Source organism: Clarias gariepinus, chromosome 15 (genome assembly GCF_024256425.1).
Source record: "Clarias gariepinus isolate MV-2021 ecotype Netherlands chromosome 15, CGAR_prim_01v2, whole genome shotgun sequence".
NCBI lineage: Eukaryota > Metazoa > Chordata > Actinopteri > Siluriformes > Clariidae > Clarias > Clarias gariepinus.
In genome coordinates this window covers 7,612,899-7,731,133 of record NC_071114.1, presented here as the reverse complement: position 1 = coordinate 7,731,133, position 118,235 = coordinate 7,612,899, and the positions used below count along the sequence as shown (strand labels likewise).

The window sequence follows — 118,235 nt, the reverse complement described above, 5'->3', positions numbered from 1 at the left end:
GATCAAGCCATACTGGGAAAGAAAGGAAAAACCATTCCCTTTGATCTGTCAATCATCTTTAACGTCATTAATGTGGCAAGAACATAGACTTGAGCGATGGCAGGTTAAGAGCCTTGCATAAAAAGGCCAACAGCTGCAGTTTGGCAGTGACGTGAACTCTTCACTTTCCAACCACCAACAAACCAATAAACCCACTGCTTCCTTTCTCAGCCCAGATCAGATAATCTCTCAATGTTACAAAGTAATTTTTGCCTTAAAATTAAATATAATATCATATACTAAGATCACCCAATGCCACCATGCTACTGGTACTGTAATTAGTGCATGATGCTGCAACACCATGCTTCACCATGGGTAGTACTGTGGATAAGCTGTCTTTTAGAAACATACAGTATTATATCGTTTAGAATTATGCACAAAAGATTCTACCTTGGCCTCATTACACTTTGCCATGAGATGTAAGGCAGGTTTTGCAGGGGTTTTTTTTTAACGAGAGAACTTCTGTCTAGTCTACTTACACCATAGTCCAGATGTGAAGAATATAAAAGATTGTTGAGACACGTGCATAAAAACGTTAGGACTGGCACTCGCCAGATATTCCTGCCGTTTCTTTTTTATGTAGCCTTAGGTCTTTCGACATTTTCTTCTTGTCCTTTTGTATCCCTTGGAGGGACATCCTGTTCTTGGTAATGTCAATGGGGCCCTATTTTCTTCACTTGATGACAGCCTTCATGGTGTTCTACGGTTAATTCCGAGCACAGTCGAATGTCTGTGCAGACGCTTGAGCAGCTTATGTCATTTCTCTTTACATCACAAGAACACTGCAATTTCGACAGGGGTGTCAAATTTCTGGCAAGAAATTAGCAGAAATTACAATGATTTGTGAGAGCTCATTTGGTCCTTATGTCGTATCCATTTGGTCTAGCCTGGGCACATTGTGTGCATCAAATACGACCTCTGCCAACTAACAACCTGGCGTTCCATGCACTAATATATTTTTTTTAAGGGATTTACAGATAGGGATGACTCTTCATTTATACTGGCTTATCTAAAGTGGTGGAACAATGGTTAAGGCGTTGGGTTACTAATCAGGAGATTGAGGTTCAAGCCCAAACAACAACATGTTGTTCCCTTGAGCAAAGCCATTAAGGTTTTTTTTTGCACCACAATTGTTGTATCATGGGTGACCCTGAGCTCTTAACACCTCCTAACAAAGTGTGTATGTCAAATAAAGGCTTCTTGGACATCCTGGACATCCTGGACCCACACATATTTATATATGTTGTGTAATGATATAGTGTAACAGTACAAGGAGATACAGTAGACTTATTTTTATATCTGGATCTTTTTTTGGCCCTGCACCAGTGTCCTGGCTTGCAGCATGTGTGAATGAACGAGAGAGGGAGGTCAGGAAGTCTGTCTCCTTTATGCCTCTGGACAAAAACTTTTCTTTTAACAACAAGTATTAATTAACACCAGCAGAAAGTTCGTTGCGCATAAATAATTAAAACTTAAGACTACCTGCAGAGTTTGTTAAAGAGAGAATACACCATCATTTAATTGGCATTTTGCTATTAAAGATAACACAGCGGAGGGAGAGAAGGAAAAAAAAACAAACAATAATTTAGCTTTATCCATATATAGCTATAGCTCCATGGTTGCGTGTTTTCATGAAGAACGACCTTCATCTGCATTTCATCACGTATTTATATATTCATACTTCCTCGTCTCTCCTGCTGCAGCTATCTGTCAGGGGGGGAAAAAAAAGCAGAACCGTGTGATTGTCAGGAAAAGAGAAGAAGTGCAAAGCAGAGACAGGAGGGGTGCTTGTGCGTTTCTTGCTCCGCCGCAGATAACATGCGCACACCACTGTGAAGGCAGCACTTTTTGACAGGCCTCCGCTGCTTCATCCCTTTCATCTCAGGAGCTGACTATAGGTAGGGGAAGTTGCTGAGGTAGTTCACATGTTTTTTGCATTCTCTTGGGGTAGGGGAGGACATGAGGAATAAGGATAAAAATAAAAATCTTTGAGTGGGCTGACTTACTTATAGCTCTTTCCAAATCCATTACTGCTGCAATGTGTAACGAGGTATGTCTACATACAGTAATATGTCAACATAGGGATGTGATGGATTGGGAATATATATATATATATATATATATATATATATATATATATATATATATATAAAATCTGTCCAACACACAGGAGACACACAGGAGACGCACGGGAGACACACAGGAGACACACAGGAGACACACAGGAGACCTGGCCAGCTGGTTATGTTTGTGATGTTTTTGTCCTTCCTTTTTTTTTTCTTGCCCCAGTAGTAATCATAAAATTAAAATGGGTCGTGCAGGACATGAAATAGGAAATGATTGCAGGAAATCCAGCTGTTGAGGTGTCCAGACTAGTTTTAAGGGGGTTCGGTGCAAAACTAGCACAGAATTACACATGAGGGGTATAAACGAATGAATACAAAAACTTGACTTTTGCATTAGGAATACGCAAGATTACAGACATACCTACATCCTTAAGTAATTCTCGACTCTTGTATTACAGCCCCAAGAAATGTTTAAAATGTCTATAGCTCAAGTAAATTGCTTCTGCAAGGTTTTTTTTTCAAGTGAAAAAGTATGAAAAGCCTGAAAGCTGCCATTTAATCTGCGAACTGTCCCCCAAATTCCTTTCTTTCATTTTGTGATTGCTTTATTAAACTGAAGCAAAGCTATCCAAAAAAATAATAATAAGTGTCCACTTTCCTATTAACAACCAAGTGGCATGTTTTTCTTTTTGTGTTAAATACTTTTGCCATACAGTACAAGACTCCTGCATTTCAGACTTTTTGTATATTTAAAGGGACTTTCTAAGTAATAGCTTGTGAATTCAGTTGAAGCCACAGGTACCTTTTAAAGAGTTGTGTGGACAGTAGAGTGGATCTTCGCCACCGCTCTTCCTGGTCTGCAGGAGATATTCACCTCTGGGTTCACCCGTAAGGCTACCAACTTTATAGCTGCCTTCTCTAATAGACTCTACACCCCCATTCCATTTGCGAGAAAGTTCCGCAGCATCAGGAGCTTGTCTGCCAGACTGTGCATTCATTTTTTCCCCTGAGCAGTTTGGTTCCTGAGCACCTTGGAGACCCTGGAGAACCTATAGTAACTCATTTAATCACACTTCACACACATGGTGAGCAGTACCTCCAAATGGAACACATCAACCCTTTCCTTATTAACTGCTGGGCATTTGAACACGGGAAAAGTTATGTTTTTCTGGTCTAAGCTTGGGTAAGTCTGCGCCCAAGATAGCATCAGATTCAATGGCCAAAGACCTCATTGGGTTCCAACCAAGGACTGGAACCCAATGTGGTCTTTGGCGACTGTAGCCCATTTCCGTGGCTCATGGTTTGATGTTTTGTAAATGCTGAGATGCTTTTCTTCTCGCCGCTTTTTTAACGAGTGAGTTAGTTTATGCTTTGTTGCTGTTTGAGGTTCAGGTCACTGCAATCTGCAAAACTTTTTTCGCTGACCTCTCTCTTATCATCAGGGTGTTTGCACTTACAGAATTGTCATTCACAAGGTGAGTTTTTTTTTACACCATTCTGCATAAACACCCACACTTCTGAGGAGATCAGCAGTTTTTTTAAATACTCAAATCAGCCTGTCTGGTACCAATAGCCATGCCCTGCTTGAAGCTACTAGGATCACGTTTTGTCCCTATTTTGAATGTGTTGTGAATATTAACTGAAGCCCATGACCTGTGTGTGCATGTCTTTGAATTGCACTGCTGCCACATGATAGAATGATTAGATAACTGTGTGAAAGTGTAGGACAGTAAGTGCCTTGTGTGCGCGCACACACACACACACATATACACTTACACTATTCCCACTCTCAACAATCCTCCTCCTCACAATGCCCTAATTTATTCTCTTAAAATATATGTATAATTAACAAAGCTTTAGAGTTTTATTTCAGTGGTGTTAACAATAGGGTCAGAAATGATAGCAAAGCTGTCTACAAGATAACACCTCACTTCAGCTGTGACCAGTTGTTCTAGATTCGAAGAAAAACCAAGGAACATTTTGACTGCTGACGACCTGAGAAATAACTCTTTTTTTCTCTGAAATGATCTATTACAGTGATTCTGTTTCTGCAGGTGAAAAAATGAAAAAGAAAATCTTCATCTCTTAATACTTATGTCACTACTACTACTAATAGGAGTTTTTTACGAGGATAAGCGCAGTTACTGAACTTTATACCGTACAGCCATGTTCAAAAGTTACTACCCCCTTTTTTAATTTTTTGTTTAAACAAAATAAAAAAATCATCTGATCATCTGAGTAGGTCTCATTATTAGGAAAATACAATGTCGGGCGAACAACAACATATAGCTTTTTTCACCATTTATTTAACAAAAATAATGTGGGCAATACTAAGTACCTGTAAGATTCAATAGCTTCTAGATCCACCTCCACAATAACGTGAAATAATCATTTCTGTGTGACTTTATCAGTCTCTTACATCGTCTTTGCTCCATTCTTCTTTACAACATTGCTTCACATGAGTGACGTGTTTGGGCATTCGCTTATGCACAGCTCTGATAAAGTCTTGCCACAGCATTTCAGTAGGGTTGAGGTCTTGACTTTGACTAGGCCATTTCAAAACCTTGATGCTTTTATTTTTCAGCCCATGTGAAAAATTGTAAATTGTCCCGCTGAATGACTTAATTTTGACCAAATTTTTGTTGTCGAAATGTTCAAATAAACCATACTTCTTCAGTCTCTTTCTAATTGTGATGTCATGGTCTTTAACATTTAACATGATCATTGTCGCCTGTAGGGTCTTAGATGTTGATGTTTATTTCTCCGAGCATTGCACAGTCGGTGAATGTCCTGGGACTTCCACTTTGGGGAAGATTGGCAACTGTCTTGAACACTTTCCGCCTGTGAATAATATTTTTCATTGTAGAACATTGAGCTCCGAATTGTTTGGAAATGGTTTTATAATCCTTTCCAGATTTCCAACAATTGCTTCTCTTTGAGCATTGCTTATGTCTTTTCCTCTTGGCATTGTGTTAACACATACCTGATTGCTTCAGACCAGCAAACTGCCAAAACCTTGGGTTTTATAGAGGTCATCACACCTGCTGGTAATCTAATAAATTAAATAGAGAGCTGATCAGAGGTTAGAAATTTAATATAAGATCTGGATTAGCAGCACCTGGCTGCGACTTACCCTCTTAAATCATGTGGAAGCTGTAAGGGGTTCTCCCTGTGCTTGGTGGGTTTTCTCCTACAGTGCAAAGACATGCAGATTAGGCTAACTGGTGTTCCCAAATTGCCCGTGAATGTGTGTGTGTATGCCCTGTGATGAATTGGCACCCTGTCCAGGGGGTACCCCGCTTCGTGCCCTCCTAGGATAGGCTCCAGGCCCCCTGCATTAAGCGATATAGACAATAAGTGAGTGAGAACTTTGTGGGAACAGTTTGGGGATTGCCCCTTCCTGTACTAAGTAAGAAAATCAAAATGCTTTTTTCCCCCAAAATCAGACTGACAGTAGACTGACAGTTCTGCAATGTCATGCTAAAAATCATCTTAATCCTAACCAGCTATCCAAACTTTTACTAAGGATGGTAGTAAGACCTAGCTAGGACCGGAGGTCAGATCTGAATCCCACCACATCAGCAGATGGACCATCACACCCATCTGTTCTTGTTAAACATCCCATTCCAAGTTTATTCTGGCTTTGCTGTAGCAACCTCCACTTTTCCTAGAAGGCATTCCACTAGTGGAGTGTTGGAGTGTTGCTGTGGAGACTTGTTTATTCAGCCAGAAGAACACTACTTAGATCAGGCACTGATGTCGAACAAGGAGGCCTTGTTTGACTTCCGCCCACATTCCAGTTCATCCCGAAGGTGATAAGTGTGGTTGAGTTTGAGGCTCTGTGCAGGACACTCAAGTTGCTTTGATTTAAATCTTTGCCTTTTTGAAGGTTGTTTTCTGCATGGGGGTCATGCTAGGACATGTTTCAGCTATGCAAATTTCGAGCACAGTGAAGAGAAATTGTACCGCTGTCGTATCCATAGCCATCCTATACAAATGTGTGCTTTTAAGTTTATGTCAACACGTTTGGGCAAGAACCATAAATGGGTGTGATGGACAGATGCGCAGAGACTTTTATAGTCTGTATATTGTTGTTAAGAAAGGCAATCTAATAATACGGCATATGATTTGCATAATGGTGGCATGGTGGTACAGCAAGGAGAGTTGTTTCAGAGCAAAACACCAGTGGAAATGTTTCTTTAATTACCTAGAGGGGAAAAAAGAAGTTTGGAGCCATTACTCTACACAAGATACAAAATGCTAATTTATAATAATGGTTTCATTAATGCTGACTGATAGGGACGTGCCCAAGAATAGGAGAAATGAAGACCATTTAGCAACTACAATATTAAAGGTATTCTGTCCACCGCATGTCCCCCCACCCCACCCCAGCCCCCCCACACCCCCTCCTATCCACCACTCTTATTTAATCAGTACTTACTGACCTTGTCACCTGTCCGAATCTCCAGCATATTGGTAGGGGTCTGTATTAAAAATTCAACCCTCTGGTGCAAGTAAAAGCCTTTTAATTTCCCAGTGACATTAAAACCGCATGGCTGCGGGGCAATCTCTGGTGTGCAGGCAGCGCTATGCAAATTTCGAGCATGTAGCACTGGCTCTGCATGGCTCTCTTTTCAGACTCAGTGTTACGCTGAGAAAAATGTCATAGTCAGAGAAGTTTGCAAGATATAATCTTCCATAAAATTGCTTGTAAAAATCAAGGCCTGTCATCCAGTTAATAATCGTATTCCCTGTTTGTTCTGGTAGGAGGACACCGCGCACACTCACTCACACACACACACACACACACACACAAACAGAAAGTGAGCGAGATGGAGAGTCATTATTCAGTATTATCTCAGGAATCTCGTCACCATCCTTCGATCACTTGAGATTATAATTCAATTGGCACTGTCACTACGCATGAGTGGGCTGCTTGAAAGTAAAGTTCATAACTGACAATCATTTAATTACAATCTGAAGCTCAAATGAACTGGAGACAGATTAATTAATTGACATTTGCATGATGATCTGTGATTGATCGCAGTCCCAGTAAACATACATACCCTTGCCTTTATAATAGTACAATATGCAGACAGTGTAATAACTCAAGAGGTTGAACACTACATCAATGGCTTTATGTATTAGAGCACTTTCTTTGCACAAGAACAATCATCAGTTAATTCACACAGATTTTTTTTTTTTATTATCCACTATTTTTTTTTTGGAAATACAGTTCTGTGCAAAAGTCTTGGGCCACCCCAGATTTCTTCAGATTTTTCTTGGAAGATACAGAGTCAGGCTTTCTTTTATTTTTAATGTAGTCTTAAGAAATAGCTCCCCAGACATCCCGGAGGACTTCTCACTTTCGGCAAGTTTTTGCCTCTCGTTTTCTGCCCGGTCCCAGTACCTGACCAGTTTCATAAGACTGGTTTTTGTTTGTTAATCCACACAGTGACCTATGAATCATTCAAGCATAAAAAAAACATCTAACTTAAGGCACAAACCCAGTGAGAAACAGGGGCAGGTTATGACAGATGATTAATATACTGATGATGCTGAGTGGTTGGAACTGACGAGAGGGGAAATGAGGTTGCTACTGAGGTCGTTACATACTGTAAACAACCAGCTTTTAAATTTTGGCACTTTGCAGCCTGCTGCAGTAAAATATTTATCACATGCAGGATCAGGGTGCGAGCCTGCCTCGGGGTCTGTTTGCATGGTGTTTTGATGTTGTCCTTGTTCTTGGTGGCTTTCTCCGAGTACTCTGGGTTCCTCCCAGCGTCCAAAGCCATGCAGATTAGGCTAATTATTGTTTCCAAATTTCCTGTAGTGTGTGTATGTGTGTGTATTTTTTTTTCCGTTAGCTTATTGTACATTAATTCGCATGTACATCGCCCTGCGTTGGATTAGCACCATGTCCAGGGTGGCCCCCACCTCGTGCCCTAAGTCTCCTGGGATATGCTCTGGCCCCCTGTGACCCTGTAGACAGGATAAAGTAGTATAGACGAGGAGTGAGACGATGTGTCATATTAATTAAGAGGTTGTGTATTGTAGGGGCAGTCAGTCGTACTGTAGCTCAGTGGTTAAGGCATTGGTCTACTAAACAGAAGGTTGCAGATTCAAACCTCCTCACCACCAAGTTGCCACTGTTGAGGAAGCCATTAATGCTCAGATGTATAACGAGGTAACAATGTTCCTTTGGATGGATGCATCTGCCAAATGCTTTGAGGGTTTACTTAGTTTTCCATTTATCAGGATTTTTTAGATTGACCAGAAATACATTTGGATTTACCATCGTAATTACCGAAAATTAATCTCATTTATCTTTTATCTAAGCTGACAGTGTAAAAAAAAAAAAAAAAAAATCAAGGAAGATCTAATAAAGGGTGAAGGAAATCCATTTTTAATTACGTATTTTATGCCATTTTCATTTTGTGTCTCTTCGTATGTGTGTTTGGCTGGTGGTGATTTTAATTATGTCTTCTCATCCCATTTATATTTGCCCAAGAGTTGTTAATGGAAAAATGGAATTGGCTGATCATTATGAATCAAAATTCGCTTAAACTTTTGCCAACAAATATTTTGAATGGGAACATACTTGGAGTAGATAAGTATATAGCGCTTGGAGGGTGTACTGGCCGAGACACTCTTGCTCTGGTGTACCTCTTTACTAAGAAAAAAAAAAAGAGTTTCGCATAATGCCTGACAAACAGGAATAATAGCTAGCACCTTATCTGTGCAATCAGGAGAGAATAGATGGTGTTGTCAAATTCCAGCCAAAGAAGTACACAAGGACTTTTACTCAGTGGAAAACAGCCAGTGCTTATTAACTCTGGTTCATACAGTCAAAGCACTGAGGCTGGAGCATTTGGTCCTAATCAATGAGAAATACCTACAGTAAAATAGCGTCAAACTGTAGAGAGCTGAAAATGTACAGTATTAAGCACGGACCTACTCAATAATGATTATGAAGCGCACCGGCTGGAGATTACACCATGCTCTGGCACATCGACCGATACTGACCCGTTGTAACAAATGACTATATATGAAAAAGCGTTTATACACGAGTACTGTTGAAATAATACATACTGACTTGCTTTCTTGTCTAGGATGCTGAGATATTTAGCACTCAGGTCACGGTGCATCACGACAGCCGTTCGGAGTGGTAGTTCTGGAGACGAAGGAGCCGACTGACATTGATGTATGATCTCTGTTAAAGCAGTGTCTTAGTCTGTTGATTACCATGGGCCGGGACTCCTCAGCTTTTTTTTTTTTGTTTTTTCGCTCTTGGGAAACACTGATAGTTTTTTCTAATTAACCTTCGTCACATTTTGTGCTCACTGGCAATAAAGACGAAGTTGCATATTTATTGCTTCCTATCGCATCGCCTTTTAGAGCACTTCATTGATGCTCCAGTGGCTGTTACATCATAAACGGCTTTTTATATCAAAGTTGAGATTGTGTCTTCTTGGTCAATGGACTCAGACGTTCACTTCGTTGGAAAGGTTATCACCTTTCGGGGGGAACATTTGAGAACGTCGCGCATCATAAACTCAACGCCGCCATAAAGATGTCTTCGGATGTCATTGAGATCAACAGATCAGCAGTCCAAGCTGGCCGTTTCCAGGTTTTTTTTTTTTTTAATCTGAGCTCACAGCAAGCCCAGCGAGGACGTGTCAGGATGTGCTTCTGCACTTGGCGCATTTACGGCGTGGTATTAAAAGAGAGATGTTCAACCACTGAACATCACCCAGAGCAAAACCATCAAATCTCTCAGGAAAGAAATGGATCAAGTGAAATATAATGTGGTCACAGCCTCCCTTCAGGCAGCGGCACTTAAAGCCTCGCATTACAAAGTGGATTGCAGCATGGTGCTGAATTGTGTCTGGGTTAGGGAGATGATGAGGTGCTGTGCCAGGCCAGGCCCTGAGCGCCAAATGTGACAGAAAGAGAGAGAGAGAGGCCAGAGTAATTCTGCCTGCTGGAACGAGTTTTCTCTGCCTGAAGAGCCTGGGCATGCGTCCATCGTCTATCTCACAAAACAGCATTTACACACTCAATTTTTCCCCACAAGTCCCATATTTCGGGGGAGGTTTTTTTCTTTTTCACCGACTAAATGAACTAGTATAAGGAGAAAAGAAGATAGAGAAGAAGAGAGAGAGAGGGAGAGAGTCAGAGTGTGCATTTGGCAGTGGCGATAAGACGTCAGAAGTAGGTCAAGGACTCTCGCAGCCCGACAATTTGCTGTAATTACAAAGCTCCCAAAGCCATAAGCGGGAAGATCAAATCTGACATGGGATTTGGGAATTCATTGTTCCGCTCCCCTTTCCCTCTGTCTCGCTTGTTAGCCAGCCCTTTTTTTCTCCTGGATTTATTTGCATAGCTATTTGCAACCAGTTTGTGTTATTTAGACTGTGTAATGTTTTAAATATAATAACCAAGTCTTCGCGATATGCGAGGACAATACACATTCGTGCAACCATCCGTTCTAAGATAAGGGACAATTTTGAAGAATAGACTTTTTTTAGTATTATTTTTTAAATGGCCATCAGCAAACTATTCAATTTTATGAGCCATCTAATTCCCTTCCTCTGAAGCTAAATAACATGGCAGTAAAGCTCAATGACGGGACTCTGTTCCACAGGTAGGACAGCATTAGCTACTGTAATGCCTCCCTCTGGCTCCATTGCAAGGTTGTTGCCTTGACAACACTATTGGCAGGTGGAATTGACAAAGAGGCGTTCAAGCGTTAAATGTTACACGTGCAACACTTCACAAGTTATTGAATATAATACCCACACGTGATGTGCTGCCTGGGGCTTTAATTACCACCGTGCTTCCTTCAGCAAGCATTTGCAGACAGCTTCATCATATTTGTCCCGGCCACGGTCGCCGTTCACCCTGTGATAGGAGATTTAAAGGACAATCACATCTGTGAGTGTGGATATTCAAGCTAGTGAATTCTGGTGTGAATTGCATGAATGTACTCGTGAATGTATTCATGCAATTAGCCAACCAGCCAATCATGTAAAGGCAGTGCAAAACATAAAAGCCACAAGTCACATGACAAAAGTCACACAATTTATTTCATGTTGAAATCAAACGTTAGAATTGGGAAAAATGATCTCAATCGTTCTGACCGTAGCCTTTCATGATAAGTATGTTCTAAATATTTTCTATAAAAATATTATATTTTATCAATTTGGGACAACAAGTTATAATATTACACAAACATTAAGTACTGTATCATATGCTTCCTCTAAGCTAAAAAATTGACATAATATTGCCAAAGAATATTTTTGCCAGCAATTGAGGGTTTCTTGGTTTTAAAATATCAAATATTACCCATTAACATCAACAGAAACTATTTTTTAATACTTTATCAAAGTCAAAATATTTTTTTTCTTATTTATATAATTTACATATATTAATTTATTAGATAGAGAGACAGACAGACAAATAAATAGATAGATAGATAGATAGATAGATAGATAAATAGATAGATAGATAGATAGATAGATAGATAGATAGATAAATAGATAGATAGATAGATAGATGGATGGATGGATAAACAGATACTTTATTGATCCAGAGCGAAATTTCAAATAACAAAGCTTTGTCCTATAACTTGAAAATGATTTGTCCCAATGCCAAGTGACCTGCATCACATTATCCCACTATTAAGATGAGATAAGATAAAACTTTATTAATCCCGGAGGAAATTCTTAACAATGTATTTTCAGTGGAATACATTTTAATCACATTGTGGTAAGTAAAATATTTTAAAAAATATTTTATCTATAATAGCTCTTGTTCATTGAGCTAATTACTTGTCCGCCAACTATATTACCTTTATTTATGATTTTAATTAAATTATTTGTTCAAACATGATAATAAACTGTTCATGAAAATTAAAAATGGCCAGCTAGGCAAGTCCTATTACTGAAATTATTGTAAGTAAACTGCCAACACATAATCAGTACATAATCAGTCAGAAAAAGTGTTTTAAAGAATTTACCAAACTCGAACCACTAGTTGTTATATTGTGGAAAAAAAACTTTGTTTTTGTACTATTTTACTTACAGTATGTGAAATGTATTCTAATTTATAAAAAGACTCTTCAGCTGTGAGGAAGGCAATAATAAGTGAAATAACCACTTTCTACAATAACAGTGCTCAGAATGAATCGGACTGCTGCCACATGACTAGATGATAAAAGTGGACAGTGGTTTTAGATTAAGAGAGATTTATTGTGGTTTCAGATATTTACATTTAAAACATATTTTTCATTTGCAGATGTGAACGTGCCATACAGTTAAAAAAAAACAAAAACAAATTGGAATTCCTTTGATTTCTACCTTTGAAGTTGGTGTGCAGTACCTGTGCATAGGCATAGTGCATAAACTTTAGTACTACATTAGTTTACTCAGGAGTTATGTTCAAAAGCATCACAGTTTAAATTTGGAGGTGACTGGACTGCTTTCAAAAAATGATTTAAAAGTTGTATCAATCTATCCATTTTCTATAACACATTTCCTGTAGGATCACTGGGGGCTGGATCCTTAGAGCTGAACTTAGGGCACAAGGCAGGGTACTCTGCTTCTGCTAAATGAGGTTCTAAGGATTATTAGATCATTGAACGTTTATTTTAATTGAAAATTTTTACCAAAATGAGCTTTAAAGACTTAATCAACAGTTTAATATAGACCTAAAGTGTACTGTTGTTTTAAGCGGAATGTGTTAATTCAGATAGATGCAATGGGTTCACAGGTTTTTTTTTCTTCTTCTTTTCTTGTAGCTGTGAAGTTTGCGGTAATTTTGAGGACACATTAATCCTTGAAATCAATCACCTTCATTAGCAGGGGAATTACCTGCTTTTTATAATGAAACCAAAGCCTATTTATACAATAAAATGATGAATTTTGTTCTGACAATCCCTTCTGACAGGTGATCATACATCAAAAAAGTAACCAGAATACAAAGTAACATATCTACCAGAAGTCTTTAACACACAAACTTATGGAAAGAAAGAAGGAATGATAAGGATGAGGTGATAAAGAATGAGAGCTAATAGGCGAAATGTAACATATTGTAACTTTTCATAAACCTTTTATAAGTTTAAACAAAAGCCATTGAAACCTGCAGCTTTCTACAGTACATAAAAGAAAGAGGTCTGAAGCAATTGTGTAACCAAGGTGGAAAAAACAAATCTTCATTATGAAATTGATAGAAAGCAGCTGTCAACATTTCTGTGAAACATACTCAAGCGAGTACCATCATTCCCATGTCCTGTCCCGGTTGGACAGCATACCCACTCATAACCATTCTCCACGTTTGATTGATAATGCCTGTCTGACTCTGCATGAAATTCAGAAGGTGCTTGGCCGCCTCCTGGTGCAGACAGAGTCAGAGAAAATGAAATCGATTGGGCTGTGCAGAGACGAGTCGCTCCAACGGCCTCTATCGCACTTTTGTCAATAGGGCTCTACCTTTATTGATCCTGAGCGGGAAAACTTCTGCTGGCATGCTCGCCAGTCTAGCTGATTACACTGCTGCTGAAAACAAATGAGAGATTTGATTAGAGGAGAAATCGCTGAGGTTTTAGAGCAACCAGTCACTAAGATAAGCGATCTTTTATTTATGATTCATGGGCAAGTGTGGTCCAGAGAAGTTCTTCTGATGCCAAAGATGTAAATTTGCGAACAGACTTACTTCTGTGACAGAAACAGCACTGCAGAAGCACACATTACTTCTAAGAGAAGCTATTTTCTCAGCTAGCTTCTGTTAATCTGTCTCATAATTATTTAAATGTCTCTCCACTAATATTAGGCAGTTAATAAATTCCGCTTATTATGGGATTGTGTTCAAAATGTCCGCGATGAAGGTTGAGTAATTTAAAATTACACACAAACCTGTTCAGTTGTAGATAATAATGCACACTGTCAGGAATATGAGGCATGAAGAAAATTTTTAAACTGAAAGTACAAAAAAAATTATCAAAAGAACGAAAACAAGAAACATGCATGTGAACGTTCTTTTGCCTTTGGGTAAGGGTCCATGGTGCAATCAGGACCATCCTCAGCATTGTCAGCAGGAGATCCTTCAGATCCTTCAAAGTTTTGCTATGGAAAGCCATAGAGCATGGCATAAAATAAGGGGCGTAGCAATGTCTTCAGAGGGATCAAAGTCCAGGTAGAGCATAAAACATATTATTTTAGCCTTGTAATAAAAATGACATCATTATTGGCATAAAACACAAACCAAACTCATCTCTTTTGCTCAGTTTGTTAGCGTGTTAGCTAGATCTTACCTTAACAAGTGCCGCATTCTAGTGGCTGGTAATAGGATCCAGAAGAATATGTAACCCAAAGACTAAGCGCATGGACCCTTTGCTAAAGTATCCATTAATAACTTTGATGCGGTAACCAATCGGCTCCAGTTATTGCTTGGACTGTTGGCAGTGTTTTGTTTCTGTCCTTCACAAGTAGTGTGTAACTCAGTCATGCTGCGGTGTGAGTGACGGCATAAATGCTTCTGTTTAGAATAAAAAATCATAGGCCTTTTATCCAAAAAAATTTAGTGAGTAGAAGTAAAAAGTATCACATGCAAAAAATACTCACGTAAACTACAGATACACAGACACACACACACACACACACACACACACAAAAAGCCAGACATTTAAAAGAATTATCTAGATCACCATTAACAGACTGCAACTATTTTCACTAATCTCCTCAACAAAATATTTAAATTGTATACTAGATCCTGTACCTAAATTTTTTAAAAAACAGCCTTTGTTCATCTGGAAACTGTAATGTTACTACATAATGTAGAAGAAAATTGGATTACTGTAATGCCTTACTAGATAGATGCTCCATTAGGTGCATACGCAAGCTCCAGTTAGTAGAGAAAATAGCAGCCAGACTCCTAACTTATTCAAACCACATGTCCCTGGTTACCAGTAAAATTTCACACTTATTTTAAAACACATACTAATCACAGTAATCTGTCAACCATAAGTAATCTGTGAAATGCCGGGTTTACTTTGATTTAAAGGTGCAGACTATTTGTCAGTACCTTGTGTATGTCTTCTTTTGGATCCCCTTTTAATTATTCTGTTATAGGTAACAGAAACGTCCATTGACTCTGTGTTCAGTTATTCTGCACAATTAAAAGCCCTGGTTTGACTGGAATGTCATTTGTACAGCAGGCTGATAAAAAATGCTGCTCAGTGCCTTTATGGTCCTGCCATGACAGCAACTAAATTAAAGATACTTTTAAGAATATATCAATTTAATTATATTGGTGTTTACATTGATTGTCTAGTGTTATTGTGCATATCATGTGCACCTTACAGTAGATAACTCTCCAGTTAGTATTTTAGTTTTACATATCTTTAGAAAAACTGTAAAAAAAATTATTTAATTCTAAGTAAGAATGAAATCTGGTAAATGCATGTGAGAAAGTAAACACAGCGTGTTTTCACATGTGGTCTGTGTGTAGAAAAGTGATAAGAAGTTGAACGAATCCATTTTCTTGTACACCTACAGTATGATCTTTCATATAGGCGACTGAATGAATCATTCCCCGAGACGACTCGTTCTTACCAAGTCACACTTAAGATTTGTTTAAAATTAATGAATCGTTCAATAACGACCCATCACTAGTGTAGGACAAGCGCTGTTATTAGGTGGAGAAGGGGACTCGTCTTCCCTGTGGGTGAGTGCTTTAAATAGTGTAGTAAGTGGCAGATTTAATTTCCCATGCACAATTAAACACAAAAGCTCTCATTGGAGCTATTAAGCAAAAACATAGGCGGTAGAAAATAAGCTTAATATAACTTTAAAAAAAAATGTTTTTAATCCGCCACCTTTTTCCCTTGTTGGTGAATTGTGGTTAGAGTAGTGTTTGTTGGTTTAATGATTCTTAGGAGCTGAGTTGAATTCTGCTACCAAGTTGCACGCTCCAATGTGTCTCTGGATGACCTTTAGCTTCGAACACAGCACCTTCTTCATGCCACTGTTTCAACAACCTTATACAATGTCACAGGGAGAAATCTTGCCCAGGAAATCCCAAAGATTTTTAATGGAGTAAAGGTCAGGCCCATGTGATGGCCAATTAATCTGTGAAAACGATTCCTCATGCTCACAATTTGTACCTGATGAATCATGGAATTGCAGCACAGTGGCTTTGTGGTTAGCACCTGTGGTCTTGCACCTTCAGGGTCAAAGGTTCGAGGCATGCCTGCTTCATGTCTGTGTATGTTGAGTTGGTACGTTCTTATAGCACTTGACAGGTTTCCTCCAGGTAAACTGGTTTTCTTTTACATTCCAAATGTATACAGATTAGTGTGTGAGTGAACTTCCTGTGTCCTGTGATGGAAATGAAAAGTATGTTTAACAGGCTGTAAAAAAATATTTGCCGCTTGCTGATTTTGCTTTTTTTTGTGCATATTTATCACATTTAAATGATTCAGATTGTCAAAGTAGTTTTAACATTACACAAAGATAACCAGAGTAAATACAAAATTTTAATTTAAACGATGAAAGAAAAAAAGCTGTCTAAAGCTGTCTGGTTCTATGTGAAAAAGTAATTGCCCCTAAACCTAATAACTAGCCGTGCCACCCTTGGCGCCAACAACTACGATTAAGCTTAACTGGCAACACCTGTTAATGGTCATGTCAGTAAACCTGTTTATGGTCATGTCACAGCATCTCAATTGTATTTAACTTCAGACTTTCACTAGGCCATTCCAAAACCTTCTTCTTTTTTTTTTTTTTTTTTTAGCCATCAGAGGTGGACTTGCTGGTGTGTTTCGGATCGTTGTCCTGCTGCATAACAGAAGTGTGCTTGAGCGGGTTATCTATGTGCAATCTTAAAATCTGTTTGATGATCTCGATCATGTGACAAATATGAAAAAAAACAAAACAACAAAAAATCAGGAAGTGGGTGAATACTTTACTTTTCGGCACTGTAGTCCAAGCTGGAATAAAATCTGCAACCTTGAAAAGCCCGTCATTTACTCTCTTGTCCACTGCCTCCCTTCACAGAAGCAGCATGATTCCTGCCCTGATGGGCTTGTAGCAGTTTCCCTTTTTTTTTTTTGTTAAATGAGGCATGCTGTGTCAAGATTGTGCAGCATCTAAACTGACAAGCAAATAAATGGAACACTGCCTTAGATTCGTCAAATAGCAATTAAACCTAATTGATCATAAGAGGTGATTAGTATTTCAACAGAATTTAGTAAAAGGTATACATGTGTGTATATGGAGTATTTAAGCCTAACACTTTCTGAAAGGTTAATAAATCTATATACTTTAAGTATAATGTGCGTACTTGTCAATGCTGCCGGGGAAAATGCTACTTGAAGGAAATTTCCCTGGAGCGTTCGGTGTTGTCCTCGAGTGAGTAAACCCAGGGTTTGATGAAAGAGCTAGTTTTGTGGTAAGGTGCGGCATGCTGTATGGGAATGATGTATGGTCCTGCGGCTGGATGATGTGTTTGTTTGTTCAGAGCACACGTGAGAAGAATCTCGCTGTGCCGAGACGCTATTAGGACCCAAGCTCAGAGTCTTATCACATCTGATAAGACACACATTGAGCAAGAGAGTGCTTCCTCTCAGACGGAGCAGAGTGGAGAGATAGAGGAGTGGAGAAGAAGGGAGGAGCGGGGTGTCCGAGAAGATAGGACAGGTGAAGGGGAAAGGCAGAATCTGTCTATGATGAACTGTACAGTGAAATGCTTGATACAAGCCTTTAGGCTGTTGACTGTCTATCCTTGGTTTGCGCCTTATACCGCAAACCGGCACTAAAAGTAAAGTGTGCGTTCATGCACTTGATGACGATGCAGGATGTGTGTGAAAGATAAGTGCAAGTATTTTGGAAATAAGTGAATGATTAATCTCGCAGTGAACTCATTTTGAGATAATATGATTCAATGTCTAAATAGCCTTCGGCATTATCTTTTAGGAGCGTAATAGGTTCTTTTTAACTTGAACTCATAAATCAATGTACCCAATTTTGTATCTGTACGTGGCCGACTGCGGCTTATCTCAGACCTCCATTGGTGTGTTTTGCACGGCTGGAGAGAATCAAACTAACTCAGGAGAGGAGTTCATTCACAACGCGCCCAATCGAAAATTTGCCATCTCGTATGAACAGTGTGGTGGAGGTGAAAGAGGTTAGGGGTCACTAATTGGTTAAGGCACTGGACTGCTGACCGGAAGGTCCCGGGTTCAAACCCCGGCATCACCAAGCTACTACTATTGGACCCTTGAGCAAGGCCCTTAAAACTCACCTCCTCAGATATATAAGGAGATAAAATGTGAGTCATTCTTACATAAGGGTGTCTGCCAAATAGCCCAAAATACAGATAAAGGGTGAAGCCCTTACAACTGGAGAAACTGACCCATTGTATTGTTTCAGGCAGCGAATCCAGAATCTGGCTCCCATTTCTTGAACCTGGATCAGATGTGATGACGTTTTTAAAGTTTTTCTATGGACCTTTTCACTTTGCACTATATTACCACCTACTGTCACTTCCATGCTTGTGCAGCCTGCTTCATGTAGCTGAGACGGCACATCTAGCCATAATGCTCCTATTAATTGTTCGATGCCACTTCTCCTCAGCTTGATATCAGTTTGAGTTTGTTCCAGTTTAGCCGGTTGGGACTAATAGAAGATGACAGAAGAGCTCACTAGTGGGGCAACTCACGCAGATGTCAGTGACGATTTTACTTATATTCAAACCAGACTGAAGAGAATTTGACAGAGTAAATGACTAAAATGAATTAGCAGAAGATGCAGCTGGGGTTTTGTCACTTTAGCAGCATCGCATTGTTTTGCACCCTGCCATTTGAATACCCATGCACAAATTCTAAGCAGTTCATTATAGTACGCATTACTGGGGCTTATATCCAAAATGTAGCCAGGATTCTCAGTTCTCAGAAGATTTGGATTTATTTACAAAGCATTCCGGACACAGTTATGACATACATATCACAAAATAGCGATATAGTTGCTGTTGATTCTCACGAGCCCAAATTTCTGTGACTAAATGAAGCCACAAGCGATGTCAATCCGATGTCTGGATTTAACAGTGGTAGTCAGCCTCAAGAAGAGTGAACAGCCAGCATCATAAAAAACAACAACAACATGTAGGTTTACAATATAGACAACAAAACCAAAGCACTTTTACTTGATACTGCACTAATATAGTGCATAAAGGAAGTCTTTTTCCGACAAAAAAAATGAATAATCCATTTTCATTTCTCCTCTGTAACAATTCTCCAGCTGTTTTTTTTAAATAGCCCACACCCCTGTACAAATTTGTTTTGTAAAAAAAAAAGAAAAAACGCAATCAAACCACAAAAGCACACACACTACATGTAGAGGCACAGGGCTTGGTTTTAAACTGTATTGTTCTTGCAGCTGGAATGACCTTGGTTTGTCTCAGGAGGTCTCTGAGTTGCATAAGCAGGAGTTGTGGTGTCAGGAGCAGAACACACACATGTCCGCGGTGGTGTCATGAGCAGATCACATGTCCACATCACCGTCATAGGCCAGCGCTAATGCCCTTTGCGTCCTACAGGAGTTCGGATCATCCTTAGGGTTTTTGCTGGTGGAATACACACATGCATGTGTTAATCAGTCAGGAAACAATATTTCATACACTTCCAATTTACACCACAAGAGGGTGGCACTTTATTAAAAAAATCCTGTAAAATGAGCCATGACTACTGTATATCAGGTTCTCTTCCATGTTTGATGGATTTATCGTCACATATCAAACACTTAATGTTATAATCTATATAGCGTATATATATCAAAAGCGGAATATGACTTCATGAATCACTTTATAGGAATTGAGATAAACATTTCACACATACAGTACATTAACAATGGCTTGAGTTGAATTGTGTCAGCTGTCATATACTGTAGGCTCCAGTTAGGCACTGACTATTTTATATTCACACTGTTATAACAAATGACCCGACATACTGTACATACATTGACTCGTGACACAGTTCTGGCAACTGACTTCGTAGCTAAGTTTGTTACTGACTGTGTAATTGAGGAACATCACACCCGAGGTTGTGCTGTTGTGCTGAATATCAGCATGACCTCAAGTATGATATTGCTTTATAGAACAGTTCCACAAACACCACTTACTATCAATAGATTATGATTTGTTTGTTTATTTGATCAGTTATTTTGCTTACATATCACAAAACATATTATTCCGCAACTGGCATGACAGGTAGTGTAATTAACAGGCGTGAAGGTAGTTTTAAATTCTTATCGTTGCTACGTAGCCAAAGGGTAAGAAGAAGAGACAACATAGGTGGGGGACAGTCCTGAGAAACTCTTATATCTCTTAAAAATAAAGAGATTTACTTCATATTTCGACTTATTTTGCTTTGAAATATCAGCTTTGTTAATTTCCAGGTTTCGGACGGTTTAGAGGCGATTTGCCTCTTTATATCAGCACTTGTGGAATGCCTCTTGTCCAATCAGATTGCTCGGTCAGACCTAGCTATTTTTTAATACAGCTTATGAGATCCATGTTATATAGGTTAAAATATTAAAATAAAGTTGCAAACTGTAAAGGTTGACAGTGTGACAACACTGTTCATTTAAGTGAGTTTTAAATGACTGCTTTCATTTTCACTTAACGTTTCAGCAAAGCCTTGACACTTTATAAGTTATACGTTTTAAGCCCTTTATGAGGTTTATTATTCATTATTTATAACATGTTTATGGTTATTACCACTTTCTGACCCTTTTATGTTATTTATACCTACTTTTGTTAATCAGTTATTTTTTAAACTTAAGATAAAAGAAAAAAAAAAACTAAAAACATTGGTAACATTACATACTGCTAATACCGACAGTACTATATACTACACTTACCACAGCAGAAAGGACATTGCGATGATGAGAACTATCATGATGAATCCACCTGCCATTAGCCCGTACACCCACAGCCTGACCCGCCCATCTGGTAATTAACACAGACAAGGCAGCTTTATATAAATTACCCTTACCCACTGACCTGTGAATGGCTTTGCATCTGATACTTAACAAATGTACTGTATTCCTTGAACAGAGAAAGCTAGCTGCTTTCCTTGTTTTCCCTACATACACAACACAAATGATTTATCTCTAAAGGATCTAATGCAGAAATTTCTGATGATGATGATGATGATGATTATGATGATGAAGTGTTTAGATCAAGAAATAAAAGAAATGAAAAGCACTGCAAAAGAATAGGAAGATAAATGCAGGTTTTTCCACCTGGGCCGAGCGGCTGCAGAGTCCAGGCCGTCCTCTCGTTCTGTTCGTGCATGCGTCTCAGACGTCCCCCACTTCTCTTCGCATTTGCTTTCTTATAATCAGACCCAGGGGTTTTTGTACAATAATCCAAGAAGCCATTAGAGGTCATGACCTCGGTGAAACCCTTCTCACAGCCACACGTCCCACTCTGACAGAATAAAAGCAGAAAGAAAGCGCAGTGATGTTGTTATCAGCTGTTAACCCTGTCACACTTTTGCCTTTTATGCAGCTGCGATGCTGTTTTTAGATTTTTTTTCTGTCAAGTGTCAGGAATCGTGAGAATGCTCGGCTGATGCACGTACTGTATACATCCAGTGTGAACGTGATGATGGGAACTGAAGCGAGGTGTAATTTATCACACCTTATGCAGAATTTCCACTGAAGTAAAATATGTCGAATAAAAGCAAATAATAGTAAATAATTGATACACATATTGATATGTTTGTTAAATAGAATTAAGTGCGTTTTTTACAAATGTTATGAATTTCACAAGGGGCGTTCATGTCAAACCAGGAATTGTGATGAAAGTTCTTGGGAACATTTACAGAAGGCTTCAAGCACAGTACGGTGATAAGACTCTTAGTTGGACTAAAACATTTGAATGGTGGTGTTTGTACTGTAGTTGCATATTACAGGAGTACATGGGAGTTACTGCCACATCCCCAGTACAGTCCTGCCCTCACTCCAAGAGATTTCTACATGTTTGGGTCATTAAAGGAGTTCCTGGGAGGCCAGCGTTTCAGACATGAAAGAGGCAGTCCGATCATGGCTCCGGCATACTGAGAAAACTTTTGAATACTACCTTGATGGTATCCAAGCACTAGTAAAATGCTGGGATAAGTAAATTTTAAATCAGGGGATTATATAGAGAGTTTTTACTCTCATAACTGTGTTCTGTTATTCTCCACAAATCAAAAGTCCCGGGTTGACTTCAACTCCCCTTGTTGTTAATTTTTTTTTTGATGCAGGATGATGCAACAATGATGTAAGACAAGATGAAAAAAACATGTAGCAAACAAAGTAATGTGTAAAGTGATAAAAACTGTAACAGTGCTATGGTATTATTTACCTGAGTACAGAATGAGAAGGGCTTGATACACAGTGGGTTGCATTGATGTACAGTGGAGGGTTTAATCTGAGGAAAACATCCTCCTAAAAAAAAATACCCATAATGTTGTTATAATCATTCACAGATTCAGTAATCTGGGTCACAGTATGTATTTCTACATTTTCACAGAAATATTTAAACAAACTGTGCAATTTTCAGAGCAATAAAGTCAATTGCAATGTGAATCCCACTCACGATTAAAACATTGACACACTTTCTCCCAACTCTTTTATAAATGACAAACTGATCATTTTAGGGTATCTAACAGTAGCACTTTCTCACCATTTTTATGCCTATGTAAAAGTACTATCTACATGAAAAGAATTGTCACTATATGGTGCCTAAATAATGTACATATAGCATCAGTACCAGTGACGTTAACACCATCCGAACGCTGACACCACACTGCTCTCTGATTATCCTTCCATTCTCCTGTGACCCACTCATAACTGAGACACGTTCCTCCTGCAAATGGACACACAGGACAGAAATGTCAATAAGTATCCATGACTTAGTTCATTTCATGGCTATTCAGCACTGACTGGCATCTTGCACAATGCCATCTCGTGATAATGCAGCTCTAATGCATGTCCAGGCTCACAGCTACCAGATCAACATCACAATCAACCACTCACGTTGGCACGGCCGTGTTTCGTAGACTTGACTCGGACAGGAAGCCTTGTTCTCTGGCACCTGGACGATCACGGCTCTGGATCGAGCCTGGTGCCCCCACGTCTCAAAGCTCCGTCCGTCCAGACAAAGCAGCTGGCATACACTCCATGGTGACCAATTGGTCAGATAACAGTCTCCTGATGAGATAGCCAAGGAAAGTGATTAAAGTTTATGTTTAAAGAAAAAAAAAAGCTATACTAAATATTGATATTTAGTGATATTAGTCCAATATGACACCCATGCTAGTAGATATTTCTACATTCATAAGCGTGGAGTATACACTATATGGATAAAGTATTAGGCCAAACCTGTTAATTAGTGAATTTCGGCATTTTAATCAGGCACAACTCTTATCCCCAGTGAGGGCTAATCTTAACGCTTCAGCATACCAAGACATCTTGGACAATGCTATGCTTCCAACTTTGTGCCAACAGCTTTGTGGCAAAGGAAAGGTCTGTTTCTATTCCAACATGACTGTGTTCCAGTGCACAAAGCAAGGACTATAAGGACATGGTTTGATGAGGTCTGTGTGGAAGAAGCTGCCTGGCCCGAACAGAGCCCTGACCTCAATCCCATCGAGCACCTTTGGGATGAACTGGAACTGGAGATTGTGAGCCAGGCCTCAGTACCTGACCTCCCCTGCTGAAAAAAACAGCATAGACCAGGATAGCTGGTGACCAGTTTGACCAGCAATAATACCAGCACATGTTGTGTTTTGGTGCTGGTATGCTGATCACCTCACTGATGCTGTAGGTAATTTCAATTGATTACTTTTTAAAAATATGCATTTATAGCCAGCACATTTATATAAATGGTTTGTGTTGTGTTTTTAGACAATCCAGCAGATATTTAATAAATGTAAAATAATGTATTTACATGTTTTTGGTAAATGGATTATTTTGTCTTCTTGTACTGTATGTAAATACATTTAAAGATAACACTACACGGTCCATGTATTTACATCACACACTATTTTCAGTACTAGCTATTAAAATACAAGATAATGAGCTAAAATGGTAACCAATTTTAACTACTAAAATCTTGCTGGTGGCCCAGTATATAAATCATGCTGGCCTATGCTGGTCTTCCATCAGTTATGCTAAACCAGCTAAACCAGCACCAGGCCACCACTAACCAGCAAGACCAATGCTGGTGGTATGGTTTCATCAGCGGAGATATACTGGTCTTCCATCAGTTATGCTGGTTTACCAGCTAAACCAGCATCAGACCAGCACTCACCAGTATTAACCAGCATATAAATCATGCTGGTCTATGCTGTTTTTTTTTTTTTTTTTTTGCAGGGTCATGCTAAATGCTCTACAGAATGGATGGGCACGGATTCCCACAGAAACACTCCAAAATCTTGCCTTCCAAGAAGAGTGGAAGCTGCTATAGCTGCAAAAATGTCATTGCAGTTTTGCCCATACAGTGTATGTCCATTTATTAACCTAAGTAGTATTTAGAAAAGTTTTGCATTTGGGGAAATATTTAAATGTTTTCTGTTTAAAAAATACACCACTATAAGGTTATGCAAATATGTTATGTACTTAACCATGTTTTCATGGTTAGGTTTCAACAGTAAGGTAATCCTTACATCAGAATAAGCGCAGTATAATATAAAGCTGTAATAAACTCAGGCTAATTCGGAAAGAAAAAGCTAGTTTTCTATCAACGAGTAAAGTAAAAAAAAAATTTTTGCTAATATCATTAGCAGTGCCTCATTTCTCAAATGGTGTATATTTGGAAAGACAAAATATTAAGTACATTTTTGTTTGACCCCAATCTAAATAAAACTATTGTTTTCCCTTTTAACATCTTGGTAACTTGCCACTAGCTAGGTGTCCTTTTCTAACACAAGAGCAACTGGGAGTGTCAACACTAGCCTATTGTTAGCTGTTTTGCTAAGTCTTAATACATAGTATAAAGTTATTTTAATAAAATTGAACTTTTAATGTAACTTGGCTACTGGATCATACAATAAAATAAATACTTTTTTCCCCCTTGCAAGTAATTTGATTGAAATATAATACATTGCCTAAGATTACCAACTGCTGGAAAGGTAACATTAGCTACCTAAAGTGCTAACAAGCTTAGCCTAAGTGTTTAGGTAGCTGGTTTCTGTAGCTAGTTTGGTTTAATAATGACATGTACATTATTTAACAAATATGGAAACTTCTGATGTTTAATAATGATGTAAATTATGTTATTGTGTGGCTATTATATGCTAATAATAGAGAAATGGATGTTTTTTTTATTGTGAATTATGAACATTTATTCACTGATTCTTTAGCAACTGTAGCTCATATAAAGTGTTTCTCCCCCCAGTATAATGTGCAAGTAGTGTAGATGTGTTTTTGACCTGGGCAGGGAATAGAGCAGGGCTGACTGAGCTCTGTCCCTAGAGCTTTGCTTAGTTCGGTCTCCACACAGAGATCCTCTGGCACTGCTTTGGGATGAGGAGGCACAGAGAGCGAACCCCAGTGCACCACACACGACATGTTCCTCTCCCTCACCCCGTCACCACACTCCGCACCCTGAATATGCACATACAAACACTGTCAGGTTTATTATGGTAAAGGCTTAATGATATACCTGATTGATATCAGCCGTAACATTAACATCATTGCCAGGTGAATTTAATAACATTGATGATCAGTTATATACCAATAAACTACTCATCTGGTCTGGTCCAATCCCAAAGAAAAGCTAATGTAGCACAAGTTGCTGAAAAAAGTTATTACTGGCCATGTTAGGAAGGTATCAGACCACTCACTACATCATAGCTTGTTGACCCAGGCTCCAAATTACCTAGATCTCAATCTAACTGAGCATCCATGAGATGTGCTGGACAAATAAGTCTAATGTCATGATGCAGGACACCTAAGCACACCTCCAGAGGTCTTATGAGGTCATGCCTCAAGGGACCAGAACCAGGACCAAATGGCATAAGGGTAACCTAAAACCTTGATGGTTTTTAATGTTAATGGTTTTATTGTAGAGTTTGTTTATTTTATAAATCGATATTTATGGGAAATGAATATTTAGATAGTATATTAAAGCTATATTGGGTTATTAGGAGTTCTTGAATAATTAAGGACATACACTCTTAGTATGCACATTAGAGTATGCAATTATGGTCCAATTGTGTTCTTTAAAACATTTTTTTGTCGTTTTTATGTACGCTATATCCACATTTCTAGTTGAACAATATATCAAAGCCTGCCCTTTCTTCTTAGAGTATACTTGGAATGGTACTTTTTGGAAGTGAAATCCACTTTTATTGAATAGAGTCCCCAGTGGCTCTTTATTACTCAGACACTGACAATATTTCATCACCAATGCACCACGTTACATCCAGACTTATAGTAGTATTTACTGACCCTATTTTATTTTATTTTATATTTGCCATTTTCTCATTTTGGGCTTTCATGACTGCATTAGGCTCGCATGAGTTTGGAACTGAATTTTATTTTTAAGGAACTGGTACATGTATTTTTTTTTTCTAGAAAGTAAGAAACTAAGAAAGTAACTGTGAAACTCAATACTTCAGCCCATCTCTTCAGACTGCCAGCAAAACCATGCACACAAAATACAAGAATATTATAAATAATTTCTTTCTTTCTTTCTTTTTCTTCTTTTTTTGGAAATCTGTACTTTTTATTTATTCATACTTTCACATGCAGTGTTTGAAAACTTTTACCCCACTGCAGTTCTAAATATGTACTGGTCTCCAGTATAATTATTTAACATCCTGTTTTTTGGTGAATTTCCTAATTGTGGAAATTGAAAACGTTTAATCATTTTTTTTACTTTTTTTTTAAAGTTTCAAATTAAAATTTTTTAAAATAATTTCTGTATTATTTTTTAATGCTCCTAAATGCTCCATCTGAAACATCCCTAAGATAATGACACTCTTTTTAACCACTTCATTACAGTGCCTATGTAAATAAGTACCACGCCCTACCAGAAAACAGCAGAGCTGAGCAACAAGCTGGGGGAGTTTTCTCTCATCTGAGGTCACTAGACTCACTATCGACAATTTTTTTTTTTACCATAATAAGTCACCTAGAAAATACTACTGCAAATAGATAATACAATACATAGCCAAAGGTAAATCTGTCACCACTGTATACATTCACCAGCCCCCTAAAAATCCGGAAGACACACAGGTCACAAGCTTTAAGCACTATTCACACTAAACAACAGAAAACAGGAAGGGAAAACATCATGGCATACTCGTTGCTGCCAGATGGGCTGGTTGATGTATTGCAGAATGTTCGTTCCCCTGAGTTTTTCCACACATAACAGTCTTTTGGTTTGAATTAGAGTGAGAATGGAGCAAAAAAAAAAAATCATTATACTAAGATCACATTTTATTCATGTTTGATCTAAATAAAGCTCTCGCCTTGTATCTGCATGATTTTATACTGTACATTCTGGTGCTTTGAAATATTTGGCTGAAGAGATGGTTGCATGAATGAGCAGGAACATGAGTTCCTATTAGTGCTGCACAATTAATCGCACAAAAATAGAAATCATCTTATCCACCTGTGCAATTATTTAATAGCAAAAGGCCTGCAATTTATAACAGACAATATATGCATATTTTGGAATTTATGTAGAGTGTCAATAATATTATTACAATTATTACTATACAATAAAAACAATTATTACAAGTATAAGTTTATTTTTTTAATCATTTTGAGGTGCTAAATTAATATTGTTAAACATCTTTTTAATGAAATAATTCGTACCATTATGTGCTGCTAAATATGTTAATAATAAATATGTTTAAATACAAAATAACACATTTAATAGTTAAATATTACAGTATAAATCTCAATCACATTATGTGTCAAAAAAAGTGGACTGTGTTCCTATTAAAGTGGACAGTTTGTAAACATTACAGTGGAACTGCTATACCATATATTTCCTATTAGTAGATGTGTGTGTATGAACTGTAGAACAGGCACTGTATTAGTACAATACCTCCACTCTGCATGTGTTCCAGTCTCCCACCATCCAGCTGTAGCAGGGCCTGATGGGACACGGTTTTGTTTGAGAGAGCTGAGACGGGCAGGGTCTACCACCTTCTCCTGCCTGATGTAGAACTAATCTGGAACGTGTCATCTGACCTGAATAACCAACATACGAGTATTACAGACTATTTCTTTCTTTCTTTTCTTCCTTTTTTTTAACTCTGTGCTTTTCATTTATTCAAACTTTCACATGCACACTGTTTTTTAAGCATTATTTACCAAAAGCAGCAGCAGCATTATTTATGTAATTAGCTATAATAAGCACCTGGGGCAGAGTTTCCTCCATGGGGTGCACCAGGGCATGTGTGTACTGTAGATGTATGGGTTTATTAACAGTTTTTAATTAACCAGTAATTAGTTTATGTTGGAGAGGGTTACAACTCTTTGACATCAAAGGTAATGATGTTTTGTTTTAGGTTCTTAAGTTCACACAGCACAACCAGATCAAAGAAATGTGCATGATAGTAATATAATATAAAGGTAATAGATGTTAGTGACATATTTTGCTCATTTCTTTTTTTTTCTTCATCATTTTAAGTTAATGTCAGAAGGAATTATTGTGCGTTTAATTATGAGCGGCGTTCAGGTCAAACAGGGACTTTTAATGTGCAGAATAACATAACATAGGCGAAAAAACCTCCCTTTTCTTTCTCCCTTTATATATACTCCCAGGCTTTATCGGCTCTTGTTTGATCAACAAAGGTGTTCTTTATTTGCAGGACAATGCATAACCTCATACTGCCCTACTTGCACATTACAGAAACTCAGCTGGGAGTTCTATACACTACAATCATGACCTCGCTTCAAGAAATTTCCACGTTTAGGTCATTAAAGGAATTCCTGGAAGGCCAGTGTTTCAGCAGGCACTCCGGTCATGACATTCTAAGAACAATCAAAAGTCCTGGTTTGACTTGAACGGTCCCTCGTAGTTTGTAATGCACCATGAGAGCAGTGTAATGTAAGCAGTCCAAAGCTTGTTAAAACTACAGTATATGTTTAGTAGGATGGGCTTGGATATTAGTGTGATCATTGATACAAGGTATTGTGTTTTGTCATACTTTGTGCCCCACAGGTGTGTGAGCACTCGGACCAGGGTGACCAGTCAGACAGCAGGCAGTCAACAGGACAGCTCACTTCACATGGAGCAGACAGCTTCCCTCTTGAAGGACCCCACTGGTATTAGATCACAGATAGGATTTGAATAGTTAGGTGTTGAACATTACTCACACAGACACACCGACAGACATGATTTAGTAGGATGTAAGAACAAACAAATTTTTAACACTCCTCACCTCCTTGCACATGCTGAGTTCCACGAGTTTTCCGTCACTATCGATGCAGTTCAGCAGGCGTGTCTTCATTCCTTGGCCACATATTGCATTGTCACTGAGTAGACAACTGCTCCAGTCTTTGAATCAAACACACATGTAATGTAATCAATATAAGGTTACATTAATTTGTCTTCAGCACTAAGGATATTGTGGAGAGTTTATTTTTGTTACCTGAATATGCATAGGAGTATGAGAGACAGGTAGTGTTGCTACAGGACTGTGTCTGATTCAGTTCAGGGCAGGTGTGTCCTTGACCTGGCATCCTCAGTACGCTTTTACTTCTCCATCTTGATTCCTTTTCGTTACAGCCCTGGACACACATACACACACACACACATTAATAAGTTACTTAACGCTATCCATCCTTCCATTTATCTATTCATCTATATAGGAACTTCTGTAGTCCAACTAGGGACCATTGGAGGCCAATGTATTTATTCCCTTATTTACACTACCACGGGTAGGACCTCACGCATTCACACACTATGGGCAATTTAGGAACGCCAGTAAGCATGTCTTCAGATTGCCACCAAGCACAGGGAGATCATGCAAACTCCATGTACACAGAACCCACAGTGGGAATCGAACCCTGGGCCTGGAGATGCAAGGCCACAGTGCTAATGCACTAAACCACTTAATGCTATGCTACACCTAAAGTTATGTTTTTTATTCGTCATATATACATTACTGCACAGTGAACTTCTTTATTCTTTGCATATCCCGGCTTCTTGATAAAGTCAAAGTGCAGGATCAGCCTTTATACTATACAGCGCCTCTGGAGCAGCCTCAAGGGCCCAACAGCAACAACCTGGTGGAGCTAGGGCTTGAACCACCAATCTTCCGACCGGTAACTCAGAACCTTATCATGCTGAGCCACCACTGCCCAATCTATCCTTATGCTTAAATTTAGCAACCTAAAAGGAGTCCATGTTGTTGTATCATCAATCGGTCATTCACTCACCATAGGGCATTCACTCCACAGGCTCCATTCGGATGTGACACATTGGCCAGGGCAAGGCAGGTAGCAGGCCTGAGTAGTGATAGGCCGATCATCCTGGCCGCACAAAGAGTCATTCACGCTGCTTCGCCTGTCCTCTTCCTTCTTCACACACCTTCCAATCATGCAACATCATGCAAACATAAAACTTTTGTTTTGGACAATGTTTGTCTAAGTATTATATTTGGAAACGCAATGAAATAACATTGATAGCATGAGTTGTTTCTTTTATAGTATGCCTTTAAATTGACACTACAATCTGCTCTTCCCCTTGTTATATAGAGACCTAACGTGCATGTTAATTAAGTCTCAATGTCATAGCCCAGTTGTAACCTTAGTCCTTTGTAAAAAATAAGGCTTTGTCCTTATCAAACTATTTGTCAGTGTTACATTCTGTTCTCCATTTTGAGCACGGATTTATGAGCCCATCTATTCATATGACATGAACAAAATGTCTCGAGTCTTTTTTTTTTTTTTTTTTAAAGAGCTGAATTTCAATCAGGTAGAGCTGTGGTTACGAATGTAATTCTGAAAGTATGAGCACACAGCGAATACCTCGCTGATGAGTACCGGCTTCGCCCGAGGGGCTGGGAACACTTTGAGGATCAGTGGTGATGCAGGAAAAATAAAATGACAGTTCATGACAAGTGAGGCATAGTGATGAAGCGAGCTCACCTGATTTTCCGGGTCTGGACACCCTCTCCACATGATGGCAGGGTTTGGCTCGTGATGCTGAGAGCATTGTGTGGGTTGATGACACACATGGACCACGGCTCAGCCTCCCAACTATACTGATTGCACTCAGAATAACAAGGCACTACCTCAGACACCTGGGAAAAAGAAATATGCGATTATACACAGCAGTGTGGTCAACAACACAGACACATACTGTTGTATTTGGAACAGAAGCATGCATTTCTTAGTATAACCACTAACCTGAGCCTTTGTAGATGTCCATATGAGCAGTGCGAGAAAAAGCGAAAGGAGAGAGAAAGTTTCCATTAATGGCTATTTCGAACATCTTGTTCGCTTTCTTGATGACCCTGGGTCAGTGTGTTAAGGGTTTATTTATAAGCGTGAAACCGAGCTCGGGAAAAAAAAACAATGTCTCCTGGTTCTAATAAAACATTAATGCAGTTCCACCTGCCCGATAGAGCACGGCTTAAAGGGCAGCAAGGCGCAGCATATAAACAGAAGAGACAGGAAAGTGATGCTGTGGAATAAAAACTCCTGCGAGACACTGGCTTATTTAGACTTGCTTTACCACAAAAGCACTTTGGGAACTTCAGGTCAACACATTTAACAGTCGGGGCAGCGTGGCGACCAGATAGATCCTAACGGTCCGATTGATACAGATTGATCCTAGCAGACTATCTCTTGTGTGGTTTTCTCTTATCAAATGCACTTATGGACATGGTGGAAACGTCTGCTCTATTTTCATTCAAGCACAAACATAGGCCACTTTATGTGTAGCGTGTGTCTTTTTGTCTGACTTAAAGCAAAGCCTTCTCATGTGATAAAACATAACTGACAACTAACTAAAACTGGCAAAACTGTACAATCACAATAGGAACACAATAAGATTTCCAGCCATAAATGCCCTGTCCTAGAGATGTACACACTGGAGATATACTGTATGAGTACAAGAATACCATTCACAGCCTCATGCAATACACAAAATCAAATGATTAAAGTGTATCATGAAATGTACAGTGTATTATACTGTATACGCATTATTTTAGGAAAACTACATAATCAAGGCAGAAGAAAAAATGCTGAAAGTTACGCAGCTCATAAACAGTATTTCAACTTGATAATCGAAACTGGGACTTCTGATAAAATGTCTTGTGAAGCACAGTATGATGATGAGACTCTTAAGAGTTAACTTAGGAGTTCCTGGGAGGCCATTGTTTCTGGCACGAAGCAAGCAGTCCCATCATGGCTGCGGTGTAGTGAGAAAGCTTTCTACCTTGATGGTATCTACACACTCCCAGTTTGACTTGAACACTCTTCGTAAATTTTGATTAAAACGGATGGTTGTGGTCTGTGGGAGTTTCGGACGGATTAACATAGACTTCCTCTGGGTTCTCTGCCTTTCTCTCACTCTCTAAAAAACATGCAGGTGGATTTGCAATTCTAAATTGCCCCAAGGTTTGATTTTGTGAGTAAATGCGTATGTATGCGTGTGTGTGTGTGTGTGCGTGTGTGTGTGCATGCATGCATGGTGTGCCGTAATTGCCATCTGCACTGAATTCTTCTACCTTGTGCTGCTATATTTTAAGATGTACCACCACCCTGACCAGTATAAAGAGGTTATTGAAGGTAAATGAATAGTTGTAGCATCACCAATGTACAATATCCGGTCTGGGTAAATCAGTCAGTGGTATAGTGATATATATAAGAGAGCAGATCTGACCCAAACGCTGAAATATTTTTAGAAAGATTATTAGAAATGTGCCTGGAGCGACGCTACTCTCACCTGATTTTTGATGTTTAGTTTCGGACAGGGCCGTCCTCCATTGAAAGGTTTCTCTCTTAACCACCGAGCACGCACCTTCACACCTCCGCCACAGGGGGCGCTACATGAGGACCAGGCAGACCACTCACTCAGCCTGCAGTCAAGAGGACAGGACACTACACACTCTTCCTCTTCAACACCTGTAACACAGGACTTTTATAAGTATTTGGCAACTAACATGTGCATCTTATTTTTCAGAGACAGACTGTCCAAAAGTATTTAAGCAATTTATAAAAAGGCAGTTTTATAGATTTACAGCTTTAAATATCTGGTAGAGCTTAATTTTTTTTAGTCATATAGAAAATTCATGTTTATACGAAGAAGAAAATGTAAATGAACATTTTCTTATTCGTATATACATGAATTTTCTACATGGAAAAAATTGTGTATACACATACTGTACTGTAAATAAGATTGTAAAAAAAAATAAAAACTGGTACCAACACTGTAGATGGGTAAAAGGTAACTAGGCATTAAAAATTGGTAATAAAGTCCATATTTCTGATGCAAATTTATTGAAACAATTTGGACATATTAAAATTTCAACATAGGCACTACCAATATATATATATATATATATATATATATATATATATATATATATAATATATATATATATATATATATATATATACACACACACACACACACATCTATGATTTTCTTTCATATAATAAATTTCACAAAAGAAATTTTTAAACAATATATAACAATATATTGTAAATAACTAGCCTATATATATATATATATATTTATTACAATGATGTGTGTGTAATCATTCATCGACTGTAACATCCATTGTCTCAAGCCTTTTATTATAAGTGAGTTACGAGTAAATGGATTTTCCTTTCTTTTTCCATCACAGAAAACACATCAACATTTTTATTCATGGTAATCACACAGATGCTACAAAAGCAATAGACAAAGACAAATTTGAAAGCGTGCCAGGTTTGATTTTAACCTTTTACCCTCCTCAATATAAAAAAAAACATAGGGATTTCTTTGTAATTTTTATTTTCTTAGAGCAGTAATAACAACAATCACTGTTGTTATTTTATCTTTATCTTTAACAATCAAGTTTTCTTTTTTCAATCAGACCCCAGTCCATGCCTCTTCCAAATGGCTGAGATGTTTTTTTTATGGTAAAAGTATCAATATATTTACATAATTACCCCCAAGCCCCTACGTTCCCAATAAAATAAAATAAAAAATTCACTTTGAATGCTAACACGCATGCTTTTGTGCAGTGGTGCAACAGCGCAAATGTTTTATGGACCTTAGATTCCCTTTATTCTTGTCTTATGCTACAAAGAAATGAAAAATATATAGTATTTAAAGACAAATTGACTGTGAATCTACTGATTTTGGTAGTGGTAGAGATCACTCAATCAGGTTACCTTCAACACATTTTTAAATGTAAATAGAGTTATGGCCAATAGTGTGCAGTAAGAAAAATTTATTGCTTTTTTTTTATTTTGGCACTTCAGCTGGTATATAAAAATAAGATTTTTTTAAAACTACAAATCAACAAAGCTATTAAAGTGACAAAATCTTTATTTAAATAGAAATAATGTAAATAACATTTAAAAGATTTTGACATTTTTTCGAGATGCTCCCCGTGAACAAAATCACACTGACCATATCTCAGCAAGCGAATATAATACAATAATAAACCTGGTATTAAAATTGAGCTCATTGATCCAGGAATGTGAAAATATGAACTCAAATCACCCAAAATGTGCCTTTGTACCTGATTTGAGAATCAAAATGTGCTCCATCAAAAAGTTAAAGTGTTAAGACAACATACTTAATAGTTTAATTTTTAAATGTTTTCTTAATAATCACAATTACAACACCAACAGCATTCAAAGAGCCATTATACGTCTCATACAGTAAGTCATTCACCTCATTCACATCTTATGAACAAAACACTTCATGTGGCATGTGTTGAACATCTGCAGTTTATTCAATGTGTCTCTGTAATTGTTTTTACACCAGAGTTTCTGTTTTAGTTTTGGGAGTCTGGTGAAGCCAATCAACACACACACACATCATTTGAATATAGTTTTTTTCTCATTCCACCTTTGCAGGTGACAGTAACTCAGGCAATTATTATTTGTACTGGATCATTTGCCAGACAAACCTCACATGCAATTTAACAGCCTTGCAAATTAGTGCTGTTTGTTTGGAATCATAGAAAATGAACTGATATGTAAATCAGGTATACTTAGTTTTCACGCATGGCGGTATCAGGCAGCTGAAAAACACACTAATATTCTTTCATTCATGCATTGTTTATGTCTGTATACAGTACCTGAATGAAACAAGGGTGAGTCAAAAATTCTCTGCACTCTGGTTATATTAAAATGTCCGTTCGCTGGTGTGAACGAGACCCACTTATGATTTGCATTAAAAGAAGAGCAGTGTGCAGTGATTAGTTTTCTTTGTGGTCTGAAGGTGTACCTGTTGACGTTATTCATAAAAGACTTTGTGCATAGTATGGGGAAAACATAGTATGGATATCAGCAAACAAAATTCGGATGAAGGTGTTCTGTTGAAGACGTAAAGACAACAGTGCATTCGTAGCTGGCAACCTTTTATAACTATATACAGTGGTGTGAAAAACTATTTGCCCCCTTCCTGATTTCTTATTCTTTTGCATGTTTGTCACACTTAAATGTTTCTGCTCATCAAAAACCGTTAACTATTAGTCAAAGATAACATAATTGAACACAAAATGCAGTTTTTAAATGAAGGTTTACGTTATTAAGGGAGAAAAAAAACTCCAAATCTACATGGCCCTGTGTGAAAAAGTAATTGCCCCCTGAACCTAATAACTGGTTGGGCCACCCTTAGCAGCAATAACTGCAGGGGGCAATTACTTTTTCACACAGGGCCATGTAGGTTTGGATTTTTTTTCTCCCTAAATAATAAAAAACATCATTTAAAAACTGCATTTTGTGTTTACTTGTGTTGTCTTTGACTAATAGTTAAATGTGTTTGATGATCAGAAACATTTTGTGTGACAAACATGCAAAAGAATAAGAAATCAGGAAGGGGGCAAATAGTTTTTCACACCACTGTAAATATAGTCTACAGACTACGGAGTGCGGATAATTTTTGACTCACCCCCATATAATAAAAGGTACAATGAAAACCTTTTCAATAGCCGGTAATAGTGCACATTACAGTATTCCGCCACATACTAGGTTAAAGATTGGCATGACCTTACCACTGCTGTTGCAAAGAGCTGGATTAACCAGACGCTCGTCATGGTCCAGACATGCAAGGGCTCTATAGCGCAACCCTTGGCCACACTCCTTGCCCTCCGCATGCATACGCCATGATTGGGTGATCCTCTGAACCAGAAGGGAACGCCTCTTAGTGAAAGGATAGCCAGCAGATTGGTGGAGCTCAGGAAGCAGACATGGAGACCATGGTCCATGGACTTGTATATGATACTTAGAGCAGGGACATGCTTCTCTCTCCACCAGCGTCTCCTGCTGGCAGCGCCACCATTTCTTACTGCGGCCTGGAGGATAACAGGGGACATAGACGACATCATTAAAGAGATGTTTTCGTTAATCAGCATCCTTAAATGGGAACAAACCATGCAACCATCTGATGATTTCAGATGAAAACACTTTACTGACATGCAGCCCTAATTTACCACTAGCTTACATGTACAGTAAGTCTGCAATATGCATTTTACTTCAGCTACAAACAATGTATTTCTGCTACATGTTACATAATTTATCCTAGTGGCTTTTTAATGAGATGGACTGGCATTCTGTACAGAATATATTATTGTCCTGCATACAGTGTTGCCAGGATACACTCTGAAACTTCCATGACCCTGACTAGAATAAAGTCACCGTAAAGTGAGGCTTAAATATATACTAGACCATATACACTTAGCAGCCACTTCATTAGGTACACCCGTTTAGGCCCTCGTAAATGCAAACATCTAATCAGCCAATCACATGGCAGTAACTCAATGCATTTGATCATATACTGTAAACATGGCCAAGAAGTTCATTTAAAAAATGTGATTTAAGTAACTTTGAACATGGCATGGTTGTTTGTGCCAGATGGACTGGTCTGAGTATTTCTAAAACTCTTGATCTACTGGGATTTTCGTGCACAACCATCTCTTAGGTTTGCAGAGAATGTTCTGAAAAAGAGAAAATATCCAGTGTGTGGGAGTTCTCTGGGCGAAAAATACCTCGTTGATGCCAGAGGTCAGAGGAGAATGGCCAGACTGGATCAAGCCGATAGAGAGGCAAAAGTAACTCAAATAAAATCTTGTTACAAGCGAGGAATGCTGAAGAGCATCTCTGAATGCACAACACATCGAATCTTCAAGCAAATAGGTTAAAGCAGCATAAGGCCACATCAGGTGCCATTCCTGTCAGCCATGAAAGCGAAACTGAGGTTACGATCCGAATGGATGGACCAAAATTGGACAGTAGATTGGAAAAACTTTGCCAGGTCTGATGAATGTTGATTGGCTTAAACTACATGACAGCATAGATCCATCCTGCATTGTATCAACAGTTCAGGCTGCTGTTTTTTTTCTTGACACACTTTGGTGATGGGTTGTTCATCAACGATTGTTTCTTTTTGAACGAGTCTTTAATTCAGAATGACGAATAGTCTCGGAGTGTTATTCGCTCATTTTTTACTGGCCCCGCATGCGCAAATCATTGCAGAATCGCCGCAGGTTATGTACAGGATACAGGAATGAGTAGTTACCTTTGAGTCTTTGGTGTAAATCATTTGTTCTTTTGCCATGTGACTCCCATAGACGCTATGCAGTGCAGTACACAGGAAACACAATTGAACGGTTCTTCTTAATGAGTCTTCTAGTCTGAGTCGTTCGTTCTTTTGTCACGTGACTCCCATAGACGCTATGCAGTGTGATAGATTCAAAAGAACGAACGACTCGGACCAGAAGATATGATGGTGAGCTGGTCATTCTGTTTATCATAATATGTCCTTAGCTGCATTGTAATATTTTCATTACTGGAACTATAGCCAAAACTTATGCAAACAGTATGTAGACATGTTGGAGGTCTGTTTAGTCAAAAGTTACCATTTTATTTTATTTCTGAACAAAAAAATGAAATGATTAAAAAAAAGATGCGTTCATTTTGATGAATGAGATTCAAAGAACTGAGTCACTAAGATGATTTAAACTTCCCATCACTAGTTTAAATGCCACAGCTCACCTGAGTATTGTTTCTGACCATGTTGATCCCTTTATGATGCGTTGTGTCATTGGTAAATTCATCTCAAACTGGTTTATTGAACATGACAATAGGTTTACTGTACTAAAATGGCCTCCATAGTCACCAGATCTCTGAATAACCTATCAGCTAACCTATTTCCCTTAAAACAACATTCTTACCTGACCTGGCAACCTAAGGGTACTGTAGATCGCATGTGTTTTGTTCTTGTGTGTGATACCTATAAGCGAACGTGTGCGAGTGCGTGAGCCTCCACAGCCCTGGCACTGGGAGAATTTGCTCCAGGAGCTGAAGATGCAGTCATCTTTGCATGCCACCCTGCACTGCTGGACTGCGTTGGGCATCGCTCCTGCCCACCGCACACACTCTGCCATGTCTGCAGGAGCATCATCCATCCCAACACATGTCACTGCTGTGGAGCAGAATGATGGATTAACAGAAATCAAGCCAGTGGAGAGAAGGGCAGAAGGAATGAGGAGCTGTAAATGGAATACATCTCTTACTTTCAATTCTAGTTAACACTTATTTAAAGTACCTACAATTTTGTTCAATTTCCACTTTGCTCTCGCTTATTACAGAACACTACCAAACAGGTTGAGGGGTAGGACTGTACATGCATTCTCCAGGTCATGCAGGACAAGCTAATCACTGTCTTTTACTGTATAACTTACTTTCATTCCAATCACTTTACATTAGGGTTATCTGATGCACCATTCATGACTTAAATCTTTCTGTACTCAAACATACTGTAGCAGCTGCTCGACATTACAATATTTCTTGTTGCTAGGGTTACACAGTCAGGTACATCCGTGCTGATTGGTCACTGCTTACTTTTAAAGGTGTATACAATACACAAGGGCCTAATTACAGTGATACGACATGGTGATGTTGAGCAGCTGCACAGCACATTTCATTAATCTGTTTTTGAAATCATTTAGAGGTTTGGATGAGGCATAAACCTATTAGGTATTTATGAAAAAAAAAATCATAAAAAAACAAACATATGATTAGACGAAGAAACTCCATTTTCACTCCCATCAAGAAATTCACATTCTAGCAGTACATAAACACTCTCAAGCCATACATGTGCTCATTTCCTTACTCGGGTAAAATGGTGTACTGTAACATGATTTCACAAATTCCCCTTCTCTTAATGTTGTTATTTTAGTCCTGACTCTGCCTCTGTTCTGTCTGCCATTTGGTCTGCGCTTTAATTTTTGTGCACCTGATTAGTTTGTCAATGTTTATCCTCATATTCCATTCTCTTGTTATTTTTATTGCTCTAGATAATACAACATGGCTGCTTATGGTTATCATTGTCACCTTATACCTTCAGGGTTGGGGGTTCAAATCTCGCTTCTGCTCGGTGTGGAGTTTGCATGTTCTTCACATCCTTGGTCAGTTTACTCTGGGTACTCTGGTTTCCTCCCAGAGGTTGAAGAAATGTGATGTAGGTGTTGTATGTTTAGAAAAAATTGCCTGTAGTAGAATTTGGGTACGAGTGTTTGTGTCTTGTGATGGGTTGACAGGTACAGTACAGGGTAGGAAAGATGGACTTCTCTCACTCAGCCTTGCTTTCTTTGCTAAGAGTAGAAGTCCCCTATGTTCATTTGTACTCGAGTGCAGAAGTGCATACTTTCAAATTGACTTAAGTCTTAAAAGTCATGAGCTTGTATTAGCTCACTGTAGCCACAGTCAAATTTCTGACCTCAAACACCTGCTACATGATTAAGCATTTTACAGAGGGAAGGCATGGTTATTTAATTCAATTATTCAATTATAGTTTAAGTAGAAATTTCCAAAAAAATTGTTGGATGAAGTGGAGTAAAAGTAAAAAGTATCCACTGATAAAACTACACATGTAAAGTACATACTGTATATATTTACAGTAAGTCCCTGACTTACGAACGAGTTCCCTTCCAGGAGCATGTTCGTAAGTCGGATTCATTTGTAAGTCCGACAAAGTGAGTCTACACACCTTTGACATAAATATACATACACAAAAACAAACACACGTTATAATCTCACGAGACTGCACCTACATGTGTTTGGACTGTGGGAGGAAACTGGAGTACCTGGGGGAAACCCCCTAAACACAGGGACAACATGCAAACTGCATGCATACAGAAATGGAAATCGAAACCCTAACCCTAACCCTACCTGTCACTTGGTCAATAATCAATTTTCTTTGTTTCTTAGTAAAATGTTTCAAAACCTTTGGCCTCATATTGGTGACAATAAGTCTTGTGGTCTCTATTCATTTTGACCTTTTTACTTACTTCAGGAATTAAGGTTTGAAATCACCTGTCATAGTAAAACACCGAGTATTGCACTGAAAATAACCAAGATGTAATTTTGAATGGTTTTTGAATTGCTTAATATCTTAAGTGTTTGATAAAATATTTAATTATATCCAACATACCCATCAAATTTGTGTTGTTATTTCTCCTTCTCCTATTGAGATTTAATTCAAGGCATTCTGATATTGATTGCATTCCTGCTTAATGCGTGCAAACATGCAGCATTTTAACACCCAACCATATTGGTTTTTCTGGCAACATTACTTTTAAAACATTTGATCAGAAAATCCACCATCCTGATCCTGGGAGAACTAGTTTTAATCTAGAAATGACAAATATTTACTCACCCCTGGTCTGCAAGCCAAGCCCACAGGTTTCAGTATGGCTACTGACCGCCTGTCTTACTGAATCAGGGACCAAGATGCATTGCTGCCAGCGATGTGTCTGCCACCTGCCAAGAAAATACAGCACTTAAACTGAAAGTAGAGGAAAAATTACAGCTCATAAGAATCATACAGTGCATGAAAAAATACAGTGAATGCGAATAAACCTAAGATGCTTGCTTGTATGATCAAAACAGTTCAGGACTGTATGAACCAGCACACTCAATGCCATGAGAAATGTTTTAATAATCTCATTGATCAAACATTAAACATAATACACAGTTATTATTGAACTGGATTAAAAAAAAAATCAGGATACATTGAAGCACCAGGTTGCACCTGTATATTGGACACAGAGGTTGTGGGTCACATTCTCTCTCCTCGAAAAGTGTGGCTGGACATTCCTGACCACCACTGGCCGGCCTCTGAATGATGATCCGATGTCGGGACTGGGTGCTAATAGTGATATTTGCTGAAAAAAAAGATTCTGAGAGTAATCAAACAGACAAAAGCAAATAAATGTAGAAAGAGATATGTATTTATACTTACTTGGTGAGCAGGATTTTGGACATGGGCTCCATTCACTAAAAGGTGTAACGATGCAGTCGACCTTGCATAGAAGTATACAGGAACGTTTCTGATCTGGGCGGGTTGATTCAGGACAGCTAGAGAAGTCAATCAATATAATCATGTGTTAGGAATTTAAAAAGGAACTGGACTTGTTTCTTTATTTTTCTGAATCTCTTGCTTGGAAGAATTCACCTAGTGCATTTATATGAAAATGTTAATTCACAGTGATAAGGGTCAGGTTTGGTAAAATCCAGAGACCTGTATTCAGAGGAGACACTGGTGATTTAAGTCCAAAAATTACGTCCCAAAGTAATAAACACTCATGCGAAATGTGAACATATTCAGAATTTGGTTCTGCATCAATATATGTAGGGTTATTCAAGGCTGGCTTTTCCAACAGGATCTCAACACCTATTTTAAACACAAGCACTTCTGTTTAAACATGAAAAATGTGGACTAGAGAAATAAAAGCAGACTAACTGAAATATATGAATTTAAAAACGAGCCTGAAAATGGGCAAGAAAGGTGATTTAAGTGAATTCGACATGGGGAATCGTTGTTGGTGGCAGATGGGCTGGTCTATCTACTTCTGACACCGCTGACCTACTGGGATTTTCACACAAAACCATCTCTAGGAATTACAGAGAACGGTCTGAAAGAGAAAAAAATATCCAGTGAAAGAAGTTCTCTGGGTGAAAATGCCTCTGATGCCCGAGGTCAGAGGAGAAGTTCAAGCTAATAGAAAGGCAACAGTAACTCAAAAAACATCTCCCAAGCAATGCTGAAGAGCATCTCTGAATGCACAACACGTTGAATCTTGAAGCAGATGGGCTACAGCAGCAGAAGAACACACAGGAATCTGAGGCTACAATCACAGGGTCTGATGCGTCTCGATTTTTTTTTACCTTGTATCAAGAGATCAGGCTGCTTTTTGTGGTGTAATGGTTTGTGTATGGTGGGGGGTGGGGGGGGGGGGGGTAGTATGGGGGGGCGCATATGTTCTTGGCGCACTTTGGTCCTCTAAGTATATTTATTGAGCATGGCTTAAATGCCACAGCCCACTTGACTATTGTTGCTGTCTATCCCTTATGCCCATAAAACTACAAATTATATGACATGCATACTATATACAGTATATATATATTAGTATGCGTGTGATATAATTTTTTTCAAAGCATTTTAAATTCTTTCGGTTTTTAATAGTTTTGATAAAATCAAAGCATTTCTCTGTACAAAAAAGTGGATGACGGATTCAAGGATGAGTCATGCAATACTTATGTTATTTATAAGTTAAAAAATATTTTTAAAAAGCAGTATCCCCAATAAAGATATGTCTTTCATGTAAATCAAAAACAAGCAAAAAGTTTTTGCTGCACTTTTGCTGGGAAGATGCAATTAATTTTTATACAAAGAATAATTCCTGACCACAAAGATTTCATATGTTTTAAACTGAATTTAATTAAAATGTTTTAATTAACGTAACAAAGTTGAAATTCAGACTGACACATTATGGTTAGATAGTGACGCTAGACTTGCAGAAGACATAGAGGCCCGTTCCTGTTATATACATGCACTACAATAAATTTGGCTTAGTTCGGCTTGGAAAGCATGCTGAGGTGAGAGCTGAAAGCACAGGTCTGCTATGGTGTCGAGTCCCTGGAGCAGTTCAGGATTAAAATCCCATCTCAACAGTCCCACAATTTTAGCTTGCCAACACTGGCAACACTTCAACTTTCAACCCTACGATCAATAGGCCAGTATATTAACTGCCCTCTTCAGTTATCTGTTTGGCAACATTACAAGCTTATAACCAACTGTTTCCCAAGAAACCTTTGTGCATTAGCGCTGAAACAACTCAAGTAGATTTGGATGAGGGTGGTTCATGAATGACCTCTGACCTCATCAAGACTATGCAGAAAAAAGTAGTATGCTAAGATATGCTAAGATATGTTTCCATGGATGTAAGAACATCCATTAAGGGAGTTCCTGGGAGGCCAGTGTTTTGAGACTTGAAACACTTCGGCATACTGAGAAACTTTCTACCTCGATAGTATTAAAGCACTAGTCAAACACTGGGATAAATGCATTAGGGAGTTTTTACTCTTATCCCTGTGTTCTGTTATTCTGCACAATGAAAAGTCCAGTACGCTCTTCGTATTTACCCTAAATTCACACCAGCGCATCATTTAAGAGTCTGAAGCGTGGTAACTGTGCATGATGTACAAGAGGGTACATTATCACCATGTGCTGTGACTGCACCTGTACCCGGAAGGTGAATGTTCTCAACCTAATATTCATATGTTTTGACAAATTGAAATCAGTCAGATGTACTTATACAGTACCATAGCTCTATGAAAGCATGACATAAGAGGGTTGGATCTTTCTAGATTATGTATGTATATACCGTACAGTATATAACTGTGTAATTTATGCATGTACCCATACTGTATGAGTGACAAACAGAATGCAAAACAAATGCAATGTAACATTCTCTTCTCTGTTTCATACACTGCTAATGAAGCTGGTGTGGATTGAAATGCTTGTTTTTGTTGTTTTAAAACTCCATCTGTGATGTGACAGAAGAATAAATTCATGCAGTTCCTGTATTTATTCATACAGATAATTATGCATATTCAAATTTTTGAACTATCCACTAAATGTATATGTTGATTCCCACTTTTTTTTTTTTTTGCATATTAAAAACAAGCATATTCTTGAATCCTCACTAATATTTAAGAGGTTTAGCTGCTGGCAACGAGATGGAGTTTTTAATTCTACTAGAGTAATAAAATTGAAGCTGTACTTTGACTGATAAAAGTTTTTTTTCAGTAAAATATTAACTGTATGTACAGTATTTATACTACATATTACAATCCAGTGCTATTTTCCTTGCTGTGCCTGCTTGTTTCTACCTGCTTGGCTCCACCTGTCCACCGCTGGCTCTTCTGCAGGACACACGGCGAGTCTGTATCCCAGTGCCACAAGCCCTTTCCTCCAGCTCTTCCTGCTCTGTGCTGTTTCTGTCTGTGCCAGAGTCTGGAGTGCAGGGGCCCCAGGGAGAAGTGTCCCAGTGGTACACTGTGTATGCCTGGGTGCCACAGGCTCTCCACTGTTCTAGTACAGGTGCGGGCAAGCATCCTTTCCCTTCTGTATTTATAAAGAATGGAAATGGTGAAAACATACAACACACACACTTATTGTCTTAAAAAAAAAAAAACATTTACTCTGAGAGACAACATTTCTCACTTTGTATTAGAAGTGTACATCTGTTTTCGAGTTAAATTGCAAATATGACATCACTACAATTTGAGTATAATAATTAAGCTAAATGTCTAAGAAAAGCAACATGGCAGCAACTCGGTTCACTTAGGCATGTCATGTAGACCTGGTCAAAATTATCTTCTGAAGTTCAAGTCAAGCATCAGAATGTGGAAGAAGGGTGATTTCAGTCATTTTCAACGCAGCATGGTTGTTGGTGCCAGATGGGCTGGTCTGAGTATTTTCCGAAACTGCTGGTCTACTGGGATTTTCACACACAGCCATCTCTAGAGTTTACAGAGAATGGTCTGAAAGCAAGGAAATGTTCGAAAAGCACTTTGAACACATCAAACCTTGAAGCAGATGGGTTATAGCAGGAGAAGACCACACTGTGTACCACTTCTGTCAGCTAAGAACAGTAACCTGAGGCTACGATTGCTGTCCAAAATCAGAGAAAAGAACATTGAAAAAAACGTTGCCTGGTCTGATGAGCCTCAATTTCTACTGTGACTCGTTAGATGTTAGAGTCCGAATTTGGCATAAACAACATAAAAGCATGGATCCATCCTGACTTTTAGCAAGGGTTCAGGCTGCTGGTGGTGGTTTAATGCTGTGGGGGATATTTTCTTGCCACACTTTAGTCCTTTAAGTACAGTGAAACCTTGGATTGTGAGTAACGCGGCAAAGATTTTTAATAAATTTTGACTTGAAAAACGAACAAAGTCTTGGTTTACGAGTACCAGGTATCATGTATCACGCATGCCAAGCGTCACATGATCACAACTGAGCCAACAGTTTTTTTCTCTCTTGCACTGCGGAATTGTGGGTAATCGTCTCCCCTGCTGGATCTTAGTGCACGTCTCTTACTGGTATGCGTGTGTGTACAGCGCGCATGTAAAGCAAAAGCAAGTCTCATTAGAGAGGTTAAAGATCCATTTTCTCTTTCTGTATCAGCCCGCTTTTTGTGTCTATGTGTGCGTGCATCATTAGACACCGTGTCACACACACAGACCCCTCCTACTTTCGCCTTTACAGAGACACACACACTCACACACACACACACACACACACACACACATGCACAGCGCCTGCGTGCACAAACGGAAACATTTATCTATCTGGATTTATGCTTACTTTTTTTTAAGGTAAGGTGCATTTAAGGTAAGGTTGATTTGTTTTATTTTTACTTTATATTTCGTTTTATTTATTTTTATGGATTTAGTTTTTGGGGCTGTGGAATAAATAATTTGAGTTTTCATTATTTCTTATGGGAAAATTCTATTTGGTTTATGAGTGTTAATTTTAGGTGGTAACTGGTTTCTTGAACTTGACGGCGAGGTCACTGTACTCGAATGACCTTCACAGTCACCAGATCTGGGGGTCAAACACCGTATTAGTATGGTGTTCCTAATAATCCTTTAGGTGAGTGTATATGTGCCAAATAACGTCTGAATTTCACTGATTAGCTTTCTGATGAACAGGTGACTAACTGTTTTGTGGTTGAATTAAGAAAGCTGTAAAATGGAAAGCTAGTACGCTATATAAGGTGTACAATCCCTTGTTCCGCACACAATTAAAGCCCTTTATCTGAGCGTAGAGAGGAATCTGGGATTTTACTTTTCACCATCATGTTGGCCGATGTGTTTTCTTGCTGGAAGTGTTTCTGTGGCTGGTGTTGTATGTGTGTTTTAGCACTAGTCATTAACATCTGGTCAGTACCATCAGTTTTGCAGTCAAGAAGTAGGCGGGACCAACGCAGACAGACATCATGATGTCAGGTGCAAAAATACAATTCATGATTCTGTGCTCATTCAGATACTACATTACATTCTACTACATTGAATTATTGTCTGACTCGCTAACCATGCATAATAACGCCAATTATCTAAAACAATGCTCTCGCTTCACATAATATTTCTCAATATTTATTGCTTTACAGCTGATACCATTCAAGACATGTCCCGCCTTCTGGATATAGAAAAAAAAAAAAATTCCCTAAAACTAATAATTGTTTTCAGACATAAGACATGCAAATTAGTTTTATTTGCACAAAATCCACCCACATTTTGCTTGCCATCCATTATCTTGCCACAGGCCCTGCTAGTGGTGCATATTAATTTGAGTCCTCAAGCAAATCAATAATTCAGGGCTATTTTCACATTCCGTGTTACATATTCATTGTGCCCGTAGTTGTCATAAATTATAATTAAGATTAGTTTCTCCATGCTGTGGAATTTATTACGCGTTTTAAGAAAGGTAGAGATATCTTACGCTCTCCTGGAGGTGCGAGAATCACACGGGAGCGGATCTGTTTGCCGTGCGGCAGTTTGCTGGAGCAGCAGTGGGAGCAGGAGGACCAGGAACTCCAGTCTCCCAGCACACAGTCATCAGGACACTGCATCTCGCACGGCTTCTGGAGGAGTGGAGGAGGATCTCCTGGACAATGCTCAGGAGGAACCACGTCTCCTGTAGGATGGGTGTTTAGGAAGTTTAATCCACTTTAACTCAATGGGTTTTACTGGTGTGACCGTGCATGCATCATGGTCATGCACACAATCCCGTACAGTACACGCGCAAGAAATTTCACACATATTGACACATACAGTAGGAACAAATCACATGAAGAGAGATAAGCCTCTTATTTTCTTGTTCTACTCAGATTTAAAAAAAACTCTACAAGTACTATTCCTCTATGGTTACGTGCAAAAAGTGTGTGAATGGAGACCTTTTGTAAAGCTGGAAATCAATTTGAAAAATGTGCCACGCTAAAATGTAAATTTTTACGAGCCCGGAAATTACCACTGAGTCTGTTATTTTAAGTGTGTAATTTAATTCCTCTCTGGAAAATAGCACAAAGTGTCGATTTAAAAAAAAAAGAAAAAAAGAAATTGCTGTGTTGGACAGGTTCGTTTTCCTGACTGATCAAGTAGAATGATGTTAGATGTAAATCAAGGACCCACAGGAAGATAAAAGACAGAGAAATGTCTGTATACAGAGAAGAAAAATCACATAGTCTTTGTCTGGTACTCGCTTCTCTAGCATTTAGAAACAGCAGGGACGGAGAGACGTGTAAAATGCTGTAAGCTTACTGTTCTGCTTGTGGCTTTTATTCGGCACTTATGCTTTGAGCACATGCCGCTTCTTCTACATTTAAATAATACACTTGCCATTTCATCCTTTTAAAATGGAGTGCAGTTACAGTATACTGTAGAAAGTATACCAAAATAAAGCAAATTAAAATGACATGAAAAGGATTTTATCTACTACTGTATATGTACAATTCTTCAACAAAAAAGTCTCAGGCTCTTTTCATTTCATTTGATCACCTCCAGCTTTGATTTCGTTGGGCAGCTTATATGTGAAAATGATTCCTCATGCTTTCAGATCTTGGAATATACCTGTGCTCTAAGGGAAGGAAAACTCCATTAATCCCAAGTAATGATGGGAAGTTTGACTCATTTTAGTGATTTGTTTTTTGAGTCATTTAGCTCATTTCGTTCTTTTGATCAGAAATAAAATAAAATGTTACATTTTCAATAAACAGACCCCCAACCCGTCTACAGAACCCCAAAAACAGAGCCACACATTTTGGCTCTAGTTCCAGTAATGAAAATATTACAATGCAATTCTATTTCCTGTACACAACCTACGGAGGTCTTGCGATGCTTTGCGCATGCACGCCCAGAAGAAAATGAGCGAATCACTCTCCGAGACTACTCGTTCTTCTGAGTCACGTTAAAGACTCTTTCAGAAAGAACGAATCGTTCATGAACGATCCATCACTTCTCTGGACCAAACCAAACCCTTCTTTTAAATTTGTTTCACCAAGAATTGGTTTTCTTAAGGCCGCACAGCTATTTAGTCCCAATCCTGTGTGTTCTTATCTCATTGTGTGTGCGTATGGAAATGCTCGTACTTTCACTATTATACACAGCTCTGATTTCCACTGTTCTACTGTTGTGTTTTATGATGCAACCTCCCCAAGCGTTTAAACAACCACTGATCACAGTCCTCCATGTTTGGTTTGGACCGCACTTCTTTTGTGAAGTCGATGGTTGTCGGTTCCAGGTTTTTATTAATGTATTGAAAAAGTTCTTAACCCAATCCGTACATAACTATAATCCTTGTTGCTGGACGCTTTCTAAACAGCGACATATATATCATGAGGTCCATTGTGAAAGGCTTTAGTGAGATAGATGAAATAATAGTGCAATATGTCGGCTTATATTGTCAGTGACTCTGTATTTGAATGATATTTGGCAAGCTCTGTGACATGCTTCATAAGCTCGGAGGATTTCGAAGTGTCGAAAATTATTGCAAAGTTGTGTGTGTGTGTAGGTGTGTATATGCGTGTGTGTGTTATGCTGCAGACAGTCATGAGACATCTGTGCCCCTGACTGAGATCCCAAAGGAGCTTTCAAAACATGGATGGAAGCCCTTAACTATCATCTGAGGGATGAAATGCATGGATCTCTGGCTCATGCTGGTACGGGGGCTATGTATTACTATGTACACGTCCCTCTGTGTCTACTGACAGTCATTAGCAGAGTGTCCCATGATGTCCCGCGCTCTCAAAGTCAGTGTGTATTCTGATAAATGAGCTACATTTATGTCGGCGGGGATGAGGTCAGTCAGGGCCAGTGAAAGACGAAGAGGAGGAAAGCAGGGAGAAACATGACATCTAATATCACAGGTATAGGATACAGTACCGTGAATTAGGAAGGGAAAAAAAGCCACGGAATCTGGAATGAAAGGACAAAAGTGAAAAGAAAGAATTCAAGCTGAAATATGTACCTGTCACAGTAACACACTCCACTGTCTGCTCTTGGGTTCCACGGCCACAAGCTCCGTCTTGAGGCATGCAGGGTCCTTGTGACGTCACACGCCACTGGAAGCTTATGGGGTGATCACAGGTCATCGCCTCGCTCACATGAGGGCAGCTCTCGGACTCACCCCAGGGCTCCTCAACAATGAAGCGCATCCTGAATTTGAAACCTGGAGAAAGAGAGACTGGATCAGCGTTGTGGTGTGATGAATGGCAGGGTAAATATGAAATGGGGCTCTGTGGATGTCAAAAACCATGAGCGTTTTTCTCATTACACTCATGCCATTACGTTCAAATTTGAGCAATTTGAACACAACAAACAGTCCAGAGGAGATCGCACACATCTAATTTCTCACACAGACAGCAATCTTATGCGGCAGACAATTTTTATTTTTATTTTTTTATGTCGGCATAATGATTTAGCTGGCAGAATTGAGACAAAGAGCAAGAAACAGAAAAAAGAACAATGTAATTCATAATCAATGGAAAAATAGAGGAAAAAGATTAGAATTAAGTATGAACTCAATGACCCCTGAACACACATTATTAATACCAGACATAAGAAAAATACCTACGGTAATGTAAGTTCTATTGAAGCATTTTGTTTGATCATAGATCAATTCACATTCAATAGTGTGCATTCAATACATTCAAGTTGTACAGTACCAAGGAGCAAAATTTCAAAATGGTTATAAATTCTTTTTTACATATACTGTTTATTCATAGTAAATAAAATGATTTGGGTGATCTGTTCAAACAGAACAAAACTGCCATAATTATAGTATAAGAGAGCATTTGTGTGTGGTATACGAGGTGGTATCAAAAAGTTTCGAGACTAGTTTTGTAACATACCAACAGATGGCAGCACAAGGCTGCACGCACAATCACGGAGTACCGACCTACATAAGTCGGTGTGCCAAAAGACATCAGCCTGTGTACTGTACATCAGGAAATTTGCCCCTAGTTCTATTCTAACCACATGCATCTCCACATCTGTTTCATCATGGACACCAGGTTAGAACAAAGAGCAAATGTAAAATTCTATGTAAAACTGGGATAATCTGCCACAGAGACGTTTGACATGATTAGGCGATTCTGCAATGAGACGTTCAAGAGCGGGAGAACATCACTAGAAGACGACGAGAGATCAGGAAGACCTTCATCAAGCTCAGCAACCCTCAAAAATGTTGAAACCATTTGGCAACTTGTGCATGATGATTGTCAGAGAACAATCCACAATATTGCTGTGTGTCATACAGAACAGTCCAGGCGATACTCGGGTGTGATGTGAACATGAACCGTGTTTGCTGGAAAGTTCGTCTCCAGGCTGCTGACCCAGGAACAGAAGGAAGATCACGTCAAAGTCTGCCTAGAACTCCGTCAGTGTGTCCTGGATGACGTGTCCTTCATGTCAAGGATCATTACCGGTGACAAAACATGGGTGTATAGGTACGACCCTGAGACAAGGCAACAGTCTACACCGTGGAAGAGCCCATCCAAGGCAGGTCCGTAGCCCGTCCAAGCGCATGCTTATTGTCTTCTTCGACATTTCCAGCATCGTGCATCAAAACCTTGTTCTCAGGGGCCAGAACGTCAATATGGAATTCTACTGCCAGGTTTTAAGGCGTCTAAGGAAGAACATACGGTTAAAGAACAGAGCTTGTAAACAGAGCTAATCTCGAAACTTTTTGATGCAACCTCGTATAGCCATTTCGTTGACTTCATATTTTCTTTAGTTGGATAGTAATGGAATATGATCAGAGGATGTAGACACTTTACAGAAATACAGTTTATGAAAGCAAACATAATCCAAAAAAAAAAAATTGTTCCTGCATCAAATCAAGAAAAAACCCCAAGGTGATTTAAAATGAGCAGAGTTGGGTCAAGAACCTTCCACCAGGCAGTGTTATGATCTGGGGTTACTTTAGCTGATCAGGTCTACAGTAGGCTCAGACCACCATATTGTGCACCGTATTCAGAGATGTTTTTATATATGTCTGTTTTTACACTCTTATGTGATGGCAGAATTCTTCAGCATCATGTGTACTTACATGAGCTCAACCCCACCTGGAAGATGGGCTGCACTGATAAAGTGTGTCTGTAGTTCGATTAAATTCTCTCATGAGCTTTGAGTGGGATGTTTCATCTCTCACCTTTTGTTCCAGAATGCTCTATACTGTTGTCATGGATACAAGGTCCCCAGGGTGACCAGGGGGAGAGCTGGCAAGGTTTAGAACAGGGAATGGAACAAAACTGGATCAGCGATGGAGGAGGATTGGAGCAGAAGCTCTGCCCAACAGGTCTGGACACTGGACAAACAGAAAGACTTACAGGTTATGCAAGTTTAATTTGGGTGCGTCATATTAATACAGTAATAAAACTGCCTTTCCATGAAGGGAGTTTTTTTTTCAGACGAAATAAATTATACTGTATTGTATTGCCAAAAGTACGTGGACATAAATCCCCACCATCACACTCCGCAATCTAGCGGGAAGCCTTGCAATGTGGAAAAGGGAACTAAATCTGGAAACGCAAACCATCATCATCTATACCTCTTTATTCTGTATGCAGGATTGCAGGGGGCCTGGAGCTTATCCCAGGAGAGATTGGCACGGAACGAGGTGCCAATCCATTACAGGGCCTACACATCTGATCAAAATCACACACTATGGGCGATTTGAGAATCCCAATTAGATAAATCTGCACGTCTTTGGATTATGGGAGGAAACCCAAGCATGTGGAGAACATGCAGGCACACAGACCCAAGGCGGGAATTGAACCCGGACCCTGAAGGTACAAGGCGGCAGTGCTACCTACCATGGATGGAGTGCCAATCCATCGCAGGGCTATTTTAAATATTGACTCATAAAAATAAATAAATATGGAAATTTTTTTATTGTGCCATTAAATTTTTTAAAACGTTTATCCTCTACACCATGTGCCACACCAAAAACCTGAACTTTAAGGGGTCAGTTTAATTTATCTATATCAGTCCACTCATACATAAAGGTTCCTTAGAGCAATGAAATTCTTTGATTAATGAGACATCTTTGATTAATGGCCCATGTTTGTTTTTGCCACAGAGAACATTTTTTTCCCCTCAACATAAAGGTTACAGTTATTTGAGAAGATAAAAACTGCTTTAGATCTTCTCACAATCCAGAAGTCTGAGAACTTCACTCGAAATCCTAACACCACAAGATAAAGTAAGTAAGTAAGTAAATAAATAAATAAATAAATAAATGAATACAAATCCAATTTAAGTAACCACACATGACCCAGCAGTGCGACTCATCCGAAGAGAAATCCCATCCGCACCCATGGCGATGCTACAGTAGCACCCTTCTGATATATTACTATATTAAATTATATAACTCCCATATAAAGCCAGCTGTTTGAATAGGATCGCTGAATAGCATGGTGTTAAAGAGCCATTTCACAAAACATTAAGGAAATAGCCACGCAATCATAACATTCACAAAAAGACATGGTGCTGCACAGCAATTCAGCATTCCTACTGTACCTCTTAGGATTTATGGAAAGGCTGATGATCTTACTGTGGGATTTTGTTGTGTTGTCAAATATCCTGACACAGTACGCCTTCCGGGTCTGGATCCCACCTCCGCATAGAATGCTGCTGTTATCGTGACGATGGTCCTGCTGACTGATGAGAGGTCTCACCTGACACGAACCCCAGGTCGTCACCCTCCAGTCATACCTGTGATTGTGCATACTGAATGTAAACCACATCATTTTTCCCTATTGTGATTTAATAACTGTTATGGAAGTACTTTCCAATCTTGGTGCTGAAAGTATCTCAGCAAAAGGTCACCATTTCAGAAGGGCCAAATTATTAAACTGCATTAAGAATCGAAAACAATTAAGGAAAAAATAATTGAAATAAGAACTGTCTAAGATATTATTAAAACCTGTACGGACTTATTCAACTTTGTGAAAGAAATGTGAGAAAATCATGAATGGAGATAACTTAAATGTTTTGTGAAGTTGCATGATAAAAAAATTAACAGCAGAAATCACAACTGACTTAATTAGCAAAAGTAATTGCATTTCTATATGATGTGATGACGTGTATGTGTTGAGAAATCACAGGACTGAGATGAAACAGTTGTGTGTCCATAAGAAAACCACTTGTTATATACGCAGCAATGTTATGTAGCAATAAAATTAAGTCAGCTGATGACCTGAATGTACTGAAAGACCTCTATGGAGTTTTTTTTGCTGATGGCATAGGTGTATTCCTGGACTCAAATTGTGAAAGAGTGGTTTCGGGAGGACAAGGAATTATTTTTACAAATGGATTTGCTCCCACAACTTGTCAAAGCTAAAGGCAATCAATGAAATCTTGCAGTGTGCACTGTTTTTTTCTCTTTTCTTTCTGTGACACTGCTGACGAGCGAGACTTCCAGTGGTATACCCCAGCTACGTTTACATGGACAATATTTCAGTCTTATTGAAATCATTTCAATTTCAGATTCCTGCTTATCTGTTTAAATGGATGCTGATCTGATAAGATCATCAGAATAAAATGTTTGACATGAGAAAAATGGTTCTGCATGCTATGAAGAGTTTTATTTGCTGGAAATATAATAGAAGAAGAAGAAGATTTTTTTCCTGCAACTTTGAGGTTAGGTTAGACTTTACATCTTTCTCCAAAAATATCCCGCTTTCTGTGTAATACAGTAGAACCTTGGATTGCGAGTAACTTAGTCTGCAAGAGGTTTGCTTGCATTTAAAATTTATTTTAAATAAAGAATTTTATTTAAAATTCTTATTTAGTTAAAATAAATTTTAACTTGATAAATGAGCAAGGTCTTGACATTACATTTATATTTAGTGTCTTACGATCCGCCACGCCTACTTCGATCAAAGGATGCAGGCTGCTTGTCAGTACCGCGTATAATAAAACCTACAGCAGGGGGCAAAGCTTTTTCTTACAAAGCCCCAAAGTTATGGAATAGCCTTCCAAATAGTGTTCGAGTGTTTAAGTCTAGGCTAAAAACCTATTTTTAGCCTATCAAGCATTTTTGTAAATAGATTTGCCTTATGTAAAGGAGCAGATCTGGGGGACTCATGGACGTAGAGTATTATGGTGAACTGGTATGTTTAGATGCTGTCCTCCCCACTCTCACTGATCACTCAGGTTTGTTGACGGTGAGGTGATTGTTTGCTTTACTTCTCAGGGAGCTCTCAAGTTTGTGTTTTCTTCTGGCTCTTTCTCTTAGTTATGCTGTTATAGTTAGTCCTGCCGGAGTCTCTGCTTGCACTTCACACTAAATATACATTCACATTATACATTATGTGACTGTGACCATAACTGTTATCTCTCCTCTTCTGCTCTCCCCTCTCCTGTTCTCTCTCCCCCTCTCTCTCCTTCCCTCTCTCTGTCGAGCTTCACATGTCGTTCCTGAGCTGCCAGTGATCCAGACTCCCTCTGCCCTCCGGACCTGTCTGACCCATCCTGGTGCCCCGCTTCTGGTTGGAGATCTCGTCACATGGATGCCCCGTGTGTCTCTTTGGGATAAGTCTGGTGTCTGGGGACAGTTTCACTCTACCATGAAGATGGTTCTGGCTTCGACTGATGTTGACAGCTGTTTCTCTGAGGACTTGACTTGGCTGCAGTCGCTCGATAGTTCAGGACTGGAATTTCCTACAAGTCAATCTGAGCCTCAAATAACTACTTGGCCTCCATATTAACATCAATTAAACATTACCTGTTATGCTGAACTGCCTGCCACGTAACACACATTATGAATGCAGATCAAATCCTGCTTTCTGTTTCACCCAAATGAGGATGGGTTCCCTGTGGAGTCCGGTTTTTCTCAAGGTTTCTTTCTATTGCCTTCTCAGGGAGTTTTTCCTTGCCATTGTCGCCCTCAGCTTACTCATCAAGGAAAATCTGACCATTTTAATTCATACACATTCACATTTTTATACAATTTAAATAATTTTTTTGATTGTTTAAAGCTGCTTTGCGACAATGACAATTGGTAAAATCGCCATAAAAATAAAATAAAATTGAATTGAATTACAAGTAGTACACATGCACTTTGTCAGCTGTCACATGATCACAACTGAGCCGGTGTTTTTTCTCTTTTTTGCACTGCGGGATTGTGGGTAATGGTCTCCCATGCTCGGTTGCAGTGTGTGTGTGTAACTCGCATAGTCAACAGCCTATACATCATATAGTCAAGTGTAGATTTTTTTCTTTTATTTTTACTAAAGACTCTAAGATAAAATAGATAAAAAAAACTAAATTAAACTAAAGTGTAGATTTTATTTTTATCCGAGTTTCCATTATTTCTTATGGGAGAAATTCGATTTGCTTGAATATATACAAGTGCTTTGATATAGAAGGACACTTCTAGAATGAATTATGCTCGCAATCCAAGGTTTAACTTTAATTGGTTCTAAGATTTCAGTCTCATGTATGATTGGTTAGATGCTTTGCTACATATGAATTATTTATATACATTATACTGTATAGTATTTACCTGTTTTATACCACCTGATTCAAAATTTATTCAGATTAAGTGTCGTCAGGCCGGCCTTTTCCGATTGAGCTGTTTACATAACGTATTTTTATTACAATTGGGCTATTTTTTTAATTATTATAATTACTGCAAAATGAGGGTCCTTGTAAATGCATCTAATGATATGTGAAGTGTACAGGAAACACACAACATGTTCAACTTCTGAACAAAATCATTATCTTACTAAAAAACATTTCAGATAGTTTACCTGGGACAAAGTGGAAGCAAGTCTTCTAGTGTGTTACAAGTCTCTACTTCTTCTAGGGGAGGACATTCTTCTCCTCCAGCAATAGGCACTGTCCTCACGCTGCGTTTCCTGCTCCTAAAGGCTGGTGATTGGTCTGTTGTCCTACAGGTTTTAGAGCACTGACTCCATGCTGACCAACCAGTAACATCACAATCTCTGGGCATCACGCAAGAGCGGAAGTTTACAGGGGTGCCGGAATGATCGCACAGACTGGAAATGGAAAAAAGAAATGAACAAACAAAAAAACTGTATGCCATATATACATTTCTGCACAGTGAAATATATATTTTTTCTATATCCCAGGTCAGAGCCTGTCAAGGGCCAGTCAGGGGCAGATTGGTGGAGCTGGGACTTGAACCACCAACCTAGAGTCAACTCCTAAAGTTTGCTTTACGAAAAGAAATAACTCCCTCTGCATGATGGGATGGTGAAACCTAAAAAGGAAAATGCCATCAAGAGTTTAACTATGCTAATCTTATAACTTTAGAACATGACGTATTATGTGATATTTAACCTTGTGAGACAGTGACTCTGCTGTTCTGTATGCTGCATTTTTTCATCGCTGCTTCTCTTTATTAGCACCTGAAAATCATGTTAGTCAATGTCTTCAAGAAGAAAAAAAGTTTGGCAAAAGAATTATACCTAACAGTTATCATATGACGATTGTACAAGAATGTACAGTATACACTGTGATGGTTTTCCCTGTTTTGTGTTTCTTTTTACTTTTTGCGAGGCGTAGGACATTCATATTGAGATTTCAATCCAGACTCCATTTCCCAGCATGCACTTCATGACAGTCACATTGTCTTAAATGTATTCACACAAACCTTGTTCTGTTAGACCTGTGTTTTATTCCAGTCTTCCCCTTGCACCTGTTTAGTTCCTGTTTAATTGTTGTAGTAATGCTTGTCTTTGGTTTCTTGATTTCATGTCCTCATATAAGGACGTTCTAGTCTCTCTTTGGAACCTCGACTAACGATGGCGTTGTAACCAAAAGTACTCAAATAAGGATTTAAGTGGAAGAGGTTTATTCAGATCAACAGTGGTTGATACCAGAAACAGAGCACAAATTAACAAACCACTGAATACTTGACAATATGTTACGATGTCTTCAAACAGAAAGTCACTGTAACAACCTAAGAAGAGTGTTCGAATTCACGGGATTGCCCATTTTTTTTTAAGTGGCCATGGCCTTAATGTTATTTCATTATTAAGCAATACATTGGCAAACATCAGAGCGAACATATTTGGTCTACTGCACATTCATGTATACTGCATGAGCGTAAAATGAAAAGAAAAAATGAAAAGAATGGAAAGACTCTCTAAAGCATTTCATTAAAAAAATTTACTCAGTAATTTAACTAACAAAATCAAAATTTGGAGGCGGCATTGACATTTTTTTTTTAATGAAAATATGATGTAAATGTCTAAGGGTCTTATTCAAGAATTAGAACAAAAAAACCTTGGAATATAATATATACAATAAATGTCTAGTATAGAAATAAGGAGGAAGAGGAAGAAGCCTTGAGATCAAAAAAGGAGAAACAGAAAAAATGAGCTTGGGAGATTTAATACATTCATATCAAAAACAGTATTTAAAAAAACCTCTAAGAATCTGTGTGATCAGAAGCAGGTGTTGAACAGGAAGAAGAAAGCCTTCAGGGATAGAGACTTGCTGAAGAGGGCGCAGAAGGAGCTAAATCTGAGACTGCAGGAAAGCAAAGATGCGTACAGTGGGAAGCGGGAGAATAAGCTACACATGAACAATATGAGGGATTTATTGTTTGGTATAAAACATTTCACTGGGTTTAAGGTGGTGGGATTTACTGTAAGAAGACCTGGGCAGAGCCAGTGACTAATAATATCTGTTCATATCTCGACCCTTTAACTCGCCACCATGGACTTCAACACAGCTCCACCACTACCAATGATGGATGCTGTGGAGCTGTGGAGATACCCTTGTGGAGGTACCCTCTATTTACCTTAACACCTTGCTGCTAGACTAGACTAAGTGCGTTTGCACATTAGGCTCGATTGATTTATACCGTGCCCAGGAACGATTGCTCTCCCCCTCCCAAATCCTCGTTTGGATTGTGTGTGTTCGCATTGTGTTCGCTCTCCATTCCCGAAAACGCTTGCATATTTACGCTCTCTAGTATGCACCAAGAGAGAAGAGATTGAGGAAGTTACCCTTCGTCCTATGGAGGATGAATCTGGTGTATGAGATTTTGAAGAAGACAGACGTGTTGTGTCTATACAATAATCTACTTTTATACTCAGGTATGGTATATTGGTCCCATATTTCATTTTATTCACGTCTATTTCCTTCTCAAGACCATCTTTTCCAGTGGACTCGGGTACGGTTCCTGAGCTCGGAACGATTGTGTTATCATTAAACAAAATTATCCAGACTTTTAAGTCAAGTGTTCTTGAAAATAATCCGGGGGCCCTAATGGAAAAATGACCTGTGCCATCTGTGTGGGACTTTACAGCACCTGTGTAACCTTAGGAGAAGGTTTTCATGCTATGGAAAACATCCTGCCTTGTTCCAGTGCTAATTAAATCATCCCCTTCCACCCTCAATGACTACAGACTAATTGCCTTTGCATTCTATATAATGAAGGTTCTGGAGAGACTGGTGGTGTGGATGATAATGAGTTCTGTCATCCATAGAAGTTCTCAGGTGACTCTCCAGGTGAGGGGTTTTTAGTGGTGGACAGCAGGCGAAGGTAGTACAGAGTCCTGGTGGACATTTTTGTTGATTGGTGTGAAAACAAACAACAGGTTCTGAATGTGGCCAAGCTCAAGGAGATAGATGTGAACTTCAGGAGGACCAAGACAAGACCAAACACCATTGAGGAGATGGTGGTGATGATATACAGTTACCTCAGAGTTCACCTTAACTATAGACTGGAGTGAAAAAAAAAAAAAAAAACACAGACACTTTCTACAGGACAAAGCAGACTCTAGCTCTTAAGGAATACTCAGGTCTTTTAAAGTTTGCAACAAAATGTTTGTTGTTGCCAGTCTGTTGTTGCCAGTGCAATATTCTTTGCTGCTATCAGCTGAAGCAGCAGCATCACAGCCAGTGACACCAGGAGACTGAACAAATTAATCAGGAAAGCTAGTTCGGAGGCTAGTTCGGCCTCCCCTAGAGCCTTCGAAGTTGGTTTATGGAGAGAAGATTGCTGCACAAACTAATGAACATCACAGAAACAACCTCACATCCCCTCTACGACCCATTGGTCAAACAGCAGAGAACTTTCAGTATGAGAATACGTCAGCTCTGCTGTGACAAAGAGTGCTACAGGAAGTCTTATCTGCAGGTTCCAGGTGCACTTTACAGCACCTTTGCTCTGTGTCAGGAGAGGGATTTCTTTCTCTTCTGTTCTGTTGTTAATAGCCAAACTGTTGAACCTGTTAAAAACCCATGAATGCACCATATTGCACAGGATCTTAGGTTATACCAATGAATGTACAGTTATCACTTCGTTTATTAGTGGTGCTTTCGAAGCAAAGCACTACTATTGCACTACCATTGTTATCTCACAGGCTATAATATAATGTCTATAATGTAATGTCTATAATGTCCATAATAACTATATTATTATGATGCTAGCAACATCATTAGAATGTCGCTAACATGATGCCAGAGTGCTTAGCATGTTGCTGGTATGAGGTTTAGCTGATTAGCATGTTGCTAGCATAACGCTCATTATATTAGCAATTGCTAGCAAGATCTTTTTAAGGTTGCTAGCATGATGCTAGAGTGCTTATTATGTGGGTAGCATGGCGTTAAGCTGATTAGCATGTTGCTAGCATGATGCTAGCTATATTAGCATGTTGTTAGCAACATCATGAAAATGTTGCTTACATGAAGCTAGAGTGCCTAGCATATTGCTAGCATGGAGGTTAGCTGATTAGCATGTTGCTAGCATTGTGTTTTTGGTGCTACTTAATGTATAACCCACTTGTACATACAGTACGATCATTATACATAGGATCACTCACTCACTTATTGTCTATACCGCTTTATCCTGTATTCAAAGACTTAGGGAATGAGATGGGGTACATCCTGGACAGGGTGCCAATCCATTGCAGAGCACACGCATACTCATTCACACACTATGGGCAATTTGGGAACGCCAATTAGCCTAATCTGCAGGTCTTTGGGAGAAAACCAGAGTACCCGGTGGAAAGCAATCAAGCACGGGGAGAACATGCAAACTCGATGCACACAGAGACAGGAATCAATCCTGGACGGAAATCGAACCCGGACCCTGGTGGTGCAAGTGCTAACCAAAGGCAACAGTGCTAACCACCTTACCCCCGCCTACATAGGATCAGTGTATTCTTATTAATATGCAACATATTGCATCATTAGGCTTCCTTAATGTACAGTTCATGATGGCACTGATTGATCTTTAGGTATTCTCTTTTGTAATTTATTTTTTGAACTTTTTTCGTAGTTATTTAAAATTTCACCTTAGCCCTGTAATATTTTATCCACCTTGTTTGTTTGTGTCTTGTTTGTATAATTCATGAACTGGCTGCTGTAACATTACACTTTCCTTTTGGGATTAATAAACTTTCTCTCTCTCTCTTTCTCTCTCTCTCTCTCTCTCTCTGTCTTTTTTCCCACCCACCATCCAGCTCTCCCCATCACATAAACGCTATTAACCAAGGAGGCTGATGCTAACACATTCTTCCTCCAAGAACCATCTAACCAGCCTTGTCAAACTGCCTCTTACACTGAGTCACAGCGCGGCATAACACACCATACTGTAGTTCCAAAGGACTACAGTATCTTATGTCTTAGGAGCATAAATCCATAAATGAGCTCTCATATGCTCAAGATTTGCTAGCGCCAGCATAATGCCTCTGGTTCATGTATTATTAGTTCCTTCCTGCATTTTACACCTCTGTATTGCAAAATACTAATCATAAGTTTATTTTTTTTCTGTATTTATCATATTATGTGAGAAGCAATATCTTAGTCGAAAATTGGTTAAAATGAATGTTGGGCGAGAATGGAAAAAAACTCAATAAACATACAAATGTGCACGAACACACATTTCATATTAGACCTGTGGGAAGACTGAGAACTGTAAACAGACAGAAATATTCCTGCAGTCGGATGACATTTTCCAAAACAAGCACAAAGAGTGGTGAGTGTTAGCTCTGAGTACCAAAAAAAAACTGGATTACTCACATATTCAGGGGGGAGCTGTGCTTGTAATGACCCAGCATGCAATAAATTGAAACTACCTTTTCACACTTATATAAGACTGGAAGCTAAAACACGGATGCAAGAATTTTATATTGCAGTAAAATCAGTTTGGCTTGTTAAGAGACAAATATAGAACTTACTGTAAGAGAAGATGCACTGATTTTTCCATCGATCGGTTATTCTGAACTCACCTTAGCATGGCGTTCTTGCCGTCACTTCTCATACAACGGACTTGCCGGGTTTGGTAGCCGACGTGAATATCCCATGATGCCCTGAGGCTCCTGTGGTGATCATGGTGATGATGTTGAATAAGGATATTCCCAGCGTTCTGCTTGACTGTGTGTGATGATTTTACCACAACGTGTCCGCTCAGACTGTTAGTAAAGTCCACCGTGGTCCTTCCACTAGGCATCGCACCTTTACGTCTGCAAGGACTCCAAGTTCCCGCCCACAAGCTGTAGCTGTGCTTCTGTTGGTCGGAAGGACACTGGGCAGTGCTGTGGCTGCAGGGTCGGACCTGCGTTAGGCTCGGACACGCAGCTCCACCGTAAAGAGGCGGGGCCAACACATGGCGTGTACGGTGCTGTAGGGCGGGAGCACAGGTACGGCTGCAAGGTGACCAAGGAGAGAAGGCTGAAACGACGCAGTTGAGCGGGCATGGCAACAGACACGCTCTCTCCAGCTCGGGTGTAGGAGAAAATGCTTCGCACATGTGTGAGCTCACGGTAGTGCTGTTTAAATGAAGGACACACACCGCAGTTCGCCTCTGCAGGCCACGTTGTGCCGTCACACACTGTTCAGCAGGCAGGAGAGGAGTTGGAGAACACGGACCCCATGCAGATGTTTGCCATCCGAACAGCTGGCGCTGCCACTCACAGACCTTCACACATGTGCGCTGGAGCGCTGGACGCTTCCAGGGGTGACAGTTGGAGTGGTGTGTGCTCCAGCCTTCGGAGTGAACGCACCACACAGAGCGAACCTGCAGGCCTGCAGATCCACACTCTGGAGCTATGCACTCACCCCACATGCCTTTAATGGGAGAGAAAAAGAGAGAGAGAGAGAGAGAGGGAGAGAAGCAGATCGATTCTTTTTCATTCAGGAAAAAGAAATAAAACGTACAATTTAGCGGCACCTTTACACCTACTCATTCATGCAATTATCTTATCAGATGGTCATGAGACATGAGCTTGGTGCATCAGCAAGGCATTTCTGCCAAAAGTACAGGCACTCAGGTGAAAGTTTTTTTTGCACCGTTCTGTGTAAACTCTAGAGACCATTGTGTGTGAAAATCCCAGGAGATCCGCAGTTTCAGAAATATTTAAGCCAGCCCATCTGGCACCAGAAACTAAAGTCTCAGAGATCACATTATTTCCTCATTCTGGTATTTTAATGTGAAAACTCTTGATCTGTATCTTCATGAATTTATGCATTGTGTTGATGTAACATATTCGACTTATTGGGTGATTGTATTACGAAGCAGGTGTTAACATATTCCTTTTAAAGTAGCTGATCAGAGGATATCACACTGTATATGAAAACATGAGAACCATGATACTATAGGGTAAGTAAAAAAAACTAAACAAAATGTATTATTGTAAAATATTACATCACTAAGACTCTATACAGACTATAACAGATTAGAGTTCCTGTAATAAGAGAGGAAGGGTGGGGTATATAGAGGGCACAGGGGTTATACTGTACAGAAACTCAATGCTTTCCAGAGACTAAGAAAGTATGACATCATCATCCGTTAGACCACATCGCCTGCGATTCATATCACGCCCAATTCCCTAACCACAGCCACATTAAGGAGGTCATATCAGAGTGCAAAAACTGATTCAATAAGAAACGGAGGCATATGGACGCGATGTTGCTATTGTCAGACTTAAACAGGTGTCACAGCTAGGCTTTGTTCTCTTCTATATCGTCGAAAAATATATTTTTTATTACACTTTAATATATATATGCAAAAATATTTTCATCCACAAAAACTTGTAAACTGACAAATAAAAGCAATAAGTAACCGGCCACTTAGACTTAACATGCTAATTACTATCTTAAAAACAACCTCCAAAGCATTTAACTTTCTGCTCATTCTGCATGCTAATTAGTCCTAATGAGCCTGTTGTGTGTCTAATATTATTTGAATTGCACTTGGTTATAATTATACCCCAATTAGTCGTCGTAATAACACAGGGACCAGCGATAAAGCATAAGTTGGCTCTCTGAAAGTAGCTTGACTATTCACTTTGGGTTCGGACATCGTTTTGCAAACATCTAGGACGGTTCCCAAACTGCGGTTGGGCGGCGTTCGTAATCTCAGTGCTGAGATTTTGTCTGATTAATGCTTCTACTCTGGAGTAAAATACATATGACTCGTAATGGTTGTAAATATAGTGGTGGACACCTGAAGCCTGCAGGAAGCTGTAAAGCTTAGTAATAGAAAAAGAAGTCTGATGAAAGACAAAATTTGTCTTTCAATGTGACATTAGCCACAAGGCATTACTTGGTATTTTTACCCGGACTAAACCTCAGTTCTAACCCTGCAATACTTTATTTTTTAAGGATTAATGTACAAAATTCTCCATGTGAGTCCCTGGACACTCCTATATAGTCACCTTCCTTATAATAGTACTCCTGCATGTGGGCTTAGATTTTTCTACCATTGACCTTTTTACTATGTCTTATAGGACCTGGAATTTGTTAGGCACACTTTACATCGCCTATTAGTGGAAGAGACACCCAGAGGACCAACGAGCAAATGTTGTTTTATTGAAAAAGTACAGATGGGCTACAGTCATTAACTTTATCCATAAAGCATATTTATTTGCAAGGTTTAGCTGATAAAATCTAATCAGCCAAGAAAAGAAAAGAAAAATGGCATAAATGCACCAGAGGCTGGGTCGTTGTACAGACCAAGCATCATAATGTTAAGGAAACATGTGTAATGAATGATGGTGCCATTATTTTTGGGAAACATGCTGAGAAACTGCTGATCTCCTGGCAGTTTGACGTACAACAGTCTCTAGAGTAATGTGTAAAAAACATACATGGTGAGCGGTACGAGAGTCAGCAGAAACGCTTTCTTAACAAAATGAAACATAAAAATGGACTTGTGCAAGCTGTCAAGAAGGCACCTGCAACCTCGAAGTTTAATAACCGTACACGGTGTGTAGAAGAGCATATCGGAAAGCACACCATATTGAAACCTGCACCTTTTGTCAGTTAATAATAGGAAACAGAAGCCAAAATGTATGTTGACTCTCCGAAACTGAATAGTTCAAGATAGGACTATTTGTGAAATCCCAATTTCTGCTGCAAGTTACAAATGGTACAATGTTAAAAAAAAAAAAAAAAAAAAGTTGAGAGAATTTATAAGGTAATGTGATGGCAAGGCGAAGGCAATAGATTTATGAGTTTTCTCAACCTAAGCTCGGCCAACTTTATTAATTACTAGCTGAAGTACGCATTGTACTTCATCGTGGCTAAACATTAGGAAATTGTAAAAAATGTATCTAGTTCACGTAGTTTGAATCTACTGTCATTTCATCTTATGCAATCTTTGCAATTAATAAAAAGAGAGAATGATAGAAAAAAGTTTATGTTTATGCCTTGTTTAAGCAGGTTGTACTTCTTCCATCGTCAACCAAATACTGTACACTCTCTGTTTGGTAACTGGAGAGCGAATCACAGATGAGAACTCAAAAAAGGAAGTTAGATAAAAATTAAGTTTTGTCTTAAAAACACTCCAGCTCGTTAAAATTCACTTATACCACTTCAGCGCTGTTATACAGTATATTAAAATTCAAATACCACTTACAGCACTGCTATTGCAGCGGTAAAAATATTAAATATTCTGTTTAGCTTTTCTAATTAATACTGTATATATTGCTAAAGGTGTTTGCTTACATTGAGCAAGTACATAGTTTATTAGAAGCTTTTTAAACAGTGGATTATTAAATCCGGCTCATAACTGTTGATAACAGCGTTTTGACTCAACTCATAGTGCAGGTTAAACTTTAGGCAGATATGTAAGCACTGCAAAAGTTTTAATAAATTCTGTTCAGCCATCCATTTAAGATGCACCCACGGTTTGACGTAGCAACAGTACGTTGTCAAAACTTGCAGTTTATGGGACGTACTGTAACTGCTCGTAATTCAAGTTGAAGTAGAACTTCTACAATGGTCCAGGTTTAACTTCAGGCAAATGCCTAAGCACTTCCAAAGTTTCATTAAATTCTGTTTAGCCAGTTTTGCGTGATGCTGTGACAAAATCTGGTTGGACGGACATACAGACAGACAGATATTCTGAGACTGGTTTTGAGGGAACTACAACAAACTTTACCTGTTGGTTTTATGTGGGGTGTTCAAGTCAAACCGGGATATGTGATGAATGAAAGCATACATTTTTTTACTCCTTATTGCTGTATACTGAGCAATCGAAAGTCCCGGTTTGACGTGAACGCCCCTCGTACCTGCATGAGTTACTCAGTCTTTACATATTCGTATGTGTATGTGTCAACAAGCCTTCAGGCAAAAACTTCCTCATTCTTATTCCTAGCAAGACAACTATTTAATCTTTTACTTTCTGATTTCATTCAATTACTTTTAAGCCACACGAGCGTACATTATTATGCATGTTACAAGTGGGCAATTGAGTCAAATTAGTAATCACCTAAGGCCAATTGCAGTGTGCTTGAAATAAATGTGGAAAACACAGTTTCAAAATGCCAGTCACATGTGAAATGGTCTTTGCTGCTGTAGAAGTGGAGGAATGAATGAATAGTAATTACAGTGTAATATAAAAAAATAAAATAGTTACCATGAAAAGCGATCAGACTCTTTTTAAAAAGATAAGTGTCCAACGTTTGGAAATCAGGCACGCTAACAAATTCCATGCTCCCTCTGTCAATTAGACCATTGTCATGGTAGCAGCAAGTAGACAGATGGAGCGAGAGAATGGGGAAAAAATGATCATCCTTTCGCCAACGTGCATATTAGAGGAAAAGCAGTGACGGCTTTAGGTGGGTGAAGGATAATGATAATTATGTGCAATAACAGCAAAACCTATCCGACAGGGGCCCTATAAAGCGTAGTATACAATCCGTTCAGAAACCTGGTTTGTAAGCGCTGGGTGTAAATACTGGAGGTTAATTATTTAAGGATAGCGGACTCTTTGAATGTGTTCGAAAAGGAGAGAGATTTTTTTTTCAAGTAGTTTGTTTCAATTGATTTATGAATTTTGTCAGACAAAGTTATGGAGTGAGATGCTTATTGGTGTGATAATGCCTATGATGAAACATTTAGTTATGGTGAGTAATCTGATTGGACGACGAGTGGTCATAATAGAGCATGGGATGTTTAACTACGGGTATAGGTATCATCCTGCAATCCAGGTGTTCTAACAATCGTTAGCATTCAGGTTAGACCTAGACCAAGTGCACTTAGTAGTGTATGGTACAAGGGTTTGTACACCCTATATACAATATAGTGTACAATCTTTTCTTTTTACATTACATGTGATTCAACCCCAGAACCTGGAAGTGCAATGAATGGAAATATATTGAAAAAAAATCTGGTAAGGACTGGCATGTTTTTTTCTTCTCATAATTACCGTACTAATAACTACCTTCTAACCCCTGTTCATTAAATTACCTGTCAGTGACCATCTCAATGCTAGTCCCGCCAGTCGTGTTGACGGACCAGAATAACTGACCAAACACATACAGCAATCTGTTGTATAAACACAATATCACACCCCTTGTGCTGTGTTGTGAATATCAGAACAACCGATATCTGCTGTCCTCAGAATGCGCCCTTGTGCCTATGACCGCACAGCCATGCTGATATTTAGCACAACAGCACTGCCTTATGACTCTACTCTTACAACTCTTATATGACTTAGAAATAGTGTTAAACTACACTGAAAAAACAAACAAAACAAAAAAAACCTATTAACATGTTTTAATTAAGTGCAGAATTTCCACTCTAGTAAAATTTCCACACTTTTGTTCCACTTTGCAAGTCCAACAAAAATAAATAATGATAAATAATGTTAAAAGATTAAAGTACATTTAAAAATGTAATGCAGTTTATTAAAATGGACACAATATCAATATGTGAAAGCTACACAAGGCCAAAATCTTTGGGTATATCATTATTAAATATGTTTTTTAATAAGTGGTGTTTAAAATCGATCATTGTATTTTAAAAACTCAACAGGTATGACCAGTGCATTGGTGCTTTAGTGGTAGATTTCTCGTCTGCCACACTAGAGGCCCGGGCTTGGTTTCCGGACAATGCGCCAAACCCAGTCACTAGGGGTTGCACAAATTTAATACAGTAATGTGCTTAAATACATAAGTACATCATAGCGCCAGTCCCAAGCCCAGATAAAAATGGGAGGGTTGCATCGAGAAGTGCATCCAGTGGAAAAACCTGTACCAAATCAAATATACATAGAAAGGAATTTTAATTGTGGTGACCCCTTATGGGAACAACCAAAATAAAAACAAAAGACAACATACTGTACCATATTCTCAATTTTTCTTTCTGTTCAAGCTAATTTGAAAATGGGATTTATGCCACCCTGACCCTGAAAAACATGACCTCCAACTGGTACGCACTAAATATGGACTGTAAGGTAACAAGCCCAGCTATTACTTGTCAAAAATAAACCCTTAATTAATCAATTTCGCTATATGGGAACCGAACCCGGACCCTGGAGATGCAAGGCTTTAAGGCATCATGTCGCCGTCTGTTGATCATTATAGTTATTATTTATGATCCAAAAAGTAAAGATGAAAATGAATCATTACGACAGAATGTGCAGCATATGCCCATGTGTAACTATAAAAAGTCTGTGACTTTAATGCATAAACTGAGTGTCATCCATTGTGGTGTAATGTTACGGTATAACATACAGTATGTAATCATTCTATACTCATAGACGTCCACTAACACCAGATGTCATGCTAATATCAAATGAAAATGGCTAACTACACTGCATCAGGGTCAAATGTAGTGGGCACTACAGGCTGGCAATGAGATGCAAAATAATAAAAGTATAAAAGATTTTATTTTCCGTGTAGTGTTATTCAGTCCACTTGTTTAAAGAATTAATCTTAATTGCTAATATCACTGGTATTGTTTAAATCAGTGCCTTATTCATTAAAGCGGAGTGCATATTTATAATCAACCAACATGTTCCGTTGCTTTCACTCGTCTCTGCATGAACAATATTTAAGTTTGTAAAATCAAGTTTTTTTTTTTTTTTTGCATAATTACTTTAAAAGCATGATGCATTACTTTATGATGCATTTAACAAGCAGGCAAAAGAATCAAATTAGTGAGAGCTAAAGGCCGATCGCTGTAGGCGAGAAAAGTGGTGGTAAGAAAGACGATTTCCAGATGACGATCGAGCGAAGTAGCACCGAAAGAATTATGCAATGCAGAACATTAACTAGAGTACAATGTGGAACATCTTTACGGTTATGGTTATGATGATGGCGTGCAGATGGAATTCGTGTTTAAGTGTCCTCGTTTTAGTACAGTGGATAAATAATGTGTCTTAAAAGGGCATGGGATTTCAGTCCAGCTTTGTCAATCAGGCTGTTGTCATAGCGATGGAAAGCAGACAGATGGGGAGAGAGGGGAAGAAATAGAAAAAGGAGCGTTCACTCTTTACTGTTAGTGTCACTGCGGGTTAAAGCCGGCCGTTTTGATGGGGTTACTGTGCAGACAGCGGAGGCACGCCTGAGACCGATTGAATGAATCCGTCGGGTCATTAGATGTCGAATAGAGTGGAAGGAAGCAAAAACAACAAGAAACAAGGTCTGACTAGTGTAATCTTCAAATCATTCAGTTACGCTTCATGTTATATCCCATCATGGTGAAATATCTGCTCTTATATTACAGAACTAATTACGTAACTTGTATTCTCTGCATGCTTGAAGGTTTTAAACAATCACTGATCTGACTTATGATCGCTAACAACGGGTTTTCGATCAGATTTTGCACTGCTTTTTCTAATTACAGTAGATAAGTAATAAAATAACATCAGCTTAAGTCTTAATGTTACATGACGACTGACTATTTCATGGAGCTTACTTTGTGCAAAGGGGCATTGGAACAAGTTTGCGCCTCGTAATCCAACTGCAGAAGTAATCACGACGTGTGTCTGCCATGATCTCACACACTTTTGGAGAAATTGTTGCTCTTTTATCTGCGTGATAAAGCATCAGGTAATCAGGCAGGTAATTAGGTCAAGGAGGATTCATGGATATAGAGTATTATAGTGAACTGGTATGTTTGTCTGGTATGTATAGTGAACAGGTTTGTTGACGATGGAGTGACTGCTTGCTTTACATCCCAGGGAGCCATCGTATTTGTCTTTCCCACTGTCCCTGCTTGCACTTTGCACTAAATATACAGTCACCACACCTAACTGTGCTCTCTGTGCTCTCTGTTCTCTCTCCCCCACTGGACAGCGATCCAGACCTCCTCTGCCCTCTGGACCTGTCTCAATCATCCCAGTTCCCCTCTTCTGGTTTGAGATCTCGTCGCATGGAGGCCCTGTGTGGTCTGCTTGGGATGCGTGTGGTCACTTGACATTAAAGATGGTCTTAGACTCGGTTGATAAACAGCAGGCAGCTGTTCTTTGATGACTGCAGGCGCTCAATAGTTCAGGACTAACATTCCCACCACCAGTTTTGTACTGTACCTGAGCCTCCAATAACAGACTGGACTCCATATAAACTCAAACTCTTCACCGTTATTCTGAACTTTCAGCCCCCTAACACACAGTATCATTTTAAATCAATTCCTGCTATCTGATATCACCCAAACAAGGATGGGTTCCCTGTTGAGTCTGGTTTCTTTAAAGGTTATTTCCTATTGCTATTGTAGAAAGATTTTCCTTGCCCAGTTGTCCTCGGCTTGCTAATCAGGAACTATCTGATAATTATGATTTATACATGTTTCTTTACAATTTAAAAATCATTACCGAAAGATTTCTCATTCCGTAAAGCTGCTTTGTGACAATAACCATTGTTAAAAGCGCTACACAAATACAACTGAATGGAATAAAATTTCTATGCGCTGAAAAATCAATTTGTATGTTTTTTCATTTATATATATATTCTAAATTGTTCCAATCTTAAAAAGCTAAACAGCCTGGTGTGGGAAGTTTGACTTTAGTGGGAATTTTATGAAATAGGGTCATCAACTTTTATTGAATTGTTTTTATTAAATCGATTTTTTTTCCATCTTCTCTCATGTTTCTTTTTCATCTTCAGAACATTTCACATGGCACTAATGCAACTTACTTATTTTGCAGAATGGGTTCAGTTTGTCTTGCTGTGCTGCACTTTACTCACCATGGCTCCCATTCTGCTTCTAAATATCACCTCTCCATCCAAGAAACCCTCTTCTGATGCATGGCAATTTAGGGCACTGCATGCACTTTCTCAATCGAAATGAGCCACTAAAAACTTTTTCTTTGACAATAGAACTATAAAACCCGAGTTACTTAGAACTATTCTTTTCTTACTTATACAGGGTTCTAATGGATAGTATAAACTATTTTTTGGTATAGTCAGCTAAAATGCTTTCTGAAAGAATAATAATATAAAAAAAAATCTGTGATTTGTTTTCACCAGTCATTTTTATTAGGAATACCACACTACTTCTTTTAGGCCAGCTTTGCCTCTACAAACTATCTCAATTCCTCATGACATGGAATCCACAAGGTATCGCTGTGAGTTTATGGTCAACATGGACAAAATATTCCATAATAGACTTGACACACTTATGCTTTGCACCTCCTATTCTAAAACGTCCCAAAGTCACTCTGTTGCATTAACATGCTGGAAGTAGCCATTATAAGATTGCAAAATTGTGGCCTTAACGGGTTTCACAAGTAGTTGCATCTGGTCAACAACTACAATATTGAAATAGGCTATGGCATTTAAACAACACTTAATTGGTACCCAGCATGCACCTGGTATGTAATGTTGGCACAAACTGAATAAGAACTAAAAACACACTTTGTATCACTCGCTCTGGTTGATGACATCTTGGCAGGGGCTGATGCCACCAAAACCCTGCTTACTCCAAACCGTAATGGGCAAATGAGCAGAATGAGTGAAGTCTGGCTCTTGTTTAAAGCATGTCTCAGTTACCACACAGTATCTAGCTTAGCTAAAATGCTATGGTGGATGACGTTAATTAATATGTAAATGTTACTTTGAACTTTGATTGAACTTCATCATCCATTCTCTATATGTGGTCCCATGTCAGCTCCTACATTTCTTGTGATACACTGATTTCAGTTAGCTGGTTAGCTAAAGTGATGCATAGCAGACCGCTGGCGGTTGAAATCATCCATGCAGTTAATTATGCATATTTTCTGGCTTAATATAATTTTAACCTAAAATTTGTACCAACTGTACAGTTGTCATGAATGGGAAATCTAACTTTAAAAAAGGTTGCACCTTGACTTTTAGCACAAGACAGATTCTGTCCAAGGATGGACCCAATTCTGTTGACACCAAATATTGACCCTCCCATCTGCATGGGTCAATCAGGAACATAAACAAGCATGTACCCACTGTAGCATCATATCCCCAGGTTATTGGTGTGGCTCTCAATGTGGTCTTCTGCTGTTGTAGCGAATTTGCTGTATAGTTTGACCATTTTATGTAAAATGATCCGTGAAAAAAGTCCAAAACAGCAGATTCAGAAATATTTTAAACTTCCCTGGCACTACCAACAAACCACTGAGATCATATGGTGCCCCATTTTGATGTTTCATAGAACCATTAACTGAAATTTGCTTACTGAGACGTGTTATATAGATAATTAGATAAGTGATGATTAGATAAGTGGTAGTTTTGTGACTTAATTGCAAAAAATAGTATCTTTATAGTTTATTCTGTCACTACTCTCATTACTTTAGTGATATTAACACTGAGGCAAGGCAGCATGGTAGAGTAGTGGTTAGCATTATAGTCACACTTTCAGGGTCAAAGGTTCAATTCCTGCCTCGGGACTTCCTGGGTTTTGCAAGTTTGCAAGTTCCTCCTGTGCTTGGTGAGTTTCCTCCGGGTACTCTGGCTTCCTTCCACAGTCCAAGACATGCAGATTAGGAAAATTACCCGTAACCTGAGTCACATTTTAGCACTATTTATAACTTATCTTCTATTAGCGCACTTTAGACCTAATGTTCTTAGTGTTTTGTTGTTGTGTTTGCAAGAAAATGTAATCTTATCTGAATTTGCAGTTTTGTTTGGTCCCTTTGTTCATGCAAAGTAAAATAGTGCATCTCCTTTGTCTGGCGCATGATAGAGTTAGTTGTCACAAATTTACCTCATCTATTCTTAACCTATGCTAAAAAGTCTGACAACCAACCCTATGTTCCCAATTCATTTTCGCTTACACTCATCTACAATATGTATATATTTAGTTTCCATGTCTGAAATCTGGGAATCAACTTGATGTGTACTGAAAGCACCATGACAACTTGATGATATACATAAAGTCACAAAAGTTTTCATACATAAAGTAACACTTAAAAAAAAAATCACTGAGTTTTTATTCTAAGTAGTAAGTTCAATTACATGTGTTAACACAATTTAATTAGTGGGTAAGTGTTTAGAAAGAAGAGGAATCATCTCACTCGCTCATCATCTATACCACTTTATCCTTTACGGGGTGAGGTGCCAATCCATCGCAGGGCACACAAACACGCTCATTCACATGATATGGGCAATTTGGGAATGCCAGTTAGTCTAATCTGCATGTCTTTGGACTGTGGGAGGAAACCAGAATACTGTATCCAGAGGAATCGAACCTGGACCCTGGAGATGCAAGGCAACAGTACTAACCAGTAAGCCACTGTGACGCTAGAAGAGCAATCATGTACAAGATATTTTGTGAATATGTGAACAATTTGACTGCAAAATGAGACATGTCCATTTAGTCAGTTTTGAGGAAAATTGATTTTACAAATGTAAACACAATTAGAAAACTTGTACATGTTTTCTTTGAATCACAAGGGTGTTGAAAAGCACAAATGCCAAAATGTTATATATTGTGGTCACAATTGTGACTGGTGGGATTAAATGGGTTTTTAAAATTGTTTTAAATATATCACTGTGAATTTTGTGTTTGTGCAAAACGCTACAACTTTATCTGCTACAATTTTGTTTCCATTTGTGTTTGTGGCTATATAAATATGCAATTTGGTATTAATAATATGTTGAAAAATTATATAATATAAACAAAAAGAAGATTGAGCAGAATTTATATATATATATATATATATATATATATATATATATATATATATATATATATATATAATTATATCATTCATTAGGCACACAATATATATATATATATATATATATATATATATATATATATATATATATATATATATATATATATTATGTGCCTGATGAAAATACTTTACCAAAATAGGTGAAATCGTAGTTAACTCATTTTGCTGGGAAACAAAACATAAAATAGTGTTTTAAAGCCTTTTGGGGGAACATTTGGGGGAACAACTAAATTATTTCTTACATCAAAACATAAGTTACGTCATGAGTCCACTTGCAGAATGTGTGTAATGTGTGAGGACTTTGGTTGCACCTTTTTTCCCCCTTTTTTTCTTTTTAAATGTTAAAGTATTTTTAAATAATTGTCAGGGTTTTTATAATTTTTTTTTATATCAGCAATGGCCTTACAAGTACATATCCAAGGACAACGCAGTATTAAACTGAATAACAAAAATAATAAAAAAAACTATAAATTCATAAATGTCCTGAAAATGGTTGAATAATTGAAAACTCAAATTCAAACAAAAATATAAAAGTAAAACTATTATTTAAAAAGTTGACAGGTATAACCTAAAGATTTACACACGCATACAAAAGGGACTTTGCTATGCATTTCCAGTGGCTACTCCAGACTAGCTCTATGTCTCCCATCTTCACCACACCAGTCGAAATGTTCTAGATCTTCCACTACCTTTAATCCAATTACCAGGTTTAATCCAATGTTCTGCCTTAATCTGACACAGAACTGATTGTTCCAGGATTGTGTGCACATAAAATCTGATCTTCTCAACTCCTGAGCCATTTTCATTTGTAGACATAGATAAGATTCCTATTTGATATGTAGCCATGTGATGTGAATGAGAAAAGATAGAATGGAATTCATGTGCCACGTGTACATCTCGGTGTAGTCACCATTCCAGTGTCGGCAGCACGGCAAAATAACATAGAAGTCCAGCAGCATGAGTGACTTCATTCACTTGAGATTGCCTTGATATGAACAACGGTATGATGGGTTTGGGAATCTTTAAAAGAAGCAGACTTTATCTGTCACATATAGGGAAAGTTTTATCCTTGTTAGGAAGGTGGGGCTCTGAGTGCAGTATCAGCCACAATACAGTGCCACTGGATCAGGGCCCAACAGTGGGAACTTGGCAGCACTGAAGCTTCATCCAGATTTTGGTAATGAATTGAAGGGTTCTTACCCTGGTTTAAGTAATTTCAAACCTCCTTAAATGGTTTTTATTTGCTTGATGCAGCCCAATAAATTGACCCTTCTGAAATTTAGGGAAATAGTGGTTAAGGTGTTAGACTAGTAATTAGTAGGTTCCAGGTTCAAGCCCCATCACCACCAAGGTGCTGCTATTGGGCCCTTGAACAAGGCTCTTAACCATCAATTGCTTTGATGTATAATGAGATGAAAGTGTACAGTATGTTGCTTTTAATAAAGTGTCTGCTGAATGCGTACAGTAAATGTAAGAAGCATAACATTTATTTGTTGCCTTCATTAAGATCAATTTTGTCAGGTTGACATTTTTTTTGTTGTTGTTTTTGATGTATTTAATTCATGCGAAATTTATATTGCCTAGTGACTCATTTCATGGGGCAGGTGAGTAGGCAGACATAGTACAGTATGTCACTTAAAGTACCATCAAGGTCTAAAAGTTTCAATAAAAATAAAAAAGTTTGACAAATGCAATAATGCTTGTAGGGTAAATGTAACCTAAAATGTAATTAACTCCAGGTTAATGTCTGTGTTTTAGACGAGTATAAATGCCCTTATTTATAGCACAGCAAAGCTGTTTTTTTTATAATGAGAGTCCCCTGAGTTATCTCTATTAGAATAATGGTTTCTCTCGGTTTCAATGTACATGTGGAATATAAATGACATAACAAAACAAAGAGACAGATGAGAAGTCTCAAAGCAAGCAGAAAATCAACAAAACAAATTATAGTTTTCACAAAAACAGTAGGTCTCTTCATGTCACAATTGCCTGGATATTTTTTTTTAGAATTCTCTCTTGTACCCAACCGCGCACACACACACACACACACACACACACGCACACACACACCAATGAGGATTGTTTGAAGAATAGGATGTCAGCTCTTGTCAGTTGTAACAATAGACCAAATGACAGAATAATTACATGGTAATGGTCATAGAAGCAATTTCAGGGCTCTTTTTCTCACACAGGTTTTGGCAAATGAGATGTGAATACTTTTATCTTGTCATCGGTGGAGAGAAGGTGAAAAAGGATGTCTAACTTATATAGCAAAAATGTATGTTTAGAGTCTTAAAAATGAGATCGACCTGGACTGTGTGTGTGTGTGTGAGTGGGTTAAGAGCAACATACTGTATACAGTAACTTCTATTAAAATGCAGGTTAATGTCCAGTAACTGACATCATCTTGTCGGGTTGAAAGGCTACTGTACAGCTATTTTTCTTTCCGTATTCTCATCACGTGTACAGGTTGTTAGATATATGCAAGGGAAAAGCATGGCCACTCCTCTGGCCACAATAACCGACCACAATAAAAAAAACACACGAGCGAACACTGGTGAAACTTTTTACATTAATGATATTCATCATTTCGAGGCACAACAATAGATCTTTTTTTTCATTTTTACCCTCCGTTTACTAATGATATTAGCTCCCAGAAAAAAATTCTGTGCATAAATTGTATGTATGTTTGTATATCTGTATGTCTGTCCAGCCAGGTTTTGTCACAGCACCACGCAAAACTGTCTGGACAGATTTTATTGAAACTTTGGCAGTACTTAGGAAGTTAAACCTTCACCATAAGTGAAATCAGAATATTACGAGCAGTCATGTGCCAGATTATGTCACAGCATCTAATCCTGTTTTTCGTATTTAACACTTTTGCTCCTGAACTGGGTGCGTGGCTATACGCATCATTCAACAGAGCAAATCAAAGCAATAGTTTACAGTGTATAGACACTGTGTATAGAGTATGTGGAAGACAGAGAAATGTAAAACTCCTCAAGAAACCCAAAAGAGAGCACAAAATACCATGGCTTAATAAAAAAAAAAAGAAAGAAAGTAGACTGAAAACTGAATCTTCAAAGATGAATGGGCAGATCAATGTATGTTTTTTTCTTCCTGCGGGAAGTTTAAAAGCAGTTCGTCTCAAATTTTCCGAAACTGTGGTGCTAACAACAATCAGTCATATGAAGCGCCACTACCAGATAAAACACTCATATAATAAATCAAACATGTCTGATTACCGATCAGGGAATATATTTTCCTAACAAAGAAAGAGGTACAGTATAACTTACCACAAAGTAAGTGTAAGATACTAAAACTTACAAAATTGGATTTGCTTTAACCTGAAATAATATCACTGTTTACAATAAAGCTGATCAGCTTATTTTAGCTTAAACCATTTACCTATTTCTAAAACATCTTCAACGATGTGTACTTACACTAGTGTATTATATAATTCTATTCTACCCATGTTGCCCATGACTTTTTGCTTACTAGATGTCAGATAAATGTTGCTTAAATTTCTGTCTCTGGGGTACGGCAACTGTCTATTCCCTCATGTTTAGGATCACTGGGGACCAGGAACCTATCCCTTGGAACTTAGGGCAGAAGGTGGGAATGCAGTGGATGGGGTCCTATCAGGCAGACATACAGTACACTTACTGTACCCACCCAATTATTTCCAGGGTTGGAGGTTCAAGTCTTGCTTTTGGGTTGTTTTTGTGTTCCTCCCATGCAATGACTACCATAGACCAAAGAAAGGTTGATTTTTCCCAAACCCTGGAAATGTGAGGCAACAGCACTGGCCACTAATCCACCCTGCCACCTGGAGCAACCAGATTACACCATGATCTACGGCTGTGGAATGATCTACAGTACAGTGCAACCCCCATTAATATACGGTACAGTGAAATAAAAGACAATTAGTGGAAACATACACTTTACGACCAGTAACTAGTGATCACCTGGTCCTCAAACTGATATCTGCATTTGCTACAATGTTGGAAGCACAAAACTGTCTTGACAGTGACAATGTGCACAAATCTCATCAAAAACATTATTTGCCATGGTTGGAGAGGAAGAAACTGAGTGTCCTGCGCAGATCCCTGAGCCCAGGTCCACTGGACACCTTTGGGTTGGACAGACCTATGCACTCCAGGAACCTCCTTTTTTCGGACATCAGTGCCTGACCTGCTACTGGCTGACACAGACTCTAGGGCATACAGTAGCATCCTACAGCAAATCAATGGAGTTGATGCCTAAACAATGACTTGGATATTTTAACACCTTGATTTTTCTTCTTCCTTAGATGGCCTAAAACTCTCAAGAATATTTTGATATAAAGTCGAGCTCAATGACTGTAAATGGTTTCCTGTGGCTGTAAAACAAACAATCCAAATCACCTGCCCTTCACCCTCGTGCTTAACAATTGGTGTTTTTTCATGTTGTGTTTTTTTTTTATTTTTTACTTAATGTGATGCTGTACTGTAAGTAATGACTAAACATCTTTAGCTCTGTCTCATCAGTCAAAAGGGTATTATTCCAGATAACAACGTATTCATGGTTTTCTTAGATGCAATTTTGCAAACTGTCCATCATTTTATTTTTGAATAGACAAGCTTTTATCCTACCCAGACCTTTTTGAAATCCATATGTCTTTGGATGACAAAAAAGATATTAGGGGATAGGGTCCATCCATGAAACATCCAGCACATCAGGTAAAGGGTACTCCACACCCTGGATATATATTCATTATTGCTATGCCAGTTACTTAAGGGGTCAGGTTGCCAGCTTGACGCTCGATTGTCATTCCCACACCACGGGCTATTTGGGAACTCCAGTAAACCTAACCTGCATGTCTTCGGATTGTGGGAGGAAACAGGTACCCGAGGAAACCCACCAAGCACGGAGACAACATGCAAACTCCATGCGCACAGACCAAGGCAAGGCAATGATGCTAACAACTAAGCTACCATGATACCAAACCCCACAAAAACAGTCACACAAGTACTTTAAGCAAGAAAACACATCTGATAATGTTATGTCATATTGAATATTTTGCCTCCTTATTAACCGTTTCTATGTTGTTCCCATTTTGCATCTAAACAATTTTTGTTGTGTTTCACTGCTAACAAGCTTCTAATACAAGGCAAATTCCAAAATTGATATCCCCTGATCAAGTGCACTACTTGGTGCATAAAAAACGTGCTTGTGCACCCTGTGTTGGAACAGACAAGGCGGGAAAGAAGGTCGCTGTTTAGGTTGTTACATAACCACCATTGACCAATGTTTACATTTTATATTCAGTCACTTTGCAGCCTGTTGAAGAAAAATGTGCTTTAATTTTTTTATTTAATTCGCATCATTAAATTGAATTTAATATGAAAAAATGAGGGGTGGCTTAAGACTTTAGCTAAGTACCAAATAATACATAAAGAGAAAGACAGAGAAAGAGAGAGAGAGAGAGTGAGAGAGAGTGTAAGAGAGAGTTATGATCTTACACAGGGAATGTTATAACAGATTTTGAAATTATAATAATACACAATTTTCTGTGCTATTGGGTTTTATATTTCCAAATAGTATGCATGACAGCTAATATATCTTCACTTTTATTTAGAAATGCAATATGATTCACATAATTTGTGGAAAATTACTTCAGCTGCATTGTATTTCCTGCTAGGGGCAAGCAGAATCTGCTGCGAATTCCTTCTTTTTCTCCCACCGCTCTCTATTTTCTGCATGTGATCTCTCAAGTGGCAAAAGTGATATACACTTAAGAGACTGATGGAAATGGCAATATAGCATATACTGTATATTATATATACTGTATGTGTGTCTGTACTAACTATATGGAAGTATAGTAATTTTTACACACACACACACACACGCACACACACACACACACACACACACAATACATACATAAATACATATATATATATATATATATATATATATATATATATATATATATATATATATGTTCCAGTTGACTTGAGACTCTAGAATGCCAAGAGTGTGCCAAGCTGTCATCAAAGCAAAATGTAGCCTTTGAAAAAAATATATATATAAAGGAAAAAAATTCTAAAGGAGAAGGTGTGTCCAAACTTTTAACCGGTACACGCTACCAATCAAAAGTTTGGACACAAATTCCAATTCATTGGTCCTTTCTGGTCTTATCGGAAAAAAATCCAGTATTGTGTCCAAACTTTTGACTGGTACATTAACAGATTACAGTACATTACTATTGAAATAACAATATACATTATGTAGTGCTTGTCATTTGATATTCAGGCTGAGAACAATTACTTTGAAGGTGGTAGAATCCCCACGTTTTTGTCCTAACACAATGATATGACTATTGTGTGTGTGAATCAGAGATTATATACACACACGGGCTACTTTAATGCGAATCCTGGTGTATACTTTATGGAGGTGGTTCAGAGGGTTAAGACACTAAGTTACTGATCGGCAGGTCAGAGGTTCAAGCCCCAGCTCCACTAGGTTGGGCCACTGTTGGGCCCTTGAGCAAGGCCTTTATCCCTATCTGCTCCAGAGGGGCTGCATCATGGTTGACCTCAGCTATGTTGGAATAAGCCAAAAAAAAAAAAATTTCAAGTGTATGTGACAAATAAATGCTTGATTAACTTCCCTAGTCAATCATGTGACAGCATGCTATTGATTAACTGAAGCTTTATCCTTGTATTGGGATGAGTTAGTTCACCCTAAACACGGGAAACACAGTCTCACTGACTATGTCCATGGCATGAGTCTCGGTGCCAGATGGGATGGTTTGAGTATGCCAGATACTGTTGATCCTCTAGGATTTTGGGCATAAAAGTATTACACAAGTGGATAAAGAAAACTGGCAGAAAAGCCATGTTGGTATGTGGGTGAGAGCAGGGAGAATGGCCAGACTGACTCAAGCTGACAGGAGGACAAGAGTAACTTAAATGACCACTATTTACAGCCATGGTGTACAGAAAACCATCAAATCTTATGCTGGATAGGGCAAGACAGCAGAAGACCACATAGGAATGCAATAGACTGCACAGTTAAAGATTAGGAAAATGACAGACAACATTTTATCCAAGTGTCTAAGAAAGCCACAAGTATTTTTCATTTGGGTTTAAAAGCTAAATGGAAATACAGTTACTGGGCAACTGGAATAAAACGAACATGTCCTACTCTATATTTACCAGGAGCATTCAGGTAAAGGACTTTTTTTTTTTACAGTTTTGAAAGTAAAAACTCTCTTTATTTCTTTATATAATCCCCTGCTACAATAATGCACTTTCACTAGTGCTTGGATACCATCAAGGTAGAAAGTTTTCTTTAAAAGGTTTTTCATCATCTGGGCCGGGATCATCTTTAACAGACGATTGGCCTTCGCACCATTCAAATGTTTCAGATTGGCTAAGAGTCTCATCACCGTACTTCACCGTGCTTAAAATGTCAACTGGTTTTAGGGCTTTATTCATGAGAATTTTCAGCATAAGTCCCGGTTTGACCAATAATAACCGTATTATTAATTTTTCACAATCAGTTAAGAAATAAAGAGCTTCTTAACTACATTTAATAAATCCCAATATCAGTTGTAGCATAACCATCTATCATGGAGATATTCATATATGACACTTCTTTTGGTCTGAGTTAAGTACGAGTCGTGTATACTATAACGTGCCATTTTTGAACACATGGAAAACATGTAGATTTGGTGTCCACACCTGCTTCTGAAAGTCTTGGCAGTGATTTATTCCAGTTAAAATCAAACCCTTCTGCCAGTAATGTCTGACTCTTGTAATTAGCTGTAACAGGTGTGCGACATTAGAATCGATCTTTAACTTTGCAACGGACAGATTTCCAGCAACCGTAATGACAAATTTGATGTGGTGCAAAGCATTTCAATCTCAAGCTCATTTCAGTTCTCAAATCTTTTATAACACAAAACCAGACGGGAAGAAACAGCACTAATTTAAGGGAACTTTGCTCTGTCTGTGCATTAAATATTCCAATTTCAAGACCAATTTAGGGAGTAAATACTACATTACCAAACTTAAAACCCAGAGAGAGAGAGCGTGAGAGAGTATGTGTGTATGTGTGTGTGTGTGTGTGTGTACAGTATGATTTTGTAAAATAGCCAAACCAAAAAAAAAATACAGGTATAACCTTTATTCAGGTAAAACTATTGCTGCAATATGATTTAGTTTAGTATCCTTTGATCAATATCTGATCAATTTTACTTTTAGGTAGAACTAAAATTAATGCTTAAACATTGACAATGTAGATATGGATGTAAGCATCGTAGTTATGTTATGTGATGAATATCAGCACAGCTTTGTTGCACTCTCAAGCATCAGGGTTGTGATGATATTCTGCATAACAGCACAACTTTGTGTGTAATATTGCTTTTATATAACAGTTTCACAAAAAAAAACATTTATTTCTAACATCAACATATTATTTATTTGTTTATTTAACAAATTCTTTTGTTCTACCAAAACATATCCTTCAATGACTCGCAGAATTAACAACCACAAATTTAACCAATACAAAAAAGGCCAAAGGCTCAATCCCAAATCCCTTTATAACATCTGATCAAGGGCACTACTTGATTTGTGGGACAAGTGGGACAATTGTACACCCTACATGCTGCACTAGCTTTCCTTTTAATCCTGGAACACTGGAGGTTAGCTGATATAAGGGGAATAAGCGAAAAATAGGGAAAATTAGGGTAAATAAAGTTTGTCCACCGCCTACATGGTTTAGGTTGTTTTGACCTTGTGATGACATTTGGATATAGATGTATAGATGTAGGTGAAGCATTGCATTATTAATGGTATGGAAGTTGGTTACAAGGAAAGCAATGTGTGTGTATACCTTACAGCTATGTGTTCATGTGGGGGTGTGTATGTTGGGTTGTGGCACTGATTACTTCTTATCCCTATTGCAATAGTTAATGAACTAAACAAATTAAAGGGTGTGGATAAACTTAATTAATAAAGCAAAAAGGAAAACAAAATACAGATAGGAATAATTGCACTGTGCTATGCGCAGGTTTTATCGTGTCTCATTTGATTGTCACTCACTTGTTTTTTTTTCCCTTTCCGCCCCTTTCATTCTGTCTTTCTCCTTCATGCTCTATGTCACTTACAAATTACAGGCAAAAAAAGGCAGAAAAAAAGTAGTGGAAGGAAAAGGTCAAAAGGAAGTTAAGACTGGAATAAAATGTAAAACTCGGCAGTACCACTGTGCTTTCAGCGGGTCCTTCCACTTGGTCTTTCATGTCAAATGAGACAGGTAATCTCTGCAACATTGAAATTGTCATGACGATAGAGATGTCTTATTAGCAGAGGGGCTGTTTGCCTGGTAACGAAACGTACATGCACAAAGACACGCGGGACATGGCGAATAATGCGGAATGTGGAATAATGCTGCATCTATTTTTTTTTTCTTGACTGACCACAAAAACAGAGCTGTCAATCAGACCTAGGCTTTTAAGATGAATACATTCCTAATTGATGTTGCTCTTTTCTCTTTTGTCAGTGTTTGCTTGGTTCACAATTTCGACTAATTATAAATGCATATAATTCGTTTTTCTTTTACATGCAGATTAATTACCAGTGGTGTTGTTCTTTTCCTGCTGTAGTAATTCTGTAATAGCTTGAGCTCCTGTCCAAAAATCCAGCTTTATTTGGGTTTGAAAGAGAAGGCCATTTACAATGTCCTGTTAATTACATCAGCCAGAGTGAAGGGTCTCTTGAGTGGCAAAAACAAACCTAGTGAAATTTTGCCTTCATTTGCATGCTTCCTTTTCTTCCTTGCCTTTTATTTCACTTAATTTTACCACTAGTTAGCCATGTGTGGTCAGGAGTAAGAAGTATTCAAACACTTTTTGTTTTGTTTTTTGACATTGATATTTTGCAGACACGTGACTACCATGACGTCAGTCACGACAGTGAACGGCAGAAGCGCCGTTAGCTAACATTAGGCTACTAAGTATTTTCATTATGATTATCTATTTTGATTACCTGATGATTTGTCACACAATTTAAAGAGCAAGCTAGCAATTGTTAGCATCTTTTCTGCTGATTATTATTATATGCAATATCTTGTGGTGAACTTCGTAACTTATCCAAAAGAGAAATCTGAAAATGGATGAAGAAGGTAATAAAGATATTAATTTGCAAATGTTTGATTTGTTATCATAACATAATTACCTTAAATGATAAACAAATATGTGATTCTGCTTGTATTTGCTAGCATTAGCATAAACTCACTCAGTGCTTATGTTGCAAATGAGACAATGCTATGGAATATGCTCTGTTTTACACGTTTTTTACACACTATTTTACACCTTTTACAAAGTGGTGTGCGGGTAATGCTAACTTACACTGACATTTCAAGCTCTCTAATTATTAGCCAGCTATTTGTCCTAGGTTGAAATCTTAAATGGAATAAGATGGAAGACTAGTGTGCTATGTAGGGTGTATATAAGCCCTTGTTCCACATGTAAAGTAGTGACCATGTTCAGTGTATAAAAAAGGGATTTGTGATTCAGCCTTATGTTAGAAGCTAGTTAGCACTGTAGCTCAAGTGAAAAGAACAACCTGGATGGTTCAGAGGCCGTTACTAGGGAGACAAAGTGTTATTTAGGATGGCATAATGTTTTCAATTGTGTGTTCTTGCTAAATAGACTAGTGTGACTGGTATTCTATGTGGAATTTGGCACAGGCATCTGATAAGTAATGTCGCCTTTGCCAACCAAAGGTGGGCGGGATTACAGCAGAGCGATGTTATGATGTCAGCTTCAAAAGGTCTATACTTCCAGTGACCCTATGCAGTGTTGGGTAAGTTACGCAAAAAAAATTATCTACTACAAAATACTAATTACTGCTTGAAATTTGATTACATTATTGATTATTACATGTAAAAAGGATTCAGATTGCTAATTACGTTACTTTCAAATAATTTAAAAACATCTGTCATGGCATGCGCCTGTGATGGGTGTGCGCCTCAACCTGTTGTCACTCCTTGCTCACTCCGTAGGCTTCCTGCGTAGACGTACCCTTATGTGCAGGTGCGGGAAGGGGCAAGTACGCCAGGTTGGGCCGGCTGGCGATAATTAATGTAAATCAGGGGTCTCCAAATCCAGTCCTGGAGGGCCAGTGACCAGCACAGTTTGTAATTCACCAACACCTAAACACACCCATTGAACCTAGTAATTGACAGATTAGTTTAATCAGCTGTGTTTAAGAAGAAGAATCACCAAACTGTATTAGACACTGGCCCTCAAGGACTGGATTTGGACACCCCTGATGTAAATGTATCTCAGGCTTTCTCTGCGTTAAAAATCCTTCTCTTTTTTTCCCTTCCTTACTCCTTAACCCTTCTCCTTCCCCGTTTTTACTAAATAAAATTACCCCTTTCCCTGAGTCTAAACCTTGTTGTGCCGCCCATTCAAAAAGAGCCAACCTGTTACTACATCAAATGTAAAAAACGAAAGTGCATGCTCGTTACTAGTGCTGCCGGGTAAAACGTGATTTTTAAATGCAAATTTTTTAACACTACTTGGTAAAGCTAGTAACGTTATGTTATTGACATTGATAACTGTAAACAAATAACATGCATTTAAAATGCATTACTGCCTTATCAGGAAAAGTAAGTAGATTACAGTAACGCGTTACTCTAGCAACTCTGACTCTATGTGTTTACCTTTAAAATATATCTAATGTGTTTTCAAAGGCCATTCTACAGGAATATCTTTGGCAAATATAAAAAGGGCGGTATTAACAAAAGTAAACAGAACTGACACCACAGTTGTCCAATATAAGTATTTCTGCAAAGCCATTGTTGCCAATCGCAGATTTAGACATGCAGGCTAAGAGTTAGTTACGTTTGCAATGTTTTAAGTCAATTTTGGTCCATTCATTCCTCTTGGCAAACCCACTTCAATTCACCCAATGGACTTGCAAATTCAGTGATTAAGGAGATGTTAGGAATTAGGCTGTACCATGCAAGACATTCTTAAGTCATTTTGGCTCTATATTTGGGGTTATAATCTTGTAAAAAAAAACATCCAGCATTAATGCAGTTTTTTGGACTTTAAAACTTACAGTAGTTTTCCTAGAACATCTCTTCATTATAAAAGGTGTAATGCCCCGGTATTAGTTGCAGAGAAGCAGACCCATATTATGGTCTTGTGATTATACACTGCTTTAAGATTTAAATTTTAGTTTGACCACCTTTAGTTCTGATTATGGTGCACGATGTGAGACCAATTCATGTTTGAAAAGGATTTCACATACTTCAAGAGCAATTATTTCACAAAAAACACCTGAAGGATGCCCTGTGCCATCAGGAAGGAAAAAATCCATAAATGTAATAACCTGGTCATTCAGTACGTTCAGGTCATCATCTGACTTCATTTTATTGCCACATAACGTTGCTGAGTCTAGACCTGACTAACTGAAGCAACCCCAGGTCATAACACTTCCTCCAAAGGCTTGTACAGTGGGCATTATTCATGAAGGGCGCTACTCTTCTTGTCTTAATGTGTCCATCAGTCCAAAGTCCAATCTTTATGCTTTCAAGCAAATTGAAGACTTTATTCTGATAAACCTAAGGTTGATTTTTAATGATATACCTTTCCTGAGTATTTAAATGATCTCCATTGGGTCTCTGACCATGTTTCTTTCATAAATTTGAAAGTTCAGCACTATCCCTCCAGGTTTTAATAATGTTTTGGACGGTTCTTAACCATGACTACTGTCATATCTCTTACCTTCTGGATTACTGGATATGGAAAGAACATGCAGAAACTCCACGCAAATAGTCACCTGAGTTTGACATTAAAATAAGGACACTAGAGCTGTAAGAGTGACACTAGAGCCCCCCACCTGATTTTAGTGCATGCCTCTTTTGGGTACATTATTTTTGCCTTATTTGTATGAGTGCATGTCAGATTTGTGCCAGTGTATTTCACTTACTTGTGACCCATCACATTAAATCAGGTATAAAATTACAGTGCTTTAAATCAATATTTAGGATTAAAATGCCTTCATTCTGTTAAAGGATCAGGAAGATAAGGTTTGTATCAACCATATTAACCACTCACTCCATCATTCATCATCTATACTGCTTTATCCTGTATACAGAGTCGCGGGGGGCCTGGAGCCTATCCCAGGAGCCTATTTCTGGATGGGGTGCCAATCCTTTGCAAGGTACACACACATACTGTACACACACTCACACTACTAGCCTAACCTGCATGTCTTTAGACTGTGGAAGAAAACCGGAGTAGCTGGAGGAAACCCACCAAGCACAGGGAGAACATGCAAACTCCATGCACACAGAGGCAGGAATCAAACCTGGATGGGAATCAAACCCAGACCCTGGAGTTTCAAGGCGACAGTGCTAAACAATGAGCCACCATGTCGCTCAACTATCAACTTATTTTTCGTAAAATTTACATTTTACAGGCAAAAATTTACATTTTTTTAAAATTGGGCATGAATGAATTCTCCCCTCCCTCCACTTCACTTTTAGAAGTTACATAAATTTATACAATTTATTTTTTAAATGAATATCATTGTGGGAGTTCCTCAAGAATAGAAGCAGAACATCTTTTGTAGCCACTAAACCTTCCAAGATGCCCCTGTGAGACAGTAAAACCATGTTCCGCTGAAACTCAAGCAAACAATACTAATTGGCCAAGAACGGTTTGTATTTTCCCAGTTCCCCTTCTTGAAAGACATGCGCTAGTTTCCATGGTGCACCGGAGCTCCAGCTGGACTGTAAGGTCTGGGCACTCGTCTCACATTACATGCACAGATGGACTGACAGGCTAACTGTGATTCTAAAAGTGTCATAGATTTCCCCTGATCCAGGAGCTGTGATGACAAGCATCAATACCTCTTTGTACTTATTTGCTATTAACATTTCCTTATGTACCATAGAGAACACATGAGCATGTCTACACTTTTTATATGCATACATCACCATCTGGTCAGGCATTCAGTTGCAAGTTCAAAATGAGCACAAAAATTGTCAGGTTTGAAAATTAATCAAAGGAATAGAACTGTAATTGCTATCTTGATTTGCTTACTGACCGGTGTTCCTAATCGGAGGCAAAGACAAACTCACATATTTAAGCTTTTTACCAGGTGAGACCAATCAGACTTGGTTTTTCCACACTCCACCCTTATATAAAATGGTATCTTCCAGGGGAAGGCCCTGCGTTGTCCACTCCTTTCATATAAGGAACCATAACGTCCACTGTATTCCAGAGGCAAATGTGAGGACATCTGTCCAACAGCTTGGTCAAAATTGGGTCATTCAACAGGACATTGATCTGAAGCACAACAGCAAATCTATATCAGAATATCTAAAAAATACACAAATCAAGGTTTTGGAATGGCCTAGTCAATGTCCAGACCCCAACCCAACTGAAATGCTGTGGTGGGACCTTAACAGAGCAGTGCATAAGCAAATGTCCAAAAACCTCAATGAACTGAAGAAATGTGGTAAAGAAGAATGGACCAAAACGATTTGAAAGACTGATAAAGTCATACAGGGAACGATTTCAACCTCAAGTTACAGCTGCTAAAGGTACTAAATCGTGGGGGGGGGGGGGTATTTAGTGTTGCTTGCATGTCATATTTTTTTCTCTTTGATTTTATTTCTGTTTATTCAATAATGGCACAGTGAAAAAAGTTACATGTTGTTTGTCTGAGATTATATTTTCCTAATATTCAGACTGATGATTTTTATTATGTTTTTGCACATAAACACATATAATTGAAAGAGGAGGCACTGACGTTTACACATGACAATACTGTTTGATATGTTTAGATTGTGAATGTAATAAAATAATTGTTGCTGTATTTTATGCCATGTTCATTTTGAACTTCATATTTAGCCAAATATAAAAAAAAAAAAATGTACTGTACCACAAAGGGCGCGTACTGTATGATGTATTCATGATTCCCAGGGATAAACAGGTACTGTGTCTCTGTGGCCCTAATGTGACAACTAGTTTTCTACAGCTATCTTAAACACTCAGTGTTTAATTCATGTACATGTAAAAGTTTAGGTAATGTACTGCAAGCTTAAGCTAAGCATTCAGATTTTTGTTTAGAACTGTGACCTATCATTCCTAATCCATTGTTTTAAGCAAATCCTACCTCTAGCAGGTTGTATCAAACACACCAGAGGAGAAATAATGTAAAGTAGGTATATATAAATAAAATATCAGAATTTTCCCCCAGATATTTTTTCGGCTTTAAAGTTTCATACTACAGCTCTAATGCTCACTAACTACATGCAATATTTATAAAATTCCACACATTAGAAAAAGAAAAAGTGAGCAGGAATTTTTTGGCAGTGTTCTTTTGGCAACATTGCAGACGTTGGACCACAGTTGGTATTAATGTTGTTTCTGAGGTGATGTTGGACCGATGTTGACTACATGACCATGGGATAATGGAATAAATGGACTCTCATTCACACACAACGCTAATTAGCCTAAACTGGAGCACCCTGATGAAACCAACCGAGCACATGGGGAACATGCAAACTGAATACACACAGACCAGAGGTGGGAATCGGACCCAGGACATGGAGGGGCAAAGTGAGAGTGCTAACCACTACGCCACCGTGTCACAACAAAATAATAATAAAAAAAAAAAATTCTAGACTATTGCAAATGGAAGCAGAAAGCAGACAGTTTTGACTACCAAAGCTATACAGGATGCTTAAGTTTAGCTGTAATGCACTAAAGTCGACATTAACTGATTTCCCCTTCTTGCTGTATACCTTCTTTGTTATATCATGGACACAACAAAGGCTAGATTATTTGTTCGAAAATGTTCCAGATTCAACAGACTTGTTATTTTGGAATCTGTTGTTTTTCTGGTTAGTCTGGAACATACTCGCGGTTCCTGTCTCAAAACCCAAACAGATGGACTCCCCTGAAAACTGTCATTTTTTCTTTCGATTTTCAACGTTGAGGATGAAAAAAATCCTGGCACTAAAATGGCAAGGTTCCAAAACCATAACCATTATACCCGATTTTTTAAAGTCTGAATTCGTGCACTTAAGCGCTTTATTAACCAAAATCCAGAAATATCTCCAGTCCTTAGAATTGAGAGCTGAATTAAGCATTCAATTCAAAGCACTCGACATGTCTCACCTCGTCTGCGGTTTCTACAATAAAAAAAAGAAAGAAAGAAAGAAATACACAGGCAGACAGAGAAAAAAAAATGAAGCCGCACCTGTTTTCCATGAGAATGGACTCTTCTTTGGAACATCCGTACTCGCTGAAGGGGCAATTAGGGAAAGGCAGAGCAGATATTTCTGGATGAATGAAAAAAAGACGAGGCCATGCTTTAGAGACCACATCCTCCCTTACTCTCTGTGTCCTTACACCTGAAAAGAAGAAGAAAAGGACATGCAGCATTGAGATTTTAGATCAGCAGTCATTAATTACAGTCCTTGAGGACTAGAGCGAAGCACATCTCGGTAGTTTCTTTTCTTTTAACATTTATACTGTACAGTACTGCTAAAAAGCGAATATTTCTTTAGAATAAATAAATTCAAACTTAATAATGTAGATTAAATTAAAGAAATGGGAACAAATGTTTCACTGCAACAGGCTGCATAGTCCCCGAAGATACAATTTAAAAAAGTTTTGTTTATGTAGCGACCTCAGCAGCGACCTCATTTCCCCACTCGTCCGTTCCAACCACTCAGCATTCAGCATCAGCAGTACACTAATCACCGGCCTGATCATCTGTTATCTGCGCCTGTTTTTCACTGGTTCATGCGTTAAATTAGATGGTATTATGCCTAAATGGTTCATAGGTCACAAACTAAAAACTGGTCAGGTACAGGGACCGAACTATAAATAAGAGACTTTTCAAAAACGAGAGTTAAAAAAGTCCTTCAGGAACGTAAAGGCCTATTTCTTAAGACGCCATTAAAAATACAAGAAAGTTTGACTCAAAATATGAAAAAGTGAGGGATGACTCAAAACTTTTGCAAAGTACTTTATTTAACCTGGTAATTAACCATGGAGTCAAAACCGATATCCTTGAGCGAGGAACTCTAATAGCGCAAGTGACTTCTGTTTTCTATCACTGTGTAATAATATCCACTCTACACTCTATTTTCTTCCTTTAAGTACCACCCTGCAGTGCCCTCAATATATACTGCATGAAAACAACAACAGATGCGTTATATACTCGAAGTGGAAATGAATGGCTAATGCAATAAACTGAACCCAATAAACCCAATAATAAAGGAAAAAAAAGCTTGTCTTTGGGTTATATTTAACCAAGACGTCTTCCGAATTGTGTAATCCTATAATAAGCGAGATGCAAAGATGAGTGGGCTAAAATAATTTGTAATATCCTAGTTAAAAAGAGTTTATGCGAAGAAAACAAAGCAGCGAACAAAAGCAGAAACCTTCTCAAAAAGCCAAAAGTGCAATGCGCAAACAAAATCCAACTCTGTCAGACACATAGTGATTCATTGAGGATGAGACACATACAGGCACGTTTTCAGGAGAAAAATAATGTGCCTGCAGTCTCCTGGCTCTTGCTTGGGCCAGCTACAGAAAAGGCTCTCTCGGTTGGAGAGGTGATATTTAAGAATTGAATAGGAAACTCGGCAAGAGCAGAGCGGCACGCTGAATTCACTCAGCCAAAAATGCATGACTCAGATTCACACCATGCGAAACCTGTAAGACAGAAAGAGATAACATGCTGCCATTTCATTATAAGGTTCCAGTTTTCTCTTGTCGACTGGACCACCGTGCAGACCAAAGTGTACATAAAGTACACTGCTCGTTAAGCCGATGTCCTTTAAAAAAAAAAAAAAAGTATTAGACGAGAAGCAGACAAGCCGTGCCAAAACCAATAGAAAAAAGGACTTGTTTTTTTTTTTGTGCTATGTAGTCTTGTAAACATGAGTTGTCTAAGCCTGCAGCTCTCTAGTTAACCTGATTCTCATATAAAATGAGAAATATGTATGTGTCAGGTCAAATTTCAGTAGCACACATCGAATCAACCATTCATGGCTACAAAAAATCAATAGTGAATTTTCCTCTGTGTGACTTTCAATGCATATTAGCATTTCAAAGCAAATAAAAATAAACAAACAAACGAAAACAATAACAAAAACTAATACACTGTAACATTTATTAAGAGAGTGAGAAAAGTCAGGTTATATATTATGAGGGGAAAATATTCAGCCATATAATGCATGCACACTTACTATATATATATATATATTAGACAGAGAGAGAGAGAGAGAGAGAGAGAGAGAGAGAGTTATTGTAAAGTCTAATTGCTGTTGGCAGAAAAGACTTCCTGTATAAGTTTGTTCTGTAAAGTAATTATGTACACAAGAATAATGGTAGATGGTTGATTAAGCACAAGCTAGATAACAGAACGGTGAAGACGTGTGCTGGGTGAGGGGGGGGGAAGACTACTAAATCTTAATATTGTGTACACAAATCTATTGGACACTATAGTAACTAATTTGCGAAGTTAGTCGCTATTGTATATGTCAGATTTCTTCAACTTGCACTTTTCCTTGATTTAAGGAACCCCGGGAAACCAGACACTCTGTAAATTAGTCTGAAAATCATCAGACTGAGTATTTAGGTCTGCAACGCTTTCAAGTGTGTCTGAATCCTATCAGACACATCCAATTAATTAATCTTTGCAATGGTGTTTTGCTTTCTCTCTCTCTCTCTCTCTCTCTCTCTCTCTCTCTCTCTCTCGGTTTCTCTTGTGGTGTACCACACACTAAAACCTACTTTAGTTACATAACATCAATACCACCTGCCTAATACTCTATACTTTAGGTCACATTTATGCTGCTTTAAGTCCTACAGTATAAATTGTCAAGTGTGGCCTCTGTGAACCAAATTCGTTTGTCTAGCACATCCTACAGACACTTGATCAAAGCGAGATCTGGGGAATTTCTGTGTATTTTTACACCTTGAACTCCTTAGTCATGGGTATCCATCATTCATGCATAGATTTGTGTCAAAAAGTCACTGAAAATGTGATTCATCAGCCCGGGCCGTCTTTTTTTATTACTTCATGTAGCAGTACCGATGCTCAGGTAACCAGTGTTAGTGAACAGGGGTCAGCATGGCACTCGGGCTGGTCTGTAGCTACAGTACACAGCTCCATATGCAATAATCTACTTTGCAGATACTGTTCGAACATCTTTCGTTCAAAGCCAACATGAACTTTTTTAGCGATGTGTGCTACATCAGCTCTTTTGTAGGATTGGACCAGCCAGGCTTGTCTTTGCTCCCCAAAGGTATCAGAGACTTTTGGGTGCCTAAACCCCCCCCACCCACACCATATTTTAGAGTTGCTCCGACCCAGTCATCTAACCACCAATAGAAAGGCCCTTTAGTCAGAATTCCAACGCATCAACTGCAAGATCTGGGCCATACTTTTTAGAACAAAGTGGTATTTGGCATCTGTATACAACTACATTGAATTTGAAACTGCAGACCACATCATCACCAAAAGGTGTGGAAGACTACAGAAGACTTCTAAAGTGGAAGACAATAGAATCTTACCCATGGTGAAGAAGATCACTTTGGCAACATGTACTCAAATGAAAAATACACTTGAGGAAGTAGGCATGACATTTTCAAAGTCTGCAGTAAGGAGATGGCGTTATTGTGTAAATACAGAGGCAACACAACAAGTTGCAAACCACTGGTAAGGTTCAAGGACAGATAGGCCAGATTAAATCAAAATCAACTTTAAGCTGCACATCATCTGTCAAATATGGTGGATGCAGTGTTATGGCATAAGCATGTATGGCTGCCAATGGAACTGGATCCCTTGTGTTTATTGATAAGCTGACTGCTGATAACAGAAGCATTCTGAATTGTATAGATCTGTTTTTTTTTCTTCTTGCTCAGATTCAGCCAAACGCTGCAAAACTGATAGAACATCGCTTCTTACTGCAGATGGATAATGGCCCAAAGCATAGAGTGAAAGCTATCCAAGGCAAAGATATTGGATATTCCTCACTGGCCAATTCAGTCTTTTAATGCTTATGCATGCTTTTCACTTACTGAAGACAAGATTAAAGACAGAAACACCCACAAACAAGCAACAACTGCAGTTGCAATAAAGGCCAGGCAAAGCATCTTGAGGGAGGAAACTCAGCCTTTGGCCATGTCCATAGGTCCCAGACTTCAGGCAGTCGTTTTATTAAAGTATTGTAAGGTTTTATAATATTGTAAGACGTTATAATCTAATAAGAAGATTCCTGTGCCCTCACTGTGTTTTCTTATGCCTTATGGGGTTAACACATTCTATCTTCTGCACCCAGACGAGGATACATCCAAATAGCTCTTGCTTAGAACCCTTTTCTTTAATCAGGAGAATGCAAATGTACTGTATTCCCCCCCTCCTGTCTGTCTCCGGGTCTCTCTATGACTGACATGTTAATGACTGGTTCTTTTGATGTTAGGGACGTAGCACCGTTTAAATGTGCTCTCATTGCTGAGAATAAACAGAGATCTTCAGACATCATGCCTGCGTGTGTGTTTGTCTCTCCTGGTCGATCGGGCCCGGACCGGTAAGGTGTATCAAGGTGCAGCGGACACAACAAGCTAAAACTCTAGAGACAAGAGACTTAGGACATGAGACATGGTACACCCTGAACAGCCTAAAAACCTTTGTTCCAAAATTTATGGGCCTGACTTTATATACATTAAAGTGACCAAAAACGAGCTATTGTAAAGAAATGATGAGATAATCCATTAATATTGTCCAACACTGTTGTACCAGTACTGAGTGTGCTGTGTTGTAGGAAGCATAGGGTTAATGGAATTGCCCAAGGACACCTCCAGTGCACCAGTGGTGACCCCGTGGTGTAAACTCCCAAACCTCCAAATAGTTTTAGTGTCCTTTATCCCTTAATATTATTTAGCTGATTAATTTTAATATTCATGTCAATAATCTCAAATAATACTCTCACAAGACATTTTAACTTTTTATGACTTTTTTATGTCTTTCTTTGACTTTTTCTACTAAATCTAAAATCTTTAAATGTATTCATAAATTTTTAATCATACACAGGTTGTTTCTATCAACTATTACACCTGATAAAAGCCTGTGTGCCCTCAGCCTCATCCTTTATACCTCATAATACTTCTCTTTTATCTTTGTCATCTTTTCATACAGCTGCAATAAGTCCAATCTTTAAAAAAAACCAACACCATCCCTAATAATCTCAGTAGTTTCTGCTCAAACTGAAATCTCAAATTCATCTTCAAAATTATTTAAAAATCATTTGCCGCACAAATTCCTGCTCACCCTACTGTATGTTTGCATAATTTCAGTTTGGGTTTCATCTTTGACATAGTTTATAAAGTCATTTTTATGGGATGTATCAGGCCTTCGCTTCCCTTCAAGTGCTTCTCATTCATCTGGTCTTACCAGCTGCTCACTTGAAATACAATTTTGGGTTTTCTCCAGTTTTTATTAGTTCAAAGCCAAAGGCTACCCTCACTGTATATGTTCAAAATCTACTCGTTCAAACATCTGATTCAGTTATTCTCACTCTATTGATTGTTCCTCAGTTTCTCCCTCTCCTCAGGTATCTCATGTTAGCTGTGTTACCCGTTCTGGTTACCTTTATTTCCATGATAGTGCTCATCTCTGCCCATCTCTCACCTCCTCCATACCTTTCAACCGATTTGGCATTCTGTTGCTTGCATCATAACTAAGATTGCCTTATGCAACACATTCCCTTCAACAACTCCACTGGCTCCTTATCAAAATTTGTATTGATTTTTAAAAATTCCAAAGCCCTCCATAACCTTGTTCTACCATATCTTTCATAACTCGTTCTCCAGCCCTTTTTAAACTGCATCTCAAGACTCACTAATTCAGAATTGTTTATGGGGCAGGCTCTATTCCAATCTCACTCACTTTCACACGCTCTATAGCGTATCGTCTATACTGCTTTATCCTGTATACAGAATTGTAAGGGGCCTGGAGCCTATCCCAGGAGACTTCACGGGCATGAGGCGTGGAACACCTTGGACAGGATGCCAATCCATACACACACTCACATTCAAACAGGCAATTTGGGATCGCCAATTTGGCTAATCTGCATGTCTTTGGACTGTGGGAGGGAAACCAGAGTACCCAGTTGAAACCCACCCAAGGTGACCCAAGGTGGGAATCGAACCCAAACCCTGAAGGTGCAAGTTGACAGTGCTAAACACTAAACCAATGGGCCGCCCTGTGTCAGTCTTGTATGTTCTTTTATGCAATGATAGGTTCACTGTTATTATTGTTATTATTAATTACTGTATTTACTGTTTATTGCTATTTATTGATAGTCTGTATTTTGTATAGTGACCATGAATCACTTGAAAGGCTCACATAAACAAAATACTTCACCTATCAGTGCTTTTGATGTCATGGCTGACCAGCATATAACAGGTCACATGTGAAGGGTTTAATCCTTTCTGTGAGGGAAACTAAAGTTCCACCACTCCATCCTCTAATGTTTGAGGACAATATTCATTTCTGAGTGTGTGTGGTGTTCATAAGTAGAGAATAATTACAGAAGTTATTAAGTCCTCCATGTGGGACACACAGAGGCCAGTAATAGCCCTCTTCAGCTCCCCATCCTTCAGCTTTATTTCTGTCTGCCTGTGTCTCACTAAAAGGCTGAAGATTGACACTTAGCATTGGCCTAGACACTCTAGGTTCACAAGATTCCTGGCCAAGCCTGAGTAATTACAAAGCTAATCATTTCAGACACGGACCCATTCACAGACACACGCACAAAAGAGGGACCGGGCTCTCCAAACTGTTGCCTGATTAAAACTATCAATCTTTTTTTAATTACATTGATTTTTTTTAAAAAAAGAGGAAGTATCTGTCAGAAAGTTTGATTAAACAGTTTGTTTGACCAATTTAGGGGACACCTTCTTTTCATTACAGAAAGCCTCAAAATAAATGTCTTGTGGGTTGTTAGGAAAGGGCAGAGCAGAGAAATGAATATCCACTGACTTTTTTTTTTTTTTTTAATGGGATACACTGAAGCAGTCTGACCAGCACAGGATATTTCACCCAATTATACAGTATGCTTGCATACTACAGTACATAAAAAAGGCCATGCTATTAGACTTAAAATCTGTGTTTACTCTATGGTGCTGATATATTCTTCGATCTGATTGGTCATCTGATTGTAAAAACAATAGCAGGTTTTTTAAATGGGTGGCACGGTGACGTAGTGGTGAGCACTGTTGCCATGCACCTCCAGGGTCTGGGTTCGATTCCTGCCTGTGTGCATAGAGTGTGCATGTTCTCCCCATGTTTGGTGGGTTTCCTCCAGGTACTCTGGCTTTCTCCCACAGTCCAAAGACTTGCAGCTAATCGGCGGTCCCAAATTGCCCATAGTGTGTGAGTGCACGTGTGAATGTCGACCTGAGGTCCAGTTGCGAAATAAATGGGATTAAAAACAATGGTAATCACCTTTGGCCTCCACAATCCCTAATTGGACTACTGAGGTTCCTAGATGGATGATGGATGGCTTTTTAAATGTTTGATACGTTCTTATTTCTATAGTAAGAACTACTTTAGAAAAAAAAAAAACCTGCAGGGTCAATACAGTCCAAGATTATGTAATAAACAGATTTAAGAAATAAGTTATGTAATAAAGAAAGAAAGAAATTGATTTAACATTCCACAGGAATGTGGAAGTTTTAAATATAAGGGGAAAAAGTTTTAAATATAAGGGGAAAAATGAAACCACAATACATCATATGAGGTCTTATTCCACTTTTAAAGAAATAAAACTCTTTTTTTTAATAAACAAAAAAAGTAACCCGGTTGCACAAAAGTGCACCAGCTTTTAACCATGTGGCGTGTCACTGCGCTCAGATTTAAACCTCATGCTCAAATGTAATCATACACTTTCCATTAATAAAGTCATTCTGATCAACCCATTTCTTAGCATGCTCATGTCTGCTTTACATCTGAAACGCTGGCCTCCCAGGAGCTCCTTTAATGACCCAAACATGTGGAAATGGCTTCCACAGTCCCTAGTTGGACTATAGAGGTTCCTATATGGATAATGGTAGCTTTTTAAATGTTTGATACGTTCTTGTTTCTATAGTAAGAGCTACTTCAAGTCCAAGATTATTATACAGATTTAAGAAACTTAAAAAAGAAAAACACCCCACAGGTGTTAAATATAAGAAAAAAATAAATAAACCAAGATAAATCATATGAGGTCATTTTACACTTTTAATGGAATAACCCCCCCCCCCCTTTTTTTAATTAACAAAAAAAGTAACCCGGTTGCACAAAAATGAGGCTGCTTTTAACCATGTGGCGTGTCACTGCGTTTAGATTTAAACCTCATGCTCAAATGTAATCATCCAATTTTAATTAATAAAGTCATTCTAATCAACCCCTAATGAATAAAAGGTATTTCCAAAGCATTTTCTTTACATCATATTTGTTTCGTCCAACTGCCAAAGCCCAGCGTCCAAAGCAATCTTATTTTGAGTCATTCACGGTCAAAAAAGTGTCGATCAAGAAAGGGGCACAAAGAATTATTTGTACCATAAAACACACTAAAGGTCACCAACATTTCTTTTCTTCAGTTGGGACTGGGATGATAGAGGAACTCATGGACAGCTCAATGCACCGATCTCTTTTGGCACAAAACATGCTGTCTTTTTACTACACAGCTGGAAATGAAGAATAAATGAACCTTCTAGCACAATGCCGACCCAAAGCACCACCCCAAGTCAACAAAGGGACGTCTTTAGAGGAAGAAGGTTAACGTTTTGGAATGACTTGAATGGAGATATGCACAGGAGATCCCCTCTCCTGTCAAATATTTGCAAAGACAAGCGGAATAAAATTAAGATGTATGATGTTGAAACACCCCAAGAGACTAAGTGCTGTATTATTTGCAGACGGTGCTTTAACAAAGTATTAGTTAAGAATTGTGCACACATTTAAAAAACAATGTTATTATATGTCGTTCTATTTTTTTATCACATAAAATAGAAAAAGATCTGATGTGATTGTTTCAACCTCACTTTTTTTTTTTTTTGGAATTTAAACAGGTTTATGTATGAAAAAAGGCTCCAGTAACAGACAGGAGGTAAAGGTAAAGATGTTCCTTTACACATTTCCTCATGGGAATGTCAATAGTTGCAAAGGTCTTCAAAATTCTCACTAACAAGCAGCGTTTATTTGGTGTTAAGTAAAAAAAAGAAAGAAGAAAAGGCAAAGAAAAGAAGAAAAGACTGTTAATTCCTTTATACAGTAACTGAAGGGCTAACAGGATCTACAAGGGGTGTTCAAGTCAAACTGAGTCAGACTTTCGACTGTGGAGAATAAAATAATGCAGTTATGAGAGCAAAAACTACCTTTATTTCTCTATACACACGTAGACAAAATTGTTGGTACCCTTCGGTCAATGAAAGAAAACCTCACAATGGTCACAGAAATAACTTTAATCTGACAAAAGTAATAATAAATAAAAATTCTATGAATGTTCACCAATAAAAGTCAGACATTGCTTTTCAAACATGCTTCAATGGAATAAAAAAAATTAAACTCATGGAATAGACCTAGATAAAAATGATGGTACCCCTAGAAAAGACTGAAAATAATGTGACCAAAGGGACATGTTAATTCAAAGTGTGTCCACTAATTAGCATCACAGGTGTCTAGAATCTTATCATCAGTCAGTGGGCCTATATATAGGGCTCCAGGTAGTCACTGTGTTGTTTGGTGACATGGTGTGCACCACACTCAACATGGACCAGAGGAAGCGATGGAAAGAGTTGTCTCAGGAGATTCGAAAGAAAATTATAGACAAGCATGTTAAAGGTAAAGGCTATAAGACCATCTCCAAGCTGCTACAGTAGATGATCCTGTGACTACAGTTACACATATTCAGAAATTTAAGATCCATGGGACTGTAGCCAACCCCCCTGGATGTGGCCGCAGGAGGAAAATTGGTGACAAATCAAAGGGGCAGATACAAATGGTAACCCAAATGGGAACAAAAGAGCCCAGAAAGACTTTTAAAGAGATCCAAGGTGAACTTCATGCTCAAGGAACATCAGTGTCAGATCGCACCATCCATCGTTGTTTGAGTCAAAGTGGACTATATGGGAGGCGACCAAGGAGGACACCATTGTTAAAAACCGAAAAAAGCCAGACTGGAATATACTAAACTACATGTTGACAAGCCGCAAAGCTTCTGGGAGAATGTTCTATGGACAGATGAGACAAAAATGAAACTTTCTGGTCAAGGCACATCAGCTCTATGTGCACAGATGGAAAAATGTAGCATATCAAGAAAATAACACTTTCCCCACTGTGAAACATGGAGGAGGCTCTGTTATGATCTGGGGCTGCTTTGCTGCATCTCACACAGGGTGTCTTGAATCTGTGCAGGGTACAATGAAATCTCAAGACTATCAAGAGGTTCTAGAGAAAAATGTGCTGGCCAGTGTCAGAAAGCTTGGTCTCAGTCGCAGGTCATGGGGCTTGCAACAGGACAAAAACACCCAAGAATGGCTAAGAGGACATGGGAAAATTGGACCATTCTAAAGTGGTTCATTGGAAGTTGCTGAAACATGCCGTCTGGAAAAGGCGCCCTTCAAACCAAAAACAACTGGAGCAGTTTGCTTATGAGGAGTGGAAAGATTTCCATGGTCTGCTTTTACATCTGAAACACTGGCCTCCCAGGAACTCCTTTAATGGCCCAAACATGTGGAAAACATGTGGAGGTCCGGACTGTATGAGGGATGTTACAATAACCCCCACCCGAGGTATTGACATGTTCTTATAAAGTGATGTTGGTGAATGCATACTGTTCCCACAGACAGGAGCATCTCCGGCTCTTCCGCAAGTTAGCGACAAGTTATCAGCAGATTTTCAAGGATCAGGTGATCAGCCTCGAGTCACCTCGACCAGGTCATCATTTACGGACATACGTCCCGTTTGGAAACGTTTGCACCATTCAGATGTTTTACTGCGGCTAAGAGTCTCGTCACCCTACTGTGCTGGAAGTCTTCTGTAAATGTCAATCGGTTTTATGCCTTCATTCACGAGAAATTTCATCACAAGTCCTCATTTAACTTGAACGCCCCTCGTAACTTCTAGCATCATTAAATGTAATAAAAGTGATAAAAGTGTGACATTTTTTAATGAACTGAAGAATTGTAGTTGCTTGGCACGTTGCTGTTAGGAATAAGAGGAATGAAACATTCCAGGAAGTGCTGTTAAGCACAGGCTAATTAAAAAAGAAAAAAAAAATGGTTGACACATTTTTTGTTGTATTTTTGTAAGAGCATGTCAGCACCCATTTTTGTTGTTTGCTTCTATATATGAAACATGGCACTCGCAAATAATCAAAGACAATTTACCTTCCTGCACTTCCTGCACATACACTTAATAATGGCATTCTCATAATGCAATCTCTTATTTTCCACTATCTAAAAAGCCACCTGATTTGAGATGAACTGAACGTAACTGCTAATATTCACCTTTCCTGGAAAAAAAACTTCTTTGCTCATTTCTAAATACCAGAACAGGCAGCCTTTATCTAACCTCATTGTTAGCTCGATTGCTTTAATTAACCTGGAAGAGACTTGAATTAACCTCACATCACTGCATCTTGACTGCAGCACAGATGTTGCCTCCTTGTGAAAAAAAAAAAAACCTTAAACAAACCAGCCCTCCCTATTTAAAATCATTCACTTTCAACCAAATGCCTTCCATGATTATATCTGCAGTGAACCGCAGGCATGAAATACAAAATGCAAAGTATCAGTAGTAAAGATTACTGAAATGAAGAAAAAAAAAAAAAGAGATTTTATTTATTCATGTTATTCATATCGATGCCAGCTTTTCTGAGTCATTTGATGGGTACTAACGCAGTCACTCTTCAAATAGTTTACAATGTCTGGAGTAGAAATCTGAGATAGATAGATTGGATAAGATTAGATTAAATTAAATTAGATTAGATTAGATAGCCGCCTACCTAGTGAGCCTATGGAGTGAGCATGGAGCGCCAAAAAATTGAGGCACACGCCCATCACTGGCGCACACCGTGACAGAAACTTTTATAAAGCTCAGTGTGTGGCACGCTGGTGTAGTGGTTAGCACTTTGGCCTTACACCTCGAGGGTTCGATTCCCACCTTGGGTCTGTGTGCATGGACTTTGTATGTTCTCCCCATGCTTGGTCAGTTTCCTCGGTCCAAAGACATGCAGTTTAGGTTAATTGGCGTTCCCAAATTGCCCGTAGCATGTTTGTGTGTGTGCACTGTCCAGGGTGTACCCCGCCTCATGCCCTAAGACTCCTGGGATAGGCTTCAGGTCCCCATGAACTTGTATACATTACGATACGGTTTAGAAGATGAATGAATGAATAATAAAACACAATGATTTTTTATCCAGCCCCTGCTCTGTAGTTGTATTGTTTCACTTCCCCATGATGAATGATGTGTTATTTCCTAATCCGTACAAATGTTCCCACACTTCCAGCGCGATTAATGCCACTACCACAGCACTAATGTGTAAGAGACGCGTGATACCAACTCATGTCAGCAATGACATCATTTCAGCCCCGAGGCATAAAACACGGGGAACTCACTTCAGCACCTCACATGCCATGTGTTTTGATAAGACATTGTAAAAGACACTGCTGTGATTCAAAGCGATTCACAGCAACTCTGGCGAGGCATTTTGATTTATGCGACATCCGTGGCAGATGCTGAGGGCTTCAATTATCCTAGATAACCCAATAACTATGTTCTGTTTTGTACTATGTGGTTTTCTTTTCTTAAAACAGTCTAATAGATGTGTCAGAATAATTCTGTTGTTTTCTGTTGTTGCTGATGTATGGTCCTGTAAATGAACAAATGTTTTTTTTTTATGCATAAAGAGAACACTTAGTCAATACTCAGACGTTATTATATAAAATTGAATATATATATTACAGAGGCACTTATTCACAAAGAGTTAACACATACACAGCAGATCATATGCACATATGTTACACACATATGTCACGCTAATATTTAGTTCGAGCACATTTAGCAGTGTACAGTGTGGCCAAGTCATGTGTGAAAATGTTCCCTCATGCTCCCAGACGCACTCTGTTACAGTTTGAGTCCTGCAATATGTTTGTGCCATCAGGGAGGAAAAACTCCATAGATGTGATAACCTGGTCATTCAGCACATTCAGGTCATCAGCTGACTTCATTTTTTGCCACATCATAACACTGCCTCTGCAGGTTTGTATTGTAACCACTATGCATTATGGGTAAATCGCTTCTTGCCCTTCTCTTCTTCCCATCACTCCAAAGTTCAATCTTTATCCTTTTAAGCAAATTGAAGACTTTATTCTGGTTATTCCACTGTTGATTTTGAATAATGCACCTAGCATTTAAGTGATCTCTATTCATAATTGTAAGCATCATGTATGTGCTTCCATTCTTACCCTGATGCTCATCACTCTGAAATAGGCTCAATCTGGACTCATCAGCTCATCACATGACTCTTTTCTATTGCTCCAAAGTCCAAACTCTATGCTCTGATTAGTCTCACTAACAAGTGGTTTTCTTATGGCCAAACAACTGTTTAGTCTCAATCCTGTGAAATCTTGTTCACTGCGTCTGCGGACATGGTTTTACTTTTTCTACAAAACATTAATGCAATGTAAATGAGTGACTTTTTGTTTTTTGTTTGTTTTGCCAAACACTGTATGTACTGAATAACGGTGTAATAATGCACCAATTCCACTATTAGGATTCAGCAAATGTATCCACCCTGACATGAAATTTAGATGCAGATTGTTTACTCATATTTTATTAGCTACCAGTCATAAACAACAGAATAAACTGTTGGCCAATTAGTGTTAGGTAAATTTCCTAGTTGCACATGCACTTTATGTTGTCTCTTTTGTGTAAAACTTTACGTTCACCGTTAACATAAAATGTCAAGCCTTGTCTCAGCTAGTCGGCTAATTAGGTTTCTTAGTTAGCTAATTAGTTTTTGTTAATTTATGTTGTATGTAGCACCTTGGTCCTGGAGGAACGTTGTTTCGTTTCACTGTCTACTAAACTGGATATGGTTGAAATGACAATAAAAGACGACTTGAGTGATATTGATTTGATAGCGAATTTTTTAGATCTGGTTGTACAACTTACATTTTCTAAGTTAATTTACCTTTAGTTTGGGGCTTATTATTAATATAAATAATAACTAGGGATTGGGGTTTGCATGTTCTCCCCACGCTTGGTGGGTTTCCTCCACACACTCTGGTTTCCTCGAACAGTCCAAACCAGACATGTGCTGTAGGCAGGTTAGTGTTTACAAATTACCCACAGTGTATGATTGGGTGTGTCAGAGTGTAAATACAAAAATCTTGTGCTCTAAGTTCCGTGAGATAGACTGCACCCCCCCCATGTGACCCAACACAGGATAAGCGGTAAAGACAATAGCTGGATACTGTAGATGCATAAATGCTGTTTCATAGATGTCATTTACAGACAATATCTATACCACTGTTTGTAATTTATAAAATATTTTACTTGAATATTTTAGTGCTAGAACTACAGATGGTGTACATGGTGGCTTAGTGTCGGGCACTCTCACCTCCAGGGTCTGGGTTTGATTCCACCTCGGGTCTGTGTGCATGGAATTTGCATGTTCTCCCTGTAATCATACTACGTGGAAATAACATCTTCCCTGGAATTAGTTAAATGAATTATAGCACTAAGTGTTTATTATATAATTTTTTTTTTTTACATATGTGCACATTAAAAAAAAAAAATTCAACTAACTCTTTCATCCTAGAAACCATTCTGCTATGCACGTCGTGCTCATTTTGCTTTCGTGTCTCGTTGTGGCTGTGCACACGTGCGTGTGTGTGTCTACGCGTGTGTTGCAGCATGAAGTAACAGTTGACATGGTGATGAATCATGGCGTACAGTGACAAGCTAAACTGACCTTCCCTGCTGTCGAGTCAATTACTGTTCAATTAGGACACAGGGCACTGGTGGAGAGCTCGGAGCAGAAGCATATGGCAGATACACGCTACCTCACTGCAGGGACTCACGACACTATCACAGCACTATGAAAGTGCAAAGTGGAGCGTCAGACACTCATATGAAAGCGCATTTAGGAGTGAGCAATACAGCAAAACATTAGAGTATTACATAATAGATTATATTTATCGCAAGCTGTAATTCAGTTTTGTAAGTCCAGGCTTTTTTTATTTGTTGAAAATAATACAAATATTAACTATTTAAAAAAAAAAATGGAAGAAAATAGCTGCTTGAACAAAAAACAAAAACAAATAAATGACCACCTGGAATTAACTAAGCAAACGGTTATTGGATAATTACTGCAATAATTTATATGGTCAAGCTATAAACAAGTTATTTAACTCTGACTGATGGAGTGAGTTGCTTTTCATTTATTAAACAACCAAGTAGGAAGACGTATCCTGTGATTGTTGCAAAACAACTGAGAAAAATTGCTAAAACTACAAAAATTAAGAACTGAAAATTGCATCATTAAAACCTAAAAAGTATAGTAACGATTGTCATCTTTCAAGAAAAAAATGTTGTCGGAATATTTTGAATAATAGTGATTGGAGATCAATATAATGTTTTTTGAAATCAAATTGTGAAAAAATAAACAAACAAACAGTAGAACTCATGATTAATAGTCGAGGTAAGAGCAGTTCTACTGTACATGCACAATGTGAAGAGAACTCAAGGGATTGGCACTAAACAGCTGTGTCGCCTTATGAAAGCCACTTATTAGTTAGACTTCATTTTGCTATAGGGAGCATAACATTTTTTTTTTCCATCGGTGCATTTTTCCATCCTTTGGGATGTGCTTTACGCAGGGTTCTGACTCGCCCATCATCAGTACGAGATCTTGGAGAGAAATTAATGCGAGTCTGGATGTGACATTAAATGTTGTTACGTTCCATAATCTTATTAAAACGATGCCACCTGCCATAATTAAACCCAAATGCAAAACCCAACGAAATATAAGAGTGTGTGGCGTTTTTTTTTTTAGCCATTAAGATTTAAAACAGTCCTTCCACGGATGATATTATTCAGCTTCTGAGGCCCTACAATTCCTCAGGTACATGACTCCACTCGCATAATTGGTCTGAACTAGAGATTCAATGAGTACTGTATTTTTTACTTGTTAAACTGCAGTATGACGAAACCTTCCCTTTTACTTTCCACTGTCTGACTTCTTTTTTTTTTATGCGTTTGTTAATCTGTAATAGATGGCAGGCTTTCTATACTGTCTATGCATTTGAATTGGTTTAAAAATCATAACTTGTTCAGTCCAAATAATGCATTTGTGTTTTGTTAAATTTCAATTATGTGAATTCTATGACAAGCATTTATTATTTTAGATGAAAAAAAAAAAGGAAATTAATTTACTCTGAATTACACAAGATGCACATGCTGTGCAGATCTATCAAGTTTCTTCAAAACAAACATAATAAGCTGCTAAATTGGCTGTTTTCTCTCATCTATAACTTACAGCCAAGAACGACTCTGGCAGCGAAGAAGGTTCGGTGTTTCCTCTTTTACGTGGCTCTAGAGAAGTGAGGGGAAGTGAAATGCAAATACATTACATTATTGAAACAGACAGTGTGTCTGAATACAAACACGGGTATTAACGAGACCGGCTGTTGGTTTGTTCTGCTGTGTTTTTTATTTGGGCGTTGAGACGAGAGGTGTGCGCTGGGACACAATTAAGCTGTCGTATATACATCGTGTGGGCAGAAGGTCTTACTTTCATGTGGGGCTTAAGCGGTCGTGTACAGTGTAAAGCTCACAGGACTATATTCATTTACACAAACACGCGGTGCTAAGGGAAACCTGATAAATGCCTCCTACAGCCTGCGCTATTCCCAAACACCACATGTGCTTAGATAAAAAATATATATTTTTATAATACCAAGATAAACAAACAGCAATTTGCCAAGGGCTGAGCTGGTAGAAGAGAAAGATTTAAATATCCCTGCAGAGATGCAGGTTTGTACAAGGTTATGGCAAATATTATGCTGTCAGAACGATGCCACTTTCAACAGACTGAACTGGACACCCCATCTTGCAGCATCCTCAGCACCCCACATGCACTAACCACATACAGGTGCAGGTAGAGATAGTCTTCTTTTGGTAAATGACTAATGTCGCGGCCGCTTAGTCGTCACATGGCAGGGTCAATCCCTTAAACCTTAAACCACACAAACCTTTTATCTCAGCAGAAATGCATTCATCGCGCGTTAAATCCCTTTGCTGATCTGTGGTGTGCCGATCTTATCAATGTCAAACAATGGGTGATGGACACAGTGAAATAGACAGTACCACTGTTGGTTTGTTATATACTGTATTAAGGGTTAGTAAGGGTTATACAATTTAATCCAATGCAATTATACAAACTGCATCTTATATGCAGGATGATGCAACGTGACATCTTCTGGAATAAATTAGAGTCTAATGTTAAGTGCAGCTAATAAGAAACAAGTTGCAGTAGTCACAACAGACAGACATCTCTACAATCCTAAATAGATATAAACGATTTACACAAGCCACCCACTTGATGGTAAACTTTATAGAAACGCTGCATGGTAACAACAATAATAGTAGTGAGTCAGTACGATTAATTACACTTCAAACACACAACTTAACACAAGCTTTGTGTAATATACTGTACCATTCCATACTGTATAAGCTAGTGTCAAATAATGCAAAAGCCTTTAAGCTCTTAGTGGTTCTTTGAGAAGCACCAGAAAAAGGGGAATTTCTGTTTAGACACTTTGTCTGAGAGCAAGGCTTTGTGCCAAAGACAAAAATTGTTGCATGAAAAATTATAGTGAGCGGCTTATAGCAGCGTGGGTCAGTAACACTTTATTTTGGAAGCAGAAAAAGGGGAAACCAAGAGCTATGATTCTTTACTATACGAGATATTCTGAATAAATATAAACCTCTTAATATAGACAGGGTTAGCAACAGTGAGAAACAGCTCTAATTAACAGCCAAACATATGGCAAAATGTTCAGAGAGATAAGGAAATGTATATATATACATATATATAAAGGAAATAAAACTGAAAGATGTGACATCTGTCAGAAGCCTCAAAGTCAGCACAAATATTAAAATTTAAATAACCAAATGAATATTAATGACAAAATGTATAGATTAAAGGAGCATTTAAACAGTTTGACAGCAAAATGAGATAATTCCATTTATGTCGTTGTTATGAAAAAGTATTAATTATTTTATTATTATATATAATAATATATATAATAATATATATAATAATGTTTTTCAAAGGAAGCAAGAGTATTGCTAGCTGAATATTGTTTTAATATTATTACCTAATATTAATATTTGTTGTTGTTTTTTTCTTTAAGTCAAAAAGAAACAATTGACTGTTTGGGGGTATTTGTGATTCATGTTTTTTTTTTTATATGATTACACATACCACTATTACTTACCACCCACAGGTTTGGCAGAATGGATAAATCAGCCTCCAGTTGTGTTTGTGGCCATTTTAATATGCAGTTTATTGTCAAGAATATGTTGGTTAAGTTTTAATAAAAAATAAATAAATATAGCAAATTACCCACCATTGCTTTGTTAAGTATATACTGTAATATGGTGTTTGCACAGCATCCAAATCACATAATCTCGTATTTTAAAGAACATATCTTGTGACCTTAAGTCATGTACTTAATGAATACAACAGCAGTAACAAAGTAAAAACATTCTTATTCTTGGCTTCAACATTGTCCAAAAAATTATTGATCACATTTAGTTAATTCAAGGTAGCTTGCTGATCATGTGACTAGAAGCTGGTTAGCAATGTAGCTCAGGAAACACAGCAAAGAGGTAAGAGGCAAGTCAAAACAACTTAGCACTTAAGAAGTTAAAAACGAAGTGATGTTAAGGGTTTTTCATGATGTCATGTTTTAATATGTAACATGGATGTTTTATTCCACATGTTGCTTTAAGCATTGACGTTTTTTAAAGAATGTTATGTAGCAGTTTATAGGCAACCTTATGATATATTTGGGAAATAAAAATTTTAGGTCTTTAACTTCATATAATGAGTTAAAGACCTAAAATGGAGTAAACTGTGTTTTGCTGTCAAACTCTTCATTTCCATACATAAACGTGCAAATTTTGTAAACTAGGTGATATTAATAAGAATTTTACAAATGTTTTTATTTTATAAAACAAAGCAGAGGAAATAAATTTTGCTTTGTGATTAATAAAGTACTTTATCTATCGAAAAATCTGTGGCTATTTTCCAAATAGTGGAAAATAAGCACAATGATATGGTTGGAATAAACTAACTGTTTATACTGTAGGTAGTAAACCTGTAGTGGGAAAAAGAAAATTACTGAAAGAAGATGAGATTAATGCAACTTTCTTTAAGCACATTTTGTAAACTTGTACTCATGTTTCTGATCTTTTTCTTTCTGACGGTAAATACATTTTTAAAAAGTGCTTCAATATAAGATGAGCCTCAGTTTTAAGATGGTATAACATGGGTTATATCTGTCAATCACTTTGTGCTCTGATGCACGGTGTATGTTTTTAGCCGACTGAATCTGGAGGATATCCTTTTTTAGTGCTATGCTGTTTCTTTCCCCTTAATAACAGTGTTGAGTCTTGACAGGAGTTCTGCCTCTCTGGCCATCACAGTGTGTTGTCGTGGTCTTCTGTAGGAGTATTTCACTGAACCTGATGTTCCAGTGGCAACTGAAAGAGCCCAGTGTTTCATGGGAAATAATTATAAGCATCATTATTGCTGCTTTGCAAAGCATGCGTCCACACCACTGTGGCCATCATATGGTTTCAATATTTATGATTTTTTTTTATTTTTTATCTAGATGCAGATCTTGCATAATTAAAAGTAGCACTGGCACTGTGTGTGTGACAATGTGTGAGTGTGTGTTTTGGCTTTTGCTTGAGCCCCACGGGCAAGGCTTCGTAATGAGGCTAATTAGCAGATTAAAAGATATGCTCTAGACAAGCTCTTGTGAATAGCAATGAGAGGTAGTGGTACACACAAAACACACAGACTTCTTTCTCTTGTTTTCTCTGCCTACAGGTCATAACAAGGGTTTAGTTGGCCTGACATGATTTTGGTCACAAATGTGCTTGTTAACTGTTGCCATTTCTTTTGGTTAAAAAAAAGAAAAAAAGGGCATGGAAAAAAGTGGAGGAAGAAAAAAAAAAGACTGAACACAGGAGTTATTGCACCGACACATTCTCTACGTCTTTTTCTTACAATTTGCGATTCATTTTTAGATTGTGATGAGATGAAGGTACAGTATTTTATACTTTAAGACTGAATGTTTTCACTTAAAATGTGGTTATTTTCTAAGAGTTACTTGCATTTACCTAATCAGTTGTGAACTGTATGATAATTATAATGGTAACAATGGTAATTATCATGGGTCTGCTGAACCATGCATAAAAAGTCAAAAACATTTCTTGGTCGTGTATATGGTTGTTAATAGATGCAGTGTTTTGTACCATATGTGCTTCTGTCTCCTGTTCTCTCTGGATGTAGCGTGCTCCCTCTGCTTCTCTTATGAATTATACAAAATCTGAATGCATACATCAAGGCTTTCCTCATAGGACTTAAACACTCAACCTGAAATGTATTGGGATTTTCAGCTGTTTGGCAACAAATCAGCATTGACCTACATCTACTACACTATTACCAGTCAAAACTTCAATATTGTTTTTTTAGTGATTTATTTTCTACATTCTAGATAAGATTGTAAAATGATTTATAAAATGCAACATATACAATTTGGCATTTAAATAATAACAATTGATTTTTTAACCCCCTGTCTCAGTGTTTGGTGGGTTTCCTCAGGGTACACCGGTTTCCTCTCACAGTCCGAAAAAAATTGAGATTAGATCAATTGCCATTCCTAAATTGCCCATGTGTACTGTACATGTGTGTGTTTGCCCTGCGATGAATTGGTTCTCCTGGAATAGGGTCCAGACGCCCTGCAACCCTGTACTGTACACAGGACAAAGCGTAAGCGAAAGATGAACAAGTGAGTGAGTGATTATTTAAAACCCATCAAGCCCCATGATGAAACTGGCTTTCATGCAGAACATCCCAGGAAAACGAGACCAAAACTTACCTCTGCTATAAAGGAAAAATTCATTTAGAAAAACCAGCCTCAGAAATCACTAATTAACAACCAGCACCACAGATTAGAGTCACTATGAATGCTTTACAGATCACAAGACACATCTCAATATCAACTGTTCAAAGGAGATTATGGCATATTTTGGATGCCTTCAGTGTTGTTTTACACCGTAGAAAGAAATAAAAATCATGAAATTGTGTCCAATGTGTTGACTGGTACTGTATTTATAGTTTGTTGCTTATGCCTATTGTAATGTACTGTACAGTAAATAAAAGAATATACTGCGCAGCCCAAAAAAAAAAAAGAATTAAATCACCACCTGGAAGAGTTTTAACTAATCAAACAGTTAAAACCCTTCCATTAGATAATTACTGCAGTGATAAATAGGGTTAGGCTGACAATGTAAAACTTAACCCTTACTGATGAAGTGAGGAACAACTCATTATTCTTAAACAACCATGTCAGAAAACAAAAGAACATCAAATAAAAACTTTTTTTTTTCTGACTGATAAAAAGAAAGAGTATTCCCGCATCAAGAAAAGAAAACAACTTAGGAGAAGCTGAAACTACTCAAATTGAAAACTCAGGAAATGTAAAATGTAAAAATGATTAAAACGTGGAAGGATAGTGGTGAACCAGCATCTTCAAGGAGGCAATGTGGTCGGAAAAAACATCCCGAATGAGCATTGTGGGAGAGTAGTTAAACACACACACACACAAAACACAGTCACTGCGTTTAATAGTGAAAGTAAGAACACAATGTAAAGAGAACTCAAGGGATCGGGACTAAACAGCTGTGTAGCTATAAGAAAAAAAGTGGAGTGTGGAGTATTGTAAAAAATTTATGTAGTCAGATGAGTCCAGATTTAGCCTGTTCCGGAGTGATGGGCACATCAGGTTAAGAAGAAAGTCAGATAAAGTAATGCACACATCAAGGTTGGTGCCTACCGTATCAGACACATACCAGATCTGAGTTTGCTACTGTAGGTCAGGTCTTGGTTCAGCAACATTATGTGCCCAAAAATGAGGTCAGCTGACAAGCTGACACAGGCATATTCCAAGAAGATGATGCTGGGTTTAATTGGACTAAAGAGACCATTGTGAAAGAGTAGTTCAGGGAGCATGAGACGTCATTTGGACACATTGATTGGAAATGTTGTGGCATTACATGAGTTTATCGAAAGCCTCCTAATGCCATATGAAAGCAAAAGGAGGTTCAACGAAAACATTGGCCTGGCAGTGTATAATAATAATAATAATAATAATAATAATATAATAATAACATTTTGCAGAAACATCAGTCAGTCAGTCACAACAGTGGACAGCAGCGGTACCAGTAACTAACGTTAGGCTACTTTGTAATTTCTTTGCTAATTATATTTGAGGTGTATTTAGGAGCCAAAGGACATGTTCTCATTACAAGCCTGAAGTGACTCAATAATTTTTTTGGGGATGTCTTAAACTCAAATCTGATGCTTGGCAGATCAGATCCGAGTCACTTTCGTATATGCTACTAGATCAGATAAACATCAGATACACGGTCATCCGAGTTGCGTGAGAATGAACAGATTCATGTAACTTTTTGCCTTTTTAGTGCAACTTCATAAACTTTTTGACAACTTTTGTGCATGATTATGGTGCTTACATCATCAGTCAGCACCAGCAACTCAGGGCTTTCATAACAGTACTAGGACTAGTGGCTAAAACAGCTACAGAAGCTTCTAGCCTTCTTCCTTCTTCTTGACTTCAACAAATACAATTAGCTTGCTGTCCTTCAGAGCAAAACCCCAGCATATTTTTGCTAATATAAAATCAAATCTATTGTTAGAAATGAATGAGTGCCGGAAAAAGGTATTAGTGCTATTAATTTGCAGATGTTTGATTTGTCATAACATGTTTACCTCAGGTGTATATGCAATTCTGCATGGATTTGGAGGCGTTTGCTAGCGATAGCATTAGCTCATACAAATGAGTAGAGGCTATAAAATACTGCATACACTCTGCTCTATGTTTCATAAAATGATGTGCAGGTAATGTTAATATCGACATTTTAAACTTTCTAATTAATAGCTAATTAACTGTTCTGAGATTGAACCCCCAAATAGCGTAAAATGGAAAGCTAGTGTCCTATGTAGGGTGTACAATCCCTTGTTCCACACAACAAGTAGTGTTTAGAGGTTAGACAGGGCTTTTGGGTTCAGCCTTGTGTAAGAAGCTGGTTAGCATTGTAGCTCACGAAACACATCAAAGAGGTAAGAGGCAAGTCAAAACAGCTTAGCGCTTAGGAAGTTAGCAAATCCTGAGGAGATAAAGTGTTGTTTAAGATGTCATAATGTTAACAGATGTGTTTTTAAGGGCCATATAATATAAAATAGGATCGTATAATGTAATATATAACATAACGTGGACACAACAGGAACAAGGAAAACATGCAAAGAAACTTTATTTATACAGACAGCAGCCTGGGCTATGAGGACTTTGGAGCTGTGAGGTGCTACCAACTGCACCACTGTGCTCCAACTTATCTAGTTAAAAAAATTTTTAAAAAGATAATCTCAGAATAAAAAAATGATTTAATTTTAACATTTAATCAGAATGATCAGAAATTTGGCGAAAAAAAAAAACTAAACAAAAAGGTGTTTTTGATTTCAGCAATTACTGTAGTAAAATCAATCCATACAGTACTTCCATCTATCAATCATCTTTATGACTTATCCTGCTTAGGGTCGCGGGGGCCTGGAGCATATTCTTAAGAGCTCAAGTCAGGGTACACCCTCGATGCGGTGCCAAGAGCACAAGCACACAGACATACAATACAATACAAGCAATTTGGAAATGCCAATCAGTCTACAATGAAGGTGTTTAGACTGTGGGAGAAAAACAGAATACCCAGAGGAAGCCCAGTCAGCACAGGGAGAAGACAGACTGGAAGTGAGATATGAACCCCCAACCCCAAATCTGAGGTGACAGTAACCATAAAGCCACCATGCCAGCTTAGGAAATATCAACAAAAAAAAAGGGTTTAAAAGCTTCTTGCTTTCCTCATAATTCTCAGAAATGCAGCCACACTATTAGCCACGCGACCACCAACACCGATAAGCACATTTGAGGATCGGGTGTGACACGCTGTCGGCACTCACACCGCTTTCAAACGATCAATCGAAGTTGACGATTTCAATGAGATTTCAACTTTTCTGATCCGATTCAAAGTGCTTTCCCAGTATCAAAAGCATGCTCAGATCACCATGATGAGACCAACAAGCAAACATTTTGCAATATTCATCAAGGACTAAATTAAGACGTAAAAATATAATGCCTTGCATGGAGGAAAGTCCCAAGAGCTATGGAGTCCAGAGTTGATATCTCATTTCTGCAACAATCTACCTTTTTTCATTAGTTTCACAGAAGTTAATAAATAATTCATACTGGTTACTAAATGTGCTTCAAGATGAATAATTTCTAACCAGTACAACATGACAAAGACATGAATAACCCAGTCGGAGCCATAAATAGGTTATAATATCAATGTCATTAATATCAGCATCTAATTATTTTTATCTAATTATCTCATTCGAAATATTTTTCACATTCTATCATATCACTCAGTTGTTCCCATTTTTCTTTAAACTACACATTTTGGATCATTTTGTATTTTTACTTCGTATTTCATCCTAATAAAGTCCACTGAAGTTCACATCAATACACAAAGCTCAGGTAAAGACCAGCAATTTCTGCACAAATACAACAGACATCAAGCATCAGTTTCCCAAATCACTACACACACGCACACAAACATCACATTCTTACCAGTCCTGGAGCTTTTTCCTGGTACCGTTTGCTACTTTAAGATGCTGTGTGCAATGAGGATGGAGAGAAGGATAAAGGGAGAAGGAGTTGAATGAGGCAGATGGAGATACAGAGTCGAGAAATCAGGCTCGCTTATAGCAGTGAGGACAAAGTAGTGAAGGCGAGGATCCGTGTGGGTGTGTGTGTGTGTGTGTGTCAGCGAGAAGATGCAGAGCGTAGTGGCAGCTTCACTACGAAGCTTTCTCTCGCTTCCTTCCCATCTCCCCACTCAGTTTCTCTCCCTCCCACTCCGCTCTCCCGTTCTGTCTTCCCCCTGCTCACCCTCCCTGACATCATTTTTGTGTAATATAGCACCATTCACACCATGCACTGTGGCCACTTAAGGGCTTTGTGCACTCCAGGGCTTTTGTTCTCATCTATTTTTTAAAAATATTGTTCTCTAAATGTAACCTAAATATAAAATGTGGTCGCACCTAAAGAAAAAACAAACTTAAATACTGTAAACACATACTGTATAGTGTGTACGATGATAATCTGTAATATGATGCAAAATTCTGTTGATATTAATGGAATTAAAAACTTGATAGCATTCATGAATAGAGTATGGTTATGGGCAAGAAATGGTCCTCGTGCATCCATTAGCTCTTTTTTAGATGGAGGAAAAACAGACATCTGTAACGCAGTCTTAAATCACTTTTGTGCTGCTTTTTGATCGTGATGTCGAAATGGCTGTGATGACACCCGGAGCCAGATGATGAAGAGCCAGACGTTCAATTATTTCCTTTAAAAATTGAAATTATATAAAATTACACTTTGCTTACTATGGTATGTTTGTGACATTTTTACTATTAGCAACCTTATCATACTGTAGGTACATATATTATATGTATAATAACCTGGACCCCTAAACAATTAAAGTACGGTATTTCCCCCCAAAAAAAACTAAAACCTTGCTCTTATGTGCTTTCTGAATTATTTGAATTCAGTTTTGTTCTTTTTTCCAAAAATCACCTTATTATTATTATTTTTATTTTTAGAATAGCTTTTGCACAGAACCTTGGTCATTTTTTAAAACATGCTTAAAAAAATATTTGATTTGACTTGATTACACTCGCTTACTTACTCACTTACGTACTCATTGTCTATACCACTTTATCCTGTATACATGGTCACAGGGTGCTTGGAGCCTATCCAGGAGATTCAGGACATGAAGCATGGTACACCCTGGATGGGGTCTCAGTCCATCGCAGGGCACACACACACCTAAAGAAAAAATTATGACATAAATACTGTCAATTATTTCACACTACGGGCGATTTGGGAACACCAGTTATCTTAATCTGCATGCTTTTGGACAATGAGAGGAAACCCATCGAGCACGTGGAGAACATGTACTGTAAACTTCATGCATTCAGACCTGATCTACAATTATGGGTATAATTATAATATTATAATATATATTTATTGTTTTGATAGTAATATGTGAGTCTTCACTTCACGTACAATTAATATCCTGATAATCACCACCTCTTTATTTTTAATAATAATAATGTATTATATATATATATATATTATTATTATTATTATTATTATTATTAGAGCATATTAGTAAAAACATTTAATGCACAGCAGATTTTGTCCATGCATTGATATATTTAGTTATATTTAGATAAATGAATCAAGCAACGTTAATATTATGACCAATATTGTGATATTGCTTTTACGAAACAGTTCCATTTAATATCAACAGATTTGTTTGCTTATTTAACAACATGGCAAAGACACGTATTACCCAGGCTGAGCTATAAATAACTTATTTAGCTCCGCCAACACATCTCCTTCCGTGACTGGCAGAACTAACTAACCGTGACTGGCAGAGCTGGCAACCGACAGATAGCGACTGACAGTTAGTGTAATTAACAGGGCTGAAAGTAGTTTTAAATTCTTACCGGTGCTGTGTAACTAAAAGGTAAGGGGAAAAAAAAATAGGGGATGTGAAGGACAGTCCTGAGAAACTTAGGAGATTTACTTTAGATTTTCACTGTAGAACATCAAATTACTTCTGGGGTTCAAGGTTGAATCCCAAATCGCATTAAGTGGAAAGCTAGTGCTCTATGTTCTGTAGGGTGTAAAATCCCTTGTTCCACACACCAAGTAGTACCCTTGATCATAGGGATTAGCCGTAAACGTGACAACATGTACTGTTTCGAGGCGTTTCAGAACAATGAAGGTAAAGTGTTGTTTAAGACGACATAACATTATCAGATTGGTTTTCTTGCTGTGACTGGCTTTGAATGTAGGTTTTGGCAGGCCGCTGCTCTCCCCTCTTTCCACTACTTCGGACTGTACTAACCTACTGTTCATCCATGCTGGCGACTGACAATACGTGTAGTTAACGATTATTAGAACACCTGTGACGCAGAGTGAGTCAAATATACAGTAGTTAAACATCCCAGTGCTGTTGTGCTCTATTATCTCCATGCCTCTCGTCCAATCGGATCAGATCAGAACTAACTGTTGTATAATTCCTGTTTTATCAGCTATACCCTGCAAGCTCTCATACTCAAAAGTTCTGAAAAGGGAAAAAACAAAAAGCACAAAATCTCGAAGACTCTACTGTAAGCAAATCCTTAGTGACTGTTAGACTCTGCTTACAGAAAGCTTCCCTGAATAGATTATAATACACTCTTCTTTGTTAAACTGCAAAATGTATTTGTGACCCATTAATTGTTTGTCTTAGTCTAGACATACTCTATTGTAGGATTATGCATTGCATCTGCTATACAAACCCATACAAATGAACTTTACCCACAGCAACAATATGAATTTAAAAATGCTCATTAATCCATGGGCTAGTTTTACTTCTGATTTGAATTACACTTGGCATTTATGTCAGAGAATTAAACTACATCTTCTGACCAATCAGTATCGATTTACCAGCACGGAGGTGTTTCATACCACAGCGTTTGGAGTTCTCAAATAGGAAAGAGTGGATTCATATTTTATAACAGCACGGCTCTGACAGTATCCTGGCTGTAATATAAATGAGAACTATGCGCTTTCCAGTTTCTCTGTAATATGACAAGCTT

At 38.2% G+C, this 118,235-nt stretch overlaps 1 protein-coding gene across 1 annotated transcript; it reads right to left on the bottom strand.

Annotated features, from left to right (window-relative positions):
- Positions 1-19,084: 19,084 nt before the first annotated feature.
- On the bottom strand, positions 19,085-115,307 carry thsd7bb (thrombospondin, type I, domain containing 7Bb). The gene is made up of 28 exons (XM_053513904.1): positions 115,147-115,307; positions 90,344-90,497; positions 61,915-62,752; positions 56,455-56,703; positions 53,253-53,413; positions 51,849-52,004; positions 49,665-49,865; positions 47,142-47,336; positions 44,525-44,759; positions 41,592-41,707; positions 41,382-41,514; positions 41,007-41,110; positions 38,580-38,771; positions 36,343-36,642; positions 33,072-33,250; positions 31,268-31,422; positions 30,557-30,707; positions 29,767-29,905; positions 29,557-29,672; positions 29,323-29,437; positions 28,215-28,360; positions 25,585-25,759; positions 23,189-23,362; positions 22,923-23,018; positions 22,515-22,597; positions 21,407-21,593; positions 21,023-21,110; positions 19,085-19,727 (listed from the first exon to the last, which is right to left on the bottom strand). Exons 2-28 carry the CDS (start codon positions 90,468-90,470, stop codon positions 19,646-19,648), a joined length of 4,893 nt encoding a protein of 1,630 aa, XP_053369879.1. The 5' UTR covers positions 90,471-90,497; positions 115,147-115,307; the 3' UTR covers positions 19,085-19,645.
- Between the last annotated feature and the right edge of the window lie 2,928 nt (positions 115,308-118,235).

Bases quoted from the DNA above. Each gene is read 5' to 3' on its own strand.
- thsd7bb (XM_053513904.1), bottom strand. From the start codon at position 90,470: ATGTGGTCTCTAAAGCATGGCCTCGTCTTTTTTTCATTCATCCAGAAA. The intron at 53,414-56,454 runs GTAAACTATCTG...GCACAATCACAG, and splicing joins TTGCTTCCACTTTGTCCCAG to GTATGACTGGAGGGTGACGA. The intron at 41,111-41,381 runs GTGCAACCTGGT...TTTTCTTGGCAG, and splicing joins CCTCTGTGTCCAATATACAG to GTGGCAGACACATCGCTGGC.